Genomic DNA, 142,316 nt, shown 5'->3' with positions numbered 1-142,316 from the left:
TGCTCCTAGGCAGTACGGACTATACGATTCCTCCCCATTAGGACGACAGGAGAGAAGGGAAATTCAAGGATTGAGAACGGCAACTTCTGCTTCTGTTCATTTTTATGGATATACGCACGCGTGGACGATGGGACCGCCGCCCCATGAAGGCGGAGGAAAGCAGACACGCCTGAAATTTCGACGGTAACTGGATAGATAGATAGATAGATAGATAGATAGATAGATAGTACTTTTATTCATGTCAATTCTCATACACCAAAATCAGGCCTACCAAAGCCTCACCAAGGGCTTGAGTGGCAGCGCCTGGCAGACAGCGAACATTAGCAAAACAAAGGAAAATTGAGATGTTGCAACGAACTCGGCAAACAAACAAAACAAAAAAAGAATTTAACTACTCAGAGAGACAGATATAGAAACATAACTATTACAACAGCAAAAGGATGACAGTAATGCGAAATTAAGACAGTAACACTCGATTAAATCATTATGGGGTAGGAAGTAATGCGGAGACATACCGCAAAATTTTTGTCAGGGTGTATTTTGTTTTCATGCGGAATACACTAGGTGGCATACTATTGAAACAGGCAGGTACGTAGTATTGACGTGTGCGCTTTCCGTATCGGGTTGAGGAGCGAGGAATGTAGTAACGGTATTTTGGTCTTAAATCACGTGCAGGGACATATGGAATGGTGAACTGACTGTACCAGAAATGTTTAAGCACAATAGTTTCTGTTAATAAAGCGTTAAAATTTGGAAGCTTTAATCTTCTAAAAATATCAATGTTATTACCAATGGGTAGGTCGTAGGCAATATTCTTTAAAAGTAAACGTAGAAGTGAATTCACCCTGCGCTGCCAGCGAACCGTGCAGTGACCATAAACAGTGATTCCATATCTAAGCACACTATAGGCTAGAGCGTGTGTAACGCATTTACGGACAGAAAAAGGCATAAAATATCTAATATTATACAGGACACAAGATACAGCGCGAAGTCTTCGACAAACAAAAGAAAGGTGCGAGTTCCAAGACAGATCACTGTCGAAGATCAGGCCAAGATATTTGACCGAATGCGCATATTTTACTGGTACACAGTTACAATGAGAACAGGAGGAAGTGTGCAAATAAACAGGATTTTTTTTAAAGGGTTATGGAAACATATAAGTTGCGTTTTAGAAGTATTGACATTGATAAGGTTAGACTTAAACCAGTCCATGGCTTTCATAGCTGCCATCTGTAATGCTGTAACAGCATCAGTGTATTTCTTTGCGCGCGCAACAATGACAGTGTCGTCAGCATACTAGAACAATGAAACAGGCACATTGTTAGCAAGATCATTAACGTATAGATTGAATAACAAAGGACTCAATATAGAACCTTGAGGGACTCCGGAAGTAATTGCCGTGAAATCACTATGGAATCTTGAAATCGACACATACTGGCGCCTATCTTGTAAAAAGTTAGTAAGTGTAGAAACGAACCTCGAAATCCCAATGTAGAAAGTTTATCAAGCAAAAGAACGTGGCAGATGCTATCAAAGGCCTTGCTTAAGTCAAGAAAAAGAGAGCATACGACTTCATTCTTATCGAAAGCTGAATTTAGTGTGTCAGAGAATTCTTCAAGAAGATCTGTTGTTCCTTTTCCTGGTATGAAGCCATACTGACAAGGTGATAGAACATTGTGCGTATTCAAAAAATTCGTCATGGTAAGTAATAGATGCTTTTCGAAAATTTGGCCAATGCATGGCAGAATGGAGATAGGTCGATAATTACTCATCATGTTTCTGGAGCCACCCTTATACAAAGGTATAACTTTAGCAGTTTTCATTGAAGTCGGCATTATACCTCTGGAAATGATACTATTAAGCATAACTAGTAGGACACCCTTAATCGCTTCAAAATTTCTGCACAATTCAGAAACAGTGAGGCCGTCATGACCAGGAGATTTACTACGTTTAAGACTGAAAAGTATACACCTTAAATCACTTTCGGTAATGTCAGGAAGGAAAGCAGATTCCGTCACACTGGGAGGCATAGGACAGTCGTAAGGCGGGGTACGAGATGCACCAGAGACCAGAGAAAATAGTTTGTTAAAGTCATTCGCAATGCTCTGTCCATCTTTATGGAAATGAGATATGAAATATGTATCATTATAAATAGCAGCGCTCACTCCTTTCAGGTTATTCACCAATGACCATGTTTTCTTGCTGTTAAAACGTGCGTCGTTAAACTGAGACCTAAAATGATTGCGCTTGGCCACACGGATCATGGCATTAACTCGGTTTCGTTCATGTTTAAACTGCAGTCGTAGTTCAGGACAGTTTGGAGCACGTCTTGATCGAGCCCAGAGTAGATCTTTTTCTTTGATGGCTGCCAGTATTACGGGTGACATCCACTTATTGTCTAAATTTCGTTGCTTAACGATCACCATGCGTGAAGATTCGGCTTTGTGTGAACGAAAAACCTCGACGAAACTGTCATATAAGTCTGCAGGGGACACATTGTCAATAAAAGAATCCCAATCGTACTTTGCTATTCTTTCATCGAAACGCTTATAATCAAGTACTGATATATATTGCTGGCTGCGCAAAGGTGCAGGGTGGCCGGAACCATCCGTTAACGAGCAGCAGACGAAATAGTGGTCTGCAAGCTTGAGTTCAACAACAGCAGACCGCACCAACAGGTTTTGAGAACGCACGTTTATGTGGTCGATGCAAGACGAGACTAGCTGCTCAGATAAGTATTCCTCCCGTGTAGGACTGTGTATTTTAGTCTCTAATCCCCACTTTGATAAAGTGTCAAGATAATCTGCGACCGTTGGCACAGTTGGGCGTAGAATATCGATATTCATATCCCCGATAATGCACACGTGTTCTTCACTGGAAAATGATGATAGTGCAGAATCAAGCTCAGCTAAAAAGATGCGACCGTTACAACACGGGGTGCGGTACATTGCGAGTAGAATCAACGACAACCAAGGTGTACTTAGGTGGAGCGCAACTACTTCTGCTTGAGTAAAAGGAATACTAATTTCGGAGACGGACCAAGAATCTTTAACAAAAACTGCGATTCCTCCTCCTGTTCGTTGTAGACGCGTATAAGAATGTAATTGGTAACCTGGCAGCGAGAAATTTGGTAACACATCTGACGAAACGTTCACTTCCGTGAGAGCAACAACGTCAAAATTTGAATTAAAAGGGTGAATCAGCGCACAAAAATGGTCCCAATGCTTCCGTATACTGCGAATATTAACGTGAGTAAACTGAAAGGAATTGCCTGTGTGATGCTGAAAGAACTTCTGGACTTCAGAAAAATCGGAACACTTCACGAAACCAATGTCAGACATGGTTATGTTAGTTTTTCAAGATCAGAAAGCTTGTTGACACGAATGAGAGGCGCGCCTTCGGACTGTTTTGCAAGGATCTTCCCATTTTTGGTCCAGATGAACTCAAAACCCTTTTCTTTGCCACGTGACCGTGCTAGACGGAACAACTCGCGATTAGCCCGAGACAGGTTATCGTTGAAAAACAGCCGAGGAGACATATCATCATGCACCAAATCAGGAAGGCGCCTCCGGGCCCCGAGCCATTTCTGCTTAACAGAAATTGAGCGAGTTTGCACTAGAATTGGTGGAATATAGTCGCCTCTGGATGGCAGCCGATGCACTGCCGAGATATCTGCTTGTTGAAAATCGGTTATGTTTAACTTGCCTGCCAAATTACTTAAGAAAGAGTGTAAGTTTTCATCAGATTTGACAGGAAGGCCGTGAATCTCGAAGTTACATCTTCTGCCATATTGTTCAAGGTCATTTATTTCCCCACTCATCCTGTCAATCACCTGTGCCTGGGAAACTACTGTTGAAGAGAGCGATTGAACTTGTGAACGAAGGTCTGCAAGCTCATTCTGATTAGTGGCCACTGCAGCAAGCACCGAGTCATACTTTGACGAAAGGAAATCAATAGCGGACCGTATGTCCTCGACTGCCGAAGCAACCTTTTCGCTAGCTTCCCTGACCAACAATAGTTCCTCGATTTTCACCATCAGTGTTGAAACAGTTGTAGTCAAAGAATCTAGTTTCATATTCAGAGCAGACAGTTGTTGTGAGAATGAACTATCACCTGGGTTGGATGCCTCGTCTGGTTGCTTAACCGAATCAACCTTGCATGAAGGACACTTCCACGTTTCACGTGTCACTGTACTCATCTTCTTGTAGGCGTTATCAGAAACTGACGAGCAGTTTTTCCCCAGGTGGAATTCGCCCTCACAGGTAGAACAACTCATAAATCTTCCATCTCTCGGTATGGCTTTTGAGCAAGAAGTACATAAAGAAGACATGGTGCAGTCAGCGGCAAAACCCGAAAAGCGATGAATTACAACAGGTGTAATCAACACTCACCTGCCAAAAACGAAGCAAACGTTTAGTCTAGGACAAAGGTTTGCCGCTGACTGCAACGATCCACGAAGTTGAGGGCCTTTAAATAATCGGTGATCGACGCCAGGGGGACATTACTGGCAGGTCCAGAGCCAATGAAGTCAAAGATGGCTTGCAACGTCGAAAAGCAGCTTCCCCGAGATCCGCATGCGTAGATCAGTCACCAGGAACAGTTGCGAAGATGATAGCCATTGAAGATACGAGCGGTTTTCCAGCTGTTACTGTCCCACAGCTTGCAGAGCCTGCCAAAAACGAAGCAAACGTTTGGTCTAGGACAAAGGTTTGCCGCTGACTGCAACGATCCACGAAGTTGAGGGCCTTTAAATAATCGGTGATCGACGCCAGGGGGACATTACTGGCAGGTCCAGAGCCAATGAAGTCAAAGATGGCTTGCAACGTCGAAAAGCAGCTTCCCCGAGATCCGCATGCGTAGATCAGTCACCAGGAACAGTTGCGAAGATGATAGCCATTGAAGATACGAGCGGTTTTCCAGCTGTTACTGTCCCACAGCTTGCAGAGCCTGCCAAAAACGAAGCAAACGTTTAGTCTAGGACAAAGGTTTGCCGCTGACTGCCAAACTCCACCACGGGAGAGTGGAAGGAAAGGAAACTGGATACGCAAGCGCTTGAAAAACCGACAAAGAGAGGGCGGTGTGAACGCAGACATGGCCTACGTAGTTCGGCCTTTCGGGATCCGATCGTAGCATCTGTCCTTACCCTTGGGCTTGGGACCTCATTGGGCCTGCAGGAGTGACAAGGGTATTTGAAGCGCGCGTTACAGGTCCCGGAGCCCACCACCCGGAGTCCACAGGGGTATATGCACCATTGCGCTTGGACCCTGTGTGCACTGTCTGCCATGTCGGACCACATTTTTTGTTGACGCAGAACAATAAATGCCCGGAACAGTAGCCATAAACAGCTTTGCCGTGAATGTGCGAGCACCTTCAGTGATGCTCCTTCAACACCTTCAATGGTGGTCAGTCGGAGTTAGGCGATTTATTGCAACGGCAGATTGCTTTCCCGCGATTACATTGCTGTGACGGGAGTACACCCTATGTATAGCCGACGAGATCATGTCAGTGCCCCTTGAATAAAGACGCCACACGCCTCATTGAGGACAAGGAACAATAGACCTTTCACTGAGTAGAATACAACTAGGGTTATAACTGGTGAACTCCACTGATAATGGATACGATGCCTCTCAGTCTTAAGGTTTTTTTTTTCCATCCTCTCTTTACTGCAGCCATTTGGCGACGGCGGAGAACGCTCTGAAGGTTCAGAACCCCAGTCCACTTGCACGCTTCTGGAAACAGGGCGTTTTCCACGTCGGTATCCTCGACACACCCGCGACGGCTGTTCGAAACCAGACGAAAGCGGCCATCGCCACACTGAAGGTAAGGTTTCACGTATCGCACATTTGAAGTGAAATGACACGAAATGTGATCGGAAAAATCAATAAACAGTAAGTGACGACGCTTCTGGATCCATCGCCGTTAACCAGCTGCGGGTCAGTGGAACGGGTGGAGTAACCAATATGGTTCGCTGAGAAATACGCGAAGTGTTCCAATTATTTGTTGCAAAAATAAAAAAAAGGATATGGGAGTGCCACGTAGCTGGACAGAACCGAGGTGAGGTCGTTTCTCGTCGATTGGATCAAGTCACACTATTTTTCTTGAATTTCACCTAATTGCGTAATTAGGTGTTGTGAAGTAAGAACGTGCTCAAATATAATCACAGCGAAATTGGGAAGTAGAAAATTGCAGACCGTCATCGGGGCAAAATTCCCAATCCAGTTTTCTGCGGTTTTATGCGTGTTCATAATAATCATTTCCCGGTGTGTGTGCGTATATATATATATATATATATATATATATATATATATATATATATATATATATATATATATATATATATATATATATATATATATATATATATATGCACACACACAGTTTTTTCGTCCACTTTCATTTCCAATAATTTATCATTCATTTCTATTAGCAAGTAAAAGTAATTTCCCCTGTGTTGTCCTTGGTGTCTTTTTTTGTTGGCTTATTATGCTATGATTCATGAATATCTGGCCCCCGGTTAAACCCCTTTCTTCTCGTTCATATATTCAACGACGTCCAGTTTTTTCTTGTTTTGACACTTCTACTGCTAAAGCATTAAAAACGGGTTTCTGCATCCTATCATGAAAGCAGTCAGACTCGGAAGTAGTAGCCACTGTCTAAGTTCTTCGCTATCCGCTGTCGTTGTTTTGCGGTATGCCTACTAAGAGTTGTTGTAGATCGATTTTAACTATGTTTTTTTTTCACGCAGGCCATGAACCAGCTGCTTGACACTCAGAGAGCGCAGGGCAACTTTTCAATCACGGCGCTGGCTATGCCGCAACCGGATCTGGGATGGAGTTTGGCTTTTGCCGCGGATTGCAGGTCAGTTTGAAACGCGCATCGGCACAGTTGTGGTTGTATGGCGTGTGCTTGGTCAACTGTCCTGACTAACACCTCCAGTTTTAAGGGTTAAGATGAAATCGTTGATGAAGACAGGTGGATTTTTCTTTGTTGGGTGACTTTTTGTGGCAAGTTAACGCGATTTTAGCTGCGATAGACGAAACGAAATGAAAATCCCGTGAAATAAAACTCTGATAACCATCGCTATCAAACTTTCGTGTCAACATTTCGGTTCCCACCGTCTGGACAGAATGAATGCACAGTTTTCAACTATGAGTTGCCTCATCGTTGGTGTATTTTGACCTCGCTGTTATGTGCTATACAATGTCTTAAGGGTAAGGGTGTTAACCATGGGACAAACCACCATCTTTAATGGTGCGCTAACGCGTACCCATCCGCTGTAATGTTTTCAAGTACCGTGTAATGAGCCTACGTTGAATGTTGGGGATGTACGATTAATACGAATTTCGAATACGGATTCGAATAGTCATTGTAATTCGATTCCTATTCGATTCCAGGATTCACTGTTTCAAGTAACACTTCCGGGAGACTTCGGACAGAACTCCAAATTGCAAATTATGGTCTTTTATGAGTTATTGCGCTTCAGTGAAGCTTTGATTGCTGCGTATAAGCATCAGCTGCATAGCATTTATTCACATAGAGCAGTCAAATTCTTGCTCGATATCTTTCAATCAGGATGCCTCATCTTTAGGCATCTTGCAAAAAATAAAATCGTTTTCTCAATTTAGACAAAGCAAAACCATATGCGGACAATCTCATTGCATTTGAATTGCTTTAAAGAGATCTGCCGTGACGTACCAGTGGGATTTGCTGTTTTAACTACCACACCACTACACGCATCTGGTACCTTGGTGCCGTTGTGTCTCATTAGTGTCATAGCGATGGTGCTCCAGGTACGAGCATCTGTCAATTGCTTGACATTTACAAGCTCTTCAATTGATTAGATGTCCGGTTATAAACGGTAGTACCTGTTTGAAATTATGCATCTAAGCCCTCTGTTTCTCTTTTCTTTTTCCAAAAGGGAACCAAAAGCTCCTATCTAAATACATGTCAAAGGAGAATTCGTTTTACTCGGCAACCACTTCACCAAATTTCGCGAGGGTTGTTCCATAGAAAATGAAAACTTGAAGTATAGTGACTGTTGGTTTCGAATTTCCGAGTTAAGTCGTCAACTTTTTATTAAAAACTGGGAAAAATCAAAAATTTTCAGCACACGAAACTATCATGTTTACAACTCTGTAACTCAGCAATGAAAAATGATATCACAATTATGTAAATTTCATATGTTAGTACATCTAAAGCGCACAAAATGAATATGTTACATATGAATCTAAAAAAAAAATTCCGTAATACGGAAATACAGTTTTTGCAGAACCCTCCTAAACAACGTAACGAACTCACGTAAGATATAAATTGACATATTGAATTTGTCCGCTTAGAACTATCTAATGAGTGCCGTTTACAGAACCGCGATATCTTTCTTGATGGAGAGTTATTAATTTGTAAACTTCTATTTTTTTGGAAACTTTCGTATTTCTTAAAATCATTTTAAAAAATTCAGACCCTAAATCGAAATTGCGCTGCCAACAGTCACTGGAATTTAACTTTCTCTCTGAAATGCAACAAAGTTCATTAAAATGGGTCCGGGGGTTATCTCAGAAAAACATTTTTTTTGCGTTTTACATGTTTTTGAATAGGCCGCGTCGGAGTTGGGCCCGAGCTAAAGCTTCCTCTTAAGAAGTCGTTATTCTTGAATGTCCGCATTCTGTGCGACTGGGAAATTTCGAAATCCAAACCCAGCCCGAGGGGATAGAAAATAGGGTAATTCGGTTAGGGAATTTCCAAATTGAAAAGCCCTTCGCGCTACTTGGGTTCGTCTCTCGACTGGCATTCGATGATGCATATTGAACTAAGTTATCTTCCTTATTGTTTGCTTTCATCCGTCATCGCGAAACAGGGACCTCGGTTTCACCCCGTACCTGATCATCGCGTTCGGTCACTACCGGTTCGGCGACAACACGGTCCCGCATTGCGCGGTCATGCCCCCAACGCGTCACCCGGACGACACTCCTCCGGATGACATCGCCCGGGACTACAACTTCGACCTGGTTGGCACACGTTTCACTCTACACACTCTACACACGCGTATGCGCAGAGCCCAGCTATCTCGCAAACAGGGGCGTCAGTTAGCTTTTGAGCAAAACTTTGTACCGGGTGCGAATTTTTTTCCCCATACATAAAAGCGCAGATGGCCGTAAGACACTGCCTGCGTGCATAATGAGTGACAACGGTTGCGTTTATAACGCTGTATCTTGCTGAAAAATGACCAATTTGCATATTCGTGAAGTGGTTTGAAGCGAGGAGGACGAAGTTCACCAGAAATCGTGTAGTAACCGTAGTTCGCCTCATGGGTGGACGACCGCACTTGCAAGAGGCGTACACACTTATAGCGACCGACTTCACTACAGCAATTTTACAGCGAAGCTTTTAGTGCGACTAGAAGCATTCATAAACCAGTGTGCCAGTTTTCTTAGTTTTGTGAAAAACAGGTACTCGATCATGAAATCTATATTCTTGAGAAGGTGTGGGTAATGTGGGCAATGTGCAGCGAAATCTTGAAGTGCGTGCGCATGTGCAAAGGTTCTGAAGCGCCACGAGTGTGTTGTTCACGATTGACGCGCAGTGTAGAATGCAACGTCACATAACTACAAATGTCACCAAGGACAAACTTTAGAAAAAAAAACTGACTGTTATGGCGAATCTGTGTGCAATGTTCAATGCCTTCGGATCGAACACAGCTTATGCGAAAAACAAAAAACAAAAAGAGTCTTACCAAGTGCCTCAAATGCGACGCGGCCATTATCCTATATGTTTTCCAATGTTCCGAGATAACTCTGCTATAAATTTTTACATTTAATGGAAATTATGGCCATCCTAAGAGCAATGTGTTGCAACATTCGAACGCTTCTGACACAATTAGTTACTAAATTTTGCCTTAATTGATACTTCTCCTCGTTGTTAGCTTTACGTGCCATTTATCCTCGTTTGAATTGTTGCATGGTATTTTTAAGATTTCTTCAATTATTTTTCTTTTTTTTACTCTGTGAATATACTTGTGATATTGTTAACAGATTTTTTTTTCTATCTTATCGTTTATTTCCGATGTAGAAACTGTATAATATATGACATGACTCACTGTTTGCCACGATCCTACTATCCCCTTTTCATGTTTTGTTAGGAGGTCCCCCCGACAGTTGTTACTTCGGGACCTCCGAATGTGTACTTATACCCATCTTGTATTTGTTTTGTCAAAAATAAATATTGATTGATTGGTTGAAATTAGGAGCGTTACAGATAATCCTTGAATTCTCGTTTTTCTTTTTTCGTGCATTATATGACCTTATCCCGGTGTCGCCCAGGGAACTAAACGAAGCACCTTGTTTATGCTTAGCCAATGCAAGGGTCAGGTTGCGAGTGGTGTTTAAGAAATGTTTTAAAAAATGTGTGGGTTAATTGCGGCTTTTGCAAAACATTGCCTGTGCGAGCACTCCGGAGCGTTGGGTTTGTGTCTTACGAGCGGTGAAGAATTTAGCACGTTGCCCACAATTAGAAAACCGGAGTAACCCGAAGGTTATTCTCCGGGCGAAGTGCCAGTGGCTGAAATGCAGCTTCTGCAAAAAAAAATCACTTGAGTTTTCCGAAGTGTAATACGGCTGCGTAGAGCTACGCTGGCCAATCTCCACAGGTGACTCTAGGTTGGACCAAGATTATGTTTCGTGGTAATGGGGGTCATGCTAGGTCAAATGGATGGCGAAACATTCCCGTTCCTGGTCTAATTAGAAGGGCTGCATATATTACCGAACCCTCTTTCGCTATACTTACGCGTCATATACCGGGCGTCCCAGCTAACTTTTGCCAGAGACTAAACACATGCGAATGCCACGTAGCAGGACAGAACCAAGGTAATGTCATTTGCTGTTGCTTGGGGGTGCCCAACTTGTTTTTTTTTTCATTCTGCCTAATTAGATTATTAGCCTGAATAATGAACTTCTGAAATATTATAATTAGATGAAATATGTCAATGAGAAAATTGTGGAGCGACATGAAAAACTCCCGATACAGCTTTCTGTTGCCCAATACGCGCTTCATAAGAGTTTTTCCAAGCGTGAAAGAAGCCCGCAAATGCACGCAAAATGCACGCTGATTTCAGCCGATTTCAGTTGTCTCATCAGTTCTGGTGGACCGGTTGCATTCGATGTCGTTTAAAATGCTGCCGTTACAACGCCGCTCACTAGTAAATATCGAGTGCATATACCTAGTATTAGAACGAAAAAATGCGTCAGAATGCTTAATTCACTAATTCAATAAATAAATAAATAAATAAATAAATACAAGCAGATAAACAAAAACAAAGAAAAAATTGGAGGCTTATCAAGGTTAAGCCCAGTGGATGCTTCGCATCCACTGGGCTTAACCTTAGCGTATCCTTAGCGTTTGGAGGCATCTTGACCGCATACACGCCCGGCGCAAAGACGCTGGCGCGGTTGCGGGCACAGAGACTGACGCGACGGCGGGCGCGCGCCGCTTCATCCCTGGCGTGACGTCACATATCACGTGATGCAGCGATGGTGGCACCGCCGCCGCGTCGTGCGCGACGGCGCGAACCGAAGCGTGGAGGCCTCCGCCGGGCGACGTCCGACGGCGCGATATGAGGCCCCATCTGCAGCCGGTGTGACGTCATCACGTGACGTCATGTCACGTGACCCCACTTCAGGGTCAATGGTGGCCACCGCCGGGCGTCGCGCGAACGCCCGAAACCTACGTTAATATGCTTCGCATAATAAATTGTAGTTAAGAATGCCGGGCGCTGCAGCCACATTGCCAGTCGTCCGGGAGGCGCGAGCTCGAGATTGGCTGAGCTGCTCTGGCTGAGGCACGCTGCCGGCTGCTCTCTTGTGCTGTATTCGTATTAGAACATCAATAAAGAAGTGAATAAAAGCACTTTATTTTCACAGACACAGAAAACGAATACAGAAGTATCTGGATCGACAGCCGAAGAAGACTAGTTTCGGTGCAGCAAAAAAATAAACAGGCCTAGCTTTAGAGGTGGCCCGAAAACACATTGGCACGATTGAACAATGCGCGGTTTTGGTGGAACATTGTTACAGAACTTAAAATAAAAACAGACCCATTCCGCTACAGGTTCTAGTTCCCGAGAAAAAAAAAAACATTTGCAGCTTCGCTTGAACTGTCACGCTGTTTTAGACCAGAGGGCTTATACCGTATTTCTTTTTTTTTGGTGCCACAGAATTCAACTATTCCAAAATATGCGTATAAAGAGGTGTACATTATAAACGTAACCTTATTAAAAAAATCTGTGTTCTAGATGATTCGTCTACATTGCAGTCGTCCGCCGTGTCCAGCCTTCGCGAGCTCTTCTCCCTGGGCGCGCACACTAGAGGCCTCGTGTCAGTGACCATGAAGGGGCGTTGGACAGAGCCTCTGGTCCCGAATTTAGTCGACTTCTTCTTTGCGCGTTGTTCATCTGACCCAAACATCGAGTCGTTCGGCAGCTACATTCAGGTAAGCGACCGTAACGTATAGGGCCCGTATGTTTTGTTGGCATGCTCAGACTTCTATAGGAAGCGCTACACACTCCGTTGTTAACGCCGTTGTGTTCCGGACACCGGACACCGGACGACGCCGGACACACGGAAGGGAGGTGTCCCGACTCCTCCTGAACCGTTTAGGTGACGTGGCCTTGGATGGACAGGAGGATTTCGGGGCGTTGGGGGATTTGTAGATTAGGAAAGCACCAGGAGTGCAGCTTTATAACGAAATTAAAATGATCGCAAGATAGATAAAGTTTATTGTTGGGTACAATATAAGTCCCAAATGGTGCGAACTTATTTTAGAGCATGCTTTGGAGGTTCGATGAACTACGGTTGCGTAATCGATGCCTGAAGCTAAATGCCCGTCCCCAAGCTTGAAATGGTGGCAGCAAGTCAGCGAGACAGCCTGTCTTCTTACGTCGCCTAAACAGAAACTTTCGGTCGGGGATGACTGAGATTTGCCTCTGCATATACATGTTGTGGGGATGCGCGACTCTCACGCGTCCCCTGATAGGTTATTTTCTCGCACGGCGCGTATCCTGTAATCCGGCTTCGCCGCATGGCCTGGCGCACGCAGTGGTCGGAGTGGTTGAGGCGCAGTACGAGAGAGGGCGCGAGTGTTGCGCTGCTAACGCCGCCGCGGGCTTACTTGGGCGCCGGAAGACAAGGCGCTTCCTTTTTGGCTTGGGACAGCAAGCAGTCCGGACGTGCCGTGCCGCGCGTGCGCCGATCCAAGCTTCTGCGAGACCGTCTCGCGTGGCCGCCTTCGAACGCGCCACCGTTCGCGTGACCGTACGCGCGAACGACCAGGCGTTGGGATCGAGCATGGGGCGAACATATTCGCTCGCTGTCCGGTCGCGGTGAGTCGGACTTCCTAGATTCGTCGCGCGCCCATCGGCATGTTTTGGGGTCAGCAACTCGGCTAGCAGGCATTGATCTATGAATGGTGCACTAAATGACATTGTGATTGTTTGCACTACTGTGTTGTCGTTCATTTGTCCCAAGAGCATGGGTATGAAGAAACCCACAATGTAAAGCGAATAACTTTTTTTGGCCAGACAATCTCTTGACCAATGTGAATGAAACTTGTTGTTTGAAAAGAGAAATCGGCACTCTTTCGACTGCAGGAAGCCGAACATTGACTTAGGATTGGAAATGTTTCACGAAAGGAGCCCAAATGGTTTAAGTTTACAAAAACATTAGCCACGAAGTTTACAAATCCATAAATCATCACACAAAGGCACATAACAAAGTTCTGTAATAGGCATCTGTTAGAACATCTAAAGCGGATAAGTTGTGTGCGTAAGTTTAGGTTACGGGATAGCTGACAATGCTTAGGAAGGCTTTCCGAAATTCCCACCCACAGATAAGCGGTGCACTTGAAAGCGGTCCAAAATACATCACCTTTCTGCTGTTTAGATGTCTAATGTAGCTGCAGTTCGCAGAATTGTGATATCATTGTTTATTACATAATTACAGTATTGAAAACTCGCCTGTTTGTCTCATTTCTAATGTTCTAATTTTCAACCGTTTCTTTATAAAACTCTTGACGCCTAAAATAAAAAGGAATGTGTGCTGTGCAGGTGGCAAAATTAAACATTTTATTTAATTGTAACAGACCTCGTCAACTTCGGGCCAGTGGTTGCCCCCCAAAAAGTGTGCCTGCGTTGCTTCCTATTTAAATCGGACCTTCGCAAATAACGCTTTCTCCTTCAACATGGTTCGTACTTACATGGGGGGAGGGGGCGCGAACATACCTCAAACTTGGGGCACACCAAACACGGCAGCAGCTGTCACCCTCACGCGTGTCGCCGTCTCCACGGTGTTTACCCATCACGTGGTGATTGCACGACCGACCCGGATGCATACCATCCTAAAGATTTCTTTTCGCACTTTGTTTTCTCAGGTGTGTCCCGGCGGTACTTCTGGTGCCGGGGCTCGGTTAAATTATTCGGAAAAGCACTACGCCGTTATTACCTACATCGAGAGCAAGAATCGCGCCTTCGTCTACGACAACGAGAAGGCGTTTGCCGCCAAGGTAAACAACAAACTTTTCTTCTCTAGAAACCTCTCACGCGCGTCACTGCACCGCTTCACACAGGCAGCAGCCACTATGAGCGCCTATTGATTATTAGCGACAATTGGCAGTGGGCCTCTCCGAATATCCGTCGCTGGCACTCCCGAACTGCACGAGGAGGCGCTTTCATCCAATGAGCGTTGCCCATGCAGTGTTACGGGCTGTTCTGGGCAGTCCGGGACGACCAATCGAAGAGACCCAGTGTCCAAATGCCCATTGTCCCCGGCGACCGTTGTCACATGACTGAAGCTGTGGGATTTAGAAACTGCTTTTCAAACTGCTTGAGGTGGTATTGATTGTGGGGCCGGAAACCCGTCGTGGACATTACGTTTTAGGCATCGCCTATTGGCTCAAGGAGCACTGACACATTTTATAATTTGTAGCAACTACCAAGAGCGTCTCGAACGTATATGGACAATGGCTGTAATATGAAGTTGACGAAACTACACATATTTAAAGTGTATGCTGGAGTAGGTCTTGATGTCCCTGACATCAGGGTGACATCATGACGCATTAGAAATTCGCTCCAGTTGTGTAGCAATATTTATCTAGGTATCATAACACCGCTCGTCAAAGCAATGAGCATTTTAGCGGGTTCCTTATGGCCGCAAATACAGAGAGCCAGTGCATGATGACGCCGTGATGCATCGACATCCTGGATCACCATAATCATGATTATCATCAGCCTATTTATGTCCACCTTAGGACGTAAGCTTTTCCCAGAGATCTCCCGAATAACCCCTGTCTTGCGCCCTCTGACCCCATGTTACGCCTGCAAGTTTCTTTATTTCATGAAGCCAGCTAATTCTCTGTAGTCCTGAACTGCACTTCCCTTCCCTTGGCATCCATTATGTAAAGTAATGGTCAGCCTAAGGCCTGCCCTACGCATGACACGGCTTGCACAGCTCCGTTTATTCCTTTTAATGTCGACCAGTATTTCGGGTACCCCCGTTTGCTCTCTAAGCCCCACCGCTGTCTTCATGTATCTTAACGTTATGCCTAACATTTTTAGTTCCATCGCTCGTTGCGTGCTCCATGCCTTCTTTTTAACCTTTCCAGTCCATCTTTCTAGTCCCCCAAAGTAGGGCAGCCAACCAGACGCACTTCTGGTTAACATCCCTGCCTTCTCTCTTCATTTCCTCCTCCTCCTCCTTCCTTCTTTGTCAAGCTCTAAGTTCCTCGCCTATATGTTGGTGCCCGTAAAATTAAATGATCACGCACACTTTTGATTGTATATCTTATTGGAGCCGAAACCTAAATGGTTAGTAGGAACTAGTGTTATCGTAATTTTTCTTTCATGGCGGAGGAGGGGGGGGGGGGAGCTATTCTCACGGTCACTATTATTTTTTCTTTTTTTATAGAACTTCAAATGTTCTGACCTTTGTTTAACGAAAAAAGAAATGACAAGCCGGAAATGTCGTGTTGGTACTCGTGGCACCACGCAATTCGCGCGCGACCTCTTTCTCTTGCCTGCTGTGCCCGCCTGCCAAAGGTATGGGGTCTGATAGGTGCGCCTATTACCGTGTATAGGTATAAAATGTGTCTAGAATCATTGACGCCAAAATGTTATAAATGCAGTGCACATCCATGTTATTCCAATTCCATGGCACCGTACTGCATGCATATTATATATATATGAGAGGAAGGGGGTTAACCGAGGGGCCCGACATTTATTCGTCGTACCATACGAAACCAACAAACACTGACACGAAGGACAACATAGCGGAAATTACTTGTGTTTAATAAATACATTGAGAAACGATAAATTGATGGAAATGAAAGTGGATGACACAATGACTTGCCGCAGGTGGGGAACGACCCCACAACCTTCGCATTTCATGTGCGATGCTCTACCAATTGAGCTACCGCGGCCCCGTTTTGTTTCCTATCTGTGTTTCCTAGTAGAACCCTGGGAGTGTTAGCCAGCACCACCACACGTACGAAATGGAAAGGTTGTGGGATCGTTTCCCACTTGCGGCAAGTTGTTTTGTCATCCACTTTCATTTCCATTAATGTATCGTTTCTGTATTTCGTTTATTAAACACAAGTAACTTCCTCTATGTTGTCCTTGGTGTATGTGTTTGTTGGCTTCTTAAGATATATATATATATATCTTAAGAAGCCAGCAAACACATACACCAAGGACAACATAGGGGAAATTACTTGTGTTTAATAAACGTGTTTAATAATAACAATAATATATATACATATATATACCTCCACCCGCGCGTACAACACCTCCACCAAAATGTTGCAGGAAGAAAGGAGGCCCACGAGTGTAAAATAACGTGTATATACAACTGGTGTATATTCCGTTCAGGCAACGGCCAGTCTTCGTCTTCCTCTATTTCAAGTCACCTTATTCTTTCCCTTCACCCGTAACAATCTATACAATGTGTGTGTGTCTAACTACCCTCAATGCAATTGCCCATTGGCTAGGGTTGGTGTTGCACTGCTTGGATCGAGGTGGTGGGTGCGATCTCGGCCGCATTTCGATGCGAGGCGAAACGCAAAATGATATAACGCTCGTGTCCTCCGATTTGGGTGCCGGTTAAGGAAATCCTAGTGTTCCAAATTATTTCGAAATCCGCCTACTATACGGCGTGCCTTGTAATCAGATCGTGGACACGTAGGAGCCCGGAATTTAATTTCGCTTTTAATGAGCAGGTATACGCTGTGCAATACCCCTTTAGTGAACTGCGATTCATTCTTCCGTCACTTTTTTTTTTCCGTGCACAGTTGTGCCACGCGAAGGCCATAGACCCCAACGTGAGCTTCGGCATCGCCGTCTACGACATAGGCTACGACGACTCTGATAATATGTGTACGTCCGTGAACAGATACCACCGCAACAGCCGATTGAAGGCGGTGAAGATGGTGGTGGATTCCTTCCGGCGGCAGAACGCGGTTTTCAAAGAGGATGTTTGCGTAAGAAGCGTGGCGCCCTAAGAGCGCTGCCTGCTGCCCTGGTCTTCGACGCAGGGCCGATTTCTCGTGGAATGCGGTGAAATATAGTACAGTTCTGGTCGCGCGTACTGTATTCTTCGGAGCAGCCGTTGATGAAGCCGCCCGCCTGACTGACCGTGCGTAACGCGGTCAGTTAGGCGGACCAGCCTGTTTTCTTCCCCTTGTACCATAGTACGTATGTGGTAACCTTGCGCAATAAATAATCACTTGTTATCAGCGCTGATGCCTTCGTCTCCTTCATGTCGTCCTGCGTGTTCTTTTGCGCTTTACCTCGCGTGAAGCGTTACCAACTAGCCCGCCAGTCTGTTCTGTCGTTCATACACATATCGTACTTTCTCGTCCTTCTCACCTTCCCGCGTCACCTAGGGCCCGCGTTGTCCGGACCCGTGGACACAGAGAGAGAATCATCTTTTATTGAGGCCTTAGTAAAGGTTGGTGCGCGCTGGCACCAGACGGGGTGGAACCTTCTTCTCAGGTCCCATATGCGTCCAGCAGTTCCAAACCCCTGGCCGCCAGCGCGAGCTGGGTCGGCAGGTCGGGGCTGGACAACAAGGTCTCCCATCTCTCGAGGGGGGGGGGGGGGTGTAGGGATGATGGGGGGTTCTTCTTGAGCTTGGTGCACTCTGCAAGGGTGTGTGCTAGAGCGCCTTCTGATCGTCTACAAAAGGGGCGTGAAGTGTCATGCTCTGTTGGGAACATATTGTGCAAGAGCACGGGATGCGCTAGTGACCCCGCTTCGGTGCGCCGCACGAGCATTTGCTGCCTTCGGCTGAGTTGCGGGTGCGGATGGGGAAGCCTACATCACGAGCTCAACAGCCCGTCCCGGTGATTTGCGTTTGGTGAGGATCGCTAGTGGCACGGCAGATATGTTCCCCTTGCGGTAGCTTGCGTAGGCGGTCTTGGAGTCTGTGACCACGGTCCTCACTCCCGATTGTGCGAGTGCGAGGGCCACGGCCACTTCTGCTTCGGCTGTATTCATCGTCCGTGTCGACTCGCCTGTGACCAGTTTATCGATGGTGGTGACGACCGCCGTTGCTTTGATGTCGTGCTTGAGCAGCGAGGCGTCCGCGTAGAGAACCTCGGGGTCCTCTTCCAGCTGTCGAGCCAGTGCCTTGGCCCGCGCAGAGCGTCTCTCGTCGTTCCTTCCCGGTTGCATGTTCCGGGGAGGGGCTTGGTCTTAATAATGTCTCTCCACGTTGTGGGGAGCGGCTCCCATGTCGGTTGCTGTTCAATTTGCCATCCTATCTTGCGTAGGACGGCCCGGCCGTGCTCTGTCCGGCTCAGCCTTATTCTCTGGTGGGATAGGTGTGCTTCCACCAGCTCTTCCACCGTGTTGTGGGCACCCATATCCAGCAGCTCCTGCGTTGACTAGTAGACTGGGACGCCCACGTGTTTGTCGACCTGCTCCATGAACAGCCAGCTACTGCACCTTTGCCGCACGGATGCCACGGGAAGCACACCGCCGCCGCAAGCGCTAAATGCGAACACCGAGCTGTGATTTAACACTCTTTGGCCGCATCCCCTAGGGGACGCCAAAGGGGCAATGAAGAAACCAAAACTGGAACCTGTATTGGTTCGCAAGTTCATATTTATCCCCCCACCGGTGACCACTTGGTGACTTGGACATCCTGCGCTGTGACCGCTTTATGATAGTTTCAGGCGATTTTCTGAGGCCCCCGCTTGTTGGCGTTAGTTTTACGTTAGCGTCAGCAAGGCGTTTGTGCTGACGATGAAGCGCATGTGGAGCCCGCAAAAGCGACCACACCGGCCCCCAACTGCAAACAACCCAGTACACGCCGCAACGCCAAACACTTGTGTCCGGCACACGAGGTGGGGCGGAGAACACACCTTCGCCAAAAAGACACGTGCCGAGCTACGAGGAACCAGACTATCTTATCCGCGTACGCAGGTTGCGGGCGGCCTCCTATGCTCTCAACACCAGGCGCCATCTCTCGGCGTGGACTGCGGGAATCGGCGGAGTAGCTTGTGCGCGTATTTATGCGTGGCACTTGTTTGTGTCGTCGCTACTAACGGTTACGGCGAGTAGCAACAATGTACAAAAGCTATTCGTCGTTGGCTGAACGAACAACCAACGCAAGCGCAAGCACGACCCGGTCAAGATGCGTCAATCATAACCAACGCAGACCCACGTTTCGTATGGCCCGTCCGAGTCAGCTTGCGGTGGAGAGACTTTTCTTAAACACGTCTCTTTGTCAGCCTAGGCATACGAGGAGCTGACCCACTTTACCACTTATTCGTAGTTATACGAGTCTAAGCTGTTGATGGCTCGGACATCCCTCAGGTCGCAGGCTTTTGTTTTGAGGCAGGTAACACGTAATGGTGGTTTTTTTCCTGCAGGGAGGACGAGAGTTTCGCGTCTTTCCATTTGTTGGCCGCGATAGAAAGAGGATGTGGCAGAACGCTGTCGCCCACGGTGGGAAAGCAAAAAGAAAAAGCGCAAATTGCAATATGTCGTCATACATGAAAACACACAGAACAAAGCTCTGGCGGGGAACTGTTCGATTGGGTGAGCTTGTGCCTCTAAATAAATTAGCACGATGAGAGTGACAGCAGCAAGGGCGATGCATGGTCATCGGGTAAAGAATGGCTTCGCTATAAGCCGCGCTCACCTTAGCAGCAAACTTTTGTGATAAAACTTTTTGATATTACGGCAGAGCACACCAACCAGCTACACTAACGCTTTTTGGCGTTATCATTGCAATCATTCCGGCTCGAGGCCCACAAAGTCGCGAACTGCTCAACAAGGACCAGAAAATAAAAAAAACTCCTCGTCACTCCGAGAGGACATATGGCGCTATTCTGGACATTCCGCCATTCCGCCATTTTCTTCGATGCGTGACGTTGGCGCGACGCAAACAAGATGGCGCTGGTGGCCCTGTTTTGCTTACGTAACGTGACACTAACTTGACGTTTCGCCTAAGAAACTGTAATGAAGGCACTGAATGTAGCGTTATCGGTAAAGCAAAACAGTTTTGCTCCGCAGTAAAAATAAAGCAGCTATCTCAAAGCGTATGATTATTCCGTCGAAAACGCTTCTCGCTTCCGTCGTCTACTGCGTACAAGCCGTCGTCTGCTTCAATAGCGAGGATGCGTGACCCCTGAAAATGGAATGAGTCATCGCATGTTGGCGCCAACGCGCTTGTTTTCTTGCTTGAGACAACATACGCGACCTACCAGTGGTGATGCGCGCACGTTCTAGGCCACGTTATCGCTATCTCGTGAAACGCAAGTGACTCAGCCCAACTCGGCTAACTGAGAAACTGCCGAATATCACCGATAGCGTTACGCGCGCCAGAGATATCCACTAGCGCGACGCAAACGCCGGCGCTGCCATCTCTTGTTCATTTTGCTGGTTACTCGCACCGCGGGAGGAAACTTCAAGGCGCCACCTTGCATACATTTCTTTTTATAAATTAGAAAGAGGCCGTTGTCATAACTTTTGATTGTGCGAAAAGGCATTAATCTTGATTACAATACAAATGCAGCAGTGAGAAGTGGAAAACATTGCCGAAAAGTTGCTATGTTCAACCAATATTATTTCGTATGAACGCGTTCTTTTAAAACATGATGGCCCGAAACACAAATGCAAAGACCACCCGAGAGCGGTGCAAACGCTATGAGCACGCGTTATGAACAAAAGATTTTCGTGGCGCCAAACGACGGGGAAATAGTGGCGATACGCATTCCTCTCGGCTGCCATTGCATATGGCTGCTCATTAGCATAATTCGCGCGGCTCGTCTCAGCAAAAATTATGGCGGAAAATCTCAGCAATGGCGGCCCAGCGCAACGTCACGCATCGTCAAAATGACGTTTACGAAACAGCCCTTCCTGTGACGTTCCTCACGAGATATTCCTTCAGCCAATCAGCAAGCTGGCATGGCGTACATCTTGGATCGCCACCACATATTCGCGCAATTGCAGACGCATTGCACTGACTTCTGCACGCTACCGCTCACATTCTTTTTGAAGCGCTAACATCACAATATATCTGCCAAGGACCAAAAAATGTATTAGTCCATAAAATATGCAGCTCCATGTCACGTTTCGTCATCTTGATGAAAACGCAAAATGACATTTCCCGGCACAAACAAGGTAAATATACCTGGTAGCGAAGCTTCCATAGGAGCCCACACGTTCAAAACATGGCGGTCCATCGCCGGGTCATGGGGCTTAGCGCCATCTGTATGTGGTGGGAACACTTCCGGCGGAAGAAAAAATAACGTGACGCCATGTCCGTTAAAAGCAGAAGTGACGTCATTTTGTTTTCGAAGGCGCGAAATTTGTTTTGTTCTTCCTTTGGAGCTATATATTCAAATGCCCCGCCATTCGACTTGATGGGCGTTTCGAGCTTTCAGCGTGGAAAGCGATGCAGAAAAAGGCCAGCCGTACGGTTGTCGAAATCGCATCCCTGCGCAGAACATACTTTCTTTGGAGGCCGGTGTAGAGTGCTGATCCTATTGTCGGATGCCTAGTCCGTCGGGCAGCGCAGTCGCACAAAAACTACACAATTATCTGGCGGTCATAACTCACTACTTTGGACTGAACAGATTAAGAAGCAATGAAGCTACTCGCGTCACCAAATTCAGACAAACTTCGACAAGCCAAGAAAGCACAAATTGTGAGGGGGGCGTATTTCAACAGGTGATACGAGTGCGCCTATCTGCCGATTTCAAGACGTGCATTGCACTGCGAGTGATAGTGGCGTCAACGCCCCCTGTAGCGATGGGCGCTGAAAAGAAATGCATTTATTATTAATAATAAAATTAAACGTATTTATTTAACTCATCACGAATATATAAAATTGACTAGGAATTTTGTTTTCGTTGAATGAATCTGTGTCTCGTTTGAATCTAAAAACACGTTTTTCTTTCCCAATGTTTGTTCCCTCCAAACATAGTCGCGCTTCGATCGCTGCTCCCATAACCCCCCATGCTGATGTCGGTGACAATCTGTACTGAACCGCTTTTCGCCCGAAGCTTCGCGACCTATTTGAATCGACCTTGGCACAAATTTCAAGGCACGTGAGCTCTCCACAGCCAATCAGAGAGTCAACATGGCGGATAATGGCGGCCGTGGAGCCGCCATGCGTGTCGAGAATAGCGCCCATGGTGTTTAAAAAAATATATCTGCTGCACGCACGTGTAGGCGGAACGGCGGACATGAAACGACTGGCTTTTGCCGAGCCAAAAACTGGAGTGGATTTGGCTGAAGACACTCTGTTGCCGGACAACATTCGTTGGATACGCTAAAATCGCTGCGGTTTGCACGCGGTCCACCGCCAAAACTGAAGCGGGAAAAGCCTCGGCGATTTGTTGGACGATTTGTCGGCGCTGGCCAACGGCGGTCCGCACGTACTGGCGAAGTCCTATCTCGGGATGCGCGGACCGCGGCCCAAAAGAAGAATTTGGTCCGTCGTGTGGACCGGCCTTTACTAGGCGTCCGGACGCCGTGTGCGGCGGCCACATCAAACCCGTTTGAGCTCGTGCTCTATCACTGCGCGGCTGGTGTTCACACGGAGTCAATCCTGCTTTGTGCATAATCCGCATGTCCAGCCACAGTTCCTTAATTTGAATGGCATTCTTGGCATTGTCGGGCGAGTTTTTATGCGAAGCATACTAGCCGCACAACCACGCTCTTCCTTGCTGCGCCGCGCGCGGCCGCGTAGCTACCATATGACGTCATAACAGCTGCAAAAGCGGAGCCTAAACTCGTGCGCTCGCCTGCATGAGTTGTTTCTTCGTCTAGCCGAACCAAATATAGCCAAGCAACAGCAGTTCACCAGGCTAAACAGTGGTTCAACAACTAAAATAAAGGCTACTATGCTTCGCATCCTGGGCTTAACCTTAGCTAAGCCGCAGCCATTTTTTTCTTTTCTTTCGTGCCATCTGATTCTCCCGCGATAAATATGGGCCGATTCCGAAGATACTGAAGTATTAAAAAAAGTGTGGATCGATCCCGTAGGTAGTGCAGTCTAAAAAAAAAATGAGCTGATACTGATAATACGGCAGTCTAAAAATGTGGATCCGACCTCGTTCACGTAGCTGTTCAAAAAAAAAAAAAGGAAAGCTGGGCAGAATGGAGAACCAGCGCTGGATAGGCGGCGCGTCGAAAAGATTGCGTTGCACGCCGCCCTGGCGACGAAACGCGGCATATCCCAGCCTCCCGACCAGACGACGCACACGTGCGCGGCCGTATTATAGTTCGTATGTTTCCGTCTTCGCGCCGCTTCAAGTGAACAGTTTTCGTAAAGAAGCTAGCGCCATCAAGTGAAGAAATGACGAAAGAAGCTTTTTAAGCTTTATAGATTTTTCACAGTGTGTCGCGACGAGCACGTGCGTTTCTTTAACAGTTGTGCCGTATGCGTTGCCACGCTTGCGTGGCAGCCTGCCTCGCAAATCTAGCAGCTATGGCTCCACTCGTGCTGCGCTATGGTTTCGGAAGTATTAGTTGGCCTGAAGACATTCCATATTTCTCTGGCTAGACATAAAAGATTCTGATGTTACTTCGCCACAGCAGTCAATGGAGAAGAAAGCTTTATCGCATCAGCTTACTCGCGCAAGCAGAGGTTTGAGTGCTCCGTTGCTGGATCCGTCACAACGCTGGCTACATTTAGCACTAATTACATAAATTTAGCGGATGCATCTCAGCGCCGAGTCCTCATCCGCAATCGCATTTTAAAAAACACATAGGCGGCTTAGTCGCGCGTGCGCCGGCAGTATGCCCACACAACTCGTATTACAACGCAGTTTCCCTCCCACATAATTCTTGGCAATGAATGGATAATATTTACTTTTCGTATCGTTCGCTTCGTGCGGTGACATTGGAAGGGGCTTGGCGGTGGTATTGCGAAGGAAAAATGGTTGGTACATATGCCGGATGGTGCATGCCATTGCTCATTTTCTTTCCGACGAAATGCCGACTGCACAATCTGCTGTTTGGTACTGGCTGCCACGGCTGACCGTCTTCACTATCGAATAAACCATGCACGCACGCGAAATTCGGTTTAGAAACCAGCCCGACACCGCTTGACAGGGCGACAAGACAGGAACTTATACTCCGTTCGCCTGACTGCTTGTATCCAACGCCGCCTCCGTTCTTGTTCGTAGGGTTTAGATGGAAAGAAGCAGAAGGATACATCCTCCCTCATCCCGACGTAGTTGTGGCACTTGTAGACGCAACAGTACCGTCGACGTCCTTTTGTTTTCCTTCGACTTTCAGCGCACGCAACGCCACCAACTAGCAATTTTCGTCCGCGGGAGCGGCTGAGTTGTGAACGTGCTGACCACAAGGGCGGCGCTGTTGGTTTCGTGAAAACTCCAGCGCTGGTTCCCCATGGAAATCGCGTCACCGGGCCGTGTGAAGCCCGCCGCGTTAGCGCGTTCCCTATTGCACGAAATTATAATATCATGCGACGATTGTTTACATTGCCTTTAGACGCACACGAAAAACAGACGCAAGCATGCTACGCAGTCCAATGAAAGTTATAAACATCGGGAAAACAAAGACAGGCGTCCGCAGATGCGAAATTCACTCGGAAAGGCTATCAAATGTTCGAACTATACACTACGCACTTGAGCCGCCTCTCCTCGGAAGACAGACATTGGCAAGTGAGGTGGATCGGCATGCCTGTCGATTTGCGGCTTCTCCATAATGAATAGAGTCCTAATAACATAAACAAATCACATCGTGTGTTACTGATTGTCTTTTTGAAGAGAAGGAACCCGATAATGTAAGATGTGAGAGGAAGTTCTTTTTTGACAGTTCTTTGTGAAGTGTCTCAAAAATAATATGTGTTACTACAAAGAATAAAACAGTGTTCTATTGTCTCGAGCATCGTTGCAAAGTCTACAATTTGCATTCCAGGATATATGCACTCCTTTTTCATGAAGCCATGTTTTTATTGGCAAGGTGCAAGTGTGAAGCTTATAGAATACACTATGAATGCCATTTTTTTTCATTCATGGTATTTCTTTCATGGGTGTCACAAAAAAGCATCACCTCGTAAACAAACTGTTGATACTCATACTTAGAGACGCGATGGCACAATGACGCCAGTGCCACATATATGAGCTAGTCACCACAAAACAAGCTGTTAACATTCGCAGGAAGTCCTTCAAAGGGATGCATTTCGCTAGAACGCTAGCAAGGATAAACGCCTCACCGAAATGGGGTACCAGTCCTGTGCATGCCTATAATTATTTTGTTGTTATGTAAAGTATCTCAATGCATTTCGGGGCTCTATGAAAAAGAACAAAAAACATACCCGCGTTGACATTTTTTTTGCGGTGAATCATGCCGTATTCATTGAAATTAACATGGCTATGAACGTTTCGTTGATTAGACACTCAGCCACTTCATTACCTACATTATTTGCGTACAGTTGTGAACCCAAAATGAAAGGTTGTTTTACCCTGCGCTAAACTGGCACCCATGCTAAGCAGCTGCGTTCCTTGGCCACAGACATCGAACCGACGACAATTCATGCTTAGCACGCGAAGGCCATAGCTCAATGAGGCCACTGTTGAGAGGTGGCCACGCAAAACAAAAACAAAACAATATTTAAATGAAGTTACAAAAAAATTAGGAAGTAAAGAAATGTAACTCTATATAGCGTCGACCATACCAACGCGAAGGAAGCAGGTGGTAGGATCAGATGCACTAATCTTTGGTAAATGAAGTTTTCAACAAGGAATCGAAATATATTTGAAAGTGTTATTTGTGATTAGGTGCTTTATAGAATAATATTGTCATTATATTTCTTGCGGTTATGAAATCTTTGTGCGTATGATTTCCTCGTGCCAAATCTTTCGCGCCGTCTTTTCGCCGAGTCATTCAGAGTAGAGGAAGAGCGGCTTTCCATTAACTGAGCTCTTCGTTCTCCGCCTCTCTATTACGTTGACAACAAAGACAGGATGCTAGACTTTTGGGACACCAATATCCGGAAAAAGCACAAGCGGCGCAAGTCGAGTGGCTGCGGGGCTCCGGTGCTCAGCTCCAGCTCGAGGGTTCGATCAATGCCGCGGCAGTCGCACTCCGATAACGGCCGACATGCAAAAAACGCTCGTGTACTTAGTTTAAATGCGCGTGAAAGAACCCCAGGTGGTCAAAATTAGCCCGTTAATGCGCCTGCTACAACGCGTCTCATAATAAGATCGCGTCGTTCGGGCACGTAATTGAAGGCCTAGAATTCCATTCTTTTTTTTTTGTTCCAAGAGAAACGGTGCGGCAGGAGCAGGCGACTGCGTGGGCAGACAACTCGAACCATCGCGGCGCGCGCTCAGGAGTTGCAAGTCATGCTCGCTGCCGGAGCCCAACGCGAATGCGAAGGCGGCCAGGGATCCACGGACCGCGAAGGTTCCGTCGGCGGGTTATAATATCGATAAAACTACGGCGACAGCGCTAACGCCATTCCGTGTCCAAGAACACAGTGGAAGCATGTGGAAGCTTCTAGAACATTCCGAGTTCGGCAACTGTACGCAGGCTGCGACTTTTTTTTTTTCTTCTTTTTATTCCTTTGTTTTTACCATCCCCACTCGCGCCGATCACGGTGATAACCGCGGCGCGGCGGCTAGCGAGCCGGTGACGTAGTTCGACGTTAGACCAATTAGAGAAGAAAAGAAATTGCCCGGGCGTATCAACGCATGCGCCGAAGAGCTTGGCATCGCGGTCGTCGAGGGCACGTAGCGAGCATCCGGGGGCTTGTGCCGCCATTTTGCCTTTTCCGTCTGCTTCGGCGTGCGTTGTGTCTGCTGCCTTGTGCGCCGCGCCATACCTCGAGGTGCTGCTGGTCTTAATTACGCGCTAACAGTGGCAGCGCTTGTCGAAGTTACACGCTGCGCACGTTCCCACCTTCGGCCGACTCTGGACTCACCGGCTTCATGCACCGGGCCTGCAAAACGTGAGGCACGCCTCGAGAGACTTGTAGCCCGACCCGCCTGCCGTCTCGGCAATTCCTGGCCCGGCTTTCGAGCTCCCGGAGTGCAAGTGACGGCCAGCCGGCATAACTACGTTACTATACGCGAACGACACTCCGGTCGAGCCGGCGCAGCGTATATACGTCGCAAGTCGTTCCTGCCGAATACTCGTTCATTTGTTTGTGCGCGTTCCCAACCCCCCGACGGTGCCTGGACTATTGAAATGTGGATGAACTCTGAGCGTGGCCACTGACCCCAGGACCTGCGCGGCAACCCCTCGTCACGGCGAGCGTCGTCTCTACGAGCTTCGCATCGAGCGTCCTAAACGCTCAAAAGGCCTGTGTGTGCACTTCGTGCATTTTTTTCTAGATGGTCTAGCTGGCGAGGGTGGCGCATGCTTTAGAGAAGTTAACCGTTTGTTCAGTTGCACTAGCTAGCGCTCACTAGGGTTGTATAGCTACACTACAAAATTGCGTAAAGTTAGTGTTGTTGCTTAGCTGTAAGCCCGAGGTTTCGTGGGCATGGCTTGCGGCCACACGGGTCTTCTCCGTGCCGGAATCGAAGAGGACGGGCCACGTGTTGCGGGGTGGCGGCGTATAGCTTCAGGTTTTAGCTGACACACAGGGTTAGCTTACACTGCGCAGGCAACAGCTGATAGCCGTCCTCTTACGACTGCGTCAGGGACATGGACCCATCCGAATGACCTTGCGACCCGACCCCACTATTTCGTGACGTAGATAGCCCGCGCGCGTGAGTGCGCGTGCTATCGAGCGAAATGTGGGAATGACGGAAGCAAACGGCCCTCGGACATTACCTCGCCAGCTATTAGGCACTAACCCGCTCTACGCAGCACCTCGACGCCGGACGTCGCCTGCTGTTCTCTTCGGAGCTGGGCCAGGCAGCAGCTACAGTAAGCGGCCCCTTTCGTTGCCGTTGTTGCAGTTCGTTTTTCGACGTGGGCTTAGTGTCCTCGCTATTTTCCAGAGCATCACTCGCACCGTGGATGGTCTACCGTGTTCCCTCGTTGGTGTTGCCTTGTGGCCCTGCACCGGGTAAATACCACGTACAGATGAATAGCAGTACATCTGTGTTCTCGAGTGCTTAAAAAAAAGCCTTGTTGTCGTTTCAGGATCCCGAGGTCCGCTTTCGAGATTGCGGACCACAAGTCGGAAGGATATCCAGTGTGCTGCTTCACGTTTGCCATCCTCCCAACGTCCCCCACCGGAGATGGCCTTGAGCACCTCTTACCGTGGCTGACCGCGTTGGCTCCTTTGCATTTCCATGTTCGTGGCGTCCTTCTGCTCCGGGAGACTTCGTTTGCTACTACTGGTAAATCTCTTAAACACGATTCGTACTATCGCTATGTCCTATTGTTATTATTATTATTATTATTATTATTATTATTATTGTGGTTCGTGGTTAATATTGTTCATTGTTATTAATATTTAGTTGTTAGTTCTTTTCCCAATACTGCCGCTCTTGACTCGGAGCACTACTTCAGCACTACTTGACTACTTCAGGCACAAGCGCCCTTAGTGTAGGACCTGCGACGTGTGGCCGCTTTGCCAGGTGCTCGCATATCGCAGGTGATACTGAACGCCATAGCGCATGAAAAATTACACGGCTTCCGCGCGCTGTTCGAATCGATGCAAGCGAAGGTTTCTTTACTGTTTGCGTTAATTGACGGCACTTGGCGATTTGTTTTGTTTTTTCACGTCGTATGCACTCTAGCGCCGAGTTAGTGTAATGTTGCCTTGCGTACACGACTTGTTTGCCTACGTAGTACACAGGACAGATGGCGATGCGGGATTTGCATGTGCACCATTGTTCATATCCGGGGAGAATGGTCGGCACTATCATTGCCTCACACGGCGAGTGGCCAGAAGTGGCTAACTTTAAATAAATTATGGGGCTTTACGTACCAAACCATTAATGCGTGTCACTTTGCCAGAGCGAGGTATCGGAGCGAGAAGCGGGACATCTCCCTCTGCGCGCACCGTAACTAGCTCTCAGGTGACCGCTGCGTGTTGATGACGCATGTTAGAACGATCGAGACCAGTGACTGCTTCGAACGTGAATGGTTTATTGAAGTAGCTCGCGGCAAGCAGCCCTTCTCGTATTCGTCAACGTGTACTTTAAGATATTTTACAGGCTGCCGCCTTCCAACTTGCACTGAGATAGGCTTCGGCGGGCTATTTCAGGTACCCTTCAAAGATGTTCGCAGATGTTCCGAGAAATTATTTGTTGCCTTTCTGAATTAGACAAGCCCTTGTTATTTCGTCGAATCCAGGGTAACTTCTTTCAGATTGTTACATTTTCCAAAATGTTCTTCGACCCTGTCTTAACACCGCATCGCCTTTGGGCAATGGTTTCACTTGTCTCGTTTTGGCTTTGCAGTAGAACCTATTTACTTGAGATTTCGCAATGCCATCTCATCCACCAAGCTTTCACGATTTCGCTGCTTTCACGATTTCACGATTTACAGCATTAGTTCCTGTGCAGGTGTGACAATGCGCTTCGTTTTCATCGTACATACCTGAGTCACGCTTTTTTCCGGCTCCACAGATGTAACTTATTCAGGTACATGCACCCTATTTTTCGACTCCAGCGTCCTTGCGCTTATACCACGTGTGTGTAGATCGGCCAGACTGTCTTCACCTTGAGTGAATGACTCGCTCGTTTATGGCGTCTGCTCTTACTTCTGCGACCTTGTTACCCAATGTATCTCCTTTGCTTGTCCCTCTGATACAATGAAGTGCAATCACCGAGTCGGTCAAGCAGGCTGCTTCTTGAATTCTTGCGGCAAAGTGACTTTTGATGTAGAAGCCTAGTCTTGATGCTATCACCGCTGCCATTAGCTCAAGTCTTGCTAAACTTCGTTCTTTGATTGAATCTACCTCACTTTTCGCTATCGGTAGGCTTGACTTTGTTCCATCGGTTTACATGACTGCCAAGTGTACTGCCACTTCGCATGCTGTCGAACTCGTGTGAACATACAGCTTGTGTGCTTGTTCCATTTGATCCTTGCTTGCGTAGTATTGGAGAACTAGAATTAGCAGCTCCTTCATTTCAGACATCAGGGCCCTCCACTTGTCGCATTCTTCTTTAAGAGTGGCTCATCTCACGCGTCTTCCCTTAATTTTTGAAAGCCTATATCTGCGTGTATCGTAAAGAATGATGGCGAACCAAGCGCATCAAATATCTTCCCTGCTGCTTGTGCGGCACTGTCATTTTCGTTAGGTACGTTGTTGCTGGTTAGGTCGCCTACTTGTCCACAGGAAAGGATAGCATGTCTTTTGAGTACTTCCATAAAATGACAAGAAGCCTTGTGTATCCTTTCGATCGAATCCCTGTGTGATCGTCGTCCCTTTCGTTTTCATCTATTTTGCTTAGTCTCTTCCTTAGGTTTTCATACTGTGGCACATAGCCTCAGCGGGGGGAGCTGCCAAAAAGTGGGTGGTGCAATGGCACATACACAGAACGGGTCTTTGCCAAGGACACAGCCGGTGCAATTAAAATAGGACACGAACAAATACAAGCCTGCTTAAGATGTCTCATTGTGTAGCGCGGCTAATTACGCGATAGAACTTGCACTCACCTGTTTCTTTCCGTCAAACACACCGGTATGAACAGCTTCAAGAAAGCTTCGTTTCACAGAAATTTCAACATGTTCGGTGACTCCGCGTTTGTCTGCAATAGCTGTGTTGTGACGGTCGCACCAGAGACGTACGGCCGATTGCTGTTGCATAGCTTGTCGAATGCGAGCGACACTTTTCACGTGCCTCTTGCGGATTCTTTAGTCCCGTCCCAAGTTTCTGTGTTCTCGTGCTTTTCCTCTCGTCTTCCTCGACAAACGATATCCCGTATTTTTCAATTTGTAATTTCGCTGAAGCATCCTTTGTCGAGAATTCGAGAGCTTGCATGTAAGACGGTTTGCTTTCCCTCTCGTCTTACCTTGCATTCACCGTGGATGCGTTCAATAGTGACCGCTTCCGGACCGAGCACGTCCCGATGGTGTCATGCCGAAGAGAGCTCGTGTGTCACTCTTGCCTCTTTACTGGCGAGATGATGCAAGGTTCGGCGCTGCAACGCGCGCTTGCGTCTGTCGGGAATGACTCGGCTGCTCTGCGCACTATTCCACGTAACCTGGCTTCCCGCTGTCAATAAACCCCGTAGCAACGGTATATTCTACTTGCGTACTCGTTTGCTACAGACACCGTATGCCGTAAACCGATATAACTTCACAACCTATCGACGTTTTCTAGATGGTCTTGTTATTTCGTTTCAATCATTCCATTCATACTAATAACCTAGATTTCGCAAGCATTAAATTTTTTTTTTGCGACATTATTAACGAGTTCCTTTTATTCAACCAGTCTCTTTTACTAAATGTCCTTAATATCGACACCAATTTCCTCAAGTTCCTTAGCGATCTCCTCCAGTTCTAGTCCTAGGTTGGTTGCAATGTGCCCTCGCATAAACTACCTGAAGTACACAACCGCGTCGATCCCAAAGAATGGTCGCGGGAAAGCCAGCGCTACTGAAAAGGTACTGCTCGCGCTAACACACGTACCCCAACCTTTACCCACCTGCACAATGTAGGCGAGGGGGTTAATTTTAGACCCGAGTGCAGGTAGCGCTGCCACGCCCGGTCACCACGGCGTCGACGGTGCAAAGTTTTCAAATTCTGAGGTTCGGTTGCGCTGTGTCGATATGTGCAGAGCGGTCCACACGTGTAGCCGTTCAGAGTCGTGCCATTTGATCCGACGAAAGATGTAGCAGGGAGCAGCATGTGGCGGTGTGCGTCTGCGCAGCCAAAGTCTCATCGAACCGCACCGCTTGTTCCACGCGCGCCGGCAGATCCGGCGCGAACGTTAGCTGCAGAACGTAGAACTTGTCAATCACGAGGTGAGTGCTGGTAGCACTGCCATGCCCATGCCTTATTAAACAAGCAACCAGCCATCAAGATGCATACACAGTGCAAATAAGTGCACAGCACGATGCTTGTTGAGTCGCTTGATAGTAAAAAAAAAGAGAGCACCGTCCTATGCTTTTCTCTAGTGTGTATGCGCCAGTTTAACTGCTTTAATTCCTCGTTCGGTATGCACCAAATCCACCTGCACTTAGCCTTACTGCATCCATGCCTTATTGTTCCAGAATCTTGACCTGTGCTTTCGATTGCAGCCCACGTGTAAGATGGATATCCAGCGCGCTGCTCCACGTTTGCCATTCTCCCAGCGTCCCCCTCAGGAGATGGCCTAGAGCACCGCTCGTACCGTGGCCGACCGTTTCCCTTCGCCGGTGTGGTCTCGCCCTTCTTAGCTACGGGCAAGTACCACGCACAGACCACTCGTACTACGGCTGTTTCCTCTAGTGGTCGAAAAATGAGCCTTATTGCTTGAGTTCGTTTCAGATTTACCTTCCCTTTCGTTACATAATTCGTTTCATCGCTTGTACAAGTATCTGGCAAAAGAAATACAGTACGAAGAAAACCAGAGAATAAAGTGCCTGTCGGTACCTGACTAGGCCCCTTTCCTCAATATTTTCCACTCGAGCAACAGCGGTAGCATAATTGTGACTAAAATACAAGTGAAATGTAAATTTTTATGCACTTCATCAAAATTCGCTTATCTGGACTACCCCTTCATAAGCAAGCATGAAATGCATTTACCATGTGGTAATTATAATTCAACATATCACGTGACTAAACAAAGCTTACCGTTCTGTCAGCATTATTTATTTATTCAAAAGCAAAAAAACATTTGTCCTAGCTAACCGTAGGGGAAAAAATGATTGGTAGCTTGCTGAAATCTCTCTAGGACTTTGCTTAGTGAATTTCAATTTCGGTATTGCAACCGTTCCCGACAGTGGGGTTCAAGAGGTCAAGGCTGTTTGCCGTAATTTGTGCTTGGTTTTTGGCGTTTTTTGTAGATCTCTTAACCTCAGTATGTCACCAGTATGCACGTGTGTCGTTGGATTGCGAATAGCAATTTGTAACCACCTCGGGAATCCTTAGTAGTCTGTTCTTCGGCATCTTTGAAGCAAAAGGAAATGCTTTGTTTCGTAGTTCGCCTTTTAATTTTAGTGCTAGAAGTTGTGCCCCACATGACGATACATCCTGGATCTCTGATCGTATCAAAGATGGGCTTGACCTGCATCTAAGTGGCATTTGGTCTCGTCCTTCCTAAAGCATGTATTCTACCAGATCGCTTCATACTTAAATTGCCAACGTGGTCATACCAAGGTAGTCATGAAAAGCATTGAATAGCACACTGTTTGTCCGCTCTATATGATCAATGCCACTAGACCTTAAGGGCTTACTCCCATGCTTCGAAACCTTTAAAAAATGGTCATGTTGCTTTGCTTTATGTGCTTCAATTCAATTGAAGCTCGGTCACATCTGGCAACTTTGACAACTTCATTAACCACCTATTTGATTTTATCTGTTAAGTCAGCACTAGACATGACAATTCATGTCATCCGCGTACAAAACCTTTCTTTTATTGGTGGAATAGTAGCGTTATTATTTACCTATAAAGCAAAAATAAAAGGTGTCCTAAAATAACCTTGTTGTACACCTTTAAGCATCGACATTATCTTGGAGATAGATGCACCCGCGAAACACATTGGCTACAATTTTGGAGATAGCTTGTGATTAAGTTCAGCACACACCCACTAATTCTGTGAGAAAACTCCCTGAAGAGTGCTTAGCATTTGACATCATCAAAGGTAATCTTAGGTCCAGAAATATTCATACTGCATTCTAGCTACCGTTCAATATTTTATTATTGCTTCCTTTGTTTGCAACATTGGTAGATCAGTCAACTTGTCCCGTTCAAAACTCCACTCCTGTCGCGAGACCAATTTCATGCTTTTTCAAGAAACGGAAATCTTTCTTTGTGTGCGTGCAAAACGCTTTGGGATCTTCTAGTCAAAAGGCTAAGTAACGAAAACTGTCTTTTCAGGATCCCGACGTCTGCGTTCGATTGAAGCCCATAAGTTATCCAGTGGGCTGCTCCCCGTCTGCCATCCTCTCAACGCCCCCCTCGGGAGATGGTCTAGAGCAACACTCGTAATCTGGCCCACCGTGCTTGTTAAATTACCTTCCCTTACCCATGGCGTCCTGCTGGCAGGCGCAACCTTGCTCCTCGCCCGCCACTACTGGTGCGTATCGCGCGTACCGACGTCTCGTACTTTGGCTCTCTCCTCGAGTGGTCACCAATAAGCCCGTTGCTGTTTTCGTTATACAGATGACCGTTTTGGATGGCCGTGAGCGAGGAGAACGTCCGAGGCAGTTTTGCCAAAAGGTGGGAAATATTACATATTGTGGCTAATATGTCCGGATCTCGGGGGAAAATATTCTGGCACTGAAAAACATGTTAAATTTTTTTGACGTCAGAAGTGCTTTTTCGCTTTATTGTGCTGCAGTATACAAAGGCGTGGCAGTTGGGGCGAGCTGGTATGTCATGACTTTTTCAGGCTTGTAGCGCAGCTCAGAGAGCAAGAAGGAAGAAGGAAGTGGTAATGAAAAGGAACGTTCTCCCTTTTTGCTCTTTCTGAGCTGCGCTACAAGCTTAAAAAATGCAGTGTGCAAATATGGGCAATAGTAGTTGCTTATATTAGAAGACAACTGAAGTCAATGAGACATGCCTGAATTATTACACGGACGCTATTTTGTGAGATTCCTAAATGTCATCTTACGGATGGTCAGCTTCGGTTGCGCTTTCTGCAGCTGACTGCAAGTTTCAATGACACGCATTACCAAAGGCTCACGTAAACGAGCTCGGCCACTTTTTATTGAGTCTGCAGTGCGATTAAGACTAAATGTTGGAAGCAATTTCAGCAAAGCGGGTTAGATCTTTCACTAAGGCGCTGAACTGCTCCGCTACGGGGTTATGACCACCAGTTTCATACGTTTTGGGTCATCATGTGTTCAGACAAAACGTGGCCATGTATAACAAACTGAACATCGTGTAATTATTTTCTAAGCCAAGTGTGACGCTTGAAACATCTGAGCATGTGTTGGTGGGCTAGTTGGTTAAGCGTAATTACAAAGACGGCGCCGAATAAAACACACCAAGAAAGGGGACATGAGACAGCACGTAATAATAACAATAATATTTGGGGTTTTACGTGCCAAAACCACTTTCTGATTATGAGGCACGCCGTAGTGGAGGACTCCGGAAATTTTGACCACCTGGGGTTCTTTAACGTGCACCTAAATCTAAGCACACGGGTGTTCTCGCATTTCGCCCCCATCGAAATCGGCCGCCGTGGCCGGGATTCGATCCCGCGACCTCGTGCTCAGCAGCTCAACACCATAGCCACTGAGCAACCACGGTGGGTGAGACAGCACGTAGGCGCATGCTGTCTCGTGCCCAACGTGCTCTCTCGTGTCCCCCTTCTTCATGTGTTGTTTTATTCGGCGCCGTCTTCGTAATCATGCTTGAAACATGCCGATCAGGAGCGGGAAGTGTAGCTTACTTCCAGATAGCTTTCTTGACTTGACATGAATATTATTTATTGCTTGAACGCGTGAATAGCTGCCACTAGAACTCGATGTCCGAGGTGTGAAAGGCATTTTATCAAGGCGCTGTACATGGTTTCGAAACTCTACCCCCCCCCCCCCTTTTTTTTTTACTGCCGGCCACTCAGACGCACATATCTTGGACTCCATCGTGCTTGTTTAGCGTTTCCTTGTCGAATGGGTTTTAGTTAAGTCAGCTGCAGTGAATTTGGCCACAGGTTCTCAGCAAGCCACTTCCTCACAGCGTATAGATGATTTTGTGAATAAATTTGGTCCTGGCGTGTGTGAAAATTTTCACCCACATATGTGACAAAATTATACGCGACAATTTGACAGCACTGGTTTCTGCTCAAAATTCAAAGTATTTTCTTGCCTACGTTCCAGATCACGTGCTTCTGAGCAACAATCCTTCCACGGCTGTGGCCGTTTGCACGTCGGCCGGCAACTGGACATCCAAGTCTGAGTGTGGCCACTAACCCCAGGACCTGCGCTGGAACCCCTCGTCACGGCGAGCGTCGTCTCGGCGAGCTTCGCATCGAGCGTCCTAAACGCTCATCAGGTGGTCTTTGTGCATATTCTAGATGGTCTAGCTGGCGAGGGTGGCGCACGCCATAGGGAAGTTAACTGTTTGCTTTGTAATGTACAGCTACATTACAAGATTGCTTAGCTGTAAGCCCGAGGTTTCGTGGGCATGGCTTGCGGCCACACGGGTCTTCTCCGTGCCGGAATCGAAGAGGACGGGCCACGTGTTGCGGGGTGGCGGCGTGTATAGCTTCAGGTTTTAGCGGAAATATAAGGCTTAGCTCAAACTGCGCAGGCTACAGCTGATAGCCGTCCTCTACGAGTGCGTCAGGGACATGGACCCTTCAGAATGGCCTTGCGACCCGACCCCACCATTTCGTGACAAGGTAGCCCGGGCGCGTCAGTGCTATCGAGCGAAATGTGGAATCACGGAAGCAAACGCCGTTCTGAAATTGCCTCGCCAGCTTTTAGCTATTGCGGCGACCTTACGTTGCTCTACGGTCTGGAGCGGAGCCCGGCCGTGCAGCAGCAACGGTGAGTGGTCCATTTCTTTGCGGTTCCCGCTGTTCTTTTCTGGTTGTTTACTTTCCTCCTTGCGTCGCAGATGATGACCTTGATCACCGCTCGTGCCGTCACCGACCGTCTGAACACTATCGCATTCCCTCGGTGGGGACGTGTTGCTGGTGGACTGGACTTTCTCGCTCGGCACTACTCCTGGCAAGTACCATGAACACTAGAATCGCAGTATGGCTATGCTCTCGAGTGTTTAACAAGCCCTGCCTGATTTCAGGTTCCTACCGTCTGCTTTCCATCGCGGCTATTCACAAGCATATCCAGTGGGGCGTTCTGCACATCTAGCCTCCGGTCGTGTCACGCCTGCATTTTTCTCGCCGGTGGCTTTCAGCTGGGAGATGGAGATTCGTTCAGCTCCCTGCACTACTTCGGACAAGTACCATGTTGACACTCCAATGGTACTACGGTTGTTTTTTCGTGTGGCGTATAAGCCCTGTGGCATTTAAATTTCCGAACGTCTGCTTTTGAATGAAGCCGTGTTTTCCTCTGACGGCTATAGATGGTGTCCTCTCAGTGCTCCTTTTCTTAATCCTGTTGCTACACCTTGCCGGTTCCGCAAGTACACACTTTGTGGGCTTCCAATGAAATTTGCTGTCGAGTGTATTTACTATGCAGACCTTCGAGGTTAGGTTTATGCTTTTGTATGTCGCTCTCCGAGTAAGACGACGTTGAATTTCTTCCGTTCCTGGTTATATTTCTTAGCTGATTTCATTTCCTCACCCGCAATTTATTTCGTTTACTCGGAGTGCCACATTTTTCACAATGCTTTTGTAACTTTACGTAGTCTTTTGTCGAAGGTTGCCGTCCTATTCTTCAATATTTCCTCCCAGTTTTCTGGTTCCGCCTATTTGGTCCGCAGAAGTTAGAGGAATAGGTTCTCCAAGTCCATCGTGTACTTGTGTGAAAGATTGTTGGTTAATGATACCACCTACTTCGTATACTTGGGTCTATAGTTCTCCATTATTCAGTACACATCTACCGATCGCTTTCCGCAGTAGACTTGAAACCTACGAATGAGCCTTTCACAGAAACCACCCCCACACGGTGTTTTGTGGGGGAAATTTCCACTTGGTGATAGGTCATAAATTGTTCAGTTTATCGAACATGTTGCTGTGACCGCATTCAATCCCTTATTCGTTCTCCTGAAAGTCTTTCATTGTTGCTGAGCACATTTATGTTCAAACTGAGAAACGATGAAAATAGTGTAGAAAACCGATGTGAGGAGTGCCACAGCTTCGCAGTGTACACCTCTCGTCACGGCACAAGTGAAAGTTGCTACACTGTTTGGCTAGGCCTCCCTTTTTTTTTTGTAGTTGGTCCCAGCGCACCGTTGAAACGTAGACCAGCTATTTCAGGCAATGCGGTCTTCGTTACTCTATCCTCAAGAGGAAGTACATCCTCTTACGACGATCTCTTATTGTATCTTCGTCACACAACGCACTGTCGTATTTCTTCCCGGTACACTGGCGTGTATACGTGGAACTCCACCGTGAAGTTTGTCCGTACAGGTGTCGCACTAATAGTCAATGGATTTCTTCCATTTACATCTGGTCGTGTGCTGGTCGTCTTGTGATACGGGCCCTACCGAAGGCGCCCTTGAAGTCTCATTGGGTCTTTATCTCTATATATCTGGTATTCACCTACTCTCTGCACATTCGCTTGCTGAATTTCTGCAATTTTTCAATATACACACTTTGTTCTAGCCAAATGAGGCAGCTGTCGGCGGTATTTATTTCTTCTGCTTTAAGTGGACAGTAGAACTTGTCCTCTAATATTATTCATGGAACGAAGCATTCACGTTGTTGCTATCCAACTATTCAAGTAACTGCCGAACTTGTCAACTTCAATGCCTGGTCTTGAGATCCTTTTCGACGTATCTGACACGAGAATCATCTCCTTTCCTTTCGTTATTATCCGGCATATTGTAACGGCTATTTGGCCTGTAACTACTGGGATCCATTCTACAAAACTGTTCATTACGACATCTTTTCTACGGTGACTCCTGGTTACACCTGCTCGATTTTTCACTACTATTGACGTATCCCCATTGTTCTACTGAGTAATTCTTTTCTCTTGTCTGTGTTCAATGGGCGCTTTGTGCATTTTCTTTCTCCAGTGCAGCACGATTGTACAAGTGGTGCGATACTTTACTGTTGCTCGTAACTTCTAATTTGCGACACTGACGACGGTGTTCATTAGAGCTACTCTGTTCCGTTCTTTGCCAGGACCAGCAGTGTCTCCACTCTGACAACAGTACCATGAAGGTTGCACTTGAATACACCGCCGGGCTTACATCCAATAACTGTCGGTGCTTACGTTCCCTTTTCTTGTCGATGCGGTCTACATGCAGTTAGTCATTTATCTTCCTCGGTATATTTCTCCATAGGTCATTTATCTTCGTCTGGGAGAATGTTGTCCCGAGATTCCGGTTTTTCCCGTCATTGAATACCAATATTACCTGTTACAGTGCAGGACGTTAGAAATTGCAGCCAACCGAGTATTTTTGCTCTGGCTTGAAGTAGTCTTCCTTTCGTTGGCATTTCACTCGAGTCTTCATATCGAAATGATAGCAGAACGCCGTCGGCCGTGTCCCAGTTCATTCCTAGAATACTGGTCTGGCTTGATCACGTAAGAACGGCACATTGATACGCATTTAAATTCTCATTTCTTCACTTTTTGATGCCCCTTCGAGAATATTCATTGCAGCTCGGCGAATTTTTTCACTTCTATGTACACGCCTTCTGTCTGGTTTCTTATGACGTTCCAAGCATAACTTCATCAACGGAAACTTATTTACGTTTTCTGTCATTACTAGAATTTCTTCGAAAATTCAATAACAGTGTTGGTACATCTGCATTCAAATTTCCTCCTGTCTGAAACTAATCATTCAGAACATTCCTGATCTTAACCAAGAGGTGTCAAATACTACGCTTTTCATGCTAGTTGCTCTTTTCGAATTGCTTGATGGCGCGATATGGTAGTTATTTTTCAGATTCTTCCGGGCACGCCCGTTCTTACAATTCAAGCGTGAAAGATCTCGCATTCAACAGCCGTGTTTTTATCTAGGTACTGAATTTGTCTGTCTTCCAGATAGTCTTCCGATTACTACTTCGTTGATTTCCACGGTATCTTGCTCTATCCTTCTGAATAGTCCTTGTGACTACATAGTCCACTTCATGCATCGTTTCTTTCTGAGGAGGTAAGCCAGTATATTCCACCATCAAAAAGTTCGAAGTGGAAGCCGTCAGTTTCTGCGGCGTCAAACCATGTCGAGTTCCACGTTTCACAGTTCTACACCACATGGGTCAGGCACGGTCCAGTAGGGCATTTTCTATTTTCCATTGTATCTTCGTTTCGCCTTTTCACTGGACTTGTCTTCTCGCCCTGCACTACTACTGGTAAGTGTCTTTTACACGGGACTCGTATGACGGCTGTGTCCTCCACTGTTTACCAAATACGCACTGTGTCGTTACAGGTTCTGCATTCCTGTTTTCAACTTCGGTCCTCAAGTGTGGCCAGCGTGCACCTGCACTGCTCTACGACCTGCGCTCCAAAAGATTACTTCGGCCACGAGCATCACCTGTTCCAGGAGCGACTTCTACTGCTTCTACATTCTCTTGCCAGTGGCGTCCTGCTGGTAGACTGGACTTGTCTCCTCGCCCTGCACTACTACTGGTCAGTGTCGTTTACACAGAACTCGTAATACGGTTGTGTCCTCCACTGTTTAACCAATACGCACTGTGTCGTTACAGGTTCTGCATTCCCGTTTTAAACTTCGGTCCTCAAGTGTGCCCAGCGTGCAGCTGCACTGCTCTACGGTCTGTGCTCCAAAAGATTACTTCGGCCACGAGCATCACCTGTTCCAGGAGCGACTTCTACTGCTTCTACATTCTCTTGCCAGTGGCGTCCTGCTGGTAGACTGGACTTGTCTCCTCGCCCTGCACTACTACTGGTCAGTGTCGTTTACACAGAACTCGTAATACGGTTGTGTCCTCCACTGTTTAACCAATACGCACTGTGTCGTTACAGGTTCTGCATTCCCGTTTTAAACTTCGGTCCTCAAGTGTGCTCAGCGGTCACCTGCACTGCTCTACGGTCTGCGCTCCACAAGATTACTTCGGCCATGAGCAACACCTGTTCCAGGAGCGACCTCTACTGCTTCTACATTCTCTTGCCAGTGGCGTCCTGCTGGTAGACTGCACTTGCCTCCTCGCCCTGCACTACTACCGGTAAGTGTCGTTTACACGAGTCTCGTATTACGGCCGTGTCCTCCACTGTTTAACAAATACGCACTGTGTCAATACAGGTTCTGCATTCCTGTTTTCAACTTCGGTCCTCAAGTGTGCCCAGCTTGCATCTGCACTACTCTACGATTTGCGCTCCAAAAGATTACTTCGGCCATGAGCATCACCTGTTCCAGGAGCGACTACTACTACTTCTACATTCCCTCATTAGAGGCGGCCGTGCTGGAAGACTGGTTGTTTCCTCGCCCTGCACTACTACTGGTAAATGTCATTTGCTTGGGACTCGTGCTACGGCTGTATAAATCAGAACGTATTGTGACAAGTTGGGCTACATTACAAGCATTTAGTATGCAGGAGGAGGTCCCATAGTTAAACTGTACGGGACCTTCTGTACAAGAACAGTTACGATAGTTCTGACCACAAAGTAACAGTAGCATATAATGTAGTATACGAGCAACAGGAAATGAACACTAACGGAGCAAACATAGAAAATTGATTACAAATAAAACTGTTTAGCTTATCTCATGGTCGCAAGAATGGTATCGGAATAAAATATGGTAATTTATCTACAAAATAAAAGAAAAAAGAAAAGAACGGACCAAAAACGATTGCAGTAAATTTTCTCATTAGTCTATCAATAATAGGTTGCATTTTTAGTTCCTTTTTGAATTAGTGTAACGATCTTGTGCTTTTCATAATGAGAGGAACTGTTCTATACTCATATGGAAGAATTCCACCGTTCGTGTACTGTAGTTAGTTTATTTTCTCTGTGAAAGAAAATCGTTCTTCAACGTGAATTTTGTGGTACTATGAATTGTCAGGTTAGGTTGCATTTTTGTATATTGTATTTGTATTATATAATATATAGTGTATATTGTATTTTGTATTTGCTTGTATATACCTATGTTGTATTTAGTGAGCCCATAAATAGTAAGAATGTTATTCTCGTGTAGTAAGGAATGGCATTAGAAAAGCGTGAACTATAAGTAATTATAAAGGCTCGGTTCTGAACTGTCTGTAGAGATGCAATACGAGTATTATAGGTGATTCCCCAACATAATATACCATAAGTAATGACTGGACGAAATAGTGGTAAAGTGAGAGCGATGTGGTACGTGTGAAGCGCGTGCTTTAATCAAGATGCGCATACCTTAAGCTTTTTGTGAGCAGTACGAGTGATATTTCAGATTACAATCAAGTAGAATGCCAAGATGAACATGAACTTGGATGAAGGGAGGGGGGCCGAAACTGATACGTGGAATGGAAGCTATTTCGCTCATGTGAAGAGAATGCAACAAATTTAGTCTTCGTTGCATTATTAGATAACGTGTTAACATTACACCTCCTTAGAATGTTTTCTAAGTCAGCATTTAGCTTATTAACGAGAGGTGACATCTTCATGAAGTGAATATTGAGGTATCATCAGCGTACAGAATGCATTTTGTCGAAGAAACACAATTGGGTAAATCATTGATATAAACTATAAACAGAAGTGGCCCTAGGATGGAGCCCTGGGGCACACCGGTGTTAATAGTTCGCTGTCAAGAATATGCACTGGAAACAACTTGAACCCGGTTATATAAGTAGCTTTTTAGTAGCGAAAGGTCAGGACGGAAAAATGTCAATTGTTTCGAGCTTAGAGAATAGGATGTTATGATTTATGTAATCAAATGCTTGCGTTAGATCGATGAAAACTGAGGCGGCGAGAAATCCGTCGTCGATAAATTTTTTTAGTTGGTCCGTAAGCTGAACAAGTGCCAGCTCTGTGGAATACCCATAGCGAAAACTGAACTGGCATGCAGAGACAATATTGAATTTAGATATTTCGTTGACCACATTTCAATTGGTTTCTCAATAAATATCCCAAATAACGGCAGAATGCAAATAGGTCTGTAATTGTGCAATAATGAGATATCGCCTTTTTCTGGAAAACTCGGATAACATTGCCACGCTTCAGTTCAGAAGGAAATAATCCAGTCTTGATTAACAATAAATGAAAGTATGTCTGAAGTTAGGTGCGCAATTAATGTTAGAAGGGTAGACCTCAAGTCCAGCGCTTCTCACTTTTAGGTGATTTATACCAGCAGCTATTTCTTCTGACGTTGTAGGAAATAAAAACAATGAATGAGGTAGACGGTTCATGTTGATCTGTGCAGGAGTAGGTGGATTGTTAGGAAAGAAACAGAATACTAAAAGCCTCAGCAGAGGAATCAAGCCCTGCTCCATCCTTTAAAATTCTGGGTGCCTGGTTTTGTCGTGTCTATTTAAAAAGGTGTTGACAATCGCCACTTTCTATTTAGTGTTATTAGCCGCGTGTAAAATTCTTTGCTCGAAATAAAATCGTTTAGCTGATTTTAATTTACAGTTGAGAGTGTAACAGAAGGTTTTATATCGGGCACGTAGGTTCTTGTTAAATGGTTTCCCTTTTAGTTTTCCCATAGAAGTTATCCCGTTTGCGCATTTCTGCTAATAACTGCTGTGATCCATGGATTGTGAGAGAATGACGTATTATTCTTGCATTTCTTTTCGATGGTAAACTTTCAGACGTATGTTATCAGTGAAAAAAAAAATGGAAAAGGCTTTCTGTGGGTCGTTTAGTGATTTAAATTCAGTCCAATTTGTACTTGCAACAGTAGTTATAAAGCCATCTTTGTCAAGAACATCATTAGTGTGAGAAAGCGGGTAAAGTCGCACATTGGCGTTGAAACGTAAAAGCAGGGGGTAATGATCACTGATCTCGATGTGCAAAACTTTTGCCTCTGGCGAATGAATCAGGTTAGAAAAAGCATGATCAATAAGTGTGCGTGTACCATAAGAGACCATAATAAGTGTGCCTGTAACATAACGTTAAGCCATCATATACGTAGCTATGGAATTAACTAGTGTAGTGAATACAAATGGGTGATGTTTCGAGTAATTTAATGTTTATCGTCCTATTATAAGTTTTGATTTCTAGTGACACAGTATGTAATATATGATCGAGATTTTTACAGCATTCATTGGCTGACGATGACGGAGAACGGTAGATGCAGCCAAATTTGAAATTTTTGCTATCTTGAGCAAGAAAGTTACTGAATTCAATCCAAACAGATTCGCACTTAGTAACCGTTAAGGGTAGATCATCTCTTCTTCGGTAAGCCATATTAGAAGAAACGTATATGGCAGCACCACCGTGATTACTCGCCTATCTGTTGCAGTATTCCACTTCAGTTAGGGTAGCAATACAAATTTTTTCATCCTCAGAGGATCAGGTTTCAATAGTGGCAATTAGTGAAAACGGACTAGTTCGCGATGCGAGGAAATTATCGATAGCGTCAAAGTGTTCAGACTCCTAGCAATAATATGAATGATGGAATGAAATTCGTGTAAGAATTCAATTGATTGGATTTCAGTATAGAAGCTACGTTCGTCGTTAATTGGTTAAACAATTATACCTAGTCTAATTTGGTTAGGTCGAATTCGTCACGGATACGCAGAACCTTGCTGTTAGTAGTCTTCATAGCCTTAATTTGGCAGTTGACCGTCCAAAGGAACATCCAGTTTTTTTCTTGAGAGTTAGAGCCTTGGAAAAGAGAGCCTTGTTAGATGGGGTCACATGCTCATTTACAAAAATGGAAGCGTTGGAAGAGCCGGAAAATCTAATGTCTATAAGACAATTTTGCTTTACGCGCTTTACTAACAAACTCGGCTTTCTTCTTCCTAGAAGGGAAAGAAGCGGGGATATTTTTCTTGTCATTAGATCTGATGGGAACGCGATGAACAATGTCCAGATCACTAGGCCATACGGGACGGCCAATTCTGTCCCCTACCTCCTCCAGTGTTTAACAAATAAGCACTGTCTCGTTACAGATTCTGCACTCGTTTCCAACTGCGTACCCAGCGTGCCCCTGCACTACTCTACGGTCTACGGTCTGTACTCCAAAAGGTTACTTCGGCCACGAGCATCACCTGTTACAGGAGCGGCTATTACTGCTTCTACATTCCCTCGCCAATGGGGTCCTGCTCATAGACTGGACTTGTCTCCTCGCCCTGCACTACCACTGGTAAGTTGCGTTTACACGGGGCTCATATTATGGCTGCGTGCTCCAGTGTTCAACAAATAAGCACTGTGCTGTTACAGGTGCTGCACTCCCGTTGTCGTCTGCGGTGGCTACCTACCACGCTCCTGCACATCGACTCTCCGGTCTGCGCTCCAAAAGAGATTACTTCGGGCACCAGCATCACCCGTTCCATGAACGACTGCTATTGTTTCTACGTTCTCTCGCGGACGGCGTCCTGCTGACAGACTGGAGTTAGCCTGGCGCCCTTGCACTTAATTCTGGTAAATATCGCGTACACACGACTATACTCACCTGCGTGTTTTGGAATGACCAACAAACAGGGCTTGTGTCGTTTCAGGTTCCCAGTGTTTGTGGTTCCAGCACGAGAAATATTCCAGCATGCTCATTGACAAGAACATCTCTGGCTTTTCTTCACGAGCAACCATCTTCAGCACGGTCGTCCTGCCGCGTCCTCTATACAACAAACAAGCTCCCTCGTAATCGTGAACGCGTCGCACGTCTCCGTCATGGCGGTGTCCTGCACTGTGTTGACGGCGTGTTCATGCTCTGAAGGACTGCGTGTCGTCACCATCCCTCGACCGTCCATCGCATGTGCTCCTGCAGTTTGCTGTTGCCTTTTTGCACAGGCATATTTACGAAGTTTAGCGTAGCACGCTCTTCTGCTTTGGAAGAGGGGTACGTTGATCTGCAAATCGACGTAATCGGGTTAATATGAAGAACAGTAAGAAAAAGATCTCGTTACGTGGACACCACTCAGTCCTTAAGGGATGTCAATGGTTTCATGAGCCGATCTGTAAATCTTAGGTGGCGAGAGAAATGGACATTCATTCACATTGTGCACTTCTATAGTAGCACGTTGGTGTGTGTGTGTGTGTGTGTGTGTGTGTGTGTGTGTGTGTGTGTGTGTGTGTGTGCGCGTGCGTGTGTGTGTGTGTGTGTGTGTGTTGGCCTTCGTACACGTGTCGCCTACTCTGTGCTCCATTTTTTCGATCGAGAACGCATGATATGTGCTCCACTGCTAGCTGGCGCACTTCGAATTTTTTGTTAGTAGCATTTTCAGCGTCACAGTTCCATCTTTTCACGGTTCATTCCTGTTGAGACGTTCCCGGTTTGATGGTTTACTATCGTCTATGGACATCCGCTTTTGGATCGGTCGAACCGCTGGTTTCTTTGGCTTTGATCCTTGGGTTGACCTCTGTGCTCTTTTCAGCATTCAGCGCATGCGCGGTCGTTCCTGGAGGTTCCCGGTTTGATGGTTTATTATCGCCTATGGACATCCGCTTTTGGATTGGTCGAACCGCTGGTTTCTTTGGCTTTGCTCCTTGGGTTGACCTCTGTGCTCGTTTCAGCATTCAGCGCATGCACGGTCGTTCCTGGAGGTTCCTGGTTTGATGGTTTACCATCGTCTATGGACATCCGCTTTTGGATTGGTTGAACCGCTGGTTTCTTTGGCTTTGATCCTTTCGTTGACCTCTGCACTAGTTTCAGCATTCAGCGCATGTGCGGTCGTTCTTGGAGGTTCCCGGTTTGATGATTTACTATCGTCTATGGACATCCCCTTTTGGATTGGTCGAATCACTGGTTTCTTTGGCATTGATCCTTGGGTTGAACTCTGTTTGTTTCAGCATTCAGCGCCTGCACGGTCGTTCCTGGAGGTTCCCGGTTTGATCGTTTACTATCGTCTATGGACATCCGCTTTTGGATTGGTCGAACCGCTGGTTTCTTTGGCTTTCATCCTTGGGTTGACCTCTGTGCTCGTTTCAGCATTCAGCGCATGCGCGGTCGTTCCTGGAGGTTCCCGGTTTGATGGTTTATTATCGCCTATGGACATCCGCTTTTGGATTGGTCGAACCGCTGGTTTCTTTGGCTTTGCTCCTTGGGTTGACCTCTGTGCTCGTTTCAGCATTCAGCGCATGCACGGTCGTTCCTGGAGGTTCCTGGTTTGATGGTTTACCATCGTCTATGGACATCCGCTTTTGGATTGGTTGAACCGCTGGTTTCTTTGGCTTTGATCCTTTCGTTGACCTCTGCACTAGTTTCAGCATTCAGCGCATGTGCGGTCGTTCTCGGAGGTTCCCGGTTTGATGATTTACTATCGTTTATGGACATCCCCTTTTGGATTGGTCGAATCACTGGTTTCTTTGGCATTGATCCTCGGGTTGAACTCTGTTTGTTTCAGCATTCAGCGCCTGCATGGTCGTTCCTGGAGGTTCCCGGTTTGATGGTTTACTATCGTCTATGGACATCCGCTTTTGGATTGGTCGAACCGCTGGTTTCTTTGGCTTTCATCCTTGGGTTGACCTCTGTGCTCGTTTCAGCATTCAGCGCATGCGTGGTCGTTCCTGGAGGTTCCTGGTCTGATGGTTTACCATCGTCTATGGACATCCGCTTTTGGATTGGTCCAACCGCTGGTTTCATTGGCTTTGATCCTTGGGTTGACCTCTGTGCACGTTTCAGCATTCAGCGCATGCGCGGTCGTTCTAGGAGGTTCCCGGTTTGATGATTTACTATCGTCTATGGACATCCCCTTTTGGATTGGTCGAATCACTGGTTTCTTTGGCATTGATCCTTGGGTTGAACTCTGTTTGTTTCAGCATTCAGCGCCTGCACGGTCGTTCCTGGAGGTTCCCGGTTTGATGGTTTACTATCGTCTATGGACATCCGCTTTTGGATTGGTCGAACCGCTGGTTTCTTTGGCTTTCATCCTTGGGTTGACCTCTGTGCTCGTTTCAGCATTCAGCGCATGCGTGGTCGTTCCTGGAGGTTCCTGGTCTGATGGTTTACCATCGTCTATGGACATCCGCTTTTGGATTGGTCCAACCGCTGGTTTCATTGGCTTTGATCCTTGGGTTGACCTCTGTGCACGTTTCAGCATTCAGCGCATGCACGGTCGTTCCTGGAGGTTCCAGGATTGATGGTTTATTATCGCCTATGGACATCCGCTTTTGGATTGGTCGAACCGCTGGTTTCTTTGGCTTTTCTCCTTGGGTTGACCTCTGTGCTCGTTTCAGCATTCAGCGCATGCACGGTCATTCCTGGAGGTTCCCGGTTCGATGGTTTACTATCGTCTATGGACATCCGCTTTTGGATTGGTCGAACCGCTGGTTTCTTTGGCTTTCATCCTTGGGCTGACCTCTGTGCTCGTTTCGGCATTCAGCGCATGCACAGTCGTTCCAGGTTTGATGGTTTACTATCGTCTATGGACATCCGCTTTCAGACTGGTCGAACCGCTGGTTTCTTTGGCTTTGATCCTTGGGTTGACCTCTGTGCTCATTTCAGCATTCAGCGCATGCACGGTCGCTCCTGGAGGTTTCTGGTTTGATGGCTTACCATCGTCTATGGACATCCTCTTTTGGATTGGTCGAACCGCTGGTTTCCTTGGCTTTGATCCTTGGGTTGACCTCTTTACTCGTTTCAGCATTCCGTGCATGCACGGTGGTTCCTGGAGGTTCCTGGTTTGATGGTTTACCATCATTTACTACTACTATGGCCGAACCGCTGGTTTCTTTGGCTTTCATCCTGGGTTGACCTCTGTGCTCGTTTCAGCATTCAGCGCATGCCCAGTCATTCCTGGTTTGATGGTTTACTATCGTCTATGGACATCCGCGTTTGGATTGGTCGAACCGCTGGTTTCTTTGGCTTTGATCCTTGGGTTGACCTCTGTGCTCGTTTCAGCATTCAGCGCATGCACGGTCGTTCCTGGTTTGATGGTTTACTATCATCTATGGACATCCACTTTTGGATTGGTCGAACCGCTGGTTTCTTTGGCTTTGATCCTTGGGTTGACCTCTGTGCTCGTTTCAGCATTCAGCGCATGCACGGTCGTTCCTGGTTTGATGGTTTACTATCATCTATGGACATCCGCTTTTGGATTGGTCGAACCGCTGGTTTCTTTGGCTTTGATCCTTGGGTTGACCTCTGTGCTCGTTTCAGCATACAGCGCATGCACGGTCGTTCCTGGAGGTTCCTGGTTTGATGGTTGACTATCGTCTATGGACATCCGCTTTTGGATTGGTCGAACCGCTGGTTTCTTTGGCTTTCATCCTTGGGTTGACCTCTGTGCTCGTTTCAGCATTCAGCGCATGCACGGTCGTTCCTGGTTTGATGGTTTACTATCATCTATGGACATCCGCTTTTGGATTGGTCGAACCGCTGGTTTCTTTGGCTTTGAACCTTGGGTTGACCTCTGTGCTCGTTTCAGCATTCAGCGCATGCACGGTCGTTCCTGGTTTGATGGTTTACTATCATCTATGGACATCCACTTTTGGATTGGTCGAACCGCTGGTTTCTTTGGCTTTGATCCTTGGGTTGACCTCTGTGCTCGTTTCAGCATTCAGCGCATGCACGGTCGTTCCTGGAGGTTCCTGGTTTGATGGTTTACTATCGTCTATGAACATCCGCTTTTGGATTGGTCTAACCGCTGGTTTCTTTGGCTTTGGTCCTTGCGTTGATCTGTGCTCGTTTTCGCATTCAACGGATTCGTTCAGGCGTCTTTCTCGTGCCAGAAACGGTCTTCACACATACTCGGTTCTTCCACGTCGCTCATCACTGACACGAAAAGAATAACACGCCACTACAAAAGGACACAATGTCAATGAATGGGAAAGGGGAGGGTGGTTATGCTCGCCATCTGAAATTTCCTCATTTGCTCATGGTGATAATGACGTCCATCGTTAAGACTGGTTGGTGGTAAGTGTCGCCGGGCTCGCTGTTTATATTTTTTTGGTGTCCTTGACTAATCAAATGTTTTTATCGATCTACATGGTCCAACTTATGTATTACCTGTCGTTTGTTTATCGGACAGTGCTACGCGCTGTCGTCGCTTGTTCATCGCGTACGCTGCGCCGTGGTTTGTGTCCACAACTATCGCGTACTCTGCAAGATCGGTAGGAATAAAGCGCCATGGCACCCTTCACATGGATGTGACGTCATTGTCTGCCGACTGTATTTCAGATTACGAACACTTATGTAACTTCATGATTAAAGTGCACCGCGTGAGCCATTGTCAAACAGCTGTTTCGAAGGGGCTACATGCACTCCCATATCTAGACGTGTTTACAGACAGTCGCGTGTAAACACGTCTACACAAGTGACGTGCACCAGAACGCTCAAAGATATCTTCGTTAGAAAATGTCCGCTTGTACATTTTGTGTTGAAGTGAGTTACGCTTCCCCCGTAATTTTTTTTTTCGGTACGCTGTGTTGATGTCCATTGTTCTTCGAATGCATCTGAATGCGCTTGGTGCGAAGAGTGTTTGAATTTGCACAGGCTACAGCTATTATGCTAATCTCAATATAAGGACGCACACTTGATTTATTAAGAATTACTTTCTTTCTCAACATGTAATAGTCTTACGTCTGCGTTGCTTCATAACGAAAATATGAGCATTGTCCTTTGTAAGTGGTTACGTGTGCCGCATTACTCTGCCATTTTTTTTTGGCTGCTTTCATATATTGTGTATAAAAAGTCGGGCAACCACGCATGCGCGATTGTGCTCACTCAAATGCATCTTTCTTAAAGGGACACTAAAGGCAGATAAGTCGACGTGGACTGCTTAAACATTATATAAGCCTCGCAACGCGTGTTTCGTGCCGAGAAAAGACTACGAGAAAATTACGTCTGAAGGGCCTGAATACCTGTTTCGAAATTGAAGTTTACCACCACTGAGCCCGGGGAGTTGTGACGTTGCATACGCCATCGCCACCCTTTCCTGCCGTCGGGGAGTAAAACGGCGCCCGACAGACGGCGGTACCGAGCCAAGACAGATCGGCGGATTCGCCGCTGCAGCTGCTTCAAGTGGCGTAAACCATTCAGGCATCCCGCGTCATCACATTGAAACTGAATTCTAAGCTACTTGCAGTTTGCGCGAGTATCGCGATCCAGCAAAACCAGCGCAGCACTACCTCATAACTAATGAAACGCGAAAGCGTGGGCGGCACGGAGTCGAGAGAAAACGAAACCTTTCAATGTCGATGATTTTTTTTTCTTTCGAAAAGTGAAATAGAATTGGACAAGCAGGATTTTAGTTCGTCTTGTAATACAATGCAAGGACATTTTGTGCAACGAGTGGTTGAGTACTAGTGACAATCTAACTGAGGAGTGCTTTCGTCATCGGGCAACTATACTTAAGTCTCTAATCATGTCCGGCATTTATCTGAATTTCTCAATAAGGCTCTGTTCGCGATAATATTGACGCCTTAGATATTCCCGAACCCTAATCTATCACTTTAGCTCGACTTAATATTTGCCTTTAGTGTCCCGTTAACTTCGAACATACACACAGCGCAATGTAGCCTTACTGTAGAAAGTCTTTATTTTCTATCTTCAGTCACACGACCATCCTGCAATTGCGCCTCATGATGCTTGCAATCAGTTTACGACAGGACCAGTGCGGAGGTTTGGACTTGGTATGCATCCAGCGTGATTGCTTAGTGGCTATGGTGTTGGGCTGCTAAGCACGAGGTCGCGCTATCGAATCCCGGCCACGGCGGCCGCATTTCGATGGGGCCGAAATGCTAAAACACCCGTTCACTTAATTTAAGTGCACGTTAGAGCATCCCAGGTGGTCCAAACTACCAGCCTCCCACTGCTGCCTGCATCATCGGATAGTGGTTTTCGCACGTAAAACCTCATAATTATTGTTGGCACGTGTCATTCTGGGCCTTTTTTCCTATTTGTATAACGCAACTGGTACGTGGGCGCAGAGAAAAAATGAGACACTCACACAGCACTCGCAATACGACAGCGATGCACGAAATAACTGCACATTGAGAACATATTGGAGGCTGTGACGTGGTATATATAGATCGTCGTCTAAAGATGTTTTAGTCCCTTCTGTGCGTTTCTCATCCAACTGGGAAAGTTCGAATGCTTGCGCGCTTTCTCGTTTACTGAATACAAATGCCGGAATCGTTTTTTTCATCTCCCAGCGAAGGTGCTCTACTACGCTTGCCCATTTCAGGTAAGTTTTACAGCTTGAAGCTATTTCAACTTCAATGTATGCAAAAGAAGCCTGTTACTGAGCCTTGACTTATGCTGTTATTTTCGGTTTATTGATCCAAGAAAACTTGTCAGTTGTATTTTTTATACGTCGAAGTATCATCAAGCTGAGAAATCTGTGCTATGTAAATTTCGGGATGTATTTGATATGTATTCCTGTACAAATGCATAAATGTATGTTAATGCACTGTATATATATGCTGCTGTTTGCAGGGTTTGTCTAGTTAAGCAGCATTGAATCGCTTTTCATTCCGTTTACTTATGTTTTACGCTGGTTGTACTGCGTATGCATTGCATTAAACTGCTCCTTGCCCAAATCATCTGTCAAAATAAAACTTGTTGCTCGTCTCACGAACTCCATGTTGTGAAGACTTTGCCGTTCCAGCCAACCGTAATGGCACATCCGCTGTCTGCAACTGGTCAAGCGACAACGACTGAATGGGAGCATCCGCAACTGCAGCCCACTTGTTTCCTTATGTAGATTCCGGAAATGGGCCGACAAGGTCTAAGCGTACACGATGGAACGGCTCAGCAGGGATGTCGAGCGGCTGCAAGTAACCAGCGGGGAGATGGGAAGGCTTCTTGCGTCGTTGGCAAAGTTCACAAGCGGCGGCGTAACGTCGTACGGAACGAGCAAGGCCCGGCGAGTCAAAACGGCGACGGATAGTCACAGGTTCGAGATATGCCGAGGTTACCTGCCGTTGGTGCGTCGTGAAGCTCTGCTAGAACGGTTGAGCGGAGGTGTTTAGGTATGGCAAGTAGGAGCTCAAAGCCGTCCGGATGACGGTTACGACGGAAGGAGACACGAGTTTTCAAAACTAGTCATGGAGTTTGTTTTTCCTGTAGTCGGATATTTACCGTAATGTGTAATGATTACTGAAGGAATTGTTTGTCAAGAAACGGTTGAGACTTGGATGTTCGTTGAGAGATTAAAATACTTACGCTAGCAGCTGCTTTCCGGATAAGGGAGCAGCAATTATTTATTGACATTTCGATATCTCGTCGAAGAGGTGATGCAGGACCAATGCTGGTCCAACCATATATGTGTACTAGTCCAGTGACAGGCAGGCGTCCATCGCCGACGGGTCGTTGAATTTCTGCTCGAAGAAGTCCACCAAATCTTTCAAGGTCCAGATCCTCGAGAACTCCTCGAAATAGTTCGAACAAATGTCCAGGAAGTCATCGTAGTCGACGTCGAACGCAGCGATGCCAAAGGTAACTGACAAGTATTGCGCCTTCACCCTGCATAGCTGCAGCAAATGTTCAATGACAATGAATATTCAATTTACTTTTTTAATGTATTTAGATGTTTGTATAATATGCACATGAAGTGCGAGCACATCTGCTTTGGCACATGTAGTTATACACCCTATATTTTATATTGTCGTCCCGGACTGTTCAAGAGTTCTTTATTTGCATAATAAGGTTTCAAATGGGGATTATACACACATACACATACACACACACATACACACAAACACATACATACATACATACATACATACATACATACATACATACATACATACATACATACATACATACATACATACATACATACATACATACATACATACATACATACATACATACATACATACATACATACATACATACATACATACATACATACATACATACATACATACATACATACATAGTCAAAAGTTGGCGCGCGGAACGGTGCATGAGACACCGAACGTTCAAGCAAAAACACCGCAAGAAATAAATTACACTCTGTAGTAGTATGCTATGCAGGACACCATGCCATCGCAGCAGCCCGCGATTTTCAGGTGGCATGTCATGTTCAGCAGTGATTGAGATGACTCGCGACAAATGATTGAGGATCTTATCCAAAAGGCTTTAAGAGTAGTCCATGAAAACGCAATATTCAATAGCCTTGTGAGTGACCGAGGATTCTTGATTGCAGTTAGGCCCTAGAATATATTCATGACTGCTTTTACTTGGGGCAATTAGTTACAGGGAACCCTTATCATGAAGACAAAATGCCCAGTAGAAAACAATGGTTGGAATGCATTCGGCAGGCATTACAAACAATGACCGGCAGCTTCCCGCTAAACTCGAAAATAAATATGTTCTGTCATTGCATTCTACCGGTGCTAACATATGGGATAGAAACTTGGAGTTTAAAAATCACGAGAAAAAGTAAAACACCGTGTGACGACCTATACAACGAAAAATGATGGGCCTAACGTTAAGAGACAGGAAGTCGGCGCAGTGGATCAGGGAGCAAATGGGGGTAACCGATATTCCAGTTGACATTTAAGAGGTGGAAATTGAGCAAGTGCTGGTGGGCGAGCTGGTTATGCACGATTGCAAAGAAGGTGCCAGATAAAACAACGGACGGAGGAAGGAGACACGAGACACGTCTCTCTGTCTGTGGCTCTGTGTGTCTGTCATGTCTCGTGTCTCCTTCCTTCGTCTGTTGTTTTATTTGGCGCCTTCTTTGTAATCGTGGAAATTGAGCTGGGCATGACATGCGATGCACAGTGCAGATAAAAGATGGTATGTTAAAATTATAGAATAGGTGCCAAGCGAAGAACGCCCAGTCGGGAATGACTGGCAACAAGTTGGTGTCGTGAACTTTGCAGGCATAAAATGGTTTCAGCTAACACAAGACTGGGGCGATTTGAGATTCTGAGAGGCGATCATCGTACTGTGAACCGAAATACGTTGATGATATTGATGATGATGGCGATGAGGATGATTTTCATTAAATAATGGGAGTTTTTCTGGGCTAATCACTTCATACGTGCAGGATAACAAGCATGCACCACGGAAGAAACAAAGGTCTCCCTCCCTACCCTGCCCCAGAGTCTTGCGCGCGACGGAAGACGGCGAGCTTCCTCCCCACTTTTCTCCCTCTTCTTGATCCTTCAATAAGTCTATATGAGAGGTACATAGTTCCACCATGACGAAGACGATGCGTGACGCTTGTCTAGAGAAGAGTGTGGACGAGTTGCACCAGAGGAGTACGACACTTTGTTTAAATATACTTCGCGTTTCATACTCCTTATGTCACTGTGGAACATCTGAAGGTTCGGTCAAGAATTAGGCCTGTTATAGGTACGCGCAGCACGTATGTCTGGTGCATATCGTGTTCTCGTACACATTACAAACTACAAATGCTACAGCAGAATCGACGTTCAATCCTAAATAAGTAAAAACCAACATAGTACACGTCTAATCATAAATTGCGATCACTTCTTGTGAAAATGCTGTGACAGTCATTTGACGCATGTCGCTTATATTCGTATCTGTGCTTCGGTGTTTCATGAAGTTCTCATTTTGTTTGATTTCTTATTGTTGCAGCCGCTGTTAGCAGCACATCTGCATTACTGTATCGGCTTCTGTTTGCACTTGCTTCTTGCTTAGTTGCGCTGCCTGCTTTGTCATGGTTACCTGTGCCTTTGTCAAACTGTCTATGCAGATTTTAGCATATGTAGATTCACCAGGTGCTATCTGGTGAATAAAATGAATGAATGAATAAAAAATGGGCACTCACCTAGTGGCGCATATCCAGTTGCACATATGTAACCAGTGCCGAATTTGTCTTATGGGGCAACTTGTATACTATGGCTACAGTAATGCAGGCTGTCTGCTAGGCCAGACAGCAGGCAGCAGTAAGTTGTCTGTTCGGGAACATAGCCAGTGGCCAGAGTTCTGTACTGAGATACATGCCGAGCACAATGTGGCGTGTGGCCGAAATTTGCATGAAAGCGCTTAAGTGCGGACGGACATGCCGAAAAAGTACAACTTCAATTGGTAAAACAATAAAATTAATAACTGTTCGGGAACCTAAAGTTTGAAAACTAAACAGCAAGCATTAGTCTGAGGTGTTCTTGTATGTGTCTTGGTCATATATCAGTCACATTGCTGACTGATAATTACGTTTCTGGGGAGATTCAATATTTCAGAATTACCATGCTCATACTGTAATGCAGCGCCGGTTGGACGACCACCGAAAAGAGGGTGTCACGCATTTTTGCTCGCGTCATGGCGTCATGTTATGCATTCATAGATGTAGGCATATACTGCTCAGCAAACCACTTTCTCTAAAAGAACGTGCTTAGATTTCAACGGTTTCAATCGACTCTAAGCTACTATGACCAGTCAAACTGGGAAGGAGCGTTGCTGTGCTACCTTTTCTAGAAGCATCGTGTCGTTGTCGAAGGAGAACATCTGGCCATTCGATAGGCCACGAACCAGTGATCCATGAACTGTTGAGTTGTAGTAGAAATCATAGTCGAAGTCCGGATCATCGCACACCTGATGAGAGGAGTGTGGAAAAAAAAAAACAGTTACATGCCGCGCTCAGGGAAATAGAAAAAAATACGGCTTCGTGCACGCGGTGGCGCTAAAGAATACAAACTCGAGGTTCTAAAGAGTACACAAAACGTGGACAAAAAGCACAAAACAATTATTCAAGAAAGGAAATAAAATTGCGCAAATGAAAAACAAAGAAATTTTGAGAGAGTTAAATTAACCCACACATACACTCACTCACGCACTCACAGCACTCACAGTGCTCACGGTACTCACGTACGGGGCAGAAACCTGGAGGCTTACGCAAAGGGTTCTACTTAAATTGACGACGCAATGAGCTATGGAAAGAAGAATGATAGGGGTAACTTTAAGAGATAAGAAAAAGAGCAGATTGGGTAAGAGAACAAACGCGAGCTAATGACATCTTAGTTGAAATCAAGAAAAAGAAATGGGGCATGGGCAGGGCATGTAATGAGGAGGGAAGATAACCGATAGTCATTAAGGGTTACGGACTGGATTCCAAGGGAAGGGAAGCGTAGCAGGGGACGGGAGAAAGTTAGGTGGGCGGATGAGATTAAGAAGTTTGCAGGGACAACATGGCCACAATTAGTACATGACCGGGGTAATTGGAGAAGTATGGGAGATGCCTTTGCCCTGCAGTGGGCGTAAACAGGCTGACGATGACGATGATGACGCTCAAACGCACGCACATACCCCCTTCCCCCCCGCGCCCACACACGTACACACACAAAGAAAACTATACCATGGTAGATATCACAACAGGCGCTTCGAAAGGACGTGGAAGGTCTATTATCTCGAACAATAAAGTGCCGAGTTTTTTTTTATCTGCGTAATCATTGTACCATAATGTTTGTACTATGCTGTCATTCGTTCCACAAGTACAAGAGTGCACAGAGTGCATTTGGAATAAAGCGAAGACACACTGGAATATAGTGCAGTGGAACATTAGCAGAAAATTCTAGGAGAATTGTGACTGCAGTAAGAACAAAATCACGCGAAGCCTTCATCAAAGTACAGCATAGCTTGACAAAAGAGTTCAAGAGGCGCAAGGGAAAAACGCTACCTGAATATGCCAAAGTGGCTCAGCTAAGAAAGGATGGGTTGGCAGAAATATTTGATAAATAGTTTACATGCCCAACAGCCAACCAAGCAGTAGCAATTCCGCTGATAACATTTCTTCCTTCCGTCGTCACCCTGCTTCCCACATAGAAGAAATAAAGGAAAAAAAAACACGGAGGAAAGCAATACCCGCGCAGGTATTGCATCAGAATGCGCGCGTTTTCAAAGCCACGCATTCTAATTACTACGCCACTGTTGTGGTGCCCATGAGACACGCTCAATATCCCCATTACCATATTACCAGCTAAATGCTCGCACCAGGCGCTAACAAATGTCCATAGTGTTGTTGATCGGACTCGGCGGCGTGATCCCCGCTACGACGCCTGGCTGCGCTAAGCCCAAACACTGTGTCTTCGATAGGATGAGCAACATGCAAGTGCCCATTGAAGAACTCACATCCGTGTAGCTTCCGAAGGATTCAGCCGCAGGGTCGTGCTCGCACAGGGAGAGGAAGTTTGGCGGTTGCCCGGCTTTGAGGACCGTCCATCGGCCCTTCATGGTGACCGAAAGCGCCCACGATGCGTTCACACCTCGTGCAGTCAGCCTGCTGATGGTATCTGCCGCCGTTCGCTGCGTGCGGTGATACGCGCTACATCAGATAACTTGATTATAAATTCTTAGCAGAATGCTTAGCAGAATGCTCGAGGCAGACGACACGATTCTACATTGTGATGATTGTTGGATCATCGAACAATGTGCCAAGTGGGGAGTCGACGTTTGCGCAAAGAATGTTGTCTTCGTTAGAGAAAGTTGTGTGCATTAACGAAGACGAGTCTTGTCGAAAGTCTGGCTTAAGCTTTAGACATTCTTTGTTAGACATCATTACATAACTTGAAATCTCCCCCTACCGCTGAAGCGCTGTCTTGTTTGCAATTTTACTCTTTGTTATGCTTATGGCAAGTTTTTCTGACATGGAACATTATCTACCCTGCTAATCTCAGCATAGATGCGACAATCGCAGAGTTTTATCTCCTAATAAAAAAAAGACCATTCATTATGTAGACTTGGTTGATTAATTTACTGACTCATTATTGATCTGATAACACTGCAGATTGGGAGACGACATAGAGGCATCTTCTGTGTGCTCAACACTTTGTGAACTCACCGGTTCGAATCGCTCATTCGGTATTCATAACCTAAAATCGCTAATTGTATAGACAATTAGTGAAGCGTTGTTAATTTGTCAGTTGTCAGGTTTTTGTGCATGCATTATTCGCCTCTTGGAGTAATCCAGCTCAAGAAATGGAATTAAGCCCCGGGCTACATGCCATGTTCGTGTCATTAAGGTCCATATTAGAAATTTATTTATTTATTTTATTTATATACAGATACTGCAGGCCCTTCTCGGGCCCGTGCAGGTGTGGATATTAAGAATACAAACAAGAGAAGTAAATTTAAACTAATTAGTTGGCATAATTGCAAAGATATAATGCATACAAAAGTGAAAAATAAAGATGGCAACACACTTGACACAGATGACATAATTTAATACTCGAACAAGATAATATTATCAACTCAGAGTGTACACCACTTGGACTCGAATTTCCACAAAAGTTGATATTACTAATACATTGAGCAAATGATTCCAACGAAGCGGAATTCACTGCCTCCTTAGATGACGTATTCCAAAAATAAATTGCGCGAGGAAATAAAGAGAACTTGTGAACATTGATGTGGCTGACTGGCTGTCTAATAGTTTTACTGTGGTGCGTTATCCCTGATCGTTTGAAAGGATCCCGAAGATATCGTTCCCGTGATAGCTTAAGGTTCTCGTGATAAAGTTGGTAAATAAATGTTAGTCTAGATATTATCCTGCGCTGCCCAAGTTTTTGTAGGTTGGCCCTATTACGTAAGTTGCTGACACTAGAGTGATGGGTGTAAACAGAAGAAATAAAACGCAAAGCTAAATTGTGTACTCTTCCGATTTTTTAATCAAGTATTGTTGGCAAGGGCTCCGAATAGCCGATGCATACTCCAATTTTGGTCGTATTAGCGCTTTGTATGCAATTAGTTTTACTGCAGGAGGTGTATTACGCAGTCTCCTTTTCAAGAACGACAATTGCTGTAGTGCACCCCGAAAGGCATTTTAAACATGCGGTTCCCAATTGAAATTACTGCTAAATGTGATGCCTAAATATTTACCTTTGTCAGTTCTTGTGATGGTAACGTTTCCTAAAGAGTAAGTAAAGTCAAGGGGCTTCTTTTTGTTGCTAAACGTAATGGAAGCAACAAAACCGTAATGAAATCAGTGTTAACCCGGCCAAGCGATGTGGATAGGAAAGCTAAATGTGAAGAAAGTTTCTCAACTGCACCTAGCACAATGCTAAAAGGGTATCTATTTCTGCGTCCAGATAACGCAACCTTCGCCAAGGACACAAAAGAACTTGTTTTCGCTATGTCATCGAAGCCTATTACAGCGTTTCTGAGCGAGCCGTGAAATCATCTGACCCATATCCGCGATGCTAGCAGATGACTGTTGAGAATAACCGTTCTATCATAATACTATCAGCGGTTTGTTATTGTCATTCTCACGACAGAGAAAAAAGAAAGAGTGATTAGAAAATGAATTACTATAGTTGGAATCGGCCGCAAAACGACACAAGACTGTTAACGTCCGCGAACTTCTTAACGTGTACAAGAAAGGTAAATGTGCAATCACGAGTAAAAGCTTGCTGATTATAGATTTGTCTCTAATCGCATGCGCGTACAAGGCGTATGTAAAAAACCTTCGACGATTACAAAAGACACCGTCGCAAGTTTGGCGCCTAACAGCATTCATCTCACTCAATTTTCATTCTTCTACCGTAAACACATACGTGCTCTACCGTCCTGTTTTCCCAAAGGTGGTCATCATAGGTACTTGTATAATAATGAAGTATCGCTGTTTAGCTTCGGTGCCCACCGTGGTTGCGCAGTGGCTATGGTGTTAGGCTGCTGACCACGAGGTCGCGGGATCGAATCCCGGCCACGGCGGCCGCATTTCAATGGGGGCGAAATGCGAAAACACCCGTGTACTTAGATTTAGGTGCACGTTAAAGAACCCCAGGTGGTCGAAATTTCCGGAGTCCTCCACTACGGCGTGCCTCATAATCAGAAATTGGTTTTGGCACGTAAAAGCCCATAATTTAATTTTTTTAACAAAATGACGATTTCTCACCAGGTCTTCTTTGTAGCCACGGCTGGTACCGAGCGCTGGAGGCCTCGTCAGCACCGTTGGCGGCATGACGTGGCAGTCCTGCAACGTGTTGTCACCCTGGCCGTAGTGGCTCAGGATGACGACGAGGTCCGGTGTGAAGATCTTCCTGCTCGCGCATGCGCGGACGTTTATGAATATGACTGGAAGAGACGTGGGAAGCCGCGTGGATTTCACAGCAGCACTCACTGGTTGTTAAGTCAGCCTCCGAGTTCGTGACTCACGTATTCGTTCGTTCTGGTACCAGACAAAGCAGTAGAGCGACTATGAGAAAGGTCATGGAAAAACATTTGGAGGACGCTTAAGCTTCGCCTTAAAGAGTGGCACGCAATAGCATTAAAGTACCCCTGACGGCTTCTCACGCTTCCCGTAAACTGCAGCTTATGTAACCCTAGAGTTTTCCGGGAAACATTGGCAGCGAACGCCATGACCGAAGGCGAGATTTCTGGTGCACAGCGGCGCCAAGAAAATTACATCGGTTTCAGATTTGTATTATTTTGAACTTTTAATATTTATGTATTAGAAGATTTACCATAAAAGGCATACGCTGTCACTGTTTGGTTTCATGACATTTGTTTGAGGGCTGTCATTCTCAAAATGATGAGAAATAACTTTGTCGAGAATGTAAGACAGGGTACGAGCGACTTCAGTGATACAATGGTGTGGCAATATAACCCGCATATACCACACGTCATACATCAAGGCGTGGCATATACATACACCTAAATATACAAGGAAATTTTCGCTCATGGACATCTCTGACCCCGCCGACACCGACACAGGACTTACTTCGACACGGGACCCTTAACGCTGTCGCGTTAAAATAAAGGGAAGAGGGGGCGAGGTAATCAGTTCATCCAGCTGGGGTACTCTCACATGTCCACCCAAAATCTCCGTACAGAAGCGTTTTAACTTTGTGTAACCATCAGAATGAAGCCGCCACAACGGCAGGCACGCCAGCGATATCGTAATCACCTGCAGAAAGAAGTACAAAGCCGCTTCAATCTCGCTATCTTTTCCCAGCACACGCTCACATTGCTGCAAACAAATATGTGAGAAAAGAAAAGCTTCTGAAAAAAGTGAATATGATCTTACGAATAAGAAATTATCAAGATTGTTGCAGCGCTGACATTCTCAAAAAGTGCTAACTTGCGGCAACTACTTTAACTACGGGTTTCACGCGAGTTTTACAAACGTTCATCTGGAACAAAAAGATGAGGCACTTCTGATAAAGGAAACCACTTGAAGTATCAGCACATGTTATACGCCATAGGAACACTATTCGCACTTTTAATTAAGAAGGCTAATTTCTCATAACATGTTAAAGAACCCAGTGAGTCAGGGTTAATCAGTAGCACCGACTGCGTGCTCAATCACGTCGCTAAAGACCCCTAGAATAATGTCTTAAGGTTTAAGCTGCACACTATCATTACCTCGGACATAGTTAAACGCGATCACAAATTTGCATAGGTTCGCGTCTTACGTCTTTCATGCCGGGCCCAGTTATCACGATACTTACGAAAATTTTTCGAAGTAGATGTTTTCCAAGCGTGTGTCAGCAGCTGGCCCGGCGAAAACAATGAGGCAGCTTTTGCCCTGAGATCTCTGGCTTATCGAGAACTCGTGTAGCATCTGTGATGAAAATGAAGACGCGACATGTTAGCCATCCCCGATCGGCAACATTAATCAAATGTCAGCGTCATTCTCTCTAAAACAATGACTCTTTACAGGCACGCCGTTATGGGAGCCTCCAAAACAATTACGACTATCTGGGGTTCGTTAATAATAATAATATTTGGGGTTTTACGTGCCAAAACCACTTTCTGATTATGAGGCACGCCGTAGTGGAGGACTCCGGAAATTTTGACCACCTGGGGTTCTTTAACGTGCACCTAAATCTAAGCAAACGGGTGTTTTCGCATTTCGCCCCCATCGAAATGCGGCCGCCGTGGCCGGGATTCAATCCCGCGACCTCGTGCTCAGCAGCTAAACACCATAGCCACTGAGCTACCACGGCGGGTAAAGGGGGGGGGGGGGGGGGGGGTGGGGGTTCGTTAAGGTTCACCTGAATGTAAAAAGCAAACACCACAAAATACGAAGATTACTGGATTTAAAGCATAAATTCCAGTTAAACTTTCAACCGGAACGCAGAGATATGCTTGACTGGAATGTAAACAACATATTGTGCATACTGCAAGCTTTTCAGGCGAAGTAAAATCACTTGAATAATATAAACTAAAAACAACGCGTTGTTGGTACAACACTACGAAAATGGTAGGCCTTGTATATTATACATATTATCAAGATATAAGTCGTACAATAGATAAGTGATACAATATTTGGCAGTCATGATTGTATGCGTTTTATGCTGGTCTGTTGGAGAATAAAAAAAGATATTGTTCACAAGGACATGCGCACCTTGAGGCTTTCTAACATTTCTTCCAAGGAAGTTTCGTCGAGACCATTTGTCGGAGTGTCCAGGATGCCAAAGTCGCAAATATTTCGGTCCCAGAAGTACTTCAGCATGAGCGGCGGGGCCCCACCATTCGCGGAGAGTTGTAACTTCAGCTCGCGCCTGTACCTACATGACGTCAAGATTTGTCGTAAAGTTCAAAACACCTTTGAAACTCCGCATGTTCACCCTTGCCTAACACTTTGGTGAACAAAAGAGTCACAGCTCTATTTGTCCGCATTTAGTGCATGTTGAATACTTTTCTAACATTCGTGGCAATGTCCTTGCTTGGAGCCAGGACGCCCACATCTGTGTCACTATAGAATTTTAGTTTGTCCGTACAAACTAATACTTTTCATGCAATACTGGGTTACCACAGACGTGACAACGTTGGTGGCGACACCGTGTGGAGCCTTCTCCAACCACGACGCGTTAGAAATGTTTTTCTTTGGCATAAGTGTTCCCGTCGAAAGGAAATAAATAAAGGCAACACGTCACGCCAGTGCCTAAGTATATGTTCTCATGTTAACTTCATCCTCCCCCATGAAGGGTAAGGGAGAGTAAAACGTAAAACCGCGTGCTAAGGAAAGCAGTTGCTGCCTTGACGAAGACAAGTACCTGTGTCAAAGCAGTGGCTCAAGCAACATAAACGATTCGAAGACTACGCATCACTAATTAGGCTGTAGTTCGTCGCGGCTAGCTCAGTCCGTGGAGCACGAGACCTTTAGTTTCAGAGTCGTGGGTTCGGGCACCACGTTGGGTGCCACTGCTGCGGATTTGGCCTTGCAGGTATACCTCCTCTTGATTCACGTAGGACGGAAATCAGTCACGTGTTCACACAAAAAAGGAATATTCATTAAAACTTGCATAATAAAACAAATGAGTGCAACGCCGTCGCTAACAAACATAACAGCTGGCCGCCATCTCAAGCCACCGTCGCCAATCTCACGCCACCCGGAGGTGCACAAGCCACTTAATACGGGTGCATCGCTGTGGGCACCACGTGACGATGGTGCAGCACGCCTTAAGACGGGGTTGTTGCGGCATTCCCTACAAGTTGGACACTGCAACATTGCATCTTCTCCAAGTCCTCTGTAGCTAAACTCTCGGCCACAAGATGACGTAACCAGTGCGACTGCTCACGTCAACGCATCCGGTCAACCAGTATTCAGTAAGTACCACAACATCCATGGAAGGGCTTCTTCAACTCCATCTCGACATTGAACATTTTGCCTGCAGTCTACTGTTAACGAATTTTTGTGACCCGTATTTCATTAGCCAGCAGCGTCCGTGCGCACTGACTCGAGTCAGCTGATGCACCTTATATACGTTCAATTATGAAATATGATTGTGCAAGCTACACCATCGCGGATGCTGTATAGACGAAGCTCGTTCTATAATCTCATTAGTTACAGCATGGAAGACACACAGCGTGTTGAGCCCAAATGTTTGGTGGGATAGCTAGGTAGTATGTAGAAGGAAAGAAAACTGGTCTGACAATGCGAAGAATGGCATAGGCGTTAAAACATTTTGCAATAATGCACACCATTACGATGTTTTATTGATAGCGTGTCAGCGTCGACCGCAAGGCATGTCAGCTGCCTAGTAACGGCAAGGGGCACTCCTGAAGTGAAAAGAGCAATAAAATGCATAAAAGTGGAAATCTCCTTGCATGCCTGCACCTACTGTCGCCGATCCCGACGCGCCTCGCAGTTGCAAGGTCACTGACCCGCCGTGGGGTCGATGCTCGCGCGCTGTTACTTAAAGAACTGCATGAGTGCACTTCAGTGAATGATGGGACAGCGTATTGTTCAAAAGTACTGAAAGAAGGCAATGTCCTCAGCGAGAATACAAGGCAGGATAATTCCTTTATTTTACATTTATCCATCTTTTATTACTGCATCTTGATTCATGCTGCGGTACAGGTGTTTCGCGTAACATAACCACGCAACGTTGGCCATGCACAAATCTAAACACGAAAAGCGTACATGTGGAATGAAAAATATTGCCATAGTATGCCGTAGATATGGTCCAACACAGACCAAAAAAAGAAAACAACTTGATCACTGACAATCTCGAATAAACACTGTTAAAAGACAGGAAAATCTCACGAGTGACTCGACCGAGTAAAAGATGAAAATAAGCCTGTGTTGAAAATAGTCTGCTATTCTGAAAGTAATCCAGCTGCGCAATGTGGTAACATTCCGCTACCTTCCACCAACACAGAAGTTTACATAAATATCGGAGCATCGGGTGATGAGAAGGGATGTAACAATGAATGGCGCTAGAGCAAACACTTCTTTAAGGACTTGTATTCGTCAGGGCTCGGAGAACAAGTGCCCCTGCCGAAACGTTGGCTCTCATCGAAGTTCCTTGCTCTACCGCCATTCATTAGATTCGCCATGTTGGCATTTTGAAGCATTCAACGAGGGCGTAGCAGCTTTGCAAGCCAATCGGAGATGGCCAAATGGGCAGTTTATGAAGTGGGAGAAGTCGATGACGTTCAGAACCGCGATTACAGTCAGGTTTGAAAGACCAAGCACGCGTATCTGAAATCGTTTAATATCATACAAAAATCAGGAGGATTCCAGACACAATTCGTACTTCAGTCCACTGAATTAATACCAACGGAATAAAAGGTCTGCTCACTTGTACGCGAAGCCGATGCCGAACTTGGTGTCGTTCATATTCGGACGTTCGCCCAAAAAGATGCTCAAGGCGGCCTCCACGTTGTTGGGTTCAAACTGCGCGGGGCCTCTCTTGTAGACAGAGTCGTAGAACATGTAATCGCACAATCCATCTTCCGGGATCATGTCTGACGAGTTGAGCGTGGATCCAATCGTGCACAGCAGCCGCTGCCATTTGATTTCTGCGGATTTGTGTAACGCTATCAGAGTTCAGTATGAAGCCTAGAGAGCAAGCTTCAGCTCCGGCGGGGGGAGATGGGGAGAAATAGTTTTTGTCAGCAACCACTGCACCAAATTTGATGAGGTTCGTTGGATATAAACGAAAAAAAACTTACAATCTAGTGACTGTTGGAAGTGGATTTATTCTATTTAAGCCATTGTTTCTTCTATAAAAATTGACAAAAATAGCACATTTCCAGAAAACGAAACTAACAACTTTACACCTCTGTAAGCCAGCAATCAAAAAAGATATCGCAATTCTGTAAATTGCATCTAATATAAAATCTAAAGCAAGCAAATTTAATATATTATACGTGGTTCTCAAGTCCGCCACTAATATGTGAGTAGCCCTTTCGCCAAACCTTCGTAAACATCGTAACAAATTTAGATAAGTTATTATCTAATATATCAAATTTGTCCGCTTTGGACGTTCTGATGGATGCGGTTTACAGAACGCAGATCCCAGTCTTTCATGCAAAGGAAAGTATTTGTGAACTTCGGGCTTCCGTTCTTTTTAATCACACAATTATATAAAAATATTTGTAAACAATTTCAGGCCATAAATCAATGTTGCGCTTCCGACAGTCACTGGAGTTTCTTTTTCTCTCAAATAGCACACATATCGTGAAAATCGGCCCAGGGATTATCTCAGAAAAGCATTTCTGCGTTTTACATGTATTTGAATAGGCGGCGTCATAGTTGAGGCCGAGCTGAAGCTTCCTCTTAAATATCAGCCACGGTGACCCAGTTGGTATTCTGTTAATATAGCGTCCCAATTGAAATTAACACGTGATTATGCAACATAATTCAGTAAGAACAGCCGAAGTGGGGGGAAGTATTACGTAACATGTAGCACAAATAATAATTAGTATGAGGACTCGTCAGTATTTAATTCAGTGCATTTGATCGGAGATAAATATAGCATCAGGTAACACCACCCTGTCGAAACGGTGGCTCCAGAATAAGGAATCTCTTTCTCGGTCGCTTTTGGTGATGTGATGTCTTCACTTTCTGCCATCATTATCGTTAAACTGTCTATCCCATAGAAAAGCAGTCAATAAGAGTGTTCGTCCACATGCCGTATACTACACTCTAAAAACAGTTGCACCCTTTGGGGTGTCATCTGTCTTGGCCGCGTTTCCTTTCTTTAACGCTGCGAGCCCGGTACTTCCCAGTCACGAACGGCATGCGCGTTATCAGTGTGTCGCAGCATTCTCGACAGGAAAGTAGAGAGCGCCGAGTTTTCAGGAAAGAAAACGCAAGCAAGGCAGATGACGATTATTGTTGTGGGACAAATATACACCCCAAAGGGTGCAAACTGTTTTTAGAGTGTAGAAGTAAGGCTGCGCGTTTCAATTTCCTAAGGTACAATAACTATAAAGGAGTCATTAGACTAAAGCGGTGCAATAGAGTCCTATCAGGCAGTTAATAATAAAATTATACATCTCATATCTAGTTACGAACTACATATTAACTAAACTTTCAATTACGTCGCTCGCACAACACCGTTTGTGAAAGGCATCACCGTACGCAAACAACTCAATTTCAGCTAACACTGTTTCTTAACAATAACAAACACATTCTAAACAACACTTATGAGCGTAATTTTTTCAGAGTACGGACACAGTGCTAGACAGTGCTTGCTGCGTAACGTAAAATATTAAATTTGTTGAGTGTAAGTTCTATTGGAAGCTGCTATATATTGTTTGTCTTTAGGATACATTTAACATGATCTCATCAGATTATAAGGTGCTTCTATTGTAAAATGGCGCCGTTCCCGACTGCCACGTGCTGAAAGTGTTTGCAGGGGGCGGGGCCCTGTCAGGCACTTCACCTTTTGCTTTTTTTTTTTGTAAAGTGTACCTGCGTCCTTAAATTTTCAGTAAAGTTCGCTTCACCTTCGCAAGCTTATCGGAGGTTATACTCGCGGTTTACTTTCTGTGGCATTGAAGGAGAAGCTACGAACAAAAAGTGACACCACTGCTGAAAAAAAAAAAGTCTCACGTTTTCATTCGCGTTAGTTGAGTCTGGGGAAGAGAAAACGCGAACATCTTATCCATAACAAGAAGTTACGACAGGTGAGCGTCAAGGTTATCTTTCGTGTTTTTACGGTTTAGAGGTTGGCTGAATCCGAACCCTCCGCGCATAGCAGTTACTGCCGATTTAGTGTACGTTCCAAGAACCCAAAAAGCGTTGTCAAACAGCGCCGAAATAGTTCGCGCCGTCACACATGGGCAGAAGCTCCGTCCTTGTACCTTTTCCTTCATTCTCGCAGAATGACACCCGGGAGTACGAAGAAATTCACCAATGTATATCTTATTTCAATTACTAAAAGAAACAGAAGGCAATTTTAACTGACGGCGTACACCTTTAGATGCTTGCTTTCGCTCTTAATAAACTTACTCTTGGCCGGTACAGTTGACAATGTCGGGGGAGTGAATGTCGTGTCCACGATGGTCTCCTCTGCAGGAATGACGGGTGCTGCGGTAGAATGGCTGGTGCTTCCTTCTACTCTCGAACCGGTCGTCGGTGCCGTGTCAATCGTGTATTCCGGCACGATCATGCTAATGTCGGTAACGTCTCCCAGATTGTCTTCGGCAACTTCGTAATGCTGATGCGTCTCGGTTTTCTGGTCCTTGGAGCCGAAGCCTGAAAGTCAATCACTGTTTTTTTTTTCTTTTTTGTCACATGTGAACCATGGTAATAATTCAAGAATTCAACGGTGCTCAATAGCCATGCGCTAAAACACATTCGACAGACACGCGCCTAAATACCGTCTTTTGTTGAGAATAAAAAAATGGCTGTGGCTTAGGTAAGGTTAAGCCCAGGATGCGAAGCATACTAGCCTTTATTTTAGTTGTTGAACCACTGTTTAGCCTGGTGAACTGCTGCTGCTTGGCTATATTTGGTTCGGCTAGACGAAGAAACAACTCATGCATTACTGCTTCGCCTTCAAGAGTGGAACGCGACAGCGTTCCCGTCGACCCGCCAAGGGGTGTAAGACAACGGGCTACAGGGCAGGGACTACGCGCCCCGCATTGGACGCGGTGAGCGTCGAGCAAAGCAGCGTTCGGCGCGGCAACGAAACGTGCGCCTGAGCAAGAGACGCACGCCTTAGAAACAGCTCGTTTCTAAGGCAACACCGCATTCACTAGAGGCGCTTTTGTACCGCTTTGAAGCATCGTACTCATGGCTCAGTGGTAGCGTCTCCGTCCCACACTCCGGAGACCCTGATTCGATTCCCACCCAGCCCGTCTTGCAAGAGTTGAGCCAAAGCCACTTCTCCTCTGTCGTGACGTCACGGTGTCACGTGGTTTCATGGCGACACCGCCGCGCCTGAGGAGCTGGGTTGAGCTCTCGTAATATGCTTCGCATAAAAAATATCTTTTTAATGAAATAACCATTTGGAAGCAAATTTTATAAAAAGGCCGACTCAAGCTCAGCTGACATTACGTATGCGAAGAATGCTGCTTCCGGAAGAGAATGGTTGCTGTAAATAAGGTAACTGTACCCTAGCCAACGGTTACAGCTCTTGCGACTCGTGTATCGTACGCGTCTCTCTCTCTCTCTCTCATATATATATATATATATATATATATATATATATATATATATATATATATATATATATATATATATATATATATATATATATATATATATACACACACTCGAGTGGGCTCATGCCCTAGTAATAGTGCAACTTCAGATCAAGAGCAATAGGTGCCGGGCCTTTGATGCAGAAGAGCTCCTGGAGAGACACAAAATCTCATAGTTATAATTAAACAGTCCTATGCCCTTTCTTTCGGGGAAAAACATTTTCACTTAATTAGGGTTCAAGTCAATTATCATGGCTATTGAAAAAAAACATTGTTTTAGTCGATTCGTTTTCAAGACCGATCTTCAGGATGTGCCCACGATAAGTCGGATAGACGACATAAACTAGGTTTACTGGGACAAGAATGCTCCGCAATAAAACCGTATAAAGGTGGCGACTAGTACTTTACGTTTAACCATATAAAGCGCACAAAATGCTAAATATGGCAAAAGTCGAAGGTTCAGTCGAAATACAAAGTATCCACAGCGATAGCAAAGTGCCATATTGTAAAGACGTTAATAAAACAACGATAATTATCAAGGCCGAACTTGTGCCCACAACTAAATGCGACAACGGTCGTCAACATACCCGCGGCAGCCGCGTTCTCAGCCTGGTCTCGAACCGTCTTCATCTTTCTTCTCGCGTGACACCTCGTGCGCGTGGCGCATGCGAGCCGGGTCCAACCGGCTACACGTGCCACGAAAATCGCTGCCTGTTCTTGCTGAACAACACCACGGTACGGTGTGCACAGTGTCCAATACGAAGGGCGCGCAACTTGAATGTGACCAAGTTGTCGCGGCAATATTAAGGGCCTACGTTGTTCGGTCGTCACACTTTTGACAAACGAATACTGCAGGTTTCATATGTTGCACCGTATTTTTAATATTTTGTTTCACCCCGCAGCTTGGTTAATATTATATGGGACGCATAATGTTCATTCAGTAATAGACAAATTACCGTTGGCAATCATCGTGAGATGGGTTCTGACGATTTTTTTTTCGAATGCGAACTGAATGTGAATACTAAGTGTCCAATATCTATCTACATGAATATGGAATAGTCGAAAGCAGGCGTATATGTTTACATTCCCAGTCGCCTGCCACGTACGTGGTCAACCAAGCTGCCGTCAAGCACGATCACTGAAGAGCGCAACACGCCTACTAGCACATGGCCAGTGACCCAAGTAGGCATCAAAGAGTTTCGTTGAAGACCAGCACAGGCCAAGTGGCGCATACGCAGAGCTCGAAGTCGGTGTCAGAGAGTTTTAGTGAACGACGGTACCTACACAGTCCTGCATCCAAGTGACCCTAGTCAGCGTGAATGAAGTTGGTTGAAGAGTGGCACGTATGTGCACAATGACACATACTCAGCGACCCAAGTTGGTGCAACGGGTGGTTTCGAGCCCTGTTCCCTCAGCACAGCAGCCCGACGTGCTACAGATTCGACTGTAGTCTACTGCTACGATTTGCGTTTAGCACTGTTGTGCACGCCATCCCTACTCGGCAAATAATGTTTGACCGGCACGCGTGCAGCTAGAAAAGCACATTTTCTCATTTATTGGTTCCTCAAGGGCCCCGAGGGTCATTACATGAGGGGTGGGCGTACACATGGCACATGGGGTTATCGCTAAACATCATGGGCGTGCTTCAATGGTTCGCTTAAAACACTGCGAATCGATGATAATAGCGGTTCCGGCTGGCAGGTCATTCCAGTCTCGAGCAGTGCGCAGAAAAAACGATTGCAGGAAAAAAACGCAGGTAAAAACATTCGCGCTCCATCGTGGTTTTCTGGGAACCAGGGAGATGGCGACTAAATCGGCGTCACCTGAGGCTAAGCCGTTGTGTACCGTATTTTCGGCTGTCCCACCGCCCAGAGTTGACGAGCGACACGAACTCCCGCCTGGAGTTAGACTGGACCCGACATCGACTGCGACGCGCCAACAAAAGAGCTCACTTCGAGGCGGCAGCAGCAGCCGCAGGCCTCCGTGGAAGCAATAACTGCCGCGAAGGCCACTCTACCTGATCCTGACCTTGACAAGCGGACCGTCATGAAGGAGTCACTAATTGATAACAGGGGCCAACTTCGAGGAGTTCGTGGCAACGACTTTGATGACATCAAGTTGCCAGTTTGCCGCGTCATTGTCCCGTATGCGGAGGCTATCGCGCAACATTGGAGGCGGAGTCCAGCGGAACGGTGCGACGTAATGGGCGGGGTTTATTTAACGGTTCGACGATTGTGACTGGCCAAGAAGAAGGACAGCGAATTTCCCCGACGAGAGAAATGGGAGAAAGAGCTTAAAAAGCGATCGCGAGTCTTGTAAGGCTGTGCTCATGCTCGTACTTGTGCTCGGAGATGTAAGCCATCCTCGTATAAATTTGTAAATAAACCTTTTTTCCGATCTCTTGGACGATGGCCCGGACCACTCAATCACCGGGCACCAGGTACATCACCAGCCACGGAAACTTCATGACCGCTCGAAAACTCTTATCGCAACACTAGCCAGTGTACCCGGGTAGGCGAGCAAATGGTTCGGTACAAATAAACATAAATAATTCCCGAAATGTGCGCCAAGTGCTCTCCGAATGCTACCGCATTAGATGTTGATATTCGCCCACCTCGATAGTGACGTGTTCTTTGAATAAATGCGCGAGCATGTAAACTCAGACACTAAAGCTACGTGCTTACCAAATCCCAGCGCCAGCAGCATGATTGTTGCGCTGGCAAGCAGGAAGACGACGATGGCTGCCATCACCATCACCGTTGTCGGTGCCGTGCTGCTTTGTCTGCGTCAGAAAAGTCAGTGGCGATTTAACAGTGAATGCGAGAGAAATGAATCGGCATTACGTCGCGCATCTTTGAGGCCGCATATCCATGATTTGGGCCACATTGCAAAAATTTGTTCAGGAGCGCACTCGATGCATGTCCTGTCTCTTCAAGGAGTGAATTGCAATTGACGGTGGGCCCCGAGGCAGAGAATTGGTTGGAGGTAGAGAATTGGAGGCAGAGAAAAAGACTATTGGTTCAAATAAACTTCTGTACATAACAGTTTTGATGTCATTCACTGACTGATTGAATCACCAATTGATTGATTGATTTTTCCAGTGATTTATTGATTTGTCGCTGGGAGTGACACACGCAATTGCATCCAGAAAAAGCGAAACGACCACGCGTGTCTGTTCGATGACAAACGTCATCACATATCAGTCTCATCGCTACAAGGCGACACCGAATTGGGGTCTGTCACGACATCCCGATATTTTTGTCTGCGCGAGATCCAGCATTTCGAGGCCAACTGTAGAATGAGACTGGAAAGTCTTTCTAAATGTTCCCCCTCTTCGCAATTCTCAAGTAGATCATTCTCTTGCAAGCGGAAAGCACTTGGTAGACTGTCAACATATTTTTTTTAAATGTGTCGACATTCGTTTAAAATCTGGATTCACACGACGGAACAATAGTGAGTTTCAGATTAGGGAACGCAAGCGGCTTGCCTAAGCAAGAACTACGGGCCATGGTACTGCGCATGCGCAGACCCCTACGTCAAGGTCTGCACTGTACATGCACTGTACCTAAAGCTCTCCAGTATCGCTGGCGAGTACTGCAGACTGGCATGACGTGGATCAACAGCAACAAGTCGCGTCATTAGCTCCTTGTGTGCACGTTTTTTTTCTTTTCTTTGTGCGTGGCTTAATTTTATTCGGCGAAACTCAGCGGGATCATACTTGTCCGCTGAAGGAATCGGCGATCACTCCCTTCGTGTGAATCTCGCTTTTGAGGGCGACGCCTACAAAATACTGTTGCTGCCGCGAAGTTGGTCAAGACTTCGTCATTCGAATATGTGAGTAATCTTCGAACGTTTCGATCAAGGTCAAGATCAAGCCGACAGGCTATGTATACTGACCCGTCATCTTTGTCATCTGAAAAAAAAGAAGAGAGAAGGGAAATAAATAAAAACCTGTCATAGGTCTTTCTTGGGTTTTTTTTAGGATTCATTGTCCTAAGACTTCAGCGCTCCACACACAAAAAAAGAGATAAATCTGGTGTTTGACGTGCCAAAACCACGATGTGATAATGAGGCACGCCGTATAATTGTGAACTTGTAAATCTTTGGCGGTGGAAGAGTGGTTGGGCATGCGTGGTTCGGAATTTGGATAGAAATTCTTTTTGCCGAAGCGACGCCGGCACCGACGCGGGATTTTCTGGGATACGAGGCCCTTAACACTATCGCGTTGAAAGATACGCGAGAAAGATTAATTTCCAGAGTGGTAAATGGCGCAGTCTGCGCGCATTATCAGTGCGTTCGTTTGCCCATTTATAGCCGCGATAATGCCTCTTCTTTCCAAAGCGCACTGCCACACTCCATTCCTGTTATTCTTGTTTCTTTTTCTACTTCGCTGACGCGAAGCTTTGTACTTGAGCCGTCCCGGAATTTGATGACCGTTGCCGCTATCTTTCCCTGTGCCTGACTCACAGAACAACGCTCATGTAACGAATCGGTTTCTATGTAGCCGCACTTGGAACTATACGCAGGCAGGTGTGCCTGTTGTCGTCTCTACTCTGTACGGAATTACGCACTGAATCAACAGACGGTAGCTAAGTATCGGCATTCATCAGTACAACAAATATAAGCCTTTGAGAGCACAATCCTTTCATTAAAGCGAATCTCTTTATGCATGCTTTTCCTCGAGTTTTGAGCGGCTTCTTCTTGCCGAGTAAGGTATTCCGACCTTGGAGGCATAGTGACATACAGTAAACATCTCGTATCCCAGAGATGAAGTGATAAGAAGTGCGTCTATCACGGAGGCAGTGCAATCTGCGGATACTTTGGTTACGTGCAACTGCACATTTGCAGTTTTAGATTGACTGCGAAGTGTGATTGCGTAGGAAAAAAGCAAAAAGCAAACAAAACAAAATAACGCCATTTATCTTTCATCTCTCCGATCGTCGAAGCCACATCGGTGGTTTTCGCGTCCTCTCGATTTGCCGGTCAGGCCCGTAATCGCTATACTGCAAAACGCGTCGCGGAATATCAACGGTCATATGGAATATAATTATCTGTTTTACGAAAGCTTCGCATCACAGAGAGTGCAAAATTTGCATTGGATCTGTATAATATTTTTTTTTACAGCTATGCTCTCCTTTAATGCGCGACGGCGATTGCCATTTCGGATACCTTTGATGAGGCTCGATGCTGTCAGCTCGTACGTCGTCTCGCTGGCAGGCGAGTTAGTAGTCATGTGGACGTCTTGGCTGTCGGCCTCGGTGTCAGCCGGTGCGTACGACATGCTCACGAGTTGATGAACCTGGATGTGGAAGCACCTATTCTCCAACATCAAGATGTTATATAGCGACGCTATTGCGGTTGACTTGCTAGTGCAAGTCAACCGCAATATGAGGCACAGCAAAGTATCACCCGCTAGTTCTACGGTAAGTTTGATGAAGAACGACGGCAATCGCAGAAGTTCAAGAGCAATTGCAATAAATTTCGCTTTGGACAAATTGATTATGAATGAATAACTAGTATTTACTATTGAAGCAATTGTAACGAAGATGAAGAAAAGCTGGCAGTTTAATTTGTTTATTTACAAGCCTCTTAGGGGACTCTGAACCGATTTGGCGATACTGTACAAAAGTATTGAGTGGATAGGGTAAGTCCTTCAGATAATTAATGGACACATTTAAGCACTCCGGGTAAGTGCATATCTATTATAGAAGTTTAAAATATGCATCGCTACCGATCGCAGTGGCGCCGCTCCAGTGAGTCTTCAGCCGCCCCGTTACAATTGACGTAGCTCACGCACGTGACGTATATTTCGCGAGCTATTGAACTGACTACCCAGATTACGTTATCGATAATTTTTACAACATTGTGGTGAACAAGTGTTGTTCGTAATAGTAGGAATGTTGGCTAATTTCTTCCTATATATACGAAAGTAGCGAAAAGAGAATACACATGCAAGAGAACGCCTTGAGAGCAATTTATCATTGCACTCAAGCACCTTTGGCAGACAACAATTCTGATCTGATCAACAATCTGATTCTGTTACAACGTACTCCCTGTTGACGTGAGCGGCGCGGTCAGTGTTGATCTCAAAGTTTTTTTTCGCGAGGACCATCATTCGCCCATGTTACGTGTAGTGGGCCGCAAATTTAGCGATAGTCGAGATTTCATGCGGCGAGACCGTATCCGTCTACAAGGCAGCAGGCGAGCGCAGTGGCTGCAGCGCATCGGGCTGCTGGTATCCGATCGGCACCAGGATCTACACGTTTGCGGCCGTCTATTTACGAAAGAGTATTACTGCCGCAGCTGAGAACGTTACCTATCCGGTAAACCGCTAAATGCAGGCGGACTGGGCGCTTTGCCGGATGGGTGGAGACGCAAACGTGAACGTCCTGCATGGTGCAGCCACCTCATGGCGCAGTGTCGCAGTGTTGAAGCAGACAAACGCAGACCTTATAGATGTAAGCAAGTGTATTCTACTTTGCTGCTAGTGTAAAACTTTGGCAAGAGCTAATTCCTGAGCACGTTATCTTATTAAATGGCAAGAATGTTTTACACTTGGTTGCAACAATAGTAGGTCTGTGTTCGGCTTGCTAAGTCTTGCGCCACCAGGTGGCTACACTGTGCAGGCTGCTCACGTTTACACAGAAGCTCCTTCATGACAGTTGTGGTATGAGGGTACATTAGTTTACACTCCCGCCCATCCGCCAAAACGCCCAGCTCGCCGGCGGTTACCGCAATACCGCACAGGCTCGACACTGCAACATAACGCTTGCAAAGCGCGCTGCTTGGGCAGCTCTCGCTAGTGATCGACGGCCAAGCGGTATAGTGGAGAGGTAGGAGAGGCTTCGCATGCTGGCTCCAAGATGCCGGAAGTAGACGACATGACGATAAATCATGACGCAGGGTGAGTGAAGGTAGAGCTTAGGCCCGATCGCTCGGCGAACGTGTCGAGGAGAAAACTCATGACTATAGAGTGGAGGGTAACATCTAATCGCCCGTAGATCTTTAATTACGAGACGCTTCACTTAAATAGTGGCATTAATGTTTACTGTAGTTATACTCTACGCGTCTAATAAATTTTCCTGCAGCTTAACACACAGCAGCTTAACAGACGACGCGTGGAAGCAGCACATGGCTCCCGATACTTTGACGTCGCCTTTTCCAGTTCCCGTGCCGAAAACACCTGTTCTCTCAAGCTTTTTGTGGCGCACGCAATTGTGTTTCGAACGTAAGATTTAACGCGAAGGCTAAGCGTCTTACACGGTCCGAAATTTCATTGCAGCCGGCCTTCACAGAGACGCTTAAAGCAACGCTAAGTATAATTAAGCTAGTAATGTGTCCTTCCAATGTTCTCCATTCATTTGACTGTAGCCAGGTGACTACTAATCGAGAAAAGGAAGTCCACTGTTCACTTTCTTCAAATCAGCAGCACTCAAGGTCATAAGGTCATTCGACTCAAATCAGTGTGATGTCAAGGGCTTCGGCGCATTTCCTCGCATATGGGCAGTTTTGGCGCAGAGAAGTTATCGTTACCTTTGAAGTTGAGTCCTTGGCATGCATTGAAATATGGCCACCAAGGCTCGGGATCGAACCCACGTCGTAGCGCTGAGCAGAGCAATGCCTTAGCCATTAAGCTACCACCGCAGTACTCAGACAATCAATCTAAATCTTTCAACGTTGGGAAAGTCGTTCCTCTTTTCTTCTTTTTTTATAGCCTTACAGCTGCGGCTGTCGACGAAGCTGAGCCGTAACGAGTCCCGGCGTCTTGCAGCCTATGCAGGGTTCCTATGCTGTGTCGCATATGCGCAGCAAAACCCCTGTTGGGTGACGCAGGCAGCGTGTCGCCAACACTTACCTGGAGACAAATTTGAAAGAACTGGTCACGTAACCGGGAGAGCTGGCTAGAACGCGTCGCTGGGTTGCTTCACGATGATGTTGACGATTTCTTCAACAATGACACCACCAACATATAAATGTAGAGGCTAAACGTTACTGGCACATACCCACTCTGGGGAGATTGACCAAGAACTGGGTAATTTCACATACCAATTAAAAAAAGAATTAATAAATAACTCTAAGCAAAATTTGTTAATAGGTAAATGAGAAGTAATGGGAAGATTCTAGCCTATGAATTTAATAGAATATAGGAATATATGAAAACAAAAATACAGCTAATATAATGGGCTTTGTAGAATTATAGCAGAACCTTAAGTTTTGATTTCCTAGCCTAAATATTTCGGACCCTGGAATGAAATCCGGGATCGCATCGCCCTCCTCCCTGTCGCTGTGCCGAATGATCGAGGCCCCCGAAGACAGTTTTCAGTCCAATCTAAGAAAGAGGAACGGAGTTTCTAATGTTCTTTTTCGCAATTCAGGATACATTTGATAATCAATTAGAAAATAATCTATTGTATCATGTTCCCCGCAAGAGAGACAGTTCGGTGAGGGAGCCAGACCGGCTCTGTGTACGTAAAACATATGCAGCACTAATATGTCCTCGCACGCACGAGAGAACATTGTTGTTATTATCCCAACACTTACGTCCATTGTAGAAGAGTGACCCAGAATTGAGTAGGTAGAAAATAATATTGATACTAATTCAAATTATGCGGTAAACAGTTTATAGCGGGTGGGAATGCTCAAAGTCATTTTCTAACGATTCTCGGCGCACATCTTGGGACTAGGTCCGAGCAGAGAAATTCTAATTTCCAAGCAGTCCGTAGCACATGTATCTTATTAGTGGAGCGATTCGGAGCAAGACAGTTTTCATTTAGAGTATTGATATTATTGAGCAGGATAGCAGGCACAAAGCCTTGCATTCTGCAGCATTAACGAGTGTTACAAAGCTTAACAACATTTTTCATACTATTATATCTGTTGCATTCTTGTAAAGTGTCTGAAGGTGTATGAGCACATCTTACCCTTGATGTAAACAGGTTAGGAAAAGTAAACATCACAGTGGTTTATTCAAAGATTTTTTAGGCACTCTAACAGCAACAACCAGTCCAAACAGATAATTTGCACGTGACCTCGGTGGTCCTAGTGAGCGGCTTTGCCACCACCGCGGCATGTGGAGTTCGCATTGAGTGATTGGGTGACGGCCGCGACATTTGTCCTCTCCTGGCCTCTTCCTTCCGAGTCCCCTCGCCACATGCGAAAGCTTCCCTCGCCGTTCGCCCTCTCAGCCTGCTCTTTTTGATTGCGGGGATCGCGCTGTGTCGCAGTGCGCTCACCGTGATATAAGGATTCGCGATTATCGCAATCGCGTGGCTGCGAGCAGCGACCAAAAGCAAATATCATTACGCTGGCGCGAGCAAAAAATAAAAAAAATAAAAAAAGGTAGACATCGTACATCAACAAATGATGACACGTTGTTACTGCGAGTTGTTTTTAATCGGGGAATATTATCTTTGTGGGTAATACTTAAGTTCTTGTTCGTGGTTGGGTGGCGCATTCGCGGAGCGTGTCCATGTGGCACGTACTCCTCTCGTCGCCGATGACCGTGACACTGGCAGTGTGCCGAAGACGCGCTTCCACGCGGAAAAACGCATGCTACACGTGTGCCACAGTGACGCGGCTCAACCTCTGAGGACTAAATACAGCCGCTTCGGCTCTGTTCCATCCCTTAAGATCCAGTTTGAACTGGATTTTAGGCGGCGCGGGAGCATAGCGCGCCATCCTCCGTGGTACCAGTAGGAAAATGCAAATCAGAAGCACGTGCTTTTCCAGGGATAAAAGAAGTACGCGTATACACGAAAAATTGCTGCACGACTGGCCACTCGAGGCACTTTGCGCGTATCAGTGGGCTGCTCCCATGCTTCGAAAAAACGTTTTCGTGTAGCCCGTGTTGAGCAACAGAAAGCTATATCGGGAATTTTTCCTGCTGCCCTACAATGTTCGCATTGGCACTATTAATCTAATCATCATACTATTCGAGATGTTGATTATTCATCATCATTATCAGCAGCAGCAGCATGGTTAGACCCACTGCAGGTCAAAGGCCTTGCCCATACTTTTCCAACTACCCTGCTCACGAACTAATTGTGGCCATGTTGACCTTGCAAACATCTTAATCTCATCCGCCCACCTAACTTTCTGCGGCCCCCTGCTATGCTTCCCTTCCCTTGGGATCCAGTCCGTAACCCTTAAAGGCCATCGGTTATCTTCCCTCTCATTACATGTCCTGCCCATGCCAATTTCTTTTTCTTGATTTCAACTAAGATGTCATTAACACGCGTTTGTTCCTTCACCCAATCTGCTCTTTTCTTATCCCTTAAGGTTACATCCATCATTCTTCTTTCCACAGCTCGTTGCGTCGTCCTCAATTTAAGCAGAACCCTCTTTGTAAGCCTCCAGGTTTCTGCCCCGTACGTGAGCGCTGGTAAGGCATAGCTCTTGTAGGGATAACGGCATCCTGCTGTTCATGATCTGAGAATGCCTGCCAAACACATCCCAGCCCATTCTTATTCTTCTGAATATTCTTCCCCAATTCTTCCCTATCCAGGTCTCTTAATACTCCATGTAAACACGCTGTGCATAGCATTGGAGAGATGGTATCTCCTTGCCTGACGCCTTTCTTTATTGGGATTTTGTTGCTTTCTTTATGGAGCACTACGGTGGCTGTGGAGCCGCCATATATACCTTTCAGTATTTTTACATACGGCTCGTCTCCACCCTGATTCCGTAATTCCTTCATGACTGCTGAGGTTTCGACTGAATCAAACGCTTTCTCGTAATCAATGAAAGCTATATTTAACGGTCGGTTATATTCCGCACATTTCTCTATCACCTGATTGATTGTATGAATATGGTCTATTGTTGGGTAGCCTTTACGGAATCCTGCCTGGTCCTTTGGTTGACAGAAGTCTAAGGTGTTCCTGATTCTATTTGCGTTTACCTTAGCAAATAGTTTGCAGGCAACGGACAGTAAGCTGATCGGTCTATAATCTTTCAGGTCTTTGGCATTCCCTTTCTTACGGATTAGGACTATGTTAGCGTTCTTCCAAGATTCCGGTGCGCTCGAGGTCATGAGGCATTGCGTAAACAGGGCGGCCAGTTTCTCTAGAACAATATTCCCACCATCCTTCAGCAAATCTGCTGTTACCTGATCCTCTCCAGCTGCCTTCCCTCTTTGCATAGCTCCCAATTCTTTCTTTACTTCTTCCGGCGTTACTTATGGGATGTCTAATTCCTCTAGACTTATCTCACTTCCATTATCGTCGTGGCTGTCACTGGTACTGTATAAATCTCTATATTGATTATTATTGAATAATAATGATGTAATTAGGCGGCAGGCAAGAACTAATCTGAGTATCTCCAAGCAACGGCAAACAACGTTACCTCGGCTCTGTCCAGCTACGTGGCACTCGAATATTTTTAAGGTTAAGCTCAAGTTTCGCGGGACACCCGGTATACGCAACCTGCACGGTTGAAATCAACGAACTCACGATGGTCGTCAGCACGCAGGCGCATTGACAGAAAAAAAATCTTGCTTATGGTTGTGCCACTTCAATTCGTGGCCGCAGCAATCTGAGGCTTGGACAGTATCCGTATCTGTTTACAAAAAGCTAAAAAACCAATCCCGCGCGCAGCCATAACCCCTGTGATCGCGCGGCATGCGTCAGCTGTCGGCACCTATCTGTGCGACGCCAAAACCTGGCAGAGGTATATCGGCCCGTGCTTCCGCACTGCGAAAGGGTGCATAAGAACTCGTGAAAGGCGCAGAGCTGTTCATTTCTCGAACATCGCTTAGCGGTGCGAACACCTTTCAGACACGGCCACCGCCCCCGGCCACGGCATGGACCACAGCGTACCCGCCGCTCTGGAACAGCTGGATCCCGATGAACTAGATCTTCGCTTCCCGGGTTTAGACGTAAACATTCCTTGCACCGCTGAAGCCGGTGCCGAAGACGAGGGCCACATTCCAGTGTCCTGCTGTCACCTTCTCGAACGGCTGTCCGCCTGGAATCGCTTCCTCTGGCACGTCGGCTTGCAGGCGCGAGAACTCCGGGCACCCGGAAAACTGTCCCTGGTGCGGGTGGTCCACATGAGCGGCGGCGGTGGCCTCCGGCAAACAGAACGCCGTCGCGACGCGCGGCTTCTCTTCCAGGTCCTCTTGCAACGGCACCGTTGCGTCGTGAGCGTTGACCTCGACGAAGCCACGTGCGAGAGCAGCGGGCTCGGCGAGTACCGAGAACGGGTCGTCTCGGCGCTTCAGCGAAGCACGAGCCTGCAGGCGTTGACCTTCGACATCCTCTTTTGCGACTACAGGTACGCGTGATTCTTCGTCACTGGCTCTCGCGGGGGTATGGTTGGGATTTCACTGTAGCGTTTTAGCTTCGTGCGATACGTTAGCAATCAAAGCAGTACAAATGCCGAAGCGGTTCCGGTGACAGCTATAGTCTGACCGCTGGTCAAGCGTGAGCGCGATACTTTAGGTCCACTGCGCATGTGTCCCCTCTCCTCGCCACCGCGGTAGACATGTCCACAGATCTAGGCTTTAGAAGACAACCACCTTGTGCCTAGCCTATGTGCCGAGGTAAATTAATGGATTGAGGGTTTAGGATAATAAGGGGTTCAGTACCATTAACACTGCGTCCCCTTCTGGTGAAACGAACGGCTGACCTCGGAAGTAACGATGTCTTGTCCTCGCCGTGCGATGACTGATTTTTCCGTTGATTAGCAGCTGTGATGGCAGAGAGCAAGTAGGTATAGCACAAATCGGATCGAAGCGGGCGGTGTGAGCCGTTGTCCCGCTATCGCGACAACCAGTCGCAGCCTGCGCTAGAGTTTGTGCAAACAGAGCTGTTTTGCTTGTCTATTTTAAGCACCTGTATTGATTAAACGCACGTTTCCTTTTTTATTCGCGAATCATATGTTGCGTGCAATGGATTCTTTACGAGAGGAGCTTCGACCAAGTTGCCGCCTTTCTGCACAGATCGATTCGAGAGGAGATGTTCGGTGCAATAGCCAAGCTGACGAACCTGCAAGAACTCGTTGTCTCGGGCACCGGCGCAGCACCCCCGGTCCTGCTAGCCGCGATCTGTACGCTCCTCCTGCACACGACGAGTCTCACCACCCTCTCGCTGTCGCGACTCGTATTCGACGCGGAAGACAGGTGGCGCCTCGTCGACGCCCTCACGAGCAACGTCACCGTCGAGAACCTGTCCATGCACGGCAGCATCGTGCACTCGTATCTCCCGGACGGAAGGTCCAGGTTCTCCGTTTTCCTGTTCGAAAGCGTTCGACTGAGATCTCTGAGCCTGCAAGGCGACATCTCGGATCCTGCCAAAACGTTCGAAGACCTAATGTGCACGATCCTGCCGCTGGTCGCTCGCGGCATCCTCCGCAAGCTCAAACTTGCCGGATTCCTCCTTAGCCCCGACTGCGTGAGCCAGCTCGCCGAACTCGTGGCTCGGAAGGAAGGGCTGCTCGAACACCTCGACATCGGCGGCTGTCACTGGAGGGCGGAGCCGTCGCCTCGGTCTCCGATCGACGCCGCAACGATGGACTGCGAAGAAGCGGGTCCCTCCTCCCCGAAACCCGCCTGTCCCTGGCACGACGTGTTAGACGACGCCGCGCGTGTTCCACTCCCGTTTCTCCGGCTCAGCTTCGCGGGACTCGAGCCGGAGAACCTCGCACCACTCTTCAACACTGCCGCCACTGTCGGGTTCTTCGGGACCATCTCGCTCAGAGACGTGGCGCTGGGCCAACTAAAGGAGGTGTGCAGAGTCGTCCGGGAAACCGGCATGGGCGACCGAATCCGCATAGAAGGCGTGTACCTGGTCGACTCGGCATCGCTAAGTATGCTAAAAGAGTTTCCGGAAGCGTTGCGTCACGTGGTCATCACTTCACTCGGCGAGCCGAGGCAGGAGGTGTTTCAAAACACGGTACGCCTGGCCTGTACCTGGTACCAGCTGACCGCGCTGCACCTCCTCCTGACACAGAAAGTCGTCTGCCACGCCACCACCATTCGCATGTTGAGCAAGTACGTTAGCGTCGCCACTGCGCTGAGAGAGTTCGCGCTGACAGGTTGTCACCGGCCAGACCTCAGTCCTTGTCTTCGAGCAGCGACGAGGCCTCACAGCGTTCTTCTCGAGGCCATCTTCGAGAACGTGGGCATCCAAGCGCTGCGAATCGAAAAGCTCCGTCTGGGCAGGGCCAACCTGCGCTTCGTGGCCAACGAGGTGGTCGCCAGCGAGACGCTGTGCGAGGTCTCCTTCGCGTCCTCGGACCAACTTGAGAACCAACAGTTCGTTGACTTCATCGCGGTGGACCTCTGCGAGAACAGGACCATCTTGCGTCTGCGAGTGTCCGAGTCTGCGGACGGAGAACCGCAGGAAGGGAGGTTCGCGGTCGAAGACGTCCTCGGTCGCAACATGGGATACGTCACGTGCGCGGCGCATTTCGTCGTCTTCGACGCTCACTTGAGGCGCTGTGAGGAAGCCTTCGAGACTTGCTCCTGCAGTCCAGCCCTGGTCGAGAAAGTCCAGGACCTCGCGCACGTGGACGCTGCCGAGGCGACGCGCATGATTCGAAGCATTCTGGAATAGTCTCGAACCGTGCGAAGGAACTTTATGGGTGTTTTTAGCAAGAGCTGCGAGCAGTAAGACAGAAAAGCATATCGATGTTCTCTGCCGCTATACGTGCAAACATCATTTCATCATTTACCATTTGGTCGTCTTGTTGAGCGTGTACGTGTCTGAGTTCGCGTCTGTACATTGGCCCTTTCCTCGAGAGGTTCGTTGTGTTGCCCGCCCTGGTCTGAGACGTTTAGAACCTCGGTGCTCTTCGTTTATGTGAACGGTGCGTTCCTACGCAGACAAGTGCCTTGAATTTGGAGTCAGTATTATATTTTAGTCTCATATGCGTCTTTGTATTTTTTATCACTGTTGCACATGTTCTTCGGTATTACCGGTACGCATATTCTTGTACCCACACCTCACACCCCTTGTACCCACACCTCATTTTAGCTTTGACAGTGTCTCGGATTGAAAAAAAAAAGATTCCTTGAAATAAATGCACTCACTGCTCTTGTTAAGGTGTCTCTGGTACAGTTCATTTTCATAGTAAGGTAGACAGCATGCAGCTAGAAGCAACGTACTACTTCCGTGAACTGCCAAGTGCTCAGCGATCAACACGCAATGATCAGACAACATGGCTGCCGGCGCATTTTGCCCCAAATGCAGTAACGACGCGTCGCAAGGTCACTCGCTTAGACCATTACATGCCTGAGCTCTACGACAAGTCTTATCGCACCAATTGCAATACATCCCTTAACGTCTATCATTCACTCTGGCCGTGCTCGCAAGCTCACATAATCTTCGAACCGGACAAGCGCAAGTTTGAAGAAGCAATCCGGAGCGAAGAACTCGCTCCCCAACTCTGGGCCGTCCAGCAGGTCCACGACGCCGCCAGGAAACTCAACCTCCCGGTTCCGTCGTGGGAGACGCCCACTCCATGAGAGCCCAAAGCTCTCGTGGCCTGCAGGACCTGAATAAAGTTGATTTCCCTCCTTGTTTTCATGGTATACCGTAATGCACGATAATGATGATGGTTTATTGGCTTCCCCTTTGAAATGGGGCACTGACGAATAGTCACCCCGCCTGCTCGATTTAATGAGGTGCGTTAGAGATGTTTTTCACTCTAGAACCTTAGTGCACATCTCCTTAATCTATTTCATTCCCCTATCTACCTCGTACCGCTACGTATGTCTGTAATAGATATGGTCGTACCGATCTCCTCCTTGCCCTTTTTTTGTTTCTTGTGCTCGGTGTTCCCACCGCCTTCTGGTGGCACAAAAAGTGCCGACAGCCATGCGCTCCCGGTATCGCGTTTGGATCGGAAATTCGAAACGGAGGTTCACCACGTAAAATCGCTTAATGCAACAAAATGCTGAACGGAAAATATAATTCTATAGCATCACCACGCAAGGTAAAATTCCATAGGTAATGAATAATACTTGCTTGAAAAACGAATTCAGTGCACCCTCCAGTGTAGCTCGTGATTTTACGTTTCGTCGTTTCCACGAGCAAATTATTAGACAGCTATACGAAGTACGGATGATAGTTTTATCGGATGTGTGAATTTGTAAACTTATTTACAAATTATCGGCGAGCCACCACAAGCTAAGTAAGGGAAAGCGGACCAATCACAGACGCCGCACCAGCCTCTTCATCCGGTCATCGATTTTCAGTGCACTGGGTCGGCCCCATCGAATCCCTCTCCGCTTGAGCCGTGCTCCTCGTCTCTTGTGAGCCATTTAGATAAGACAAGCCGCTCAGTGTAGGCAATGTTATTCGTTTATAAAGCAAACAAAAGTGACCTCCTATAAACGAGAAAAGGCTTTGATTGGTCTCCTTAAACAACCTTGCGGGCTACCGCCCGATGCTTGCGTCGGCGGTTACGCATATTTGACGTCAGGAGATTGGAATAAAAACATATTGGAATAGTTTTACGTTATAGGGCCCTAGGTCTTTCTGGTCAATAATTGACACATCTAAGTGCTCCGCGTAAAGCATGTAATTTATTATAAGGTTTTAAAAATGCACATCGCTGCCGATTTTAGCACACTGCTCGGCGGAATTTTAAGCCGCCCCTACCCATATGACGGAAATCACCCATATGACGTCAGTGGGGCGAGCTATCCGATTAGCTGACCAGGGCGCGTGATGGGTAATTTTTCCAACTTTATGGTAGACAAATGATGTTGGTAATAGCAGGAATGTTAATTAATTTGTTTTTTCTAAAAAGAAAGTAACCTAAAGAGAATGCACAAGAACAATTTTTCAGCACATTTAAGCACTTCCGGCACACAGCAAGCGTCGTCTGCTTGTATTACAACGTGCTCCATTTTGACGAGAGCTCCGCAGTCAGAGTCGGTCTCAGTCTTTTCGCGAACGCTAGGGTTCGACTCTGTTGTGTTGTGGACTGCAAACGTAGCGAGTGGCAATATGTCAAGCTGCGACATCGTGTCCCTCTGCACGGCAGCAGACCAGCTGACTGGCTGTAGCGCATCGGACTGCCGCTATCCAATCGGCGCCAGGATTTGTGCGATTGCGACCGTGCCTTACACCGGAAGATTACTAACGCAATAGCGTTTCGCGAGTCCGGTATTAGGGTAAACGCAAGCGCAAGGGGACAGGGCCTGGCCGTGTCCCCTTGCGTGCTTTTTCAGGGGATGAACAGAAGCGCAAATGTGAATGGTCTGCACGGTGCAGCCACCCGGTGGCATAGAGCTCAACCACACACAGTAGCAGTAACAAAACGTATTCTTCTTTGCTGCTGCTGTAAAATTTACGCAGGAGTGTAATCGTTAACAGGTTGTTTTTGTAAATGTTCAAAATGTTTTACACTTGGGTAGAGCAATAATAGCTCTTTCTTTGGCTGGTTAAGCTCTGCGCCAACGGGTGGCCGGACCGTGGAGACCGATCTGGCAGCTCACGTACGTCTACGCTAAAGTTCCTTCATCAGCTTGAGTTTATGCCTCCACCGTTCCGTCGAAACGTTCAGCTCGTGCGTGATTACCGAAATACGAGACACGTTCGGAGCTACGACAGAATGCTTGCAACGCACGCTGCTTCGATATCTCTCGCTTGGGGTCGACGGCCAAGCGGCTAGCGGAGAGGTTTCGCGCTGGCGGGGCCGGGCTCCAATACAACCGGAAGTGGACGATGTGACGTCGCATCATGACGCAGAGCCAGTGAAGGCGGAGCTTAGCCACGATCGCTCGGCGAACGAGTTGAGGAGGAAAAGCATGGCTAGGGAGGAGAGTAACTTGTAGCTCCCTTAATACGTAACGCTTCACTTAAATTATGGTGTGAATGTTCTACTTAAGCTGTAACCTACTCGTCTAGAAAATTTGTCCGAACCGTTTCAGGGCCCCTTTAGGCATACCCGTGGCAAACTGTGAGACCGAACGATCGTTTTCCAAGTTGTCGCTGATAAAAACTCGCCTTTGCTCGAGCCTGCTTGACGACAAGGTGAACTCGCTTGCTATCATATCCATTGAAAGTGACCTCCTCCGCGATCTATCCTTCGAACAGACTATATCGGATTTCGCCAAAGCGAAGGCGCGAAAGATGCAATTTTAAAAGAGGATTGTTTCCGCTATACATGAATAGTCCTAAGTTCGTCGTGTCGCCTCCCAGCCCCCACGTTGCCAATGAAACGTTGAGCAGTGTAATTCAAGATACGCAAATATTCGTTGTTAGTCTTCTGTTCGTTCTTCTTGTTATTTTTATCGTGCTTATAAAGAACTGTATTTTTGTTGTTTTTAATAGTCGCACCTGTCGTCTTTGCTTGACACACCTCTAACGAAAATATTTTAAAGCAATGTCTTGTAATAGCAGTTGGTAATTTTCATCGGTATTATAGTGCATTTTATGGTGTTTGTGCTGCCTTAAGTATTGTATATATCTATTGCATATTTATAGAGTAACGTGTATAACGATTACTGCAGTCTGATGCTTGAATTTCAATAAAGAATGTTTTGCATACAAACATGCGTCTCCTCACGGGATTGAACTAAGTCATGCAAACAAAGCCTAGCTTCAGAAGGATCGACATCTGAGCTGTGTTGTCTTTTCAACGTTCTTGTTCGTCTTGAGTGCACTAAACTTTTCCTTGAAGGCTAGCTTTTGCCGAAAACAGAATGCAGATTAATCACAAAGTTAACATATGTGCTGGCGTTTACAATAGCACGCGTTTCAAGCAAGCTTTTTCTTATCCCTATAATTATAATAACCCCGTTGATCGCACTACGTTCTTCTTTAATTTGGGGGAATTAAAATGAAACATGGCATATTTTCAATAGCGTAGCCGGTGACGGGGGTTCAGTATAGGGAAAGTGGGCCTGCATGTGCATTAGCTGAGGGCCCCATTTTTCTTAATCCGGCCTTGGCAGCCATGTTGTCTGATCATTGCGTTTGGATCGCTGAGCACTACGCCTTTCACGGAAGTAGTACGTTGCTTCCAGATGCTTCATGTTCCTCACGAAAAGCTGCCCGCTGTCTAGCTTATTTCAAAAATAAACTGTACGAGAGACGCGTTAATAAGAGCACTCAGTGCATTTATTTGAAAGATTTTTTTTAATCCGAGACATGGTCAAAGCTAAAATGAAGAATAGGCGAACCGGTAATACCGATGAACATGTGAAACAGGGATTAAAAAAGACAGATACATATGAGACTAAAATACAATACTGATGGCAAATTCAAGGCACTTGTCTTCGTAGTAACGCAGCGTTCGCGTTACCGAAGAGTATCGACGTTCTCAGCGTCTCGGTCCAGAGCGGGCAACACGCAACGAACCTCTCGAGGATAGTGCCAATGTACCGACGAGGACATAGACAAGTAATGATGCAAATGGCGTTTGAACGTATAGCAGCAGAGAACATCGGTGTCCTTTTTTGTCTTACTACTCGCGGCTCTTGCTAAAAACACCCATAAAGTTCCTTCGCACGGGTTCGAGACTATTCCAGAATGCTTCGGATCATGCGCGTCGCCTCGAGATCGTCCACGTGCGCGAGGTCCTGGACTTTCTCGACCAGGGCTGGACTGCAGAGGGCGGCCACGAAGGCTTCCTCACAGCGGCTCAAGTGAGTGTCGAAGACGACGAAATGCGCCGCGCACGTGACGTATCCCATGTTGCGACCGAGGACGTCTTCGACCGCGATCCTCGCTTCCTGCGGTTCTCCGTCCGCAGCCTCCAACACTCGCAGACGCAAGATGGTGCTGTTCTCGCAGAGCTCTGCCGAGATGAAGTCAACGAACTCTTCGTTCTCGAGTTCGTCCGAGGAGGCGAAGGAGACTTCGCACAGCGTCTCGCTGGCAACAACCTGTTTGGCCAGGAAGCGCATGTTGGCCCTGCCCAGACGGAGCCTTTCGATTCGCAGCGTTTGGATGCCCACGTTCTCGAAGATGGCTTCGAGAAGAGCGCTGTGAGGCCTCCTCGTTGCTCGAAGACAAAGACTGAGGTCTGGCCGGTGACAACCTGTCAGCGCGAACTCTCTCAGCCCTGTGGCGACGCTCACGCACTCGCTCAACGAGCGAATTGTGGCGGCGTGGAGGACGACTTTCTGTGTCAGGAAGAGGTGCAGCGCAGTCAGCTGGTACCAGCTGCACGCCAGGCGGACCGTGTTTTGGAACACCTCCAGTCTCGGCTCGCTGAGTGAAGTGATGACCACGTGACGCAACGCTTCCGGAAACTCTTTGAGCGCACTTAGCGACGCCGAGTCGACGAGGTGCACGCCTTCTATGCGGACTCGGTCGCCCATGCCAGTTTCCCGGACGACTCTGCACACCTCCTTTAGTTGGCCCAGCGCCACGTCCCTGAGCGAGATGGTCCCCAGGAACTCGACGGTGGCGGCAGTGTTGAAGAGAGGTGCGAGGTTCTCCGGTTCGAGTCCCGCGAAGCTGAGCCGGAGAAACGAGAGTGGGACCTGCGCGACGTCGTCGAACACGTCGTGCCAGGGACAGACGGGTTTCGAGGAGGAGGGACCCGCTTCTTCGCAGTCCATCGTTCCGGCGTCGATCGGAGACCGAGGCGACGGCTCCGGTCTCCAGCGGCAGCCGCCGATGTCGAGGTGTTCGAGGAGCCCCTCCTTCCGAGCCACGAGTACGGCGAGCAGGCTCGCGCAGTCGGCGTTTAGGAAGAAACCGGAAAGTTTGAACTTACGGAGGATGCCGCGAACGACGAGCGGCGGGATCGTGCACATTAGGTCATCGAACGTTTTGGCAGGATCCAATTTGTCGCCTTGCAGGCTCAGAGATCTCAGCCGCATGCTTCCGACCAGGAAAATGGAGAACCTGGACCTTCCGTTCGGGAGATAAGAGTGCACGACGCTGCCGTGCAAGGACAGGTTCTCGACGGTGACGTTGCTCGTGAGGGCGTCGATGAGGCGCCACCTGTTTTCCGCATCGAAAACGAGTCGCGACATCGATAGTGTGGCGAGACTCGTCGTGTTCAGCAGGAGTGTACAGATCGCGTCTGGCAGGACCGGGGGTGCTGCGCCGGTGCCCGAGACAACGAGTTCTTGCAGGTTCGTCAGCTTGGCTATTGCACCGAACATCTCCTCTCGAATCCATCTGTACAGAAAGGCGGAAACTTGGTCAAAGCTCCTCTCATAAAGAATCCATTGAACGCAACAGATGATTGGCGACAGAAAAAAAAAACGTGCGTGTAATCAATATAGATGCTTAAAATAGACAAGCAAGAAAGCCCTGCGCGTTTGTGCGTGCTGTACCGCATGCTGCGAGTGGTTGTGGTGATTGCATGTCAACGTCCCACACCGTCCGCTTCGATCCGATTTGTGCTATCTACTTGCTCGCTGCCATCACAGCGGGTAATCAACGGAAAAATCAGTCATCGCACAGCGTGGACAAGACATCGTTACTTCTGAGGTCGGTCCTTCGTTTCACTAGAAGGGGCCGCAGTGGTAATGGTGCCCTACCCCTTAACATCCTGAATCCTCAATCCATTAATTTACCTCGGCACACAAGCTCGGCATGCAGTGGTTGTCTTGTAAAGCGTAGTTCTGTGGACATGTCTACCGCGGTGGCGAGGAGAGGGGACACATGCGCAGTGGACCTAACGTATCGCGCTCACGCTTGACCAGCGGTCAGACTATAGCTGTCACCGGAACCGCTTCGGCATCTGTACTGCTTTGATTGTTAACCTATCGCGCGAAGCTAAAACGCTACCGTGAAATCCCAACAATACCCGCGCGAGAGCCAGTGATGAAGAATCACGCGTACCTGTAGTCGCAAAAGAGTATGTCGAAGGTCAACGCCTGCAGGCTCGTGCTTCGCTGAAGCGCCGAGACGACCCGTTCTCGGTACTCGCCGAGCCCGCTGCCCTCGCACATGGCTTCGTCGAGGTCAACGCTCACGACGCAGCGGTGCCGCTGCAAGAGGACCTGGAAGAGAAGCCGCGCGTCCCGACGGCGTTCTGTTTGCCGGAGGCCACCGCCGTCGTTCATGTGGACCACCCGCACCAGGGACAGTTTTCCGGGTGCCCGGAGTTCTCGCAGCTGCAAGCCGACGTGCCAGAGGAAGCGATTCCAGGCGGACAGCCGTTCGAGAAGGTGACAGCAGGACACTGGAATGTGGCCCTCGTCTTCGGCACCGGCTTCAGCGGTGCAAGGAACGTTTACGTCTAAACCCGGGAAGCGAAGATCTAGTTCATCGGGATCCAGCCCTTCCAGAGCGGCGGGTACGCTGTGGTTCATGCCGTGGCCGGAGGCGGTGGCCGTGTCTAAAAGGTGTTCGCACCGCTACGCGATGTTCGAGAAATGAACAGCTCTGCGCCTTTCACTAGTGCTTACGCACCCTGCCGCAGTACGGGAGCATGGGCTGATATAACTCTTCCAGGTCCTGGCGTCGCACAGATAGGTACCGGCTGCTGACGCCTACCGCGCGATCACAGCGGTTGTGGTATGCGCGCGCGATTGGCTTTTGAGCATTTTATAAACAGATACGGATACTGCCCAAGGTGCAGATTGCTGCGGCCACAAATTGAAGTGGCATAACCATAAACAAGTTATTTTTTTTTTTTGTTCTGCCAATGCGCCTGCGTGCTAGCGACCATCATGAGTTCATTCATTTCAAGCATGCACGTTGTCTATACCGGATGACCCGCGGAACTTGAGCCCAACTTTTAAAATATTCAAATGCCACGTAGCTGGACAGAACCGAGGTAACGTTGTTTGGCGTCGCTTGGAGATACTCAGATAAGTTCTTGCCTACCACCTAATTACATAATTAGTATTCATCAATTAATCAACATGTCAAATATTATGATGATTAGATTAATAGTATCAATGAGGAAATTGTAGGGAAGCATGAAAAATTCCCGATACAGCTTTCTGTTGCTTAATACAGGCTACACAAAAGTGTTTTCCTGAGCATCGGAGAAACACGCAAAGGTCCTTGAGCGGCCAGACGTACAGCAATTTTTCTTGCACCCGCCGTAGTTGCTCAGTGGCTATGGTGTTGGGCTGCTGAGCACAAGGTCGCGGGATCGATTCCCGGCCAGGGCGGCCGCATTTCGATAGGGGTGAAATGCGAAAACACTCGTGTACTTAGATTTAGGTGCACGTTAAAGAACCCCAGGTGGCCCAAATTTCCGGAGTCATCCACTACGGCGTGCCTCATAATCAGAAAGTGATTTTGGCGCGTAAAACCCCATAATATTAAATTTTTCGTGTATACGCGTGGTTCTTTCATGCTGGGAAAAGCACGTCCTTCTCATTTGCCTTTCCCTACTGGTACTACGAAGGGTGGCGCGCTATGCTCCCGCAGCGCCTAAAATCCAGTTCAAACTTGATCTTAACGGATGAAATAGAGCCGAAGCGGCCGTTGTTTGTCGTCAGAGGTGTACCCGCGTCACTGTGGCACACGTGTAGCATAACACTAAAGCGAGCGACATTGTTTCATTTTGCCGCCCGAGCCGCCGAGCGACGGCAGGAGAGGAAGTCCGAGGCTTGTCCGAGCCTCCCTGTTGGTGGAACCGAGTCACTTGGTTGTGTTGGTGTCGTTCCCGCTGAAACAATCACGCGAGCACGGTGTATTAGAACATCTTCCGGTTCACTATAGCGCGAACATGCGTGCCCTGCCGGCCACGTGTTTCGCGCTTTTTGGGCGCAGTTCTTAGGTTGTAGCATTGCCATGTTGGGCGTGTTGGTAAATTGAAAACATATTTAGCGCCAGCAAACAAGGACGGAAGGGAGACGACAACACAATGCGCTACCTTCAACAACTTGATTTTCAGGAAATACACCTATATAAACCATGCACAGTGGCGCCACCTTATCCAAATCTTACCCATCCAAAAAAGCCGTCTGCTTACCTAACAGGTCGATTTGTTAGATACGGAGACGGCTTTTTTGGATGGGTAAGATTTGGATAAGGTGGCGCCACTGTGCATGGTTTATATAGGTGTATTTCCTGAAAATCAAGTTGTTGAAGTTAGCGCATTGTGTTGTCGTCTCCCTTCCGTTCTTGTTTGCTGGCGCTAAATAAGTTTTCAGTTCTTAGGTGCCCGTTCCTGCGAAGAGCGTCGGCGTCCTACCTCGTAACCAAGCAAACGAGCACGGCGAAAGGTGAGAGCGAACGCGGAGCGCAGTGGAGGAGGGAAAAAGGGGCGAGAGCAGAGAGAGCGCGAGGAGGAAAGCGGAAGAGAAGGGTTCGGCGAAAACGTGAGAAGGAAGCGCAGTGCTGCGGGTGAGGGTCTTTGTGGGCACGATGGCTGCGAGATGGCGCCCGAGCAGCGCGCGTCGTCTGTATGAAAACAAAGCGCTGCATGAGCGGAGGTCTGTCTGCGGCGGCTGCAGTGAATCGCGCCCACGCGTCACCCACGCGATTACTCTCCCCATCAGAAGAACTTCACATTGGCCTAGTTGGTACTTACTGCATATCATATTGACCGCAACTAAGACGGGGACAGAGGGAGAAAACACATAAACAGCACGGGCGGTAACTTTCAACTGTTTTATTCACAGCAGCCCGTGGGCATATATAGGCAAAAAGAATAGCGAGACAGTCGCGTCACACTTCGCTCTGTTTCCAAGGTGCCACACGCCACAGATCATCAGAAAAATGAAAACACGTGTTGAGCTGCGCTCAAATTTCGCATTAGCGAGTATCGCAATCGTCCGTGAATGTTTTGTTCTTTTTATTCTTTCCTTTTTTTATTTTTTCCTCGCGCCGTAATAATATTTGCTTTTGATCGCTGCTCGCGGCCATGCGATTGCGATGATCGCGAATCCTGATATCACGGTGATCGCACTGCGACACAGCGCGATCGCCGCAATCAAAAAGAGCAAACTCAGAGGGCGAGCAACGAGGGAAGGTGCATGCGGCGAGGGGACTCGGAGAGAAGTGGCCAGGAGAGGACGAATGTCGCTACCTTGGCCTCACTCAGGGGGCTTAAAGCCTTGCACCCAATCACTCAATGCGAGCTCCACATGCCGCGGTGGTGGCAAAGCCGCTCACTAGAACCACCGCGGTCAGGTGCAAAATATCTGTTTGAACTGGCTGTTGCTGCTAATTGCCTAAAATATATTTGAATAAACCACTGTCACGTTTACTTTTCCTAACCTGTTCACATCAAACACCTTCAGTGTATGATGTGCTCATACACCTTCAGTCACTTTACGAGAATTCAACACAAATAATAGTATGAAAAATGTCGTTAAGCTCTGTAACACTACTTAATGGTAGAGAAAGCAAGGCTTTGTGCCTGTTATCCTGCTAAATAACATGAATACATTCAATTAAAGCTGTCTTGCACCGAATCGCTCCACTAATAAGATATATGTGCTACAGACTGCTTGAAAATTAGAATTTCACTGCTCCTATCTAGTCAAAAGATGTGCTCCGAGAATCGCTAGAAGATGACTTGGAGCATTGCCATCCGCTAGAAACTGTTTACCGCATAATTTGAATTACTATCAATATGGTTTTGTACCTACTCAACTCTGGGTCACTTTTCTACAGTGCACATAAGTAATGGGTTCATAACAACAATGTCCTCTCGCGCGAGCGAGGGCATATTAGTGCTGCAGATGTTTTACCTACACAGAGCTGGTCCGGCTCCCTCACCGAATTGTCCCTCTTGTGGGGAACATGATACAATACATCATCCTCTCATTGACTATCAAATGCATCCTGAATTGCGAAAAAGAACATTAGAAACTCCGTTCCTCTTTCTTAGATTGGACTGAAAACTGTTTTGGGGGGCCTCGATCCTTGGGCACAGTGACAGGGAGGGTGGCGATGCGATCCAGGATTTCAATGCACGGTCCCAAAGATTTAGACTATGAAATCGAAACCTAAGGTTTTGCTATAATTATACAAAGCCCATGGTATTGGCTGTATTTTTGTTTTCATTTATTCCTATATTCTATTAAATTCATCAGCTAGAGTCTACCTATTACTTCCCATTTACCTATTGACCAATTTTGTTTACAGTTATTTTATAATTCTATTTTGTTTTAAGGTTATTTGGAACTACAAAAAGCCCTCGTTGCCTGGGCCGAAAGGGTCGATCGCTCCTCGTGAGGGGCCGTTCTAGGACTCGGGTCTGCCAGATCATAACTGAGCAGAGTCTCAATAAAGTTGTTACCACCACTATTACCTAGGGCGGAGGGCATTCCTCCTGCCACATTGTAAATTAAATAGGCCACAGGCGGTTACATTAAGGCTTCTGCAGACACGTACGTACCCTAACGCGGTCATCATGAACAAAATTAATCCGGACTGCGGGGTTACACTCTATTCTACTAAGTGTGGGGTTTTGCTCGATTTAGAACACATGCTTTGGCGCTGCTTGGCGTTGGCCGGAGATGTCCCAAAAGACTCATTTGGCGGCGGACAAAACGACATTTGGACGAGTTAAGTTGCAGCTTCGCCATTCGAAATACATCAAGTATAGTTGTTAGGCGCTCGAGGTGAGGGTCGAACGTTGGCGAGAAGACGATGACGTCGTCGAGGTAGCAGAGACATGTGGACCAATTGAAACATTGGAGCAAGGAGTCCATCATACGCCCGAAGGTGGCAGGGGCGTATGATGAATCCAAACGGCATTACTATAAATTGCTATAGGTCATCACGTGTGATGAACGCGGTTTTTTGTCTGTCCATATCGTCAACAGCAATGTGCCAGTATCCAGAACGAAGATCAATAGAATAGAAATAGCTGGAACCGTGCAGGCAGTTAAGGGCGTCGTCATATACTTGGGAGCGGGTAGACGTCTTTCTTAGTAGTGTTGTTCAGATGATGACTGTTTTAGGCTTGTAGCGCAGCTGTACAAGCCTAAAACGAGCTGCGCTACAAGCCTACGAGCTGCGCTACAAGCCTAAAACAGTCATGACATACCAACTCGCCCAAACTGCTACGCTTTAGTTCAGATGATAGTAGTCTACACAGAAGCGCCACGTTCCGTCCTTATTAACCAACACCACAGGTGACGAGCCGGAACTCGAAGGTTCAGTGATGTTTTTTTTTTATCTAGCATTTTGTTCACTTTGAATTACTAGGCGTTCCGACGCAGAAATTCGATAGGTTGTCGGTGAATAGGTGTAGCATTGCCAGTAAGAATCCGATGCTTGACCTCGAGCATCTGGCCTAAACGGTGATCCTCGAACTAGAAAATATCTGGGTAGAACGATAATACTTCGCAAAGGTCTTCAGTCTGCGCGGAGGACAGGTCCGTCGCAACCATTTTCTTTATGTTGGGATCTGCGCCCGAGGCTGGCGCGGGGGCCTGCTGAGCTCGCAAGAACCGTCGGTCGATAACGCTAACACGTGATGGTCGCCGAGACAATCAACGTTGGCAAGGCAAATACCTTGCGGTAGAATTTGCTTTGCCAATCCAAAGTTAAACATAGGCATGCTAGTGCGGTTCGCAGTAATAGTAAGTATACTGTGAGGCACGGTAACGTCAAACTAGTGGAATGTCGGGCAGAGGAGTGACGAGGTACTCGCCATCTGGAACTGGTGGGGAAGACAAGAGTTCAATATAAGCTGTTGACTTTGGTGGCAGGCGAAGAAAAGCGGTGGGGCATGAGCGGCACTGGGGTGCGTCAGAAGGTTCTGCGAGAATTGGAAACTCAAGGCGAAGGTAGTGGGTAGACGTCCTTCTTCGTGATGCGGTTGACGTGGCAGTAATCGACGTAGCATCTCCATGAGCCTTCCTTTTTGCTCAGCACGACAGGGGAAGCCCATGAACTTGACGATGGCTCAATGATGTCTTTCGCTAGCATCTTGTCTACTTCCGTTTTGATGACGTGACACTCCGAAGCTGAAACTCGGTAGGGTCGCTGGTATGGGTGGATTATCATCTGTATGTATACGATGTTTGGCAAGTGACGTCTGGCCTAAGGGTCGGTTGTGCAGGTCATATGTATCCTTGTAGGAATGCAACAGACTGCAGAGCTATTCGGTCTCCGCAGGAGTGAGATTCGGGGCGATCATTTTCCTACTGTCGGTACATTTGGGAGACCGGAAAGGCTCACAGGAAGCGTCAGCGGCAAAACTCTCAACGCAACTAACTTCTAAAGCAATTATTGTAGCCAGGGCGATATCTTTAAGCAGAATTTGCTTAGCGAGCGCGAAATTCACCACAGGGAGGTACATGCGATCGTCTGTGACCCTCAGTATTGTATGCGGGACAGTAACGCTGTGGGTGAGAACGATGGCAGTTATGGGAGCGGAGATGTAATCACCATTGGGAACTGGCGCAGAAGGCGACATTTCGATGTATGTTAAGACCTGTGGTTAAACGTGAGCAAGATCAGGTCAGTTTTAGGCGCATTTCGTGTGGTGTTGAAGGAACGTCCAGTAGAGGCAGGTCAAGACGCACACTACTTGAGGAACAATCGATGAGCACTGAATGGGCGGAGAGGAGGTCTAGGCCTTGGATGAGGTCATAGGGGCATTGGCCAAGCACAGTGAGAAGGACGACAGTATGGCGGCCGGAAAGGTTCACACGTGCAGTACACATTCCGACCACGGTCACCGTGCTACCGTGGGCGATTCGTACGAACCGAGTAACGGCAGGCGTAACAACTTTCTTTAAATGGCGGCGTACGCAGCTGGTCATAATGGATATGTGTGCTCCGGTACCTATGAGGGCTGTGAAGGGTGTGCCATCAACTTGGACGTCAAGAAGCTTATGTCTCGTACACAGCGTCAAAGGAGGATTTTGCGGCGACTCCGACATTGCAGCACCACCTCGAGGTGCCGCAATGCCTAGTTTTCCTGCTAGGACGGTCCTGGGTGGGTCGGTGACAGCGAGCGGTAAAGCTGGGGCGGACGTGGTTGGCGACGTTGAGGCGAGGGCGAGTGAGCATAGCGGCGAGTCGAGGTAGTGTCGTCGGAAGCGTCGTAGGAGCGACGGGTTAAGAAACTCCGGGGCGAACTTGAATTCCGCAAGGTGTTTCGAGGAGGGGACGGCCAACGGCTCCGGCAGTGATGGGAAACGTGACCAATTTGGCCGCAGCAGAAACAGATCGGCCTCTCGTCAGGTGTACGCCAGTCCGAGGAATGCATGGTAGTGTAGGGATTATGGACACTGTGAGGTGGACTGCGATAGGACCGAGGCATAGAAGCAGGGCGGGTGTCAGGGCGACTCAAGGAGCAGGCGCTGGGAAGACCCATATTAGCGATTTCCGGGCAAACCACGGACTGGATCAGCGATATCGTTTCAGCAGTTTTGTTGTAAGACGTCTGTTGAGGCGAGGCAGGAAACGCTGCTTCGAGTGCGCGGCATGCCATTCGGGTCACGTTTTCGCTTGGTGGTGGAGCGCTAGATTGGTTGGTGGGGTCGGTACAGGAAGAGGTCGCTGCAGTATTTGGAAGCCGTGTAAACTGATTGTATATATGGGGACTCTTCGCATGCTCGAAGCGGCGCCTTCCTTCATGATGGCGTCGACAGTCGATAAGTTTCTTAAGACCAGAAGATTGAATGCGTCATCCGCGGTGCCTTTGATAATGTGTCCAACCTTTCCCGCCTCAGAGGGTTAGGACGTCCTGAATGTAAGAGACATACGACTCAGTAGCAGTACGGGCACGCGTGGCGAGTTGTTGCTTGGCGGCTAGTTCTCGACCCGTTGGATTGCCAAAAACATCGGACAGCTTTTCTGTGAACGAGTCCCAGCTGGTTAGCTCTTCATCGTGTGTGTAAAACCACGTTCGCGGTGTTCCGTCGAGGTAGAACACGACAGTGGCCAGCATTATGGTCGGATCCCGCCTGTTCACCTTGCTGACGCGCTCATACATCTTCAACTATTCTTCTACGTCAACACCATCCAGGCCGGTGAACTTAGTGGAATCTTGCGGCTGAGGTAGAGCAACGTACTGGGTATGCGTAGTCGGCATCGAAGCTGCAGGCGCGGTGCCTTCCACTGGAAGCATGGTGCCAGGCTGGGTGAGAGCTCCGTGGCGAAGACGCGTACCCCGCACGTCCACCAAAATGACACGAGTATAAAACTACTTACACGATGTATTTACAAGTCGTATATAAACAGCAGCCGAGAATCCAAAGATGATGATGATGATGAAGAAGGCTCAATCAATGGCACAAACCCACCATGAGGGATAGGCCACGAATCGGATGGCACTATGATTTAATAAACAAAAGAGATTGGTTAATAAATAACTAACACAAAAACGTAAAAAAATATATAATCCAAGATGAAAAATAAACTGTGAATACATGAGTAAAAGTAGTGATCAATACTATAGTAAGCCTTGCGTTGGTAGGAATACTAAAAAAGAAGGAATAAAAAAGCATATACTTGAACTTGAGTAAGGTAAATTTTGAATAATGATACTTGTAACATTTAAACTGTATATTTGTGCATCTACTTTTTTAATTTTTAAACTGAAATAGAAGTAAGTCAATTGTGGAAACTAAGAACTATTAACAAGGTATTCTTGTTGTACCACCCAGAAAATTATAAATTGCTAAGCAAACATTCCTGTGGCTGCATCCCAGTACTGTAGCTCCAAAGGGGAGAATAACAGTGCTGCTTAAAAGCAACCCTGAATTTTGAAGTGGGATTTCTAGACATGGTTTTCGATGGGCAGAAAACCGCCGACAGGATAATAAAAAAAATGATCTATAAATTTTGGTTCATTGCAGAGGTAGCTTAGATGGGATACCGCCAGACCACATCTGTGCAAGTAAAAATTAAGTGTTGGGATACGGCAACGCAACCTAGTAAATGAAACTTAGAATCTCCGCTTAGGACACCATTTCCGGTTCCTAGAATAATTTAGGTGCAAAAAATCTGTACATTTTGCAATAGGCTGTTGCCACTTCGTCATCTTCACCGTCGACGACCTTGTTCTCTTTAACCAACGTAACGATATTTTCAGCCAATCGTGATTCTGGACGTACTTTCACGCTGTAATGATGGTGAAGAACAGAACTGCTATTACTCTAGTTAGGGCTCTGACTTTTGATAGAGCGATCTCGTGCCCAGCAATACACAAAACAGAACGATAACGGCGAGCGCAGTCTTCGATTCACAAAATCTGATCTAAGAGTCCAGAGCATCATGGATTTCTGATGACTCGCCGCGTTTTCCAATGTAATGCGTGTTCTCGCGATGTTCTAGAAGGAACGCGACTGTTCGCTTCAAGTACGTAATTTGATAAGACAAAATTATGTAGGTTTATACTTGGTGACAACATTCGTCAACGTTCTTGCACATGAAGGCACGCCTCGCGCCAAGCCAGAGGTCTCTAACAGTGCCTATCCATTGAGAAACAGAGAGAAATTATATTATTACAGCAATAATATAAGCCATTCTTATCCATTGAGAAACAATTACAGCAATAATATAAGCCATATATTCGTGTCACTAACATTCGTTAAGGTGGCTGACCAACTAGACATTAGTACCTATGAACAAAATGCTTTGTAAATTTAGCTTGAATTCAGCTTTTTTTTTTTGCAGATGTTGGATGATGTATCGGACCAGCACAGAGCGAAGGGCCACGTGTGCATCATCGTTTTCGCGGCCGTTATTCCAGACGACACATGGAAAAACTAAAACGTCAATAAATTTTCGTAAGTTCCACCGTAACTGTAACGCTACAGGAAAAAAAAAACCCTTGAAGTAGGCCGAGTTGGAAAACGCCACATACATTTGTTACCTTATTTAGGGAGAAGATATATCAGATTTCGCAGCGTAACTTTATCGCCAGCGTTAAAACTTGTCACTACGAGAGTATCCGTTGCAAGCATATAATGCATAAAGTGAACAATATTTCCAAAATAAGGAAAGAGACAAATGAAGCCAATAAAATTATGCGAACAATAACCTGAATTTTTAACAAAAATGCAGAAATTACAAGAAATTGGAAATCGACGTACAAGACTTGACGCCAGTGAAAGCCAGGCCACCGTACTTTAAGAGTCTCATTTGTCAGCGCCGTGTCATTATGAGTCGTCCTGAGTGCTTGTCATATAACTTTACATAACATAATATGTGTTTTTCTACTTTGAACACTTCTTTTAAAGAAGCCTGCAAAACCTAATTGAATTGCAGCCTTACGGAGGAACTACGTTGACCTAGGTGGACATCACTTGCTAGAAAAACTTAAGCGATCCATTTCCTAAGAGAAGATTTGAATTACCTTAATACTTACCAATTTTGACGAAACACCTCCATTTTAGAGATCTGAAGGAAATCGTCCTAACATCTAGGTCCGTGTTTCAGCATTTCAAAACGGCCATTTAAACTGAATTACCTGACGTTCAGCTTAATCAAGTAAATTAAACGAATAATTTGCCGCCAGTTATATGGGGTTCACGTCATGATTTTTAAATAAAGCAACAGAAAACTTGGCATATTTGACAAGCTTCCCGATATAAATATATTAGTTCTAATTTGTAACTAAGAAGTTCATTAGCGTGCGTTGTTTGATTGGTCAATAAAGTGCTTCAATTTTCTTTTGAAAGTGGTGCCCGTTTGGACAGATAAATTATCGGTAGTGACGTGAATCGAGTAATTTCCATAGATTTGTTTATATTTAAAAGTGTTCGCAGTAAAAAAAAATCCTTTTACTGACAGAGAACTCATACGGCTAGATTCAGAACACATAGAAGGCAGGGGGACAGCCATCACCAGAGCTTGATTGGTTGAGATGCACGTGGTTGCGCGGCCGAGTCACTTGGTATAACAGAATGCAAATGACTGCGTGTGCTATTGTTAGCACACGCATACAGTAACTGAGTTATTATGCTTGTGTACTACTTGGCAGGGAAATAGGTCTTACTTCCGCGGTGCTCCATAGCGGAGGCTCAGAATCAGCCGTAGCCAAGAGACAAAGAACACACGTCATTAGACAACCCGACTGCACTCTGTAACTGAGACACTACTGCTTTTGATGAGCCTCAGTAAAGCCTCATCAGGATACAAGCGTCAGGAAACATCGTCATTAGGAAACAAGCATTCTTCTTAATTAAGTGGGGCAAGTGGCAATGGATGTATGCGAAACTTTAATAAGGTCCTGAGGTACGCGACTCAGCGCGCTGCGGGCCGCTCCCACGTTGGGACAGTCAGGCCTTGCCCGACCGCCGCATCGTGGGCCCTCTGGACAGCCCATAGTTGCACCCCGGCATCAGGGCTCTGGCAATAAGAAATGATTTTACTAATATAAAAAAGCCACCTCAGGCATGATGGCGTGAGAAATACGTAATAAAATATATGCTGATCAGTACCTCGCTCAACATCAACGTAGGACGAAGGCTATACAACAATTACCAGTTGTTCCTGACTTGCTTAAGCCTATATATTGTCGCGTCGTGTATACAATCAGATTACACAAGCTTCGGTGACATCAGACAACGCATAGAACCATCGATAACATTCCAGTAGGCTCCAATCGTGCAGTCCCCGAGAAAAGGATAAGTACACGTGTCAATATAAAAACTGCCTCACTGCAGGCTTCTGCCCTCCTCCTGTCACCCTCCAACTCGTTTCTCTGCCGTGCTTGCCCCTTATGCTTTGTCGCAATGTGAAAAGGTTTTCTCAGATTGGGTTTAGTAATCTCACTGATACCAGATTATTCGTGTTCACGATGCTCACTAACACATCACAAGGAACCTGTGGCGTTTTTTTTAAACCAAAATAAAAAGTTATGTTGCATTTTGCTGTTCTTTCGTTGTTCGATGACAGGGCTCAACCTGCTCCGCGGATAACTTGTGAATTGAGCGGTGGTAGAGAACGAAACTTAAAAAATTGTAAGCTATGGAAAACGAGAACCTAAACACGGGATTTCTAATTACAAGAACCACAAGCCATACATGATGTCATCAAGTGGCTCAGTGCGTTATCAAACTCTACGGAAGTCATCTACACTGACTCACTCGGTACACTGAATGAGTGTTGCATAGGCAATGCAACTCTGCTGACGAATACGTAGGCTAAACAAGTGGTAGCTTTTTCTCATTACTGTGTATGGTGCTCAGAGACAGAGACAGACAAAACTAGCGCAGCTAGAAAACACGAGAAACTGTAAGACGACACAGTCATTGGTGTGCTAGCGCTGAGTCCTGTATTGTCGCGTTGTCCTTGCTCTGATTCCAATAAAATTGCACCACTGAGCCTAAGTAGTAACTATAATGTTAGTATTTCAGTAACTAAAACATTGTTTCTCAGTTTCGCTGAGCTTGGCTTACCATAGACGTCGACTATAACAATCTTCCTGCCAGTTTCTTGGTGAGGTTTTCCTTCTAAGCGTTTCCAGTAGAGGGGTCAGTTTACTATATTCTAATAGCGCGTGTGTAAGAGTCACTGTGTAAAATTTTTCCTGGACTCATTTACCCTTTATGGTCCAAGTTTCACACTGAAACGAACAAATTGTATTTTATTTATCTGAATGTCAAAAATAAAACAAGCAACACTAAAAGAAAAATTCGCTGCAGTTTGTGTCCGCATATCAAATACTTTTCTCGTAAATTATCAAGTCAAGGAGTGGGGAGCTAGAGCATGGATCTCTAAACTGCTCCTTTTACAGTCATAAAGGTATGGTAACAAATTATTCAAATACTTTTTTCCATCCCAAGGCAGAAGAAATGCCGTAGGAGGAGCCTCGGCTTTATTATGGCGCATGACGTAAAGCAAGGATGACGACGTTTGACGTCGCCATTAAATTCATAAATTTTTACTCAATTTCCAGCGCTCAATTTTTAAAACTAGTCATGGTGTTTGTTTTTCCTGTAGTCGGATATTTACCGTAATATGTAACGATTACTGAAGGAATTGTTTGCTAAAAAATGGTTGAGACTTGGATGTTCGTTGAGAGATTACCATGCTTACGCTAGCAGCTGCTTACCGGATAAGGGAGCAGCAATTATTTATTGACATTTCGATATCTCATTGAAGAGGTGATGGAGGACCAATGCTGGTCCAACCATTAGTGTACTAGTAGTACACTAGTCCCCCAGTGAAACGCAGCGGTCTATCACCAACGGTTCTTCGAATATCTTCTCGAAGTGTTTCACCAAGTCTTTCAAGGTCCAGAGCCTCGAGTAGTGCCCCAAATGGGACCACGACCAACAACTTCGCAGGTTGTAATCGTAGTCGACGTCGAACACAGCGATGCCAAAGGAAACTGACAAGTATTGCTCCTTCACCCTGCATAGCTGCAGCAAATGTTCAGTGACAGTGAATATTCAATTTGCTTTTTTTAATGTATTTAGATGTTTGTATAATATTCCCAAGAAGTGCGAGCACATCTGCTTTGGCACATGCAGTTATACCCCTTATATTTTATATTGTCATCCCGGACTGTGTCAAAAGTTAGCGCGCGGAACGGTGCATGAGGCACCGAACGTTCAAGCAAAAACAGCCCCAAGAAATACATTAGCCACTCTGTAGTAGTATGCTGTGCAGGACACCATGCCATCACAGCAGCCCGCGATTTACAGGTGGCATGTCATGCTCAGCAGTGATTGAGATGACTCGCAAAAATGATCGAGGATCTTATCCAAAAGGCTTTAAGAGTAGTCCATGAAGACGTAATATTCAATAGCCTTGTGAGCGACCGATAATTCTTGATTGCAGTCAGGCCCTAGAATATCTTCATGACTGCTTTTATTTGGGCAATTAGTTACAGGGAGCGCTTATCATGAAGACAAAATGCCCAGTAGAAAACAATGGTTGGAATGCATTCGGCAGGCATTACAAACAATGACCGGCAGCTTACCGCTAACCCTGAATATAAATATGTTCTATGATTGCATTCTACCGGTGCTAACATATGGGACAGAAACTTGGAGTTCAATAAATGACGAGAGAAAGTTAAACACCGCGCGACGATCTATACAACGAAAACTGATGGGCCTAACGTTAAGAGACAGGAAGTAAGCGCAGTGGATTAGGGAGCAAATGGGTGTAGCCGATATTCTAGTTGACCTTTAAGAGGTGGAAATTGAGCACGTGCTCGTGGGCGACCTGGTTATGCATGATTACAAAGAAGGCGCCAGATAAAACAACAGACGAAGGAAGGAGACACGAGACACGTCTATCTGTGTCTGTGGCTCTGTGTGTCGGTCGTGTCTCGTGTCTCCCTCCTTCGTCTGTTGTTTTATTTGGCGCCTTCTTTGTAATCGTGGAAATTGAGTTGGGCATGACATGTAATGCGCAGTGCAGATAAAAGATGGTATGTTAAAATTATAGAATAGGTGCCAAGCGAAGAACGCCCAGTCGAGAATGACCGGAAACAAGTTGGCGTCGTGAACTTTCCAGGCATAAAATGGTTTCAGCTAGCACAAGACTGGGGCGATTGGAGATTCTGAGAGGCGATCATCGTACTGTGAACCGAAATACGTTGGTGATATTGATGATGATGGCGATGAGGATGATTTTCAATAAACAATGGGAGTTTTTTCTGGGCTAATCACTTCATACGTGCAGGATAACAAGCATGCACCACGGAAGAAACAAAGGTCTCCCTCCCTACCCTCCCCCAGAGCCTTGCGCGGGACGGAAGATGGTGAGCTTCCTCCCCGCTTATCTCCCTCTTCTTGAACCTTCAATAAGTCTATATGAGAGGTACATATATTTCCACGATGACGAAGACGTTGCGTGACGCTTGTCTAGAGAAGAGTGTGGACGAGTTGCACCAGAGCAGTACGACACTTTGTTTAAATATACTTCGGGTTTCATACTCCTTATGTCACTGTGGAACATCTGAGGTTTCTTTTGAGGGATTTGGGATGGGGTCAACTATGGGATTAAACTGGCAAGCCCACACCATGTGGTAGAGGTTAGCTACCGCTCCACAGTGCGGGCATTGCGGGGAATATAGTGTAGGGTACCACTGGTGTAACTTAGCTGGCGTTGGGTATGTATTAGTTTGTAGCCTCCTAAGAGTGTTCTCTTGCAACTTATTGAGGGATTTATGTGGTGTCGGGTAAAGAGCAGTGGGAGGCTATTCTGCTCAGCGATGATCCTGACCGTCAGCACTGGCTGGTGGGGAGGGCCAGCGCAGCAGCAGTAACCAGTGGGCTACCGGAATAGGCGGCCCACCCACGAGTTCTACGAATATCCTGTAAATAAAGATGTTTTCAATCAATCAATCAATCTGAGGGTTCTGTCAAGAATTAGGCCTGTTATAAGTACGCGCAGCACGTATGTCTAGTGCATATCATGTATTCGTACACATTACAAACTACAAATGCTACAGCACAATCGACGTTCAATCCTAAATAAGTAAAAACCAACACAGTACATGTCTGATAATCAATTGCAATCACTTCTTGTGGAAATGCTGTGACAGTCATTTGACGCATGTAGCTTATATTCGTATCTGTGCTTCGGTGTTTCATGTAGTTCTCGTTTTGTTTATTTCTTATTGTTGCAGTCGCTGTTAGCAGCACATTTGCACTACTGTATGGGCTTCTGTTTGCACTTGCTTCTGGCTTAGTTGCGCTGCCTGCTTTGTCGTGGTTACCTGTGCCTTTGTCAAACTGTCTATGCAAATTGTAGCCCAGGTAGATTCACCAGGTGCTATCTGGTGAATAAAATGAATGAATGAATAAAAAATGGGCACTCACATAGTGGCGCATATCCAGTTGCACATATGTAACCAGTGCCGAATTTGCCTTATGGGGCAACTTGTATACTATGGCTACAGTAATGCAGGCTGTGTGCTAGGCCAGACAGCACGCAGCAGTAAGTTGTCTCTTCGGGAACATACCCAGTGGCCAGAGGTGTGTACTGAGACACATGCCAAGCACAATGTGGCGTGTGGCCGAAGTTTGCATGAAAGCGCTCAAGTACGGACGGACATGCCGAAAAAGTATCACTCTAATTGGTCAAACAATCAAATTAATAACTACTCGGGAACCTAGAGTGTGAAAACGGTGTTCTTGTATGTGTCTTGGTCATATATCGGTCACATTGCTGATTGATAATTACGTTTCTGGAGAGATTCAATATTTCAGAATTACCATGCTCATTCTGTTATGCAGCGCCGGTTGGACGACCACCGAAAAGAGGGTGTCGGCCATTTTTGCTTGCGTCATGGCTTCATGTTCCTCATTCATAGGTGTAGGCATATACTGCGCATCAATCCACTTTCTCTAAAAGAATTAGTTTAGATTTCAAAGGCTTCAATAATTTCTAAGCTACTATCACCAGTCAAATTGTGAAGCAGCGTTGCTGTCCTACCTTTTCTTTAAGCGTGGTCTCGTTGTCGAACGAGAACATCTGGCCATTCAATAGGCTGCGAACCAGTGATCCATGAACTGTTGAGTTGTAGTAGAAATCATGGTCGAAGTCCGGATCATCACACACCTGATGAGAGGAGTGTGGGAAAAACAGTTACATGCCGCGCTCAGGCAAATAGAAAAAATACGGCTTCGTGCAAGTAGTGGTGCTAAAGAGTACAAACTCGAGGTGCTAAAGAGCACACGAAACGTGGACAAAAAGCACAACACAATTATGCAAGAAAAGGAAATAAAATTGCGCAAATGAAAAACAAAGAAATTTTGAGAGAGCTAAATTAACCCACACATACACTCATTCACGAACTCACAGCACTCACAGTGCTCACAGTACTAACGTACGGGGCAGAAACCTGGAGGCTTACGCAAAGGGTTCTACTCAAATTGTGGACGACGCAACGAGCTATGGAAAGAAGAATGATAGGTGTAACGTTAAGAGATAAGGAAAGAAGAGATTGGGCGAGAGAACAAACGCGAGTTAATGACATCTTACTTGAAATCAAGAAAAAGAAATGGGCATGGGCAGGACATGTAATGAGGAGGGAAGATAACCGATGGTCATTAAGGGTTACGGACTGGATTCCAAGGGAAGGGAAGAGTAGCAGGGGATGGCAGAAAGTTAGGTGGGCGGATGAGACTAAGAAGTTTGCAGGGACAACATGGCAACAATTAGTACATGACCGGGGTAGTCGGAGAAGTATGGAAGAGGCCTTTACCCTGCAGTGGGAGTAAACAGGCTGATGATGATGATGATGATGATGATGATGATGATGATGATGACACTCAAACGCACGCACATACCCCCTCCCCCCGCCCATACATGTACGCACACAAAGATAAATATACCATGGTGGATATGATAACAGGCGCTTCGAAAGGACGTGCAATGTCAATGATCTTGAACAATAAAGCACCGAGTTTTTTTAATCTGCGTAATCATTGTACCATAATGTTTGTACTATGCTGTCATTCGGTCCACAAGTACAAGAGTGCACAGAGTGCATTTGGAATAAAGCGATGATACACTGGAATATAGGGCAGTGGAACATTAGGGGAAAATTCTAGGAGAATCGTGAATGCAGTAAGAACAAAATCACGCGAAGCCTTCATCAAAGTACAGCATAGCTTGACAAAAGAGTTCAAAAGGCGATAGAAAAAAACGCTGCTTCAATATGTCAAAGTGGCTCAGCTAGGAAAGGATGGGGTGGCAGAAATTTTTGGTAAATAGTTTACATGCCCAACAACAACCAAGCAGTAGCAATTCCGCTGATAACATTTCTTCCTTCCGTCGTCACCCTGCTTCCCGCATAGAAGAAAGAAAGAAAAAAAACGGAGGATAGCAACAACCGCGCAGGTATTGCATCAGAAAGCGCACGTTTTCAAAGCCACGCATTCTAATTACTACGACACTCAATATCACTGTTGCCATATTACCAGCTAAATGCAAGCACCAGTGGCTAAGAAACGTTCATATTGTTGATCGGACTCGGTGGCGTGATGCCCGCTACGACGCCTGGCTGCGCTAAGCCCAAACACGGTGTCTTCGATAGGATGAGCAACATGCAAGCGCCCACTGAAGAACTCACATCCGTGTAGCTTCCGAAGGATTCAGCCCCCGGGTCGTGCTCGCACAGAGAGAGGAAGTTTGGCGGTTGCCCGGCTTTGAGGACCGTCCATCGGCCCTTCATGGTGACCGAAAGCGCCCACGATGCGTTCACACCTCGTGCAGTCAGCCTGCCGATGGTATCTGCCGCCGTTCGCTGCGAAGGGGTGATACGCACTACATCAGATCACTTGATTATCAATTCTTAGCAGAATGCTTACATATTGCTCGTGGCAGATGACACGATTCTACACTGTGACGATCGTTGGATCATCCAACAATGTGTCAAGTGGGGAGCCGATATTTGCGCAAAAAAATGTTGTCTTCGTTAGAGAAAGTTGTGTGCCTTAACGAAGACGAGTCTTGTCGAAAGTCTGGCTTAAGCTTTAGACATTATTTGTTCGACAACATTACATAACTTGAAATCTCCCCCTTCCGGTGAAGCACTGTCTTGTTTGCAATTCTGTTCTTTGTTATGCTTATGGCAAGTTTTTCTGACATGGAACATTATCTACCCTGCTAATTTCAGCATAGATGCGACAATCGCAGAGTTTTTTCTCCCAATAAAAAAAAGAAGACCATTCATTATGCAGACTTGGTTGATTAATTTATTGACTCATTATTGATCTAATAACACTGCGGATAGGGAGACGACATAGAGGCATCTTCTGTATGCTCAACACCTTGTGAACTCACCGGTTCGAATCGCTCATTCGGAATTCATAACCTAAAATCGCTAATTTTAGAGACAATTAGTGAAGCGTTGTTCATTCGTCAGTTGTCAGGTTTTTGTACATGCATTGTTCGCCTCTTGGAGTAATCCAGCTCAAGAACTGGAATTAAGCCCCGGGCCACATGCCATGCTCGTGTCATTAAGGTCACTATTAGAAATTTATTTATTTATTTTATTTATTTACATATACTGCAGGCCCTTCTCGGGCCCATGCAGGAGTGGATACTAAGAATACAAACAAGAGAAGTAAATTTAAACTAATTACTTGACATAATCGCAAAGATATCATACATACGAAAATGAAAAAAAAAACATGGCAACACGCTAGACACAGATGACATAATTGAATACTCGAACAAGGTAATATTATCAACTCAGAGTGTACACCACTTGGCCTCGAATTTCCACAAAAGTTGATATTACTAATACATTGAACAAATGATTCCAACGAGGCGGAGTTGACTGCCTTCTCAGATGACGTATTCCAATAATACATTGCGCGAGGAAATAGAGAGAACTTGTGAACATTGATGTGGCTTACTGGCTGTCTAATAGTTTTACTGTGGTGCGTTATCCTGATCGGTTGAAAGGATCCCGAAGATATCGTTCCCGTGACAGCTTAAAGTTCTCGTGATAAAGTTGGTAAATAAATGTTAGTCTAGATATTATCCTGCGCTGCGCAAGTTTTTGTAGGTTGGCCCTATTACGTAAGTTGCTGACACTAGAGTGATGGGAGCAAACAGAAGAAATAAAACGCAAAGCTAAATTGTGTACTCTTTCGATTTTTTAAGTATTGTTGGCAAGGGCTCCGAATAGCCGATGCATACTCCAATTTTGGTCGTATTAGCGCTTTGTATGCAATTAGTTTTACTGCAGGAGGGGTATTACGCAGTCTCCTTTTCAAGAACGACAATTGCTGCAGTGCACCCCGAAAGGTATTTTAAACATGCGGTTCCCAATTGAAATTACTGCTAAGTGTGATGCCTAAATATTTACCTTTGTCAGTTCTTGTGATGGTAACGTTACCTAAAGAGTAAGTAAAGTCAAGGGGCTTCTTTTTGTTGCTAAACCTAATGGGAGCAACAAAACCGTAATGAAATCAGTGATTTCACTCATTTTACTTAGAACACTGCACGAAGGGACGTTTCAAGAATGCGATAGGCTGATTGTTGAATACGTGTTCCTAGCTTTAAACTAACATCTTTATAGAGATTTGATGTCGCTTTATGAATTCCCATGTTATGTGCGCACTACAGACTGCCATAAAGTCGGTGAACACGTAAAAATTTCATACGAGCACCGCCAACAAGCCCGTATTAAAGTTTCTGTATGTGCTTCCGCGCTCCAATACGCAGTTACGACATACGCAGGTACTGAAAGAAGCCACCCTGCGCCATAGTGTTATGAAAACGCCCGAACGTAATTGACTGGCGCATTGGCAAAGAACTTTCTTTTTTTTTAGTTGGACAGCGGTGTATTTGACAATGCATTTCTTAGGTTGTCACCAACTTTATATTGGCACTTACTCCCAAGTGCTTTTTGTTAGAACGTCCAGCCCGTTCTTTTATTCGCGTCGCCTTCCAGCGATTGTCTAATAATATTGCATCTGTGAATAATGCATCGCACTAAACAAAATCACTATCCAGTGACTACTCTGTGGATATGGTGTTGGGCTGCTGAGCACGAGGTCGCAGGATCGAATCCCGGCCACGGCGGCTGCATTTCGATGGGGGCGAAATGCGAAAACATCCGTGTACTTAGATTTAGGTGCACGTTAAAGAACCCCAGGCGGTCGAAATTTCCGGAGTCCTCCACTACGGCGTGCCTCATAATCAGAAATTGGTTTTGGCACGTAAAATCCCATAATTTAATTTTTTTAACAAAATGACGATTTCTCACCAGGTCTTCTTTGTAGCCACGGCTGGTACCGAGCGCTGGAGGCCTCGTCAGCACCGTTGGCGGCATGACGTGGCAGTCCTGCATCGTGTTGTCACCCTGGCCGTAGTGGCTCAGGATGACGACAATGTCTGGCGTGAAGATCTTTCTGCACGCGCGTGCACAGACGTTTATGAATATGACTGGAAGAGACGTGGGAAATCGTGTGGATGACACAGCGGCACTCATTCGTCGTTAAGTGAGACTCCAAGTTTGTGACTCGCAAATTAATTGGTCCTGGTACCAGACAAAGCAGTACACCGACTATGAGAAATGTCATAAATAAATTGGAGGACGCCTAAGCCTCGCCTTACAGAGTGGAACGCAACAGCATTCAAAGGTCCCTGAGTGCTTCTCCCGTTTCCTGGCAACTGTGGCTTATGTAACCCTAGAGTTTTCCGGGAAACATTTGCAGCGAACGCTATGATCGAAGGCGAGATTTCTGGTAGAAACGCGGCCTCTTGCGTGGGCCGATCCCCTACGTAGTGCACAGCGGCGTCAAGAAAATTACATCAATTTCAGATTTATGTTATTGTTTTGAACTTTTAATATTTATGTATGAGAAGATTTACCATAAACGGCATGCGCTATCAGTGTTTTGTTTCATGACATTTGTTTGACGGCCCTCATTCTCAAAATGATGAGAAATAACTTTGTCGAGACTGTAAGACAAGGTATGAGCGACTTCAGTGATATAATGGTGTGGCAATACAACCCGCATATACCGCAGGTCATACATCAAGCCTTGGCATGTATATTCACCTAAATATACAAGGATATTTTCGCTCATGAACAACTCTGACAACGCCGCCACCGACACAGGATTTTCGCCGTCGCGGGACCCTTCACGCTATCGCGTTAAAATAACAGGAACAGGGGGCGAGGCAATGATTTCATCCAGCTGGGGTACTTTCACATGTCCATCCAAAATCGTGGTACAAAAGCGCTTTAACGTTGTGTAGCCATCAGAATGAAGCCGCCACAACGGGAGGCACGGCAGCGATATCGTAATCACCTGCAGAACTACAAAGCCGCTTCAATCCCCCTATCTTTTCCCAGCACACGCTCACATTGCTGCGAACAAATATGTGAGAAAAGAAAAGCTTCTGAAAAAAGTGAATACGGTCTCACGAATCAGAAATTATCAAGATTGTTGCAGTGCTGACATTCTCAAAAGGTGCTAACTAGCAGCAACCACTTCACGCGAGTTTTACAAACGTCCATCTAGAACACAAAGATGAGGCACTTCTGATAAAGGAAACCACTTGAAGTATCAGGTCATGTTATACGCCATAGGAACACTATTCGCACTTTTAATCAAGAAGGCTAATTTCTCATAAGATTTTAAAGAAATCAGTGAGTCAGAGTTAATCAGTAGCACCGACTTCATGCTGAATCACGTCGCTAAAGACCCGTAGAATAATGTCTCAAGGTTTAGGCTGCACACTATCATTACCTTGGACATAGTTAAACGCGATCACAAATTTCCATAGGTTCGCGTCTTACGTCCTTCATGCCGGGCCCAGTTATCACGATGCTTACGAAAATTTTTCGAAGTAGATATTTTCCAAGCTTGTGTCCGCAGCTGGCCCGGCGAAAACAACGAGGCAGCTTTTGCCCTGAGATCTCTGGCTTATCGAGAACTCGTGTAGCATCTGTGATGAAAATGAAGACGCGACATGTTAGCCCCCGATCGGCAAAATTACCCAAATGTCAGCGTCATTCTCTCTAAAACAATGACGCTTTATAGGCAACGCCGTTATGGGAGCCTCCAAAATAATTACGACTATCTGGGGTTCGTTAAGGTTCACCTGAATGTAAAAAGCAAACACCACAAAATACGAAGATTACTGGATTCAAAGCAGAAATTCCAGTTAAATTTTCAACCGGAATGCAGAGATATGCACGACTGGAATGTGAACAAAATATTGTGCATACTGCAAGCTTTTCAGGCGAAGTAAAATCGCTTGAAAAATATAAACTAAAAACAACGCGTTGTTGGCACAACGCTATACGAAAATGGTAGGCCTTGTATATTATACATATTATCAAGATCAAGTCGTACAATAGATAAGTGCTACAATATTTGGCAGACATTATGATTGTATGCGCTTTATGCTGGTCTGTTGGAGAATAAAAAAAGATATTGTTCACAAGGACATGCGAACCTTCAGGCTTTCTAACATTTCTTCCAAGGCAGTTTCGTCGAGACCACTTGTCGGAGTGTCCAGGATGCCAAATTCGCAAATATTTTGGTCCCAGAAGTACCGCAGCATGAACGGCGTGGTCCCACCATTCGCGGAGAGTTGTAACTTCAGCTCGCGCCTGTACCTACATGACGTCAAGGTTTGTCGTAAAGTTCAAAACACCTATGAAACTCCGCATGTTCACCCTTGCCTAACACTTAGGCGACCAAAAGTGTTAAAACTCTATTTTTCCGCATTTAATGCATTTTGAAGACTTCTCCAACATTCGTGGCAACGTCCTTGCTTCGAGCCAGGACGCCCACAACTGTGTCACTATATAATTTTAGTTTGTCCGTACAAACTAATACTTTTCATGCAATATTGGGTTACCACAAACGTGACAACGTTGGTGGCGACACCGTGTGGAGCCTTCTCCAACCACGACGCGTTAGAAATGTTTTTCTTTGGCATAAGCGTTCCCGTCGAAAGGAAATAAATAAAAGCAACACGTCACGCCAGTGCCTAAGTATATGTTCTCATGTTAACTTCATCCTCCCCAATGAAGGGTAAGGGAGAGTAAAACGTAAAACCGCGTGCTAAGGAAAGCAGTTGCTGCCTTGACGAAGACAAGTACCTGTGTCAAAGCAGTGGCTCAAGCAACATAAACGATTCGAAGACTACGCATCACTAATTAGGCTGTAGTTCGTCGCGGCTAGCTCAGTCGGTGGAGCACGAGACCTTTAGTTTCAGAGTCGTGGGTTCGGGCACCACGTTGGGTGCCACTGCTGCGGATTTGGCCTTGCGGCTACCTCCTCTTGATTCACGTAGGACGGAAATAAGTAAAGTGTACACGCAAAAAAAGGAATATTCATTAAAACTTGCATAATAAAACAAATGAGTGCAACGCCGTCGCTAACAAACATACCTAACAGCTGGCTGCCATCTCAAGCCACCTTCGCCAATCTCACGCCACCCGGAGGTGCACAAGCCACTTAACACTGGCGCATCGCTGTGGGCACCACGTGACAATGGTGCAGCACGCCTTAAGACGGGGGTGTTGCGGCATTCCCTACAAGTTGGACACTGCGACATTGCATCTTCTCCAAGTCTTCTGTAGTTAAACACTGGGCCACAAGATGACGTAACCAATGCGACTGCTCACGTCAACGCAGCCGGTCAACCAGTATTCAGTAAATACCATTACACCCACGGAAGGACTTCTTAAACTCGCTTTTGACATCGGGAATTTTGTGCGCAGTGTGCTGTTAACGAATTTTTGCGACCCGTATTTTATTAGCCAGCAGCGTCCGTGCGCACTGACTCGAGTCAGCTGATGCACCACTACTCTCAGTTATGAAATATGATTGTGCAAGCCACACCATCGCGGGTGCTGTATAGACGAAACTCATTCTATAATCTCATTAGTTACAGCATGGAAGGCACACAGCGTGGTGAGCCCAAATGTTTGGTGGGATAGCTAGGTAGTATGTACAAGGAAAGAAAACTGGTCTGACAATGCGAAGAATGACATAGGCGTTAATACCCTTTGCAATAATGCACACCGTTACGATGTTTTATTGATAGCGTGTCAGCGTCGACCGCAAGGCATGTGAGCTGCCTTGTAATGGCAAGGGACGCTCCTGAAGTGAACAGAGCAACAAAACACATAAAAGTGGAAATCCCCTTGCATGCTTGCACCTACTGTCGCTGATCCCGACGCGCCTCGCAGTTGCAAGGTCACTGACCCACTGTGGGGTCGATGCCCGCGCGCTATTACTTAAAGAACTGCAAGAGTGCACTTCAGTTAATGAGGCGACAGATAGCGTATTGTTCAAAAGCACTGAAAGAAAGATAATGTCCTCAGCGAAAAGACAAGGCAGGATCATTCCTTTATTTTACATTTATCCCTCTTTTATTCCTACATCTTGATTCATGCTGCGGTACAGGTGTTTCGCGTAACATAAGCACGCAACGTTGGCCATGCACAAAGCTAAACACGAAAAGCGTACAAGTGAACTGCAAGATATTTCCATAGCATACCGTAGATGTGGTTCAACACAGACCAACAAAAGAAAACAACTTGATCACTGACAATCTCGAATAAACACTGTTAAAAGATAGGAAAATATCACGAGTGACTGGACCATGTAAAACATAAAGATAAGCCTGTGTTGATAATAGTCTGCTGTTCTGAAAGTAATCTAGGTGCGCAGTGTTATAACATTCTGCTGCGCTCCAACAACACAGAAGTTTACATAAAAATCGAGGCATCGGGTGATGAGAGGGGATGGAACAATGAATGGCGCTAGAGCAAACACTTCTTTAAGGACTTGTATTCGTCAGGGCTCGGAGAACAAGTGCCCCTGGCGAAATGTTGGCTCTCATCGAAGTTCCTTGCTCTACCGCTATTCATTAGATCCGCCATGTTGGCATTTTGAACCATTGAGCGAAGGCGTAGCAGCTTTGCAAGCCAATCAGAGATGACAAAATGGTCAGTTTCTGAAGTGGGAGAATTCGACGACGTTCAGAACCGCGATTACTGTCAGCTTTGAAAGAGCAAGCGCACCTATCGGAAATCGTTTAAAATCATACAAAAGTCAGAAGGATTTTAACACAATTCGTACTTCACTCGACTGAATGAACACCAACGGAAGAAAAGGTCTGCTCACTTGTACGCGAAGCCGATGCCGAACTTGGTGTCGAGATAATACTGACGTTCGCTCAAAAAGATGCTCAAGGCGGCCTCCACATTGTTGGGTTCAAACGTCGTGGGGCCTCTCTTGTAGACAGAGTCGTAGAACATGTAATCGCACAATCCATCATGCGGGATCATCTCTGACGTGGGGTTGAGCATGGTTCCAACCGTGCACAGCAGGCGCTGCCATTTGATTTCTGCGGATTTTTGTAACGCTATCAGAATTCAGAATGAAGCCTTGAGAGCAAGCTCTGGCTCCGGTGCGGCGGGGGGGGATCATTTTTATCGGCAACCACTGCACCAAATTTGATGAGGTTCATTGTATATAAAAGAAAAAGAACTGAAATTCTAGTGATTGCACGAAGCGGATTTATTTTATTTAAGTCATTGTTTCTGCTATAAGAATTGACAAAAATAGCACATTTCCAGAAATCGAAACTATGAACTTTACACTTCTGCAACCCAGCAATCAAAAACAATCCCGAAATCCTGTAAATTGCACCTAATAGCAAATCTAAAGCAAGCAAACCTAATGTATTATACGTGGTTCTCAAGTCCGCCACTAATATGCGAGTAGCCCTTCCGCAAAAGCTTCGTAAACATTGTAACGAACTCAGATAAGTTATTATCTAATATATCAAATTTGTCCGCTTTGGACGTTCTGATGGATGCCGTTTACAGAACGCCGATCTCAGTCTTTGTTGCAGAGGAAAGTATTCGTGAACTTCGGGCCTCCGTTCTTTTTAATCACACAATTATATAAAAATATTTGTAAACACTTTCAGGCCATAAATCAATATTACGCTTCCGACAGTCACTAGAGCTTCATTTTTTCTCTCAAATAGCAAAAATTTCGTGAAAATCGGCCCAGAGGTTATTTCAGAAAAGCATTTCTGCGTTTTACATTTATTTGAATAGGCGGCGTCGGAAGTGAGGCCGAACTAAAGCTTCCTCTTAAATATGAGCCACGGTGACTCAGTTGGTATTCTATTAATATAGCGTCATAATTGAAATTAACACGTGATTATGCAACATAGTTCAGTAAGAACAGCCGAAGTGGGAGGGGGGGTATTACGTAACATGTAACACAAATAATAATTAGTATGGAGACTCGCCAGGATTTAATTTTGCGAATTTGATCGTAGATAGATATAGCATCAGGTAACACCACCCTAAATTATGGGGTTTTACGTGCCAAAACTACTTTCTGATTATGAGGCACGCCGTAGTGGAGGACTCCGGAAATTTCGACCGCCTGGGGTTCTTTAACGTGCACCTAAATCTAAGTACACGGGTGTTTTCGCATTTCACCCCCATCGAAATGCGGCCGCCGTGGCCGGGATTCGATCCCGCGACCTCGTGCTCAGCAGCCTAAAACCATAGCCACTGAGCAACCACGGCGGGTAGGTAACACCACCCTGTCGAAACGGTGGCTCCAGAATAAGGAATCTCTTTCTCGGTCGCTTTTGGTCATGTGATGTCTTCACTTTTTGCCAACATTATCATTAAACTGTTCGTTCTATAGAAAAGCAGTCAATAAGAGTTTTCGTCCATATGCCGTATACTAGAAGTAAGGCTACACATTTCAATTCCCTAAGGTACAATAACTATGAAGGAGTCATTAGCCTAAAGCGGTGCAATAGAGTCCTATCAGGCAGGTAGTAATAAAATTATACATTTCATATCTGTTTACGAACTACATATTAACTAAAGTTTCAATTACATCTCTCGCACAACACTGAATGTAAAAGGGATCACCGTACGCAAACAACGCACTTTCATTTAAGACTGTTTCTTAACAATAACAAACACATTCTAAAGAACATTTATGAGCGTACTTTTTTCAGAGTACAGACATAGTGTTCAACAGCGCTTGCAGCTTAACGTAAACTATTAAATTTGTTGAATGTGAGTTATATTGGAAGATGCTATATAATCTTTGTCTTTAGGATATATTTAACATGATATCATTAGATTATAAGGTGCCTCTATTTTAATATGTTGCCGACTGCCACGTGCTGAACGTGGTTGCTGGGGGCGGGGCCCTGTCAGGCACTTCACCTTTCGCTTTCTTTTTCTAAAGTGTACCCCCCCCCCCCCCCTGTGTCCTTTAACTTTAAGTTCACTTCACCTTCGCAAGCTTATCAGAGGTTATACTCGCGGTCTTCTTTCTGTGGCAATGAGGGAGAAGCTACGAACAGAAAGTGACATCGCTGCTGAAAAAAATAAGAAAAGGTGTCGCGTTTTCATCCGCGTTAGTTCAGGCTGGGGAAGAGAAAACGCGAACACCTTATCCGAAACACGAAATTAGAACTGGTGAGCGTCAAAGTTATCTTCCGCGTTTTTCCGGTTTCGAGGTTGGCTGAATCCGAAACCTCCGCGGCGCAGCAGTTACTGCCGATTTTGTATTTTGGGTTCTTGGTTTTGTACCAAGAACCCGAAAGCGTGGTCAAACAGCGCCGAAATAGTTAGCGCCGTCAGACATGGGCAGAAGCTCCGTCCTTGTACCTTTTCCTCCATTCTAGCAGAATGACACCCGAAGAAATTCACCAAGCGTATATCTTATTTCAATTACTAAAGGAAAGAGAAGGCAATTTCAACTGACGGCGTACACCTCTAGAGGCTTGCTTTCGCTCTTAATAAACTTACTCTTGAGCGGTACGGTTGACAATGTCGGAGGAGTCAATGTCGTTTCCATGATGGTCTCCTCTGCAGGAAAAGCGGGTGCTGCGGTATAATGGCTGGTGCTTCCTTCGACTCCCGACCTTGTCGTCAGTGCCGTGCTAAGCCTGAATTCCGGCACGATCATGCTATTGTCTGCAACGTCTCCCAGATTGTCTTCGGCAACTTCGTCATGCTGATGCGTCTCGGTTTTCTGGTCATTGGAGCCGAAGCCTGAAAATCAATCACTGTATTCTTTTTTTTTTTTGCCACATTTCAACCATTGTCATAATTCAAGAATTCAACGGTACTCAATAGCCGTGCGCTAAGACACATTCGACAGACACGCGCCTAAACACCGTCTTTTATTGAGAAACAAAAAATACCTTTTTAATGGAATAACCATTTGGAAAAAAAAATTGATAAAAGAGGCCAACTCAAGCCCAGCTGGCATCTACGTATGCGAAGAAGTCCGCTTTTGGCAGAGAATGGTTGCTGTAAATAATGTAACTGTACCCTAGCGAACGGTTACTGCTCTTGCGACTCGTGTATCGTACGCGTCTCTCTCTCTCCTCTCTCTCTCTCTCTCTCTCTCTCTATATATATATATATATATATATATATATATATATATATATATATATATACATATATATATATATATATATATATATATATATATATATATATATATATATATATATATATATATATATATATATAACGGAGGCCAACTTCGAGGAGTTCCGTGGAAACTACGTCGACATCAACATCAAGTTCCCATTTTGCCGCGTCATTGTCCCGTATGCGGAGGCTATCGCGCAACATTGGAGGCGGAGTCCGGCGGAATGGTGCGACGTAATGGGCGGGGTTTATTTAACGGTTCGACGATTGTGACTGGCCAAGAAGAAGGACAGCGAATTTCCTCGAGGAGAGAAAGGGGAAGAAGTGCTTAAAAACCGATCGCGAGTGTGGTAAGGGTGTGCTCGTGCTCGTACTTGTGCTCGGAGATGTTAACCATTCTCGTATAAATTTGTAAATAAACCCTTTTTCCGATCCTTTGACGACGGCCCGGACCCCTCAATCACCGAGCACCAGGTACATCACCAGCCACGGAAACTTCGGGTGCGATCTTGTACGCGTTCCAAACTCGAACGGAGGCGGTCCGTTCCGTTGCGTTCGTCCGATAGCAGACAACACGGAATGATTGACAGCAGATATCACTTCATAATTGACGTCATGGCGTTCTTCACCGTTCAAACTGACCAACCGTGTGCGGCTCGATGGAACGGACCGCCTCCGTTCTATTTTGGAACGCGTACAAGATCGCACCCTTAATGGCCACTTGGAAACTCTTATCGCAACACTACCCAGTGTACCCGGGTCAGCGGGCAAACGGTTCGGTACAAACAAACATAAATAATTCCCGAAATGTGCGTCAAGTGCTCTCCGAATGCTACCGCATAGATGTTGACATTCTCCCACCTCAATAGTGACGTGTTTCTTGAATACATGCGCGAGCATGTAAACTCAGACACTGAAACTATAGTGATTACCAAAACCCAGCGCCAACAGCATGATTGTTCCGCTGGCAAGCACGAAGACGATGATGGCCGTCGCCAGCATCACCGTTGTCGGTGCCATGCTGCTTCGTCTGCGTAAGAAAAGTCAGTGGCGATTTAGCTGTGAATGCGAGAGAAATGCAGCGGCATTACGTCGCACATCTTTGAGGCCGCATATCCATGATTTAGGCCACGTTGCAAAAATTTGTTCAGGAGATCACTATATATATATATATATAAACCAGAGGTCCCGACTTGTGATAGGCATGTGGCTGACCTACAATGACCTTCTTGTTTTCGTCGACCAGATACGTGTGGAATAGGCTATTGGTTCAAATAAATTTGTGTACATAACAGTTTTGATGTCATTCATTGACTGATTGAGTCACTAATTGATTGATTGATTAGTCCAGTGATTTATTGATTTGCCGCTGCGAGCGACACATGCAATTGCATCCAGAAAAAGAGAAACAACCGCGCGTTCCTGTTTCATGACAAACGTCATCACATATCAATCTCATCGCTACAATGCGCCACCGAATTCGGGTCTGTCGCGACGTCTCGATATTTTTGTCTGCGTGAGATCCAGCATTTCGAGGCCAACTGCAGAACCAGATTGGAACGTCTTTGTAAGTGTTGCCCGTCTTCGCAATTACCAAGTAGATCATTCTCTTGCAAGCGGAAAGCACGTGGTAGACTGTCCACAGATTTTTTTTTTTTTAAATGTGGCAACATTCCTTTAAACTCTGGATTCACACGACGGAACAATAGTGAGATTTAGGTTAGGGGACGCAAGCGGCTTGCGTAAGCAAGAACTAGCGCCATGGAACTGCGCATGCACAGAACCCTACGTCAAGGTCTGCACACGCGCTGTACCTAAAACTCACCACTATTGCATACGAGTACTGCAGACTAGCGTGAAGTGTATCAACTGCAACGAATCGCGTCATTAGCACCTCGTGTGCGGCGTTTTTTTTTTTGTTCCTTTTTGCGTGGCTTAATTTCATTCGGCGAAACTGAGCGGGGTCATACTTGTCCGATGAAGGAATCGGCGATCGCTTCCTTCGTGTGAATCTCGCTTTTAAGGGTGACGCCTACAAAATACTGTTGCTGCCGCGGAGTTGCTCAAGACTTCGTCGTTCGAATATGTGAGCAATCTTGGAACGTTTCGATCAAGGTCAAGACCAAGCCGACAGGCTATGTATACTGACCCGTCATCTTTGTCATCTGAAAGAGAGAAGTGAAATAAATAGAAAAGCTGTCCTACGTTTTTCTTGTGTTTCTTTAGGATTCATTGGTCCTAAGGCTTCAGCGCTCCCCACTAAAAACAAAAAAATAGAAAAATCTGATGTTTGACGTGCCAAAACCACGACGTGATTATGAGGTACGCCGTATAGTTGTGTACTCGTAAAACTTTGGTGGTACAAGAGTGGTTGGGTATGCGTGGTTCAGAATTTGGATCGGAATACTTTTTGTCGAAGCGACGTCCGCCGTGGGAAGCCGGCGCCTGCACCGACGCCGGATTTTCTGCGACACGGTACGCTTAACGCTATCGCGTCGAAAGTTACGTGAGAAAGATTAATTTCCAGAGTGGTAAATGGCGTAGTCTGCGCGCATTATCAGTGCGTTCGTTTGCTCATTTATAGCCGCGATAATGCCTCTTCTTTCCGAAGCACCCTGCCACACTCCATTCACGTCATTCTTGTTTCTTTTTCTACTTGCTTTGTACTTGAGCCCTCCCGGAATTTGCTGACCGTTGCCGCTGTCTTTCCCTGTGCCTTACACGCAGGACAACGCTCATGTAACGAATCGGTTTGTATGTAGCCGCACTTGGAACTATACGCCGGTAGGTGTGCCAGTTGTCGTCTATATTCAGTACGGAATTACGCACTGAATCAACAGACGGTAGCTAACTATCGGAATTCATCAGTACAACAAATATAAGCCTTTGAGAGCACAATCCTTTCATTAAAGCGAATCCCGTTATTCATTATTTTCCTCGAGTTTTGAGCGACAGGTTGGCTTCATGCGGAGTAAGGTATTCCGTCCTTGGAGGCACAGTGACATAAAGTAAACTAGGCTGATCCCAGAGATGAAGTGATAAAAAGTGCGCCGATCGTGGAGGCAGTGCTATCTGCCGATACCTTGATGATATGCAAGTGCAGATTTGCAGTTTTAGACGGACTGCGAAGTGTGACTGCGTAGGAAAAAACAAAAAGCAAACAAAACAAAATAACGCCATTTTTCTTGCACCTCTCCCATCGTTGAAGCCACATCGGTGGTTTTCGCGTCCTCTCGATTTGTCCGTCAGGCACGTAATCGCTATTTTGCGAAAGCTTCGCATCACAGAGAGTGCAAAATTTGCATAGGATCTGTATAATCTTTTTTTTTGTAGCTATGCTCTCAATTAATGCTCGACGGCGATTGCCATTTTGGATACCTTTGATGAAGGTCGATGCTGTCAGGTTGTACGTCGCCTCGCTGGCAGGCGAGTTAGCAGTCATCTGGACGTCTTGGCTGTAGGCATCGGTGGCAGCCGGTGGATCGTGGTAAGCCGTTGCGTACGACATGCTCCCAAGTTGATGAACCTGAAAGTGGAAGCACCTATTCTCCAACATCACAATGTTATATAGCGACGCTATTCCGGTTGACTTGCCTGTGATTAGGGCGCAGCAAAGTATCACTCGCTGGTACTACGGCAAGGTTGATGAACGATGGCAATGGCAGAAGTTCAAGAGCAATGCAATAAATTTCGCTTTGGCCAAATTGATTATGAATGAATAACTAGTATATACGATTGAAGTAATTGTGGGAAAGATGCAGGAAAGCTGGTTGTTTAATTTCTTTATTTACAAGCCTCTTGAGGGACTCTGGACCGATTTGGCGATACTGTACAAAAGTATTGAGTTGATAGGGTAGGTCTTTCAGATAATTAAGGGACACATTTAAGCACTCCGGGGAAGTGCATATCTATTATAGGAGTTTAAAATATGCATCGCTACGGATCGCAGTGGCGCCGCTCCAGTGAGTCTTCAGCCGCCCCGTTACAATTGACGTAGCTCACGCACGTGACGTATATTCGGCGAGCTATTCAACTGACTACCCAGATTACGTTATCGATAATTTTTCCAACATTATGGTGAACATGTGTTGTTCGTAATAGTTGGGATGTTGGCTAATTTCTGTTAATAGATAAGAAAGCAGCGAAAAGAGAATACACAAGAGAACGCCTTGAAAGCAATTTATCATTGCACTCAAGCACCTTTGGCACACAGAAAGTGTCGTCTGATTCTGTCACAACGTGCTCCCTGTTGACGTGAGCGGCGCGGTCAGTGTTGGTCTCGAAGCTTGTTTTTCGCGAGGACCATCATTCGCCCATGTTACGTGTAGTGGGCCTCAAATCTAGCGATGGTCGAGATTTCAAGCGGCGAGACCATATCCCTCTGCAAGGCAGCAGGCGAGTGCAGTGGCTGCAGCGCATCAGGCTGTTGGTATCCGATCGGCACCAGGATCTACGCGTTTGTGGCCGTCAATTTACGAAAGAGGATTACTACAGCAATTAAGAGCTTTGACTGTCCGGTATAACGCTAAATGCAGGCGGACTGGGCGCTTTGGTGGATGGGCGGAGGCGCAAACGTGAACGGCCTGCACGGTGCAGCCACCTCGTGGCGCAATGTTGAAGCAGACAAACGCAGAGCTTATAGATGTAACCAAGTGTGTTCTACTTTGCTACTGGTGTAAAATTTCGGCAAGAGCGCAATCCTGAGCACGTTGCCTTTTTAAATGGTTAGGGTGTTTTACACTTGGTTGCAACAATAACAGCTCTGTGTTCGGTTTGCAATGTCTTGCGCCACCAGGTGGCTACACCATGCAGGCTGCTCACGTTTACGCAGAAGCCCCTTCATCACAGCGGTATAGGGTACTTTAGTTTACTCATCCGCCCATCCGCCAAAACGCCCAGCTCGCCGGCGGTTACCGGAATACCGGACACGCTCGACGCTGGGACATAACGCTTGCAACGCACGCTGCTTGGACAGCTCTCGCTAGTGATCGACGGCCAAGCAGTTTAGTGGAGAGGCCGGAGAGGCTTCGCATGCTGGCTCCAAGATACCGGAAGTAGACGACATGACGGTAGATCATGAGGCAGAGTCAGTGAAGGCAGAGCTTAGGCCTGATCGCTCGCCGAACGTGTCGAGGTGAAAACGCACGGCTATAGAGTGGAGGGTTACATGCAGTCGCCAGTAGATCTTTAATTACGAGGCCCTTCACTTAAATAGTGGCATGAATGTTTTACTGTAGCTGTACTCTGCGCGTCTACTAAATTTGTCTGCAGCTTAACACACAGCCGCTTAACAGACGACGCGAGGAAGCAGCACATGACCTCCAAGACTTTGACGTCGCCTTTTCCGGTTTCAGTGCCGAAAGCACCCGTTCCCGTGAGCTTCTTGTGGCGCACGCACTTGTGTTTCGAACGTAAGATTTAGCGCGGAGGCTAAGCGTCTTACACGGTCCGAAATTTCTTTGCAGCCGGCCTTCACAGAGACGCTTAAAGCAACGCTAAGTATGTACCCTCATCTCCCCGCTGAGCGCTTGCAAACCCGGAAGCAACACAATGGCTAGTCACCCCTCGGACATTGGAGCCCTTGGAGCGACCCCCTGAGCCAATTGTGACGGCAGTTACAGGCCAGGCGGCAACATGGGTGAAAAGTCATCACTCGGACAGTGGAGCCCTTGGAGCGACCCCCTAAGCCGAATGTTACGGCACTTGCACGGGCGCCTACCATTGGAGCAAAACGATAACACCAGAACGGGCTCGAAAATTGGCCGAAAATCACGTCACCCCGAGACACCGAAGGAGTTAAAAGCGAGAGCGAGGGAGCAGAGAGAAGCATTACTTGATTCGTTCATCTCTTTCGGACTTCTTGCCACGGGCCGGAGCATGCGATTTGCTGCCGGCCATCAATGACTTTATGACTAATAACTGCATTGTCCTGTTTCTGTAAATGATGATAATAAACCTCCAGTTTGCACCTCAAAATACTCCTCAACGTCGGCCAACAACCGCACTCACAGGCAAAATCCAGTAACTGGTGGACAGCGGTGGGATTGTCCTCCAGATCCAATAGCGGGCATCGAAATGCGGCCGCCAACGCTCGGGATTGAACCCACGAAGCAGCGCTCAGCAGTGCAATGCCTTAGCTATTAAGCTACCGCCGCAGTACTCAATCAATCTGCAAATCTGTCAACGTTCGGAGAGTCGCTTCTCTTTTCTTCTTTCTTTTTTGTAGCCCTACAGCAGCGGCTGTCGACGAAGCTGAGCTGTAACGAGTCCCGGCGTCTTGCAGCCTATGTAGGGTTGCCTATGCTGTGTCGCATACGTGCAGCAAAACCCCCGTTGGGTGAAGTAGGCAGCGTGTCGCCGACACTTACCTGGAGACAAATTGAAAAAACTGGTCACGCAACCGGGAGAGCTGGCTAGAACGCGTCGCTGGGGTGCTTCACGATGATGCTGACGATTTCTTCGACAATGACACGGCTGATACGTAGATGTAGAGCCTATAGACGTAGTGGCACAGACCCACTTTGTCGGGATTGGCCAAGAACCAGGTAGTTCCACATAACAATAAAAAAAAGAATTATTAAATAACTGTAAGCAAAAGTTGTGAATATGTATATGGGAAGTAATAGGAAGATTCTAGCTTATGAGTTTGATAGAATGTAGGAATAAATGAAAGCAACGTGACATCTAATATAATGGGCTTCGTAGAATATTAGCAGAACCTGAAGTTTGGATTTCATAGTCTAAATCTTTCGGACAGTGCAATGAAATCCTGGATCGCATCGCCTACTTCCCTATCGCTGTGCCCAAGGGTCGAGGCCACCAAAGACAGTTTTCAGTCCAATCTAAGAAAGAGGAAGAGGAACGGAGTTTCTAATCTTCTTTTTCGCAATTCAGGATACGTTTGATAGCACCCGCCGTGGTTGCTCAGTGGCTATGGTGTTGGGCTGCTGAGCACGAGGTCGCGGGATCGAATCCCGGCCACGGCGGCCGCATTTCGATGGGGGCGAAATGCGAAAACACCCGTGTGCTTAGATTTAGGTGCACGTTAAAGAACCCCAGGGGGTCAAAATTTCCGGAGTCCGCCACTACGGCGTGCCTCATAATCAGAAAGTGGTTTTGGCACGTAAAACCCCAAATATTATTATTATTACGTTTGATAGTCAATGAGATTATGATCTATTCTATCATCTTCCCCGCAAGAGGGACAGTTCGGTGAGGAAGCCAGACCAGCTCTGTCTAGGTAAAACATATGCAGGACCACTATGTCCTCGCTCGCGCGCGAGAACATTGTTGTTATTATCTCATGACTTATGTCCACTGTAGAAGAGTGACCCAGGACTTATTGGTAGTAATTCAAATTATGCGGTAAACAGTTTCTAGAGGGTGGGAATGCTCCAAGTCATTTTCTAGCGATTCTCGGAGCGACTAGATCGGAGGGGAGAAACTCTAATTTTCAAGCAGTCTGTAGCACATATATGTTATTAGGGGAGCGATTCGGAGCAAGAAAGTTTTAATTGAGAGCATTGATGTTATTGAGCAGTATAACAGGCACAAAGCCTTGCATTCTGCAGCATGAAGGAGTGTTACAAAGCTTAACGACATTTTTCACACTATTATATCTCTTGAATTCTGGTATAGTTACTGAAGGTGTATGAGCACATCATACACTGAAGTGTATGATGTAAATAGGCTAGGAAAAGTAAACATCACACTGGGTCATTCAAAGATATTTTAGGCAATTTAGCAGCAACAACCAGTCCAAACTGATATTTTGCACCAAACCATGGTGGGTCTAGTGAGCGGCTTTGCCACCACAGCGGCTTGTGGAGTTCTCATTGAGTCATTGGGTGTAAGGTTTTAAGCCCCCTGAGTGAGGCGAAGGTGGCGACATTCGTGCTCCCCTGGCGTCTTCTTTCCGAGTCCCCTCGCCGCATGCACCTTCCCTCGTAGCTTGCCCTCTCAGTTTGCTCCTTTTGATGGCGGGGATCGCGCTGTGTCGCAATTCAAACACCATGATATAAGGATTCGCGATTATCGCAATCGCATGCCCGCGAGCAGCAATCAAAAGCAAATATCATTACGCCGGCGCGAGCAAAAAATTAAAAAAGAAGGTAGACGTCTAGATCAACAAATGATGACACGTTGTTACTGCGAATTGTTTTTAATCGGAAAATATTCATTCGCAGGGAATACTTAAGTTCTTGTTCGTGGTTGGGTGGCGCATTCGCGGAGCGTGTCCATGTGGCACGTACTCCTCTCGTCGCCGACGACCGTGACACTGGCAGAGTGCCGAAGACGCGCTTCCACGCGGAAAAACGCATGCTACACGTGTGCCACAGTGACGCGGCTCAACCTCTGAGGACTAAATACAGCCGCTTCGGCTCTGTTCCATCCCTTAAGATCCAGTTTGAACTGGATTTTAGGCGGCTAGGGAGCATAGCGCGCCATCCTCCGTGGTACCAGTAGGAAAATGCAAATCAGAAGCACGTGCTTTTCCAGGGATAAAAGAAGTACGCGTATACACGAAAAATTGCTGCACGACTGGCCACTCGAGGAACTTTGCGTGTATCTGTGGGCTGCTCCCATGCTTCGAAAAAACGTTTTCGTGTAGCCCGTGTTGACAACAGAAAGCTATATCAAGAATTTTTCCTGCTGCCCTACAATGTTCGCATTGGCACTATTAATCTAATCATCATACTATTCGAGATGTTGATTATTCATCATCATTATCAGCAGCAGCAGCATGGTTAGACCCACTGCAGGGCAAAGGCCTCTCCCATACTTTTCCAACTACCCTGGTCATGTACCAATTGTGGCCATCTGTCCCTGCAAACTTCTTAATCTCATCCGCCCACCTAACTTTCTGCGGCCCCCTGCTATGCTTCCCTTCCCTTGGAATCCAGTCCGTAACCCTTAAAGACCATCGGTTATCTTCCCTCCTCATTACACGCCCTGCCCGTGCGTATTTCTTTTACTTGATTTTAACTAAGATGTCATTAACTCGCGTTTGTTCCCTCACCCAATCTGCTCTTTATTTATCCCTTAATGTTGCACCCATCATTCTTCTTTCCATAGCTCGTTGCGTCGTCCTCAATTTATGTAGAAACCTTTTCGTAAGCCTCCAGGCTTCTGCCCCGTACGTGAGCACTGGTAAGAGACAGCTGTTGAGGGATAATGGCAACCTGCTGTTCACGATCTGAGAATGCCTGCCAAACGCACCCCAGCCCATTCTTATTCTTCTGAATATTCTTCCCAAATTCTTCCCTATCCAGGTCTCTTAATACTTCCTGTAAACACGCTGTGAACGGCATTGGAGAGATCGCATCTCTCTGCCTGACGCCTTTCTTTATTGGGATTTTATTGCTTTCTTTATGGAGGACTACGGTGGCTGTGGAGCGGCTATATATACCTTGCAGTATTTTTACATACGGCTCGTCTACACCCTGATTCCGTAATTCCATCATGACTGCTGAGGTTTCGACTGAATCAAGCGCTTTCTCGTAATCAATGAAAGCTATATATAAGGGTTGGTTATATTCCGCACATTTCTTTATCACTTGATTGATAGTATGAATACGGTCTATTGTTGGGTAGCCTTTACGGAATCCTGCCTGGTTCGTTGGTTGACAGAAGTCTAAGGTGTTCCTGATTCTATTTGCGTTTACCTTAGTAAATAGTTTGCAGGCAACGGACAGTAAGCTGATCGGTCTATAATCTTTCAGGTCTTTGGCGTCCCCTTTCTTACGGATTAGGATTATGTTAGCGTTCTTCCAAGATTCCGGTGCGCTCGAGGTCATGAGGCATTGCGTATACAGGGCGGCCAGTTTCTCTAGAACAATCTGCCCACCATCCTTCAGCAAGTCTGCTGTTACCTGATCCTCCCCAGCTGCCTTCCCCCTTTGCATAGCTCCCAATTCTTTCTTTACTTCTTCCGGCGTTACTTATGGGATGTCTAATTCCTCTAGACTATTCTCTCTTCCATTACAGTCGTGGCTGTCACCAGTACTGTATAAATCTCTGTATTTATTATTAATGAATAATAATGATGTAATTAGGTGGTAGGCAAGAACTAATCTGAGTATTTCCAAGCGACGGCAAACAACGTTACCTCGGCTCTGTCCAGCTACGTGGCATTTGAATATTTTTAACGTTAAGCTCAAGTTTCGCGGGACACCCGGTATAAGCAACGTGCATGGTTGAAATGAAAGAACTCAAGATGGTCGCCAGCACGCAGGCGCATTGACAGGGAAAAAATCTTGCTTATGATTGTGCCACTTGAATTCGTGGCCGCAGCAATCTGAGGCTTGGACAGTATCCGTATCTGTTTACAAAAGGCTAAAAAACCAATCCCGCGCGCAGCCATAACCGCTGTGATCGCGCGGCATGCGTCAGCTGTCGGCACCTATCTGTGCGACGCCAAAACCTGGCAGAGGTATATCAGCCCATGCTTACGTACTGCGAAAGGGTGCATAAGAACTAGTGAAAGGCGCAGAGCTGTTCATTTCTCGAACATCGCGTAGCGGTGCAGACACCTTTTAGACGCAGCCACCGCCCCCGGCAACGCCATGGACAACAGCGTACCCGCCGCTCTGGAACAGCTGGATCCCGGTGAACTAGATCTTCGGTTCCCGGGTTTAGACGTAAACATCCCTTGCACTGCGGAAGCCGGTGCCGACGAAGGCGGCCCCATTCCAGTGTTCTGCTGTCACCTTCTCGAACGGCTCTCCGCCTGGAATCGCTTCCTCTGGCACGTCGGCTTGCAGGCGCGAGAACTCCGGGCACCCGGAAAACTGTCCCTGGTGCGGGTGGTCCACATGAGCGGCGGCGGTGACCTCCGGCAGACAGAACGCCGTCGCGACGCACGGCTTCTCTTCCAGGTCCTCTTGCAGCGGCACTGCTGCGTCGTGAGCGTTGACCTCGACGAAGCCATGTGCGAGGGCAGCGGGCTCGGCGAGTACCGAGAACGGGTCGTCTCGGCGCTTCAGCGAAGCACGAGCCTGCAGGCGTTGACCTTCGACGTCCTCTTTTGCGACTGCAGGTACGCGTGATTCTTCATCACTGGCTCTCGCGGGGGTATGGCTGAGATTTCACTGTAGCGTTTTAGCTTCGCGCGATACGTTAGCAATCAAAGCAGTACAGATGCCGAAGCGGTTCCGGTGACAGCTATAGTCTGACCGCTGGTCAAGCGTGAGCGCGATACCTTAGGTCCACTGCGCATGTGTCCACTCTCCTCGCCACCGCGGTAGACATGTCCACAGATCTATGCTTTAGAAGACAACCACATTGTGCCTAGCTTATGTGCCGAGGTAAATTAACGGATTGAGGGTTTAGGATATTAAGGGGTTCGGCACCATTAACACTGCGTCCCCTTCTGGTGAAACGAACGGCTGACCTCGGAAGTAACGATGTCTTGTCCTCGCCGTGCGATGACTGATTTTTCCGTTCATTACCAGCTGTGATGGCAGAGAGCAAGTAGGTATAGCACAAATCGGATCGAAGCGGGCGGTGTGGGCCGTTGTCCCGCTATCGCGACAACCAGTCGCAGCCTGCGGTACAGTTTGTGCAAACAGAGCAGTCTTGCTTGTATATTTTAGGCACCTGTATAGATTAAACGCACGTTTCCTTTTTTTATTCGCGAATCATCTGTAGCGTTCAGTGGATTCTTTACGAGAGGAGCTTTGACCAAGTTGCCGCCTTTCTGTACAGATGGATTCGAGAGGAGATGTTCGGTGCAATAGCCAAGCTGACGAACCTGCAAGAACTCGTGTTCTCGGGCACCGGCGCAGCAACCCCGGTCCTGCTAGACGCGATCTGTACGCTCCTCCTGGACACGACGAGTCTCGCCACCCTCTCGATGTCGCGACTCGTATTCGACGCCGAAGACAGGTGGCGCCTCGTCGACGCCCTCACGAGCAACGTCACCGTCGAGAACCTGTCCTTGCACGGCAGCATCGTGCACTCGTATCTCCCGGACGGAAGGTCGAGGTTCTCCATTTTCCTGGTCGAAAGCATTCGCCTGAGATCTCTGAGCCTGGAAGGCGACAACTCGGATCCTGACAAAACGTTCGAAGACCTAATGTGCACGATCCCGCCGCTGGTCGCTCGCGGCATCCTCCGCAAGCTCAAACTTGCCGGATTCCTCCTTAGCCCCGACTGCGTGCGCCAGCTCGCCGAACTCGTGGCTCGGAAGGAAGGGCAGCTCGAACACCTCGACATCGGCGGCTGCCACTGGAGGGCGGAGCCGTCGCCTCGGTCTTCGATCGACGCCGGAACGATGGACTACGAAGAAGCGGGTCCCTCCTCCCTGAAACCCGCCTGTCCCTGGCACGACGTGTTAGACGACGCCGCGCGTGTCCGACTCCCGTTTCTCCGGCTCAGCTTCGCGGGACTCGAGCCGGAGAACCTCGCAACTCTCTTCAACACTGCCGCCACTGTCGAGTTCCTCGGGACCATCTCGCTCAGAGACGTGGCGCTGGGCCAACTAAAGGAGGTGTGCAGAGTCGTCCGGGAAACCGGCATGGGCAACCGAGTCTGCATAGAAGGCGTGTACCTGGTCGACTCGGCGTCGCTAAGTATGCTAAAAGAGTTTCCGGAAGCGTTGCGTCACGTGGTCATCACTTCACTCGGCGAGCCGAGGCAGGAGGTGTTTCAAAACATGGTACGCCTGGCCTGTACCTGGTACCAGCTGACCGCGCTGCACCTCCTCCTTACACAGAAAGTCGTCTGCCACGCCACGACCATTCGCATGTTGAGCAAGTACGTTAGCGTCGCCACCGCGCTGAAAGAGTTCGCGCTGACAGGTTGTCACCGGCCAGACCTCAGTGCTTGTCTTCGAGCAGCGACGAGGCCTCACAGCGTTCTTCTCGAAGCCATCTTCGAGAACGTGGGCATCCAAGCGCTGCGAATCGAAAAGCTCCGTCTGGGCAGGGCCAACCTGCGCTTCGTGGCCAACGAGGTGGTCGCCAGCGAGACGCTGTGCGAGGTCTCCCTCGCGTCCTCGGACCAACTTGAGAACCAACAGTTCGTTGACTTCATCGCGGCAGACCTCAGCGAGAACAGGACCATCTTGCGTCTGCGAGTGTTGGAGTCTGCGGACGGAGAACCGCAGGAAGGGAGGTTCGCGGTCGAAGACGTCCTCGGTCGCAACATGGGATACGTCACGTGCGCGGCGCATTTCGTCGTCTTCAGCGCTCACTTGAGGCGCTGTGAGGAAGCCTTCGAGACTTGCTCCTGCAGTCCAGCCCTGGTCGAGAAAGTCGAGGACCTCGCGCACGTGGACGCTGCCGAGGCGACGCGCATGGTTCGAAGCATTCTGGAATAGTCTCGAGCCATGCGATGGAACTTTATGGGTGTTTTTAGTAAGAGCTGCGAGCAGTAAGACAGAAAAGCATATCGATGTTCTCTGCCGCTATACGTGCAAACATCATTTCATCATTTACCATTTGGTTGTCTTGTTGAGCGTGTACGTGTCTGAGTTCGCGTCTGTACATTGGCCCTTTCCTCGAGAGGTTCGTTGTGTTGCCCGCCCTGGTCTGAGACGTTTAGAACCTCGGTGCTCTTCGTTTATGTGAACGGTGCGTTCCTACGCAGACAAGTGCCTTGAATTTGGAGTCAGTATTATCTTTTAGTCTCACATGCGTCTTTGTTTTTTTATCACTGTTGCACATGTTCATCGGTATTACCGGTACGCATATTCTTGTACCCCCGCACACCTCATTTTAACTTTGACAGTGTCTCGGATTGAAAAAAAAAAAGAATCCTTGAAATAAATGCACTCACTGCTCTTGTTAAGGTGTCTTTGGTACAGTTCATTTTCAAATTAAGGTAAGACAGCGTGCAGCTAGAAGCAACGTACAACTTACGCGAAATGCGCTGTGCTCAGCGATCCAAAAGCAACGATCAGATCGACAACATGGCTGCCGGCGCATTTTGCCCCAAATGCAGTAACGAGGCGTCACAAGGTCCCTCGCTTTCATCGTATACCGTAATGCACGATAATGATGATGATTTATAGGCTTCTCCTTTATAATGGGGCGCTGACAATGTCACCCCGCCTGCTCGATTTAATGAGGTGCGTTACAGATGTTTTTTCACTCTAGAACATTAGTGGACATCTTCTTAATCCTTTTCATTCCCCTATCTACCTCGTAGCGTTACCTATGCCTGTAACAGATGTGGTCGTACCAATCTCCCCCTTACCTTCTTTTTTTTTTTTTGTCTCTTCGTCTCGGTGTTCCCACCATCTTCGGGTGGCACAAAAAGCGCCGACAGCCATGCGCTCCCGGTATCGCATTTGGATCGGAAATTCGGAACGGAGGTTCACCGCGTAAAATCGCTTAAGGCAACAAAACGCTGAACGGAAAATATAATTCTATAGCATTACCACGCACGGTAAAATTCCATAGGTCACGAATAATACTTGCTTGAAAAACGAATTCAGTGTACCCTCCAGCGTAGAACGTGATTTTACTTTTCATCGTTTCCACGAGCAAATTATTAGACAGCTATACGAAGTGCAGATGATAGTTTTATCGGATGTGTGAATTCGTAAACTTATTTACAAGTTATCGGCCAGACACCCCAAGCTAAGTAAGGGAAAGCGGACCAATCACAGACGCCACACCACCCTCTTCATCCGGTCATCGATTTTCAGTGCACTGGGTCGGCCCCATCGAATCCCTCTCCGCTTGAGCCGTGCTCCTCGTCTCTTGTAAGCCAATTAGATAAGACAAGCTGCTCATTGTAGGCAATGTTATTCGTTTTTAAAGCAAACAAAATTGACCTCCTATAAACGAGAGAAGGCTTTGATTGGTCTCCTTAAACAACCTTGCGGGCTACAGCCCGATGCTTGCGTCGGCGGTTACGCAAATTTGACGTCAGGAGATTGGAATAACAACATATTGGAATAGTTTTACGTTCTAGGGCCCTGGGTAGATCCTTCTGGTCAATAATTGACACATCTAAGTGCTCCGCGTAAAGCATGTAATTTATTATAAGGTTTTAAAAATCCACATCGCTGCCGATCGCAGCATACTGCTCGGCGGAATTTTAAGCCGCCCGTACCCATATGACGGAAATCTCCCGTATGACGTCAGTGGGACGAGCTATCCGATTGGCTGACCAGGGCGCGTGATGGACAATTTTTCCAAGTTTATGGCAAACAATTGATGTTCGTAATAGTAGGAATGTTAGTTAATTTGTTTTTTTTTAAAAAAGAAAGTAACCTAAAGAGAATGCACAAGAACAATTTTTTAGTACGCTTAAGCACTTCCGGCACACAGCAAGCGTCGTCTGCTTGTATTACAACGTGCTCCATTTTGACGAGAGCTCCGCGGTCAGAGTCGGTCTGTCTTTTCGCGAGCGCTATGATTTGACTTTGTTGTGTTGTGGACTGCAAACGTAGCGAGTGGCTATATGTCAAGCTGCGACGTCATGTCCCTCTGCAAGCCAGTAGACGAGCTGACTGGCTGCAGCGCATCGGACTGCCGCTATCCGATCGGCGCCAGGATTTGCGTGATTGCGACCGTACTTTACACCGGAACATTACTAACGCAATAGCGTTTCGCGACTCCGGTATTAGGGTACACGCAAGCGCAAGGGGACAGGGCCTGGCTGTGTCCCCTTGCGTGATGTTTCAGGGGATGAACAGAAGCGCAAATGTGAGTGGTCTGCATGGTGCAGCCAACTGGTGGCATAGAGCTCAACCACACACAGTAGCAGTAACAAAATGTATTCTTCTTTGCTGGTGTAAAATTTCGCAGGATTGTAATCGTTAACAGGTTGTTTTTTGTAAATGTCTAAAATGTTTTACACTTGGGTAGAGCAATATTAACTGTTTCTTTGGCTGGTTGAGCTCTGCGCCAACGGGTGGCTGGACCGTGGAGACCGATCAAGCAGCTCACGTACGTCTACGCTAAAGTTCCTTCATCAACTTGAGTTTATGCCTCCGCCGGTCCGTCGAAACGTTCAGCTCATGTGTGAGTACCGGAATACGAGACACGTTCGGCGCTACGACAGAATGCTCGCAACGCACGCTGCTTCGATATCTCTCGCTTGGGGTCGACGGCCAAGCGGCTAGCGGAGAGGTTTCGCGCGGGCGGGGGCGGGCTCCAAAACGACCGGAAGTGGACGATGTGACGTCGCATCGTGACGCAGAACCAGTGAAGGCGGCGCGTAGCCCCGATGGCTCGGCGAACGAGTTGAGGAGGAAAAGCATGGCTAGGGAGGAGAGTAACTTGTAATCGCTTGTAGCTCCCTTAATACGTAACGCTTCACTTAAATTATGGTGTGAATGTTCTACTTAAGCTGTAACCTACTCGTCTAGAAAATTTGTCCGAACCGTTTCAGGGCCCCTTTAGGCATACCCGTGGCAAACTGTGAGACCGAACGATCGTTTTCCAAGTTGTCGCTGATAAAAACTCGCCTTCGCTCGAGCCTGCTTGACGACAAGGTGAACTCGCTTGCTATCATGTCCATTGAAAGTGACCTCCTCCGCGATCTATCCTTCGAACAGACTATATCTGATTTCGCCAAAGCGAAGGCGCGAAAAATGCAATTTTAAAAGAGGATTGTTTGCGCTATACATGAATAGTCCTAAGTTCGTCGTGTCGCCTCCTAGCCCCCACGTTGCCAATGAAACGTTGAGCAGTGTAATTCAAGATTCGCAAATCTTCGTTGTTAGTCTTCTGTTCGTTCTTCTTGTTATTTTTATCGTGCTTATAAAGAACTGTATTTTTGTTGTTTTTAATAGTCGCACCTGTCGTCTTTGCTTGACACACCTCTAACGAAAATATTTTAAAGCAATGTCTTGTAATAGCAGTTGGTAATTTTCATCGGTATTATAGTGCATTTTTATGGTGTTTGTGCTGCCTTAAGTATTGTATATATCTATTGCATATTAATAGAGTAACGTGTATAACGATTACTGCAGTCTGATGCTTGAATTTCAATAAAGAATGTTTTGCATACAAACATGCGTCTCCTCACGGGATTGAACTAAGTCATGCAAACAAAGCCTAGCTTCAGAAGGATCGACATCTGAGCTGTGTTGTCTTTTCTACGTTCTTGTTCGTCTTGAGTGCACTAAACTTTTCCTTGAAGCTAGCTTTTGCCGAAAACAGAATGCAGATTAATCACAAAGTTAACATATGTGCTGGCGTTTACAATAGCACGCGTTTCAAGCAAGCTTTTTGTTATCCCTATAATTATAATAACCCCGTTGACCGCACTACGTTCTTCTTTAATTTGGGGGAATTAAAATGAAACATGGCATATTTTCAATAGCGTAGCCGGTGACGGGGAGGGGGGTTCAGTATAGGGAAAGTGGGCCTGCATGTGCATTAGCCCAGGGCCCCATTTTTCTTAATCCGGCCTTGGCAGCCATGTTGTCTGATCATTGCGTTTGGATCGCTGAGCACTACGCCTTTCACGAAAGTAGTACGTTGCTTCCAGATGCTTCATGTTCCTCACGAAAAGCTGCCCGCTGGCTACCTTACTTTGAAAATAAACTGTACGAGAGACGCGTTAATAAGAGCACTCAGTGCATTTATTTCAAGGATTTTTTTTTTAATCCGAGACATGGTCAAAGCTGAAATGAAGAATAGGCGAACCGGTAATAGCGATGAACATGCGAAACAGTGATTAAAAAAGACAGATACATATGAGACTAAAATACAATACCGATGGCAAATTCAAGGCACTTGTCTGCGTAGTAACGCAGCGTTCGCGTTACCGATGAGTACCGACGTTCTGAGCGTCTCAGTCCAGAGCTGGCAACACACAACGAACCACTCGAGAATAGTGACTATGTATCAACGAGGACTTAGACAATTAATGATGTAAATGACGTTTGAACGTATTGCAGCAGAGAACATCGGTGTCCTTTTTTGTCTTACTACTCGCGGCTCTTGCTAAAAACACCCATAAAGTTCCTTCGCACGGGTTCGCGACTATTCCAGAATGCTTCGGATCATGCGCGTCGCCTCGAGATCGTCCACGTGCGCGAGGTCCTGGACTTTCTCGACCAGGGCTGGACTGCAGAGGGCGGCCACGAAGGCTTCCTCACAGCGGCTCAAGCGAGTGTCGAAGACGACGAAGTGCGCCGCGCACGTGAGGTATCCCATGTTGCGACCGAGGACGTCTTCGACCGCGATCCTCGCTTCCTGCGGTTCTCCGTCCGCAGCCTCCAACACTCGCAGACGCAAGATGGTCCTGTTCTCGCAGAGCTCTGCCGAGATGAAGTCAACGAACTCTTCGTTCTCGAGTTCGTCCGAGGACGCGAAGGAGACTTCGCACAGCGTCTCGCTGGCAACAACCTGTTTGGCCAGGAAGCGCATGTTGGCCCTGCCCAGACGGAGCCTTTCGATTCGCAGCGTTTGGATGCCCACGTTCTCGAAGATGGCTTGGAGAAGAGCGCTGTGAGGCCTCGTCGCTGCTCGAAGACAAGGACTGAGGTCTGGCCGCTGACAACCTGTCAGCGCGAACTCTCTCAGCGCTGTGGCGACGCTCACGCACTCGCTCAACGAGCGAATGGTGGCGGCGTGGAGGACGACTTTCTGTGTCAGGAAGAGGTGCAGCGCAGTCAGCTGGTACCAGCTGCACGCCAGGCGGACCGTCTTTTGGAACACCTCCAGTCTCGGCTCGCTGAGTGAAGTGATGGCCACGTGACGCAACGATTCCGGAAACTCTTTGAGCGCACTTAGCGACGCCGAGTCGACGAGGTGTACGCCTTCTATGCGGACTCGGTCGCCCATGCCGGTTTCCCGGACGACTCGGCACACCTCCTTCAGTTGGCCCAGCGCCACGTCCCTGAGCGAGATGGTCCCCAGGAACTCGACGGTGGCGGCAGTGTTGAAGAGAGGTGCGAGGTTCTCCGGCTCGAGTCCCGCGAAGCTGAGCCGGAGAAACGAGAGTGGGACCTGCGCGGCGTCGTCGAACACGTCGTGCCAGGGACAGACGGGTTTCGAGGAGGAGGGACCCGCTTCTTCGCAGTCCATCGATCCGGCGTCGATCGGAGACCGAGGCAACGACTCCGCTCTCCAGTGGCAGCCGCCGATGTCGAGGTGTTCGAGGAGCCCTTCTTTCCGAGCCACGAGTACGGCGAGCAGGCTCGCGCAGTCGGCGTTTAGGAGGAAGCCGGAAAGTTTGAACTTACGGAGGATGCCGCGAACGACGAGCGGCGGGATCGTGCACATTAGGTCATCGAACGTTTTGGCAGGATCCAATTTGTCGCCTTGCAGGCTCAAAGATCTCAGCCGCATGCTTCCGACCAGGAAAATGGAGAACCTGGACCTTCCGTTCGGGAGATAAGAGTGCACGACGCTGCCGTGCAAGGACAGGTTCTCGACGGTGACGTTGCTCGTGAGGGCGTCGATGAGGCGCCACCTGTCTTCCGCGTCGAATACGAGTCGCGACATCGATAGTGTGGCGAGACTCGTCGTGTTCAGCAGGAGCGTACAGATCGCGTCTGGCAGGACCGGGGGTGCTGCGCCGGTGCCCGAGACAACGAGTTCTTGCAGGTTCGTCAGCTTGGCTATTGCACGGAACATCTCCTCTCGAATCCATCTGTGCAGAAAGGCGGCAACTTGGTCAAAGCTCCTCTCGTAAAGAATCCATTGAACGCAACAGATGATTCGCGACAAAAAAAAACGTGCGTGTAATCAATATAGATGCTTAAAATAGACAAGCAAGAAAGCCCTGCGCGTTTGTGCGTGCTGTACCGCAGGCAGCGAGTGGTTGTGGCGATTGCATGTCAACGTCCCACACCGTCCGCTTCGATCCGATTTGTGCTATATACTTGCTCGCTGCCATCACAGCGGGTAATCAACGGAAAAATCAGTCATCGCACGGCGAGGACAAGACATCGTTACTTCTGAGGTCGGTCGTTCGTTTCGCTAGAAGGTCCCCTTCTAGCGAAACTACCACCTACCGCAGTGGTAATGATGCCCTACCCCTTAACATCCTGAATCCTCAATCCATTAATTTACCTCGGCACACAAGCTCGGCATGCAGTGGTTGCCTTCTAAAGCGTAGACCTGTGCACATGCATCCACCGCAATGGCGAGGAGAGGGTACACATGCGCAGTGGACCTAAAGTATCGCGCTCACGCTTGACCAGCAGTCAGACTAGAGCTGTCACCGGAACCGCTTCGGCATCTGTACTGCGTTGATTGCTAACGTATCGCGCGAAGCTAAAACACTACAGTGAAATCCCAACCATACCCCAGCAAGAGCCAGTGACGAAGAATCACGCGTACCTGTAGTCGCAAAAGAGGATGTCGAAGGTCAACGCCTGCAGGCTCGTGCTTCGCTGAAGCGCCGAGACGACCCGTTCTCGGTACTCGCCGAGCCCGCTGCCCTCGCACATGGCTTCGTCGAGGTCAACGCTCACGACGCAGCGGTGCCGCTGCAAGAGGACCTGGAAGAGAAGCCGCGCGTCGCGACGGCGTTCTGTTTGCCAGAGGCCACCGCCGTCGTTCATGTGGACCACCCGCACCAGGGACAGTTTTCCGGGTGCCCGGAGTTCTCGCAGCTGCAAGCCGACGTGCCAGAGGAAGCGATTCCAGGCGGACAGCCGTTCGAGAAGGTGACAGCAGGACACTGGAATGTGGCCCTCGTCTTCGGCACCGGCTTCAGCGGTGCAAGGAACGTTTACGTCTAAACCCGGGAAGCGAAGATCTAGTTCATCGGGATCCAGCTCTTCCAGAGCGGCGGGTACGCTGTGGTCCATGCCGTGGCCGGAGGCGGTGGCCGTGTCTAAAAGGTGTTTGCGCCGCTACGCGATGTTCTACAAATGAACCGTTCTGCGCCTTTCACTAGTGCTTACGCACCCTGCCGCAGTACGGGAGCACGGGCCGGTATACCTCTTCCAGGTCCTGGCGTCGCACAGATAGGTACGGACTGCTGACGCCTACCGCGCGATCACAGCGGGTATGGTATGCGCGCGGGATCGCTTTTTGAGCCTTTTATAAACAGATATGGATACTGTCCAAGCCTCAGATTGCTGCGGCCACGAATTGAAGTGGCACGACCATAAACAAGTTTTTTTTTTTGTTCTGCCAATGCGCCTGCGTGCTAGCGACCATCGTGAGTTCATTCATTTCAACCGTGCACGTTGCCTATACCGGGTGTCCCACGCAACTTTAGCCCAACTTTTAAAATATTCAAATGCCGCGTAGCTGGACAGAACTGAGGTAACGTTGTTTGCCGTCGCTTGGAGATACTCAGATAAGTTCTTGCCTACCACCTAATTACATAATTAGTATTCATCAATTAATCATCATGTCAAATATTATGATGATTAGATTAATAGTATCAATGAGGAAATTGTAGGGCAGCATGAAAAATTCCCGATACAGCTTTCTGTTGCTTAATACAGGCTACACAAAAGTGTTTTTCAGAGCATGGGAGAAACACGCAAAAGTCCTCGAGCGGCCAGACGTACAGCAATTTTTCGTTTACCCGCCGTGGTTGCTCAGTGGCTATGGTGTTGGGCTGCTAAGCGAAAACATCCGCGTACTTAGATTTAGGTGCACGTTAAAGAACCCCAGGTGGTTGAAATTTCCGGAGTCCTCCGCTACGGCGTGCCTCATACTCGGAAAGTGGTTTTGGCGCGTAAAACCCCATAATATTTAATTTTTC

The 142,316-nt window shown here is 46.9% G+C and overlaps 8 protein-coding genes, 2 long non-coding RNA genes and 1 other non-coding gene across 13 annotated transcripts in view; 5 read left to right on the top strand and 6 right to left on the bottom strand.

Moving 5' to 3' along the window:
- LOC139048560 (uncharacterized) overlaps positions 1–17,687 on the top strand; it is a 30,316-nt gene extending 12,629 nt beyond the window's left edge. The window contains exons 7-12 of the mRNA XM_070522973.1: positions 5,670–5,820; positions 6,746–6,858; positions 8,855–9,005; positions 12,304–12,480; positions 14,416–14,547; positions 17,326–17,687. Coding sequence (XP_070379074.1) covers positions 5,670–5,820; positions 6,746–6,858; positions 8,855–9,005; positions 12,304–12,480; positions 14,416–14,547; positions 17,326–17,535 — 934 coding nt within the window. The 3' untranslated portion in view covers positions 17,536–17,687. The remainder of the gene's footprint in view (positions 1–5,669; positions 5,821–6,745; positions 6,859–8,854; positions 9,006–12,303; positions 12,481–14,415; positions 14,548–17,325) is intronic.
- Positions 16,386–16,458, bottom strand: TRNAS-UGA (transfer RNA serine (anticodon UGA)). The gene has a single exon. It is a non-coding gene; the product is annotated as a tRNA-Ser (tRNA).
- Positions 17,688–26,846: 9,159 nt separating the features above from the next.
- LOC139048559 (uncharacterized) lies at positions 26,847–37,198 on the top strand. The gene is made up of 7 exons (XR_011507771.1): positions 26,847–28,399; positions 28,474–28,541; positions 28,619–28,818; positions 32,674–32,817; positions 34,455–34,653; positions 34,740–34,796; positions 36,401–37,198. It is a non-coding gene; the product is annotated as an uncharacterized lncRNA (long non-coding RNA).
- A 2,257-nt stretch (positions 37,199–39,455) lies between these two features.
- LOC139049311 (uncharacterized) lies at positions 39,456–41,612 on the top strand. The gene is made up of 6 exons (XM_070524689.1): positions 39,456–39,460; positions 40,280–40,509; positions 40,587–40,786; positions 40,864–41,063; positions 41,141–41,340; positions 41,418–41,612. Exons 1-5 carry the CDS (start codon positions 39,456–39,458, stop codon positions 41,304–41,306), a joined length of 801 nt encoding a protein of 266 aa, XP_070380790.1. The 3' UTR covers positions 41,307–41,340; positions 41,418–41,612.
- Positions 41,613–53,344: 11,732 nt separating this feature from the next.
- On the bottom strand, positions 53,345–77,985 carry LOC139049085 (uncharacterized). Of its 3 annotated transcripts, XM_070524296.1 has the most exons (12): positions 77,848–77,985; positions 75,162–75,291; positions 73,890–73,905; positions 72,677–72,774; positions 68,797–69,042; positions 66,137–66,356; positions 63,454–63,616; positions 62,555–62,667; positions 61,000–61,144; positions 58,239–58,412; positions 56,580–56,705; positions 53,345–53,665 (listed from the first exon to the last, which is right to left on the bottom strand). In XM_070524296.1, the coding sequence occupies exons 2-12, from the start codon at positions 75,271–75,273 to the stop codon at positions 53,465–53,467; spliced, it is 1,614 nt and encodes a 537-aa protein (XP_070380397.1). In that variant the 5' UTR covers positions 75,274–75,291; positions 77,848–77,985; the 3' UTR covers positions 53,345–53,464. The 3 variants fall into 3 exon arrangements, with proteins under 3 accessions (XP_070380397.1, XP_070380398.1, XP_070380399.1); XM_070524297.1 differs by lacking the exons at positions 73,890–73,905; positions 77,848–77,985 and having other exon boundaries at positions 53,346–53,665; positions 75,162–75,268; XM_070524298.1 differs by lacking the exons at positions 72,677–72,774; positions 73,890–73,905; positions 75,162–75,291; positions 77,848–77,985 and adding an exon at positions 70,580–70,662 and having other exon boundaries at positions 53,346–53,665.
- Positions 77,986–81,543: 3,558 nt separating this feature from the next.
- LOC139049083 (uncharacterized) lies at positions 81,544–85,032 on the top strand. The gene is made up of 2 exons (XM_070524294.1): positions 81,544–82,262; positions 82,930–85,032. The coding sequence occupies exons 1-2, from the start codon at positions 81,790–81,792 to the stop codon at positions 84,542–84,544; spliced, it is 2,088 nt and encodes a 695-aa protein (XP_070380395.1). The 5' UTR covers positions 81,544–81,789; the 3' UTR covers positions 84,545–85,032.
- On the bottom strand, positions 84,665–134,553 carry LOC139049088 (uncharacterized). The gene is made up of 2 exons (XR_011508114.1): positions 134,390–134,553; positions 84,665–84,954 (listed from the first exon to the last, which is right to left on the bottom strand). It is a non-coding gene; the product is annotated as an uncharacterized lncRNA (long non-coding RNA).
- On the bottom strand, positions 89,097–92,476 carry LOC139049080 (uncharacterized). The gene is made up of 2 exons (XM_070524289.1): positions 91,748–92,476; positions 89,097–91,078 (listed from the first exon to the last, which is right to left on the bottom strand). Exons 1-2 carry the CDS (start codon positions 92,218–92,220, stop codon positions 89,464–89,466), a joined length of 2,088 nt encoding a protein of 695 aa, XP_070380390.1. The 5' UTR covers positions 92,221–92,476; the 3' UTR covers positions 89,097–89,463.
- LOC139048696 (uncharacterized) lies at positions 109,698–126,806 on the bottom strand. The gene is made up of 10 exons (XM_070523188.1): positions 126,687–126,806; positions 124,056–124,203; positions 122,827–122,842; positions 121,610–121,707; positions 120,042–120,287; positions 117,367–117,589; positions 114,680–114,842; positions 114,054–114,166; positions 112,476–112,620; positions 109,698–110,000 (listed from the first exon to the last, which is right to left on the bottom strand). The coding sequence occupies exons 2-10, from the start codon at positions 124,183–124,185 to the stop codon at positions 109,698–109,700; spliced, it is 1,437 nt and encodes a 478-aa protein (XP_070379289.1). The 5' UTR covers positions 124,186–124,203; positions 126,687–126,806.
- Positions 131,030–134,468, top strand: LOC139049084 (uncharacterized). The gene is made up of 2 exons (XM_070524295.1): positions 131,030–131,715; positions 132,384–134,468. Exons 1-2 carry the CDS (start codon positions 131,243–131,245, stop codon positions 133,996–133,998), a joined length of 2,088 nt encoding a protein of 695 aa, XP_070380396.1. The 5' UTR covers positions 131,030–131,242; the 3' UTR covers positions 133,999–134,468.
- Positions 134,554–138,204: 3,651 nt separating the features above from the next.
- Positions 138,205–141,666, bottom strand: LOC139049078 (uncharacterized). The gene is made up of 2 exons (XM_070524288.1): positions 140,933–141,666; positions 138,205–140,240 (listed from the first exon to the last, which is right to left on the bottom strand). The coding sequence occupies exons 1-2, from the start codon at positions 141,403–141,405 to the stop codon at positions 138,626–138,628; spliced, it is 2,088 nt and encodes a 695-aa protein (XP_070380389.1). The 5' UTR covers positions 141,406–141,666; the 3' UTR covers positions 138,205–138,625.
- Between the last annotated feature and the right edge of the window lie 650 nt (positions 141,667–142,316).

This window comes from Dermacentor albipictus, chromosome 8 (genome assembly GCF_038994185.2).
Source record: "Dermacentor albipictus isolate Rhodes 1998 colony chromosome 8, USDA_Dalb.pri_finalv2, whole genome shotgun sequence".
In the NCBI taxonomy this organism is placed as follows: Eukaryota; Metazoa; Arthropoda; class Arachnida; order Ixodida; family Ixodidae; genus Dermacentor; species Dermacentor albipictus.
The sequence above is the reverse complement of the archived record's forward strand: the minus strand, read 5'-3'. Positions and strand labels throughout refer to the sequence as shown.

Coding starts and splice junctions, on each gene's coding strand:
- LOC139049084 (XM_070524295.1), top strand. CDS start 131,243: ATGGACAACAGCGTACCCGCCGCTCTGGAACAGCTGGATCCCGGTGAA. Junction 131,716..132,383: donor GTCCTCTTTTGCGACTGCAG/GTACGCGTGATT, acceptor CTTTCTGTACAG/ATGGATTCGAGAGGAGATGT.
- LOC139049311 (XM_070524689.1), top strand. Junction 40,510..40,586: donor CTCGCCCTGCACTACTACTG/GTAAGTGTCTTT, acceptor GTGTCGTTACAG/GTTCTGCATTCCTGTTTTCA. Junction 41,064..41,140: donor CTCGCCCTGCACTACTACTG/GTCAGTGTCGTT, acceptor GTGTCGTTACAG/GTTCTGCATTCCCGTTTTAA.
- LOC139049078 (XM_070524288.1), bottom strand. CDS start 141,405: ATGGACCACAGCGTACCCGCCGCTCTGGAAGAGCTGGATCCCGATGAA. Junction 140,241..140,932: donor ATCCTCTTTTGCGACTACAG/GTACGCGTGATT, acceptor CTTTCTGCACAG/ATGGATTCGAGAGGAGATGT.
- LOC139049083 (XM_070524294.1), top strand. CDS start 81,790: ATGGACCACAGCGTACCCGCCGCTCTGGAACAGCTGGATCCCGATGAA. Junction 82,263..82,929: donor ATCCTCTTTTGCGACTACAG/GTACGCGTGATT, acceptor CTTTCTGCACAG/ATCGATTCGAGAGGAGATGT.
- LOC139049085 (XM_070524296.1), bottom strand. CDS start 75,273: ATGTCGTACGCACCGGCTGACACCGAGGCCGACAGCCAAGACGTCCAC. Junction 66,357..68,796: donor GTCAACTGTACCGGCCAAGA/GTAAGTTTATTA, acceptor ACAAATCCGCAG/AAATCAAATGGCAGCGGCTG. Junction 58,413..60,999: donor GTGGCTACAAAGAAGACCTG/GTGAGAAATCGT, acceptor CACCGCACGCAG/CGAACGGCGGCAGATACCAT.
- LOC139049080 (XM_070524289.1), bottom strand. CDS start 92,220: ATGAACCACAGCGTACCCGCCGCTCTGGAAGGGCTGGATCCCGATGAA. Junction 91,079..91,747: donor ATACTCTTTTGCGACTACAG/GTACGCGTGATT, acceptor CTTTCTGTACAG/ATGGATTCGAGAGGAGATGT.
- LOC139048696 (XM_070523188.1), bottom strand. CDS start 124,185: ATGTCGTACGCAACGGCTTACCACGATCCACCGGCTGCCACCGATGCC. Junction 117,590..120,041: donor GTCAACCGTACCGCTCAAGA/GTAAGTTTATTA, acceptor AAAAATCCGCAG/AAATCAAATGGCAGCGCCTG. Junction 114,167..114,679: donor AAATGTTAGAAAGCCTGAAG/GTTCGCATGTCC, acceptor TTTTCATCACAG/ATGCTACACGAGTTCTCGAT.